Here is a 144179-nt window from a genome sequence, read left to right on the forward strand (position 1 = left end):
GCCACCATGCTTCTGCTTTGCCATCATGGATTCTTATCCCTCTGACACCGTAAGCACCCCAAACCTCTATCTTCTATAAGTTGTCTTGATCATGGTGTCTTATTGCAGAAATAGAAAAGTAACTAATACAGGATCCTTGGAGAAGTGGCTGAATTTGAAGGTGAGGCCAAGAGTACACCTGGGGATGAGCCCAAACCATCGTCACATGCCAGAGACTAGGAAGAGCTCAAAAATAATAATAGAACGTGACAGTGGATGTCTATTGTCACTTGGACAGGATCTATAGTCATATAGCCAGTAAACCTCTGGGCAAGTCTGTGAATGTGTCTAGATTATGTCGAGCTAGACAGACATACCCAGGAATGAAGGAAAAAAAAGAGAAAGTGAACTGAGCACCAAGGCACAGCAAGAGGGGATACATCTGGCACCTGTATTTGCACTGGTAGGCCAGCATCCCTGTATGTGCCTAGTCTGGGTGAGCTAGCTCTTCCTCTCTGGAGAGTGTGGAATCTGCACACAGGAGACCAGGGGGAAAATGAATGATTTCTAATGCTCACCTGGAACAAAGCTGGGGTTAGTTTAGGGGAAAATCAAGGCCTTGTTTTATCCAGAGCTGCAGTGGGATGAGAAGCCAGCACTACTACAAAGCTAAATCCAGGAAACTTGTGGCATAGGGAACAGACTGAAAGAGAGATTTGGTCTCCTCCAAGGTGGTGAACAGCTTCCAAATACAGCCACAGGCCCTTTGGCCTGACTACATTTTCCATCCTGAATTCCTGAGAGCATGCTTTGAGCAAACCTTCGTTCCTGTCCTTGTTTAATGTAAGCTGGTCTGAGCGGATCTCTCTTCATTGCAGAATTCCTGAGGTTATCCGTCTCTCTACACAGTAAAATACTCAAGAATCACAGTGGCTCTTTCACGGAATCCAAGACCTTAAAGTTGGGAAAGATACTCAGTGAACAGCCCTTGAGGAGGGACGGCCCTCAAGGAGGGTCTTCAGAGCCCTGATAGGGGTCCTCACACACCTGGGGTCCATAAAGACTAACTGGTTCTTCTTTTAAGTGACATTTATTTTTTTTGAGTGTGAGTGCATGAATATATGTGTATGCTTGTGAATTTGGTGGATGTGTGTTGTGTATGTACGTGTGTGTGCAGGTGCATGCACTTGTGAGCCTGTGTGCAGAGGTCAAAGGACAACATCAGGTAACTTTCTCTGTCAGCCGTTGTCTTATTCCTTTAAGACAGGGTCTCTAACTGAGCCTGGAGCGATGTTGGTGGCCAGAAAGCTCTAGCAATCCTCCGTCTCTGCAGACCCTATAGCGCTGGGGTTACAGGCGTACATGGCCACACCTGCTCTTTATGTGGGTGCTGGGTCCAAACTCAGCGTCTCATGCTTAGTTAGCAAGTCCTTTTACCTACTAACCACTTCTCCAGCTCCTCGTTATTTTTGTAATAAAATTAAGCACACTGCACCCAAATCCAGAGTAATGAAGGGGTCTAGTTAAGAGGTAAGATGCACAAATAGACTTTAATGTGTCATGAATTTAAGATTTCTTATTGGGACTAACTTGTAAGTTGATGTGGGAGTGTCATATATCAATCTGTTGATTTCATTGGTTAAGTTATAATAAACCAACTGCTTGGCCTCAGCTTAGAACATAGATGGGAGGAGTAAACAGAATAGGATGCTGGGCGGAAGAGGAAGTGAGGTCAGACTCTGCTCGGCTCCCGGACAGACCAGACAGCTCTGCTGGAGCAGAGACACCAAGATGGACGGAGGCTAGACTCTTCCCGGTAAGCGCACCTTGGGGTGCTTACAACATCATTAGAATGGGCTAGTCCAGGTGCGAGAATTAGCCTGTAAGGGTTAGAGTCCATGGGCCAAGCAGTTCTTAAATGAATACAGTTTGCGTGTTGTTATTTCGGGTATAAGCTAGCCAAGCGGCCGGGGTGTTGGGGACGCAGCCCCGCCGCTCTTATTTCAACAGTAAGTTCAAAGGTGAACCTACTAGTATTATTTTACTACTTGAATGTAGTACTAAGGTACCCTCCAGTAAGCATAGCTACACTCATAGATTAGGGTGGCTCTCAGACCTCAGCAGAGAAGTCTGATTGATTGGCCAGTGGATTCAGACTAACATAGAAAGTGAGATCAGGTCAAAGTGCAGAGGACAATTGTCTACAGAGTGCTCCGGCACAAGAGGGACATCCATATCATGATCTCTGTGCCCACAAAGCTCAGGGGTCATTGCAGGCTAGGAATGGGAAGATCGTAAGAGCAAGGGATCAGGGAGGATTAAAGTAAGTTGTGCTTCTCAGGCATGGTAGAACCACGGCACGCACTACCTCACGACAGCTGTGCACCAAGTCATCCCCATCAATATACCAGACTTTAAGCAGGGAGGCATTCACGAGCCTTCATCCCAGCCTAGGGAGCTGTGGACAGGCAATGGCTTCTGTAGGAGGGAGAGTCAGTTTCCTTTAAGAGTGTATCTCCTGTTAGGTCAACCAGGCTCCGGGGGAAGACCCCATACCATGAGTGTGTAGGTAGCATGAACTGGATTCCGTGAACCATAAAAACAAACAAACAAACAAAATGAACACGTGAGTTTGGGAGGGGTAGAAGGTTAGAGCTGGCTCTAAGAGGAGTTAGTAGAAGAGTGAAGGATGAATATGGTCAAACTATATAGTATGAACATACACAATTCTCAAAGAACTAATAAAAACATCCCAAGCTTCGGTGCAGTATTAAAAAGAATATCCGCAGTGACGTGAAAATGAGCTTCATAGATGCCTGCCCGTGCTCCCCCTGCATGGTCCACCTCCCAGGGCTTCGTTACTTCTGTGCACTTTAACCAAAGAAATGCACGGGAACAACTGGCAAGCAGAAGAGGGGAGAATCCAGATGTTGTCAACGAAACCATATCTTCAAGAGGCGCTGTTATTTTAAATGAAGTATCAGATACTTAATCTTAGTTTTAGTTTCGAAAATCTGCATAGTGATAGGTATTGTCTACTTATATTGTGGTTCTTCGGGCTTCTGAATGCAAAGAGCTTCCAAAAATCTGTGCATAACTAATCTAGTCCAGCTACTCCCAGGGCTTGGGAAAGAGCCCTTTGAAGTACAGAGAAAGGTCATGAATGTCGGCTACATCTCATTTGCATTTTTAGTGATTCATCCCACACATTGACCTGAGCCCAGTTCCTTGTCAGCATTCTTCAACTGCTTCTACTTGCACCCTCCACAAACAGGCAAAATGATGTCTTTGTTAATACGCTCACCTATTTGGATGTAGCTTATTCGCCTCCCTTTTCTTAGAGGGGGTTGCTCAGCTCCTTCAAGTCTTGCCTGTCCCTGGTTCCTAAATCTTCCACAGCACACTTGTCCATATGAAACCAGTTTTCATATGCAGTTTTTCACTATTTAGGTGCTTTCTTCATATCCTTTTTTAAGGTTAAAGGCTGTCTTAGTCAGGGTTTCTATAGCAGTGAAGAGACATCATGACCAGAGCAATTCTGTTTTAAAATCATTTATTTATCTTATTTTTATTTTATTTTTTATTTTTATTTTTCTTAGTTTTTCGAGACAGGGTTTCTCTGTAGCTTTGGAGCCTGTCCTGGAACTAGCTCCTGTAGACCAGGCTGGCCTCGAACTCACAGAGATCCGCCTGCCTCTGCCTCCCGAGTGCTGGGATTAAAGGCATGCGCCACCACCGCCTGGCTCTTATTTTTATTTTATACGTACTGGTGCTTCGCCTGCATGCACATCTTCCAGACTTTCATGTGGTGCCCACAGAGGCCAAAAGAGCACCGGTATCTCCTTATCACCTAGAACTGGAGTTACAGACCATTGTGAGCCGCCATGTGTGTGTCCTTCCAAATGGAAGATCGTTGTAGGGAGTTGGCTTCTAATGTATCTTAGGGAACAGAGCAGAGATAGGCTGTGGGAACCAAGGTTTCTGGCTAGTGACTAAATTCTCTCGCCCAAAGTCTCATGGAGAGGAAAAAGCCATCCAGTAAAAGAACAAGGCAGGCCTCTAAAATGTCCACAGCACTTGTGGGACAAACAGAACAGTTATGAAGCAAGTGCCGGTACATCTTCTATATATCAAAACTACATAGTCAAATAAAAAGTTATCTTCCTGACCACCCACGGACATATGTGCCCATGAGATTGAGATGCAATCATGAGATTACATGTGCACATCACATGAGATTATACACTACAGTGCAGGTATTTGGAAGACACCAAATTTGTAATCAAGGCAATAATAAACCATTTTAGCTATGAGAGGGAAGTACCAAGATCTCAAAGATTTGCATAACAATTGTCAGAAATATATATGGAGAATTTCTTATAATATATACATTACAGGATCATGGGTTGAATTTATACAATTAGTAATGGAACATTTTAAAAAGGCAGTCTAGTCCTTGGGCTGTAGAATTAAATATAGAAACATAGTTAAGTGTCTTAGGGATGTAGAAATCGCCCATGGTTTCTTCCTACTCACATGGGGGTAAAGTTGGGGGTCTTGAAGGCTGGAACACAGTGAGAATCTGGGAAGAATTAGATAGCAAGGCGAATTTTTTTTTTAATTTGGTATAAACCTAAGGAAGTGAGACCAGTGGCTTGATTTATACCTAATAAGAAAAATTGAGAAGGCAGCTGAAGCCTTGGGAAGGGTGTTTATTATACTTAGTTTATTATATTTATATTTAACGGAAGATTTAGTTTATAGTGCCATGCTCCAAAATACTTAAAAATGTACTAGCGGGTATGGTGGCACACATCTGTAATCCCAGTACTTGGGAGTACATTTTCCGGACTTCCAGGTCAGGCTGGAGTTACCGAGGGGATGTGAGGCCTGGTCTGAGCTACACAGGAAAACCTTGTCTCGAAAACAAACCAGTACACTGTAGCAGCAACAGCACTCAGCTCGTAAACTTAGTGCCGTAAATGTTTGAATCACTAAACTTTGAGCAGATATGAACTCAGGGTCCATAACCTCCGGCATCAGTTTTGACGTCCAGCAGGTTCCTTCAGACAGGCACCAGGAATGAGGTGCCCTATGGATATAAGAGTGACTTAATAAGATACGTTATCAAAGGAAGGGGCAGGCAGAAATGCCATGTCTGGGGCAGACCCTGTCTGCTGAGAGCAAGCCCCACGCAGTGGCAGACATTGGCAAATGCTGCAGCCCATGTTCTCCACTGATGCGTGGGCCTGCCCAATTGCATTGTACACATGACATGTAGGAAACTGTCAAAGAACTAACAATTAAAAAATGTGTATTTGGACATTTTTGGCTGTATTTACAATCTTTAAAGACTTTATAAAAGTAATAATAGCTTAACATTTTAAGAGAATTCAATTATCTAGTCATGGAATTGATTCTGAGGGATTTTAATGTTACAGTCCTTAAACTACTTGAATGACTGACTAAATCTATTAACAGCAGGTAATGCTTAAGGAAGGGTCGGGTCTAACTCAGTTAAAAAAAAAATAGGTCTACATATTAGGAGTGACATAGAAGAGAGTATGGACGTGTAAAACACGGGTGTGAGCTTAGAGGACCCCCGGGACAAATCATACTTCAACAAAGTCAGATGGAACAGTAATGGGTGACAAAAGCCAGGGACGATGCTGCTGATCCAGGGAGGCCAATAGAGAGGATTCTAAACGGAACCAATGTTGCGCTCTGAGGCCTCTTTCTACCCGAGGACCCGGGCTTTCCAGTCAGTTACTCTCTGTAATCTTTGCTTTTGCTTTTCAAAACTTTCCCAGAACTTCTTGGTAAACTTCATACAACGCAGTGTCAAATGAGTCTTCAAGAGTAACTAGAGCTCCGGCCCGGGTGCTGCCCCAGCTCTTAGAGACATTTGAGGCTGCTCCAAAGGTGTGCATTGGCTCCCCAGCCCGCTCCGTGTTTGAGTGAACTTGGCAAGGGCGATCTACTGCAGAGATAGGAGCAGCCTGACATTTTCCTCCGAGGAGACCAAACTCAGCTTGACCTTTCCGAAGACGGAGGCTGCCTGAGGGTGGAGAACCTCCCGGGACTTCACAGACATCGGACTGAAGTGATTGCTGCTGTGGATGGTCATACATGCCTGGTGCTACATTATTAATCTCCCCATCTCCACTCTCATTTCCCGGCATCATGTCCTTTGGAGGCTTCAGGAGGTGTCAAAAAGGGTTAGTGCAATTCAGACTAGGTTCAAAAAGAATTTAAAGTCGAGATTAAATTGCTTAAAAGCATGATTCTGTATGCAACAGTGGGGGACCAGGCTGAGAATGGAAGACCTGATTAATTTTATGCGTGCCCCGACTGTGGGGCTCGGAGCCTCGGGTCCTTGCTTGGTGGACAGACATGTCTAATTTCCATATTCACCGTAGAAAGTCAATTAGAGAATACACTTCCCAGGGCCTTATACTGTGACGGGGCCCACAATAGAGTCCTTGGTCCTCTACCCCCCCCCCCCGCCTTTTTCCCTCCCTCGATTGCTTTCCTGCCTCCACCATTTGCTCTTTCTAATATTGACATGAATTATGCATGGGAGCTCAGATGATGTCTCGTTTGGACAAACACGTAGCTGGCCTATCTGATTTGCACATGTCAGAGTAACAATAACTAATATTTATAGCATGTTGTCTGATCTAACATGGACTTTCGAACATATTATCTATGTTTAGTATAGAAACCCAACATGAAAATTTCAGCATCACCTCATATCAAGCCCCCTCTTGAGAACTGTGCTGTGTGAATTAAAACCAGTCCCCATCTTTATGGATGGCACCAGGGAAGTGGAATAAGAATGACCCCCCCCCCCCATAGGCTCATAGAATTGAATGTGTAGCCACCGGAGAGTGGCACTGTTGAAAGGATTATAAAGATTAGGAGGTGTGGCCGTGCTGTAGAAATTGTGCCGCTGGACGTGGGCTTTGAGGTTTCAAAAGCCCACACCAGCCAGTCTCTCTCTGTGCCCCAGGATCAGGATGTCGCTCTCAGCTACTGCTCCAGCATGTGCCTGTGTGCCACCACGCTCCTCTCCATGATGATGATAAACTAAATCTGTGAAACCGTAAACGAGACTCCAGTTAAATGCTTTCGAGTCAGACTTAAAGTTCAGTTCATCAGCACTGAGCTTTCCCAACAAGTCTTCTTGGCCCAGGACAGAATGCCCTGACTCCCAGCAGACCCAGTGTGGCGAGATTTGTCTCTGTGCCCTTTAGTTCACTCCTGCATGAACCTCCCCATTCTGTAGCTAAAGTAGTTATTCTTGTCCTATCTGGAGAAGAAACAAGAGGTAGACACATTTTGTTCTGGACTCGGTAGCCTAAGTGTTAGTTCTTGCAAGGCAATTATCTCTGCGTCTTGGCCTTCTGTCTGGGGGAATTCAGAGTATAATTATGGGACTGTTCTTCATGCTTACTTTCTACTTATTTTTAGTAATATTATTATTAATACCTTGAGAATTGTATACATTGTATTTTGGTAATATTCATCCACTCTTCTGGCTCCTCCAGGTTCATCACCTGCCCACCCAAACTCACACTCTTTTTCTTTCTCACCCTGCATTTGCTCTCTCCCTCCCTCTCTTTTGAACATGTAGAGTCCCATTAGTGTTGGCATGAGCCCTAGCCCCCAGTGTGGTTGAGAAACCAGGACTCACACCAGTAGAGAAAACTGGCTTTCCATATCGAATACCAGTATCTCCTCAGTTCCTAGTGGACTTCCTGGCCAACTCCCCTCGCCAATGCTGGGATTTCTGTCTGCCTTGAGCTCACGCTGGCCTCGTGTGTGCTGTCGTAATCATTGAGTTCCTGTGTGCACTTTCCCTGTTGGGTCAGGAAAGCGTTGTTCCATTGAAATCATCCACCACCTCAGGCTCTTGCAATTTTTCCACCCCTCTTCTGGGAAGGTCCCTGAGCCTCATGGAGAGGGACATGATGCAGACATCCCATTTAGGGTTGAGCCCTGTGAAATTTCCTATTCTCTTCATACTGACCAGTTGTGGGTCTCTGTGTTAATCACCTACTGTAAGGAGAAGCTTCTCTGATGAGGGTTGAAAGATAAATGCTCTGATCTTGAGTTCGGGTTTAGACTCGACATGTTTCCAGTTCTGCTTCCTAATTCTTTTTTTTTTTTTTTAAGATTTATTTCTTATGTACACAGTATTCTGCACACCAGAAGACGACATCACATCTCATTATAGAGGGTTGTGAGCCCCCATGTGGTTGCTGGGAATTTGAACTCAGAACCTCTGGAAGAGCAGCCAGTGCTCTTAACTTCTGAACCATCTCTCCAGCCCCTGCTTCCTAATTCTTCACCTCTTGTTCTGCAGCCTGAATTCCTCGGCTTACCCCCCTTTACACCATTTCCTATTCTGCAGGGTTTTGATTTTTTTTCTAATAGAGTAGATTAGTGTTTGCTTGAATCTTCCTTTATTTCTCTGAGGACATAAACTTCATTTATCTAAAGCGCTGCTCTGTTTATTATCTCAGCTGCCCTGGGTGAGTTTTTCTGTTAAGTTTGATATCTCTCCTGGTGACAATCCCTTTCAAATTTCTGAAACTCTTCGATTGTAGAACAAATTTTGCCCCTGGGTTCCTTGCCGGATTGTTCTCTAGCAGGGAGAATGGGTAGAAAAATATGAGTTACACGTGTTTAGTGGAAAAAGGAGGGTGGCCCTGAGCTAGGGTGACCTGTCCTGGAAGCCTTTCCCAGACACCAAGTGAGATGCTTGTCTTTCAGACCCCATCACTCCACACATGATCATGCTTCTGCCAAGTTCATGCCCAGAAGTGTGATGTCCCAGAGTAGGCCTGCTGACTGTTTCAGCTGCCGATCCCTAGCACACCTCCCTGGGCCTCCTCCCAGTCCACCCTCCAAGCCACAAGTTCTCCACACCTTGCTTGGGATTTTTTCATCATCTTAGTATTTCTGAAGAACAGAGCAGTTTGATTTTAATGGACTCCAAGACACCATCCACTTTTCCCTAATGGTGGTGACTTTTGCCTACTATCTAAAAAGTCTTCTGTGTGTTCAAATGTCCTGAGAAAATTTTCACAGTTTATCTTATATTTTTAAAGATTTATTTTTATTTTTATTTATGTGGCTTTGTGCATCTATACATGTGTGTGCATTCCCATGGAGGTCAGAGGTGTTGTCCATTTATGTGTCTGTGTTTGTGTGCATCTATACATGTGTGCCTTTCCACAGAGGTCAGAGGCGTTGTCCTTTTTAAATTGTTGCTGCCTTTTAAGTTAGGACTATCCTAGTCAGCAACTGAAACTCCACTACTATCCATGGCAGTTTGATTCCAAGAGCCACAGCTTGAGAAAATTCTGTTCCCTCGGGCACTAACTCTTTCAAAGCTACAAAGGGAGCTTATCTACTTCTCTGTCTCTCTGTGGCTCTGAAGAACTCAAGATTCAAAGGTTGAGGTAGAATCCTGTTCCCCAGAGAGGCTGAATAGGAAGCAGCTCTCCTAGCTCACCTCCCCGTGTCTCCCAAGAAGTCCTGGTGCTTCTCCTTGCCCCTCAAAAACTCTCATCCCTACAACTTCCTGTCAGTTAGTTGCTGAGTCAGCCTCCTGACTGCAGGTAAATTTTATTTAATCAAGCACATCTTTGTATTATTAAACAGATGTTTCAGAGCATAAACAAAAGTAGCACACCTTAAAATAATATTCTACCTCACAGGGACGGGCATCGGAACCCTTGGAGCTGCAGTTACATGCGCTTGTGAGTGACTGGATGTGGATGCTGGGAACTGGACTCAGGTTGTCTACAAGAGCAAATATAGGATGCCAACCACTGAACGGTCTCTCCAGCCCCCTAATATTTTCATTGCTTTACTTATGACTATAATCTACTTTAGGGCAACTGAGGTATTCACACAGTCATGCATACATGCATAGACACTCATGCACACATGCTACCAAGAACCAATTACTTACTGTGGAGTCATTTGTTAAAGAAAAAATTGCCACTTTTCTTCTCCTCATTGAATTATCTTATCTTATTTTATTTTATTTTTAGTTTTTCGAGACAGGGTTTCTCTGTGGCTTTGGAGCCTGTCTTGGAACTAGCTCTGTAGACCAGGCTGGTCTCGAACTCACAGAGATCCGCCTGCCTCTGCCTCCCGAGTGCTGGGATTAAAGGCGTGCGCCATCTCATTGAATTATCTCCACATCTTTCACATACCTCTGTTGCCTGATTCCAGATGCTTTTTTTTTTTTTTTTTTTTTTGCCACTGATCTCGTGGCTGCTCAGACACCAGCAACACAGTCTTGCTTGCTACAGTGTTGAGAAGCATCCTAGACTCAGGTGGAGCACATGATCTTTTGCAGAATTGTGTTGGTCATCTGGATTGCACACATTGCTTTATCACTTTGGAGTCAGCTTGCCAATATCTAGGAGGAAACCTCTGGGGCTTTTCCGGGAAGTGTTGCGCTAGGGATCAGAAAGAGCGTGGTACTCTTTCAGTGCTACAGTTTCATCCCCCTCCCCACGGTACAGGCTGTTGTCATTTTTTTTTATGTTAACACTTAAGCTTAAGCTCGGCAGAGCTATAATTTTCATGATGAACTGAAAGCTTTCTTTCGGGGAAAACTTGTTAAATAGTTTTGTTTTTTAATATTTGGCTTTTCTGCTCTTTGGTGGGGGCCTGCCACCCAGCTTCTATCTAAATCATGACACACACGGAGTTCTATTCTTTTTTTATAAATGTCTGGCCTTGTTTCTAGCTACCTTTTCTTAACTTAAATTATCCCATCTATCTTTTGCCTCTGGGCTTTCACCCTTCTTCTGTATATCTTCCTTTCACTCTTGTTCTGATGTTATTTGTTATTTATGAGGCTGGGCAGTCGGGCCCCTTCTTTTCTTGCTCCCGCTCTCCTTGTTCTCTCTTGCTCCCTCTTCCCTGCATTCTCCTATTTATTCTCTCTGCCCGCCAGTCCCACCTGTCCTTTCTTCTGCTTCACTGTTGGTCATTCAGCGCTTTATTAACTCATCAGGTGTTTTAGGCAAGGTATCACAGCTCCACAGAGTCAAACAAATGCAGCATAAAAAGAATACAACACATCTTTGCATCACTTAAACAAATGTTCCACAGCATAAACTAATGTAACACACCTTAAACTAATATTCTACAACAAAAGAGATAATATATTTGCGTACTTCCTCTTTCTGATGCCTTTTATTCCTTTTCACTGGCCTGGAATTAATTCTTAAAAATCTGAATGCTCTTTCTTAACACTTCTTAATAAAACATCTCAGCACTTGTTCATCTGTAGTGAACAGTGTCTGGATTTTGTTATCTTCTTTTAAAGAGCTTTGTGCTCTATTTTGACAAGCAGTGAAGTTCCTTGCAAACTAATTAGATGGAAGCATCTTCAACAGAAAAGTTTGTTTTGCTTTGTTTTTAAGCATCTGTAGTCTAGAGTAGCCACTATGCTGGGGGTCATTTTAGTCTCCCATGGACAGGACCACTCTGTGGTGACTCTGGTGACTCTAGTCTCCTCCTTGCTGGGAATCCTCTGGGATTCCCATGTTCAGTCATCTCTCCCCATCTTTGCCTGCTCAGAGGGCCCATCCCCTTTAGCCTGTACAAGCCCAGTGTTTTCCAGCGTGCATCTTCCTGTATCTCCTGGCTTAGTCCATGGATGCTCACTTTCCATGTATACTACATATTCTGGGAGACTCGAAAGGACCTGTCCCCTGCATGGAGTCCTGTCAGCCTTTTCAATTTGTAGCACCTACCTCTGAAGGCTTATCCTCCTGCCAGTGAGGTGGCCATCCTCTCCCCACTCCCCACTCAGGAAATGCCTCCAAACAGACAGTCAGAGTGGCAGCAGGCCTCCCCCACTTAACCGTTCTCATCTGCTGCTGGCTGTGGCTAATGGCCTGTCCTATTGTGTCCAGTTTTCCAGTTATTTTTGGCCCCTACCCCTGGTTCCATTTGAATGGAAACTAATCATGAAACGGTTAGTTACTAAGGGTCCCCAGGGAGGAGCTGCGCTTACTTTCTTTAGAGTTAGGTCTGCGTGCAACTCGAGGCAGATGGGGTCCCGGGTGGCTGAGTGCATTGTTAAGAGGGGATGTATGTGTAGCTCAAGCCAAACATAGTCTCTGACTGCTATATTTTCCTGGGGCGTGCCTACCTCACCTCTAGATTTATAATTGTTTAGTACATGTGTGTAAAATAAAATTTCACTGTGGCACACCCTCTGTTTTCACCAAGCTCTGTCCAGATCAGTTCACACTGCAGTTGAAATTTGGATGACCTGCATCTCGTCACCTGATGACCATTTACCAATTCATAGTCTCTGTCCCACGCTGTTCATCCCTTAAGCTTCTGCTTTTGGTCTTTTTCTTCATTTTTTTTTATTATTTACGTATCTAATTTTATCCATAGTCATTTCTTTGAGGGGGGGTCATCTTTTATAATACTGCCTGCTTTTGTTGCTCTTTCTCAAGTTTAAGTCCCACCATGTTTGGGTGTGGCTGAAAATACTTATTCGTTGCCTTCTCTCTGTGTGTGTCCCTAGACTCCAATTCCATCTCCCCTGAGCTGGTCACGGGGAGAAGATGAGTCAGCCCACTTCCCATCTCCTTGCCACACTCTTCTTCCTGAGACAGTCTTGCTCTGCGACTCTTTTGGGAGCCCCTTTGAGTTCAGGCCTCTGACTGGACCTAAGCAACAGTCTTTTCTTCTGTCCTTCCTCTCTCATCTCTACCAAAGCTTAAGCGTTATGTTCTTGTTGCCAGCTGAAATACCACCAGAGACAGCTAGACAGACTTCACAGGGTGGTGACAGGGGGTGGGTTCCTATAAACCTCTGGGTGTGTAGCTGGTTGAAGAGGAAGAGCCAGGGTACAAGAGGACCAAGAAAGCAGAACCTGGTTAGTGAGGACCTGGGTTTCTATGAGGACTGTTATTTCTTGGAGCTTCTTCTTCTTCTTCTTCTTCTTCTTCTTCTTCTTCTTCTTCTTCTTCTTCTTCTTCTTCTTCTTCTTAAGATTTATTTATTTATTAAGCATACGATGCTGGCAAGGAAGGCACCAGGTCTCATTACAGATGGTTGTGAGCCACCATGTGGTTGCTGGGAATTGAACTCGGGACCTCCGGAAGAACAGCTACTGCTCTTCCCCTCTGAGCCATCTCTCCAGCCTCCTCTCGGAGCTTCTTTATTCCCGCTTCATCTTGCTTCATATACACCCCCTCCATCTTAGTGATGAATTCAACAACCAACCAAGCCCCGGTGAGCTCCTGGGATGAATACAGGGATTCTAACAGTGTGGCTGAATACTCAAAAACGGTTGTCCTCCAAATGGCTTAATATTTTTATGATTCTAAACCCTTGCCTCACTTGTTGGACATGAGGCTGCTTACATCAGTCAACACTCTTTGGCTGTACCATTTCTCCAGGCAGGGGGTTTCTCTGTGCAGTGCAGCCGGCAGAGCTTCCACAGCTGAAGTTCAGTCTCCCAATCATTTGCATGCATAATGGCTTGGAGGGGGTGGGGAAGCCGAAGGCTTTGCCTTGGTAGCAGTAGCCATAATGGTCAGACACGTAGTAACAACGGATGGATGACTAATGCCTTCTAGTGTGGGATTTTGGCATATTTGCCATCGTTGGGAATTTTGATGACAAAACAGAAGTTTATCCACAAAGGAAATAATTGCAACAATGCTTTGTCAGAATGATTGGTCTTACTCAGATGCAGGAGTGCTATTTAGTCAAAGCCCTTTTTATCAATCCACCCTGAGCCAGCTAAACCCTAGGCCCACATAATTGGTGGTCTTCTGTAGAACTAAAGTCAATTCTCTTAAATACAGCAAGTTGTAGCTGGTATATTTTCCCCCTTACCCCCACCTTGTACCAGAGGCAAGGCTGACTCAGGGCACTGCTGGAGGACTTGAGAAAGCGTTTATCATCATCTGGAATAGTCTTATTCTCACCATCTCTGCATACTTATGACCTTTGATTTTCACTGTGATATGCAAAATACGACTAGCTCCATATAACAGGCATCTACGAAGCTTGACTATCCTCATGAGCTGCTCAGATTTGAACCTTCAAGGAGACAGAACCGCTGATTATATTCACATCAGACCATGACCTTGACCATAAAGATCTGGATGTTGGGGGTGGGGTGGGGCAGGAGCTGAGGACAGTACGGGGAAGAAAGAAGTCTCCTTGTTGGGTGCAGAAGGCATTAATGTTAAAACTGCATGAAGACCCTTGTCGTTCAATGAGAGCCTTGTTGTTCCTTATTATCAGAAATGGTTGCTCTGTTTTTCCCCCGAGCCAGATTCCAGCATTGCTGTCCGAACACTATTCAAAATATCTGAACCCTTTCAGATGCCAGTCCCTGTGGGTGTAAGACAGGAAATGCAAAGCGGTTTTGGCCCAGGCACAAAAATGTGGAGCAGAAGAGAGAGTCTTCTGTGGGGTGACCTTTATTAGTTTTGTGTCATTTTGGTCTAGGTGTTGACCAAGAGTGACTGGTTCCCGTGGAAGTTTTGGTAGGCCTCTTGTGCTAACTTCAGCAAAAACATGACTTAATCGGAAATAGTGGCTGGTCACAGCAAACTCATCAGAACCCACCCAGATCGCTAACACCAGCTTCTGCCGTTCCACCATGACATCATTCTTGTCATGGTGTAGGTGCTTTTTCCATGTGGTGCTGAAGGGGGAATGCCCCCCCCCCCCCCCCCCCCCCCCCCCCCCCCCCCCCCCCCCCCCCCCCCCCCCCCCGCCTGCTCAACTTTGGCCACGCTGAGTCAGGTCAGAAAGAACAACTAGTCACTATGTGTGGAACATAGGATTTGCCTCCCTTTGCGCTATTAATACAATTCCGGTAGGTTGCAAGCTTCCTGCGCCCCCTGATCGATCGCCATTCACACGGCCATCAGTTAGTGGTCATGCTAAGGGTTGTGTTAGCCAGCTTTCTATCAGTGTGACCTGAACTAAACAACTTACAGGAAAAAAAAAAGGTTTATTATCCTGATTGCTTGACCGCAGATCTTTTATGCATGGGACAAGGTGCAACATCAAGGGGAACACGTGACAGAGGAAACTCTTCTTCCCATAAAGATCAAGAATCAAAGGGAAAGAGGAGGGGCTATAGTCCATTATCCTTTTTCATGGGCATGTCTCTCATGATATGACTTCCCCACAAAGCCCCGTCTCCACCAGGTTCTGACTTCTTCCAGTAGGACCATGGCTAGTGGCCAACGCTTTAATGTGGTGACTTGGTGGTAGGGGGCAGGGAGGACACATTCAAATCATAACAATTGTTAAAACATAGACGACAGCAAGCCATATTCTACCCCACTATAGTATTTACTCTTCTCATCACTGTGGCAGGAAAGGGAAGAAAGATTTGTTTGGGCTCCTAATTTGGGGGTTCATCAGCCCACCCTGGTAGGGAAGGCATGGTTGGCAGCATGAGCTCAGCTTGTGGCATGATTTCTTGGAAAATCATGAATCAAAAGGAAGGGAGCAGAAACAAGGTTCAGCTATCACCTAAACTCTTGCCCCTTAGCCTGCATCCACCAGCTATGCCTGATATCCAAGATCAACCCCACTACTAAGAACCAAGAGTCCATGTGCACGGGCCTGCTGACGATGTTCAGAGTCAACTTTCACTCACCTGTGCTTCCTCTACTCTGGAACAAATAGAAATTTTTTTGTGGCTTTGTAGCATGTTTTCCCATAGTCTCCCAAAGTAGAGACATGGCAAAATGCATCTAAAATCTAGAATGTACGTTTGCTCATCACAGGACAGGTGACTCATTTATCTTGGGCTCCCTATCAATGTCCTGAGCATCTAGATACCTTGCAAAGTTTTACAGAATTATGTGAAAAAAAAAAATGTTCTCTGGCTATTGAAAGCATGAAGGCAATGCAGACGCAGCACTTGGGGTAGAAAAGGGAGATGGTTAAACCCAGGATAAGGATTAATTGCCACAAAAGGATACTGGTCTGGAGTCACTGTGCCAAGAGACCACAGTGTGCTCAGCCAGGCCAAAGCTCTTATATGGGGCCATGAGTACAAGACTTTCCAAGCAAATCTGGAGCTGTGAACATGGACCAAACATCTGTAGGCGTAGGGAATGTGTTTGTGGTTTGAATGCTCTGAGGTTCTGGGAATTTTATTGGATTTCTTTGAAGTTCTCATAACATTACATTAAATTTCTCATTATCACAAAAATAAAACCATACCAAGCCATCTTTGAACGCTGAGTGATAACTCTATGAAAAGCAAGTCTGATACCCACGGTTGTGCTCTGACCTCCTCACTTGTGTCCACAATTACATATATGAATGTACACAGACACACACACATGCGCACACACACATATACATGCTCACAAATGTAAATGCAAATATACATAAAGTTCACCATATCCAAGAAGCTAGTGTCCATTGTCATGAGTTATATAGCTTCACACATGAAAACTCCTGCTACCGTGAGAGTGAGAGGTAGACCAGTTGTTAAGAGTGTTTGTGTAGCATGTCATGCCCAGCACTACACAAAAGAACAGCAGCACTACAGCCTATAATCCTGCAAATCAGAAATCAGAAGCAGGAGGTTCAGAAGTTCAAGGTTATCCTTGGGTACTTTGTGAGTTTGAAGCTAACCTGAGTTATATGAAACTCCACCTCAAAAGGACGGGGCAGGGGTGGGGTGGAAGGAGTTTCCAACAACGTTCCTTAGCTAAAGGTATCTGCTGCCAAACTGGATGATCCAAGAGTGAGTCCCCAGGACCCTGTGGGGGAAGGAGAGAACCAGCTCCTGAAAGTTGTCCTCTGACCTTCACAGGTATCATACCACCTTCCCTGCTTCCCCCCCCCCAAAATAAATGTGAAGAAAATTCTACCAACAATACTCATAGACCCCTTCATTCTGCTACAAGTTGCCATAGAGGTTTGCCTGGACGGACTCCTGCTTGGTCCATTCCCTGCACACTGCTCAAGCAGGCTCAGGCCCTTCATTCGTTGAGCCTCCATATTCTAATGCTGGTGGGAGGTGGTCTGGAGCCCTTAAGATGTAAGGCCTGGGGGTGGGCTTCAAGGTAATTGGAGCGTGCCATTGGAAGGGGTGCTTCCTTGGCTTGAACAGGTGACCCCTCTCTCCTGCACACACGTTCTCACCATGGCCAGCTGCCAGGTGGTGACAGCTAACCTCAGCCTGGCCTGCGATGTTTGGACTTTCAGACTCCAGAACTGTAAGCTCAGAAATCTTCTTTTCTTGACAAAGTTAGTCTGCTTCGGGTATTTTATTATAATAAAGAGAACCAGACTGTTATAGTCCCTGTTGCCTTTTCTTCCTCCTGTTTAATTATCTCTCCCCACCCCCACTCGTTCTGTGTCTTCTTCATAGGATTCTGTCTCCCAGATGATCCATGGATGCCCCAACCTAGAGCACAGCCTAGTTCCTGGTGGACTCAGCCCAGAAAAGGGCGCAGTTGAGGCCACCTCCGACTACATAACAAACCACCCCAAACAGAGGTGTAAACAATGAGTCTGTAACTCCCCCGCACTGGACAGCTCTGCTGGAAGATTTTCTTGTTGGACTCAGTCCAGCGGTGTCCTTAGCTGAGGCTTCGCTGGAGCGGTGGCACCCGTGAGGCCTCTTTTTCTGTGTTGCTCCCTCTAAAAGGCCAGTGGAACTTCTCACATGGTAGCTGCCCAAGGAAGGAGTGCTCAGGACCTGGGCTCGGAGGTCTCGGGGTGTTGTTTCTACTGCATCCTGTTCTCACGGTAGCAGACTTTTTTCTGTAATGATCAGACAATATTTTAGCATTGAGAGCTATATAGTCTCTGTCCTGATACTCATCAGAACCAAAGAGAAGTAAAAACACTCACAGGTACACAGATGAGAGTAATTGAGTTCATGATCCTAGATACTCCAATAAGTCGGCTTGAAACAGGCAGTGGGCTGGGTTAGTGCGCTGGTCCTCCCTTGGGTCAAAGTTACCCAGAGGGCAGCCCATAGTTGAGGGGAGAAATGGTGCAAGCATGTCCTAAGGAAAGGACCTGATTGTGACCGTATGCAGAACAAGGCATGGGGCCTTTGGACCAGCAAAAGGCAGAGGATGAGCCAAAATCCACCACAGCGCTGGGGTTTTGTGGCCTTGTAGATGCACTGTGTTGCTGGAGATGGGGCTGGAGAGGAGGGAGAGCTGACTTTCGTGCATCTTTGGTATTGTAGCTCCACCAATAAGGCTGAAGGAGAGACGCCAAGCCCAAAAGAAGCCTTGCCTGCCTCTGAGGCAACTGCGTCCCCAGCTGCAGATCCCTCCAGCAACCCTGAGAACACGTGCATTGCATGCTGTGGAGGGAGGGTGGGCCCTGCACTGAGGGAGGGTGGGCCCTGCACTGAGGGAGGGTGGGCCCTGCACTGAGGGGCCATGCAGACGTGGTTTATGGGAGCCTCTGTGCAGTTTCTCTCCTACGTGTGGACATGCTTGTTGCTAAGCCACCAGGTGCAGGAAGGCAGGGGATTCACTGATTTGCCTGCCTCCTGTGGCTCTCCTGGGAACTATTAGCACACATTTATGAATGAGTAGATTCCTCCCCCCACACACAGATCTTCATTATCATTGAAGAGTTTTAAAATGCAGATAAACAAAAACTACTACATGATTCTGCTGCCACCCTCTTAGGGATCCACCGAAGAAATGTCTCCACACGAGGACTCGGATATCCATATTTACCCCTGCTTTATTCATTAAAATGAAAACACACGCAGTAACTGGTGACTAGACCAAGTTGCGCTTGTCCATCCGATACTGTCACCAGTGACACTCACTGAAAAAGAAGACGTGACTGACCCAGCATGGAAGAATTTGAGGACATTATATACAAAGATAGGAACTATGAGAGAGGACACACTGTGTGCTTCTGCTCGCGGGAGTTCCAGAAGACACAAGCTATACTGGTAGGAAGCAAGAGTTGGGGGATGCTATAAAAGGAACCAGGTATCTTTAGGGATGACAGAGGCATCTGTCTGCTGTTGTGATTGCAGCTGCCGATATCCGTTGAGCCACATAACTTAAAGTGAACACAGTTGGTCACACCTCAGGTCCACCTCAGTAACGGAACTGGAACATGTGGATGCGATTAGGTAGAGTCTTCAAGCTTGGGACAGTGGAGAAGGTAAATCTGTATGTAAGTATCTCTTGCGTGAGTAGGGGATCTCTATAGACCTCCTCCAAGGGCTTATGTTTCCCTGACGATGGGTTAGTGACTGGTGCTCTCAGGCTCCATCCTGCTGCAAGAAGGGAGAGAGAGAGAGAGCTGTAGGATTGCACACGCTCATCAAGTGGCTGTGTCTTAAGGCAGCTGTCATTCCTGTCTTGTTGCAGGGGATCCTCTGCTCCTTCAAATAGAGATGACAGGAAGGACCTCCGCAGCTGCCCCTGTGACACGTTATCTCCAGCTACTGGGGATACCCGTCCCTTCCTTCATCACCAGGCAACTGTCCGAGGATGAGAAACACCAGCTAGGTAGTAAGGAGTGGCTCAAGTAATCCCGTGTGCATATCCACAGCCGGCAACTCCCGCGAATACAACATGAAAAATGGCTATCCCCCTCGGCGTGCCCAGGGCAGAGAAACAGAACAAGAGCTAAATCTACTGAAAGCAGGGGTTGAGCCATTTAGAATGATTTCGAAGTCTTTTGTCATTTTGGACTGAATGGCACCGTAACAGCCAACAGGAGAGAGAATTCCCGAGTCAGTATCCTGGGAGAGAGGCTTGGCAGAGTCTGAAATGGACAGGCACGTTTCAGTCTCAGTTCAGAACCCTGTTTGAAGTAATGAAGTCTCTCCAAGACACCGCATAGACTATCGAATGGTTTTATAAGTCTTTGTCACTCTTATTTAAAACGGTGCTAATCCTGCTTTTTGGAGTCCTTAGCTTACACATTCTTGGGAGGTTTTCAAACAGTTTGCAAAAGGTAATTACCCGTTTGGTTTATGCGCTAATCCTCAGTAGAAGGTCAGCCCCCAGAGGACAGAGCCAAACCAGGCGCTGGCATCATTGAGCCTGCGTCTGAGGTTGACACAAAAATACAGACTGGATTGATAAAGGTTTGCCTAGAAGTCAGACCCTTCAGATGCTGGGAAAACTTGAGCGACAGTCAAGCCTGGACCCTGGGAGTTCCTATCTATAAACGGGGCTCTATCTTACCTGGGCGATAAAGTGGAAATCATAAAGTGTTGATTAAATTATTAGCATTAGATTTCAGCGGCAGCCGTGGCCTCTTGTGGATCTGTGGGTGATTATGGATGCACTTGATGTAAGCAATGCTGCCATTGCCCCCCATCTAGGATTCTACTGTTGCATTAGCAAATTCATGGAAGTATCCTCTTACGTATTGCCTCTCCTTCCTCATCTTAATCACTCACCATCAACCGAGACTCAAAAAGATTACTTGAAAACTTTCAGAAAGAAATGATGCATATTAATTGGACGTCGATCCGATGAAATCTCGAGACACCCTATCCCATCCATCCTAGGATCTGAGTCATCTCCATCTAGTGGATCTTGTCAGCCATTTGGTAGCTGTCTGGGCGATACCCTTACTGTTGTGACATCTCAGAGCTTATCCTTTTTTTTCAACCTTCGTTTTACTTAACACAAGCCCTCAGAGTACAAGAGTAGCAAGTGCCGGCAAATCAGAGAAGCTGAAGAAGCCCTAAAGTATGTCCTGTAAGGGATGGTGTTAGCCACAGGTATGCACAGTACACACAAAGTTCCGTGCTCTCACGGTGTGGTTTTTCCACCGTGGTCCTCCACCTCTCGGAGGGAGGCATCCAGGGAAAACGAGATGAGGCTTCCTGGTGGGGAGATTTCTGCATCTCGTCTGGAAACCATGTCCATCTGTTTTCAGAACCTGGTTTAGATGTTGAAAATTAAAGTGCGAAGCAAGCTCCAGCCAAGCTTTCTTATGTCACCAAAGACCCTTGCATAGAAAGAGCTACTTCTCTGGTGCTTGTAGGCTGCCTCCAGGTCTCCTGGCTCTGGATTCTCACTGACATTCCCTAAGAGGCCTGGTCCTCTCATGAGATCCTGGGTACGGACACCAGTAGGTCGATCTGCTGGTAGATCCTGCACTCAAACACTAAGAGACCACATTGGCTGGTGAATTCTTTGGTTTGGACATTAAGAGATCATATCTACCCTTGGATCCCAGGTACAGACACTCAGGGTGGACATCGGCCTGTGGGGTCCTGGATACCGATGTTAAAAGACCAGATCTGCCTGTGGGATCCTGGGCACTGACATTAAAAGACCAGGCCTGCTTGTGGGGTCCTGGGCACCTCTTCATGATCACCATTCACAGAACCCTTTTGTGAGCCTTCTACAATAAGGACTTTGTGTGCCTCTCTATTTTTTTAGACTAAAGTGAACTTTTTCTTGCCACCTTTGGCTTCAGTTCATTATTTGAAATGGCAAAAGTTATTCAAAATTCCAGCGTGGAAACTGGCTTAACCAGTGGAAAGGGGTTTTGAGGTCCCATCACTGAGAAGGAAATTTAACACTGATGAGGCTGGAGGACTGGCTTAGCCAGTTGCTAGGGCAGGTCTGTGGCAGGGCTCTTACCCCAGCTCTTGCTGCCTCTCCCAAGTCCTGAATACGGTGAGACACGATTGCATATCCCATATCCTTTTCTAGTATCCAATGGATAAAACCAAAACTGCAGTCAGACCAAATGATCTCGCTTGTACAATACCAGCATAGTCTTGAACTGATGCACTCTTAGATGACATGCATTTACTCTTCAGGAATTCCTAGTGTGGCTCCGCACAGTGATTGAAAAGAGCACTGGGGTTATAGCTCAGTTTTCAAGGGGCAAAAGAGAATAAGACACATAAAGGAATCTACGGGAGAGCAGGGAAAGATCAGGGTGCAGGAGGCTTGCAGGAACAGAAAGGGAAGGACAATCCAGCCTGAGGGGGAGGAGAGAGAGAGCCTCTTGAGTAAGCAGCACCAAGGAAGCTTGGTGAGTATGGCAGGTTAAAAGATGCGTGGCTGCTTTGATATTTCTCCTTTCATAAAGAGCTTCCCGACCTTCCACTAGACCACCAGTGTTGAAATAGGAGCGGCGGCGGGGCTGCGTCCCCAACACCCCGGCCGCTTGGCTAGCTCATGCCCGAAATAACAACACACAAACTGTATTCATTTAAAGAACTGCTTGGCCCATGAACTCTAGCACTTACAGGCTAATTCTCGCACCTGGACTAGCCCATTTCTAATGATGTGTGTAAGCACCCCAAGGTGCGCTTACCGGGAAGATTCTAGCCTAAGTCCATCGTGGGTTGCAGCTGCCTGGGGAGAGCTGAGCATGGCGTCTCTGCTCCAGCAGAGCTGTCGGTTCTCTCTGGGAGCAGAGCAGAGTCTGACCTCACTTCCTCTTCCGCCCAGAATTCTATTCTGTTTACTCCTCCCATCTATGTTCCAAGCCATGAGGCCAAGCAGCTGGTTTATTATAACTTAACCAATGAAATCAACAGATTGATATATGACACTCCCACATCACACCAGGCCTGTGGTTCTTAGCCAACAGAACACAGTGGAATTGATTGGTGCTGCTTTCCAGGTTAAGACAATCATGGCAGCTTGCTTTTCTTGTCCCTGGAGGGCCCGCAATGTTCCTTCTGGGAGCTTAAAGCCACCACGATTGAGGTGCTACAATAGGGCACCTCAGTGGAGTCCAGCTCCGTGTCACTGGCCAGGTGAGTGGAGCCGTCCACATCAATTCCTCTGCCGTCCAAGCAATGCGAGAGACCTTCACCAGCACTTCACGGAACAGAACCAACTGGTTGAGCCCAACTCAGACTCCTGACCCACAGGATCATGAAGAGTAAAGAATATGGTGGCTCTAAATCACCGTGTCTGGGGCCATTGTTGAAGCAGTGATAGATGGCTGTGGAGCAGGGTTCTGACTCGCAGAGATGAGGAAAGAATGCCAGGCCAAAGTGCGGTAATGATACAGGTCGACCTAGGAAACTGTGGAGAAGCAGAGAGTAGATTCGGTGATTGAACGGCATGGCGGGGCGGTCACATGTAGTTGTATATTCTATGGCTATGATGTCGCATTTGAGGTCCTATAGTTTAATGAATATTTGTAAACCCATCCCAGAGAAGACTAAAGTGATGCACTTGCTTTCATAGGTCTGGCATACGAGCATACCTTAAACTGGGTACCTTCTGAGCAACAGAAGTTGACAGCCCGCAGTTCTCAACGCTGGCACACCCCAGGGCAAGGGAGCAGGAGGATAGATGTTTATTGATAACTCAATTTCTAGTTTCTCAAGCTGTCCCTTGGTGGTCTGGATCTTACTGGAGGCTCTTTTTTAAGGACATAGCCACAGCATCTCCTAGAGACCCACCTCTATCACCCTGGGGACTAGGATTTCAATGTATGGCTTTTAGGAGTACACACACATGCAGACCTAGGTCCTACATACACATCACAGCTGAAGCCTCATGGTGCACATGGGTTCCTGGCAAAAGAATTATCAATATCATTACTTTTTATTAAATATTTTTAAAGATCTGTTTTATGTGTGTGTATTTTTATGTACATGTATGCACATGCATTACATGTATGTCTGGTGCCCAGACAGTCAAAAGAGGGCGTTGGATATCCTAGAACTGAAGTCACAGGTGGTTATGAGCTGCTGTGTGGGTGCTAGAACTGAACTAGGGTTCCCTGCAAAAGAACAAATACCCTTAAACTCAGAGTAACCTCTTTAGTCCTTTAAATATTTTAGGGTAAACCTCATACATTGTATCATTTTGCCCACAAATCTCACAGGCTGCTGTGGTAAGAGCTAAGGGCTTTGAAAAGTTCCCTCAATACCATTTTCAACAACTTAGAAAGCTGGCAATCCTGGACCGGGGCTTATTCTACCATTGCATCTGTCTTGCCATCTTTTGTGATGCGGTATTGGGTCACAGCTGCGTTAGATTGCATCTCTGTCACATGTGTTGTGTCCCACAGAGCTTCCTCGTGGAGTGCTGGGCTGATGGCGCCCCACAGGGTAAGGCCACTTCCCCTGCTCCTCTGTCCCCACATCATCTGAGAACCAGAAGTTGCAGCAGAGGTCACCGCAGCGTAGCTCTGAAGGACATCTTGCTGGGAAGCATCTGGAAAGCCCGACAGACAGTGGCACTGGGGGTGGATTGGCCTCATTCCAGAATGACGGCTCCCGAGAGTCTGGCCTGGGCTGGAAGGGGAAGGCGACAAGGCACTGAACACAGGACACAGAGGCCAGGGAGCCTCTAGGTGATAACAATGGTACCAACATTTTTGAGTGTTCACAGCATACCAGGCTCTCCACATTGACTTATCTCCATAGGGCAGATGCTGGGTCCTCCCCTTTACAGACACACATCAAAGAAAGGCAGGTGAGTCATCTAAACGCTTGTGCGGAATGCAGAAGCACACTGGAATCTAAGCCCTAGCCTTCACCACTGTGCTCAACCTCCAGATTGTCCTCCCTGAGGCCACGGGAAGGCCAAGAGGACAGGTGAGCTTCAGAAGTGGAATTTCTCACTGTGCATACTCTCAGCATTCCCGAGAGCCTTAAGCAACATTCAGATTGCTAGGCCTCACTCAGCCTCGGCTAGATAGGGCGACCGGCAGTATGCTCTAGCAAGTCCCTAACTCCTTTATGCCTGTGCCACGCCTGCCAGCATTTACATAACTTCCGGGTTCACCTGTCTCTTCTTCTTTTTTTTTTTTTTTCCTGCTGGCTAAACTTTGATTTTTTCCTGCCTGCTGGAGAAACCCCACTGCCTTACTGGAGGCTCCCGAGTTCTCCAGGGACTAAGCACCTCTCCTTGATTTAAAACTGAGCATCTCGGTGAAGAAGCCGCAGTCTGAGGAGCTCAGGCCAATCTTACTGGGGACGGCACATAAAGGCAAGTTCCCGTTCATCTGCTAAAACAGTTTGTCCTTGCTCCATGAATCTGCTGCTAGAGGTAGAACCCAGGACCCTTGCAAGATGGTCGGGACTGCACCACCTCCAGCTGGTCTTCACTTTTGTTGAGCACACTGGCTGTTTTGTGGCCTCTTTTGATGGCCAAGCCTGCTGCTGAGACCATGAGTGTCCTCTGCCTCCTTTTCCAATAGCTCAAATGTCCCAGGATGAGAGCATGCGCAAGGGACACGCGACCTTTTGCTAACAGCTTTGCAAAAACATTAGTCTCCCGAAGGCTTCTACACTGGAGCGGCTTTAGTTGAGAGGTTTTCCTGGTCTGGAGCTCAGAACCCAGAGTTTTTCCAAAATAACATAAAACGAGGCTTTGCAGGAGCCAACTTTAACTGCAGCTCAGGAATTAAGGACATTCCAAAGACTACTTTATACGGCAAGGCTTGAGCCTGGAGCCAAGGGTCTGGGATGCTAAGGGGGGGGGGGGGTTGCTGCTTGAGTGGAACAGCCCCGGCGGCGGGGCTGGGGAGCCAGCATTCCTTGTTGGTCTGTGCGTGGCATCTGGCTTGCCCTCACCCCTTTGGTCACGCGGCTCCCTGCTCCCAGCGTTTTGCGGCAGACCTGCAGGACAGTGTGCCTCGGTGGCATTGAACTGCAGGTTGGCTGGCAGCCTGCTGGCTTGTTGCCCACCCGGTGGGTCCCGCCCCCGGCAAGGACACCCGGAGCTCTCGAGCCTTAGCGCCTGCTTCGCTGAGCCAGGGTCTCCCGCTCCAGTCTTCCACCAGCCACTCTGCCGCGTCCTGGCGCCATGGCCATCTCATCTGTGCGGCCTTCGGTCCTGGTCCTGGCCGGGCTAGGGCTGCTCCTTCTGCTGTGCCTGCGTCCAGGTGAGTGGCAGATGTTTGGCGGAGAGTGCTGCGGGGGCAGGGGAAGGAGATTGGAAGTGGGAAAGGAGATGGGGTGCTGCTTGCCTGCGTTTGAGCCCTCTCTTAGCCTGGACTGGAACGAGAAGACAGAGGAAACGGGTCTAGGATTGTGCACTGGGCATGAGACCCAAGAGGTGCCCTTGGGCAGGCAGTGAGGGTATCAAATTCGAAGGGAGCAATTGTAGACTAAGGGGCAACCCTGGGTAAATGGAATCGGGATCCAAAGGACCTACAAGAAATGCTAACTCGGGGATGGTGGAGGCTTGAAGTGGTTGGCGTAGGCAGGCAGAACAAGCTGCTCTCTCTCCCCAGTTCCCTTCCAGGCAGCAGAGCTGATGGTATTCCACGCTACAAAGCAGCTGGGGCCTGATGCTTTAGCCAGGGCAGGCGCCAGCCTTTAAAGTTGAGTAATGCTTAACCTCTCCCACTACATTTAGCTGAATTAGCTGAACCGTCTAAAACCTCCCAGTTCTGTTTCCATTAAAAGCGCATTCGCAGCACACCCAAAAGGAATCGCTTTGATGGATGTTCAGGCTTCTCTACCCAGAACTCCAGACTCCACTTTCTGAACCTGGAAAGGTATCTTTTTGTGTGACCCATCGGAGGTCACAAGTGAGCTTCTTCCTCCCGTCGCCCCGTGCATAGGAGCGCCTTTGGGGCTTACTACTCTAGCAGCGTGACCCTAGATTTACTGCCAGGAGAACAGGAGCTGGAAGACTCTAAATCATTTGCCCAGCGCCTTAGATTGGTGTTTGTCCCAGTACGAAGGAACATCGTTGGGCATTGCCAAATGTAAAAGAAGACACTCTTGATTTCTCTGTCGCTTTATATTTGCTTTCTCAGGCATGGTAAACCACACTCCAGGGCAAGGGGAGGTAGGGCACTGCGGGAGGGACCACGAAAATAAAGGGAAGCTTGTTCTAGGTAAAGGATTACTGTTGCAAACGTCCGCACTACGCTCATGTGAGCTAGCCTTGTGCACACGGGCCTTTCGTTTTCAGCACTCATTTTAGACAGAGTTAATACCAAGACGTGAGTGATGGAATCCGTTACAGCATCAGAATCATTGAGCTGAAATGTGAACATTTTACAACGAAAGATGAAAATACATTGAATCTCAAAGATCACACACACACACACACACACACACCCTTTATTTTATATGTATGGGTGTTTTGCCTGCACTGCATGTATGTCTGTGCACCTCACGCTTGCAGTGCCAGCAGAGGCCAGAAGGAGGTGCTGTAACCCATGGAACTGGAGTGCCAGAAGGCTGTAAGCTGCCGTGAAAATGTGCAAATCAAACTGGGGTCCTGTGGAAGAGCAGTCAGTGCTCTTAACAGAGGAGCCGTCTCTCCAGCCTCCAAACAGGACTCTTTCCGGTATCCGAGCACTTTTCATGAAGAGAACGATCACCGCCCCCTCTTGGTCTTCTTGTTAAGACGTTCACCTTTAGAGTGGGACATCGCGAGGCTCTGAGTGCGCCCAATTCCTTGTCCGTTCTAATTCCGCGGAGCCAGATTTGATACAGGTGTCGCTGCTTTTCATCAGAGCCTGGAAACGACAGCTGGGGATGTTGTAGTAAAGGATCCGCAGCTCCCCTTTTGTTCCTTACTCCTTCCCTCAAGCTGAGTCCGTGTGCTGTCCAATTATATGTACTAATATATAGCTGAGGGTACAGGGCTTGGAAGAACCACAGCATTCATAATTCACGGCATGGGACCTCTCCAAGCCTTTTAGTTAGCACAGCTGAGATCCGCCGTGGTGGAGCTTTCGTTCCTGAAGCAGGGATGACTCACGCTCGCGAGAAATTGCAGGCTTGCTGTGCCGTATCAGCCCAAAGCTCGTGTCTCTTCCAGCATTCGGCCACATTTCATTCATTAATTGTGAAGCCCTTCTACAGAAGGCAAACAGATGGAGGGTGGGGCTTAATTCTCTGTGTGCTGCCCTGTGACTTGTTAGAGACTGATGAATGTTGAGCTATTCATGAATGCCAATAGCAGAGCCAAGAACGCACCTATCCGCCTTGGCAAATAACGACATAGATTTCTTCATTGACTTTTCAGGTTGGGAGGGGAGTGCAGCATTGAGCATCGGTCCCGCCGTTTCTGTTCGCATCATCGTCTCTCCAGCAGCCCAGCCAGTTCTCAGCTGTGCTGTGTTACATTCAGAGTCCTCAAGTGATTCTTAATGAGGAATCTCTGGGGTCCAGGTGCTCCATCTTCACACGGTGGCCCAGGCATTGGAAGTACTGCTGCCTGCTATCCTAGTTGCTTTTCTATTGATGTGATAAACGAGCAAGACAGTTTAGAAAACAAAGCATCCAGAGCTTACAGAGGCAGAGGGTTAGAGCCTGTGGTGGTACATTGAAAACATGGCTGAGAATGAACTTCTCAAGCCACAGGCAGGAAGTCGAGGGTTTCCTCTCTCTGGGCTCCCAGGGACCTTCTCCAATGGCAGAGAAGTGGCCTGGTCAGAACAGTGACAAAGCAGCTATGGGACAGTTATTTCTTGATAGACGCTGCCCATGAAGACGGCACTGAACACTGCTGTTTAGAAACAGCTACATGAACACAGGCAACCTGCACGCAGACCACAGACGCCGCTCTGCTCTGATGTCTGCTGTACCAACTCCTTAGCTCCCTGCCCGGTATATACCAACTCCCTTGAGCAAGATACAAGGACAAATAATGCCATCCTAACATCTGTCCCTCATCCCTTAGTGTGGCCCCTACAGATTCTTCCCAAGGTGTTTCTCTGCTATCAGTCTCTAAAATTAGGATGGCTGTATATTATCCTCCAGGCTGGGGCACTTCTGAGAAGGAAGAGCTGTTGTAAACAGAGACTGTCCTAGCAGAGCCCAGGAAGTGCTGTCAGTACAGCCGTAAGATCCTAAGGGAGGCACTTGAGTAAGTTCTAGCATTTTCCCTACTCCATCCCAGGTTCTCTAGATCAGTGATTCTCAACCCGTGGGTCATGACCCCATTGGGGGGTCTCATACCAGATATCCTGCATATCAGATATTTGCTTTACTATTCATAAAAGAAGCAAGATTACAGTTGCAAAGTAGCAACAAAATAAGTTTATGGTTGGAGTCACCACAACGTAAGGAACTGTGTTAAAGGGTTGCAGCATTTGGAAGGTTGAGAACCGCTACTCTGGTACTGCTATCCTGGCAGTCAGCTGGCAACACTCATATCCATGCTATAGTAGGCTAGGAGGGGAGGCTCTGTGTGGATTGTGCATAGTGTGAGTGACGCAGACCCGGAAAGGTGGTGAGTATTAGGTGCACTAACACACACAACCTATCGGCCATACAGACACACACAAACACACACACAAAACTACACCCACAACCACACATACACACCCACAACCACGTGGACACAGGCACACACACACAAAACCACAACACAACCACACAATCACACACACATACACAATCATATACACACCCTGGTAGAACTCCAAGATGCTGACTCTTGGCTTTGAATACTGACTTTTTTTTATCTCCTCGATAACACAGTAAATCATTTATGCAAGAGTTCTTACTAAAAAGGTTTTTTTTTCCAGCCTTAGTAATGTGTTATTGACAAACACAGAACAGATTTCTAGTTGTTTTGCCACACTGAGAATTGATCCTAGGCCTCATCGTGCTGAATGAGTGTTCGCTGAGCTGCACTCAGAACCCCAAGATGGCATTCTTCGTTTTCTTTTCCTTTCTTAGTATTAACATTATATAGAGTAATGGGTTTCATTCTGTCCATTTCTTCCATACTTTGGTCCTCTTCCCCTGCTTTTCCGCTACCTCTCCCCTATCTTCCGATAAAGCCTGAATGGAGGAAAAGCAGAGAAAGTTGCAAAGCCGCGCAGCTATTTCTAAGACCCAAGCATGGCATGTTTCTCAGCTTGCCATATAAGCCTCATCTCTGCCCGAGTTTGTCTCATGGGGCTTCCCAACTGTATGCGTCTGCATCGTGGAATGTAGAGCCCAACCCGAGTCCCGTGGGAAACCATTTTAAGATCCTTAACAAACCGCACCTGCAAAGACGGTCTTAATTAGGGTTTCTAGCTGTGAAGAGACAGCGTGAGCAGAGCCACTCTTAGAAAGGAAAATATTTAACTGGGGTTGGCTTACAGTTCAGAGGTTTAGTCCATGATCATCATGGTGGGAAACATGGCAGCAGGCGGGCAGACGTGGTGCTGGAGAAGGAGCTGAGATTTTTTTACATCCAGAAGGGCAGACAGCAGTAAGAGTGGGACACACTGGGCCTGGCTGGAGCATCTGAGACCTCAAAGCCCACCCTCAGCGACACACTAAGCTACAAGTCACAACATTTTACAGCAGTTACTCAACCATCTATCTTTTCATGAGGAGACTCAGCAGAGCCAAAGACTTTGTTGGGTGTTTAAACCAAGACGCAAGACATATTGGAATTATTGCCTTGTGAATAAAGTGACTGTTTTTTTTTTTTTTTTTTTTTTTTTTTTTTTTTNGCTATAGATTTTCACTGTAGCTGACTTCCCTTCTGTTACAAATTTGGGAATTAATTCCCACAGTTCAGACCTGTTAGATCATTTACTGGTTACTATCTCTCCTGTGCTTTGGGCGTTTACTGATTACATTCCCCTAGTGACTGTGAAAACAGTTTCCCCTGCCAGGCAATTGTTCCTCTCTCCTATGCAAATGCAGGGATCTGCCTTCCTGCAGTTATCTTTATTGACAGGCATTTGGTCAGCATTTAGGGTCCAGGCAGAAGCATTCCATTTCAGATATTCCCAGATATCCGACTGGATGTCTATGGCAAGCGAGGATCCGAGGGTAAAAATTAACTCAACTACGTTACCCCTACAACCTCTGCTTTATTTATTTTTCATGTGAGGGGGAAGTGAAGGGGTGTGGAGAAAAAGGATAGAGGGGTGATCTCCACGAGGCTTTTGGTTTTTACAGACATAGTTGGGAAATTCCATAGGTGAAGACAATGATAACATGCATATCAAAATCACAAAAAGGGCAGGTAGGACCTGACAAAGCGGCACTTCCGGAACAGGAACAGGTGACACCAGCCAGGAAAGAGCCAGCGTCCATAGGGAAATCCCTAACATTCCACACCATTACATAAGGTGACTAAACGTCCCCGAATCCTGGATTCACCCATTCTCCTCATCCAGTCTCTTTAGTCACAACCACCCTTGGGGACACCCAGATTTGTTTGTTAGCAAAGGTGGGGCATGCTATCTTCCTACTCAGTGCCTGTCTTCTTTAGACATTTCTATGTAGTCTCTTAGCAGGTAATTTTGTGGGATTGACTGTTGTAAATTTGACTGTCAGAACAAAGAGTGGATCTTGTCACTCTAAGACCTCATGGTGGGAGGGAATGAAGCAAGGTCATTCCGTTGGCCTGTGCAGGAGAAGTCACAATGCTGAGGTGTTTTGGGAACGAATCCCATTTTGAAGGGAGCATCATGGCTTCACAAGGTTTCCACAGATACAACAGCGGCTTTCCCAAAAGACAAGTGTTCCCACAGCCCTGCAAAATGGGGTACCTCTTGTCTGTTTGTGGGTATGCCATTTATGAATCTGCCAGCTGTATGTGCACTGCATAGGGCTCCAGGAAGTTCCTTTCACTTATCGCGGCATCTTCCTTTTGGATGCTGAGAGGAAGCCTTAGAGAGGCTGGACCTTTAAGGCTCCCAATAACACTTCCTCCAAAAAGGCCACACCTACTCGAACACAGTCACACCTCCTAATATAGGCCTATGGGGGCTATTTTTCTTCAAACCACCACAAAGACCTTGCATTCAAATAGGTTTACCTCCAAAATTCTCAAGTGGTTATTCCCAGGGTATTATGAATTCAAGGGCACCGTAGGACCGATTGTAGCATGAAGATAATGTTTGCTGGGAGATGCATGTGATAAGCAGCTCCCCTTGCAGTAAGGCATCAGGACTAAGATTACAAAGTTGTCTTCCAAAGTAGCAGCTCATGCAGTAATGCGCTTGTCATCTGTTGGTCACTGTCATCAATATGACACCATGCATTGCTTTTCTCGTGTGGCAAGTATCCAAAAACCGATTAGATACTTTTATACAGATCTACTAAACCAGCGCGGGGGGCCCACGGTTGTTATATCCAACTCTGAGTTTTGCGCTCAACAAAGCTCAAAGCCCAGGAATGATGGGCTCTGAAACTGTTTTCTGGTTTGTTTTACGTAGGTGGCGTACGTGGAAACAAACTCAAGCAGATGCTGCAGAAGCGGGAAGGTAAGTCAGCCTTACGTGGGTAAGGGGTGTGTTCACTGCAAGGACTGGACTAGCAGTGGACAATAGCCTGGGGCTGGAGGGCTCCTGCTTGGAAGATCAGAAAGTGTTTGCTCTTTTAAAGGCTTGCAGATCTGGAAGACTTATCCTGTGCGTATGATAAATATTACTGTGCTTGATAAATATTACTGCCAATAGATGTTTGGCAACTGTGTTTCTGAGAGCTGCCAGTGGGGACTCAGAAAGAGTGGGACAGTGTTAATCAAATGTTGATCCTTTTAGACTAGTGAAACACATCTGAGCTGCGGACACTAGCCCTACCTGGTGGAGTACTTACAGAATGCATGGCTGGTACTCTGCCTATTCAGGCAGCGATTAGGAAAAGGCATTCCCAACGAGGAATCTTTTCTATTACTAACTTCTGCTGAAAGAAAAAAAAATTGTTCCCAACTTATGTAGACAGTAACAAAGAGACATAGAAGTAGAACATTCCGGAAGTCACACAATGTGGGCTTTCAATCCACGGTTACCAGTTATCAAACAGATCCATGGTGCTGTCTAGTGAACATCGTCTCCCCCATCTTCAGCTCCTTCTCTAAAACTGGGTGTCACAGAGATCTGGAAATATGAGCCAGGTTTCCCGTGTGATCCTTAATCACTTCTGCTTCTCCCTCGTAGCTTCCAGTGGAGCCCGAGGAGGGGGTGGAGTGGGGATGTTGGCTAACAAGCAGGCACAGGGGAGTAAGTTCTACAACGAGCCGCCTCACAACAGGGTGGCTGCCGCTCAGAGCAACCCAGTGCACATTTTATGAACTAGAAAAGAGTTTAAAGCTGCGCAGCAGGAAGAAATGATAAACATTTAAGGGGGAGGGAAATGCCAATTAATCCCGTTTGATCCTTGCATTTGTATAGCATAAATATGTACAATACTTTGTGTCAATTCAAAACACAGGGATTGTTACACGGCATCAGAAGTCTAATAATAGCCTGGGGCTGGAGAAACGCTCAGTAGTTAAGAACACTGATTGCCGGTTTAGAGGGTCAGGGTTTAATTTCCACCACCCACGTGATGGTTCATGGCTGTCTCTGACTCTAGTCCAGGGGGTGTGAGACACCCTCTTATGGCCTTTGCTGGCATTGCATGCACGTGGGGCACAGGCACACATGCAGACAAAACACCCATACACATACACTTCTTAAAAAAAAATCTTTAAAAACACAGCAGGAAAAAATTTAATAGTAAAGTGAATATTGTTCTCAAAAAGAAACAAATCATCCTCTGTGTTCGATGAACTGATCTTTTCAGAACCTACTCCAGCCAAGACTAATGTGGCTGTGGCTGAGCACACGGCGAAGGAATTCCTGGGTGGCCTGAAGCGTGCCAAGCGACAGCTGTGGGACCGCACCCGGCCGGAGGTGCAGCAGTGGTACCAGCAGTTCCTGTACATGGGCTTTGATGAGGCGGTAGGTAGACTTTCCTGCTGGGGGACCTTGGACACCACAGGGCAGGCTGTTGGGGACAGAAGCCTGACCTGGGAAAGAGGGCCTAGGATGTTAAACTGTGAGTCTTATTTCCCTCTGTTGACTGTTGAGCTATCAAAACACCCGAGGCGGGGAACTTTCAAGAGTTCATTTTCAGCTTTTGGCTCTGAAGGACTAAGAATAGAAAGTCACCATAGAGACTTTAGTGAGAATATCATGGCAAATAGTGTCACGATAGCAGGAGTATGTGTTAAGATAAAGCAAGAAGGAAGTATACATTTTCTTTCCTCATTTGTCTGCATCTGTCTGTCCGTCTATCTATCTGTCTGTCTATCTATCTATCATCTCTCTATCTATCTATCCATCCATCTATCATCTATCTATCTATCTATCTATCTATCTATCTATCTATCTATCTATCTATCTACCGAGACAGAGTCTCATATAGCCTACTCTGGCTTCAAACTCACTATGTAGTCAAGGCTGACCTTGAACTCCCAAGTACTGATGTTATAGGTGAGGACCAAGATACCCACTGACTTGATTTTACAATTGCCAGTTTTTAGGAGGACTCACCTACTCTGAGAGGCCACAAGGTTAGTCCTTTCAAAAGGTAAAGACTTCACGACCTAATTTCTTTGCATCAGGGCCTCATCTCTTAAAGATCCCAGCTTTCCCACACTGCCACACTGGGGACCAAGCATAGGAATGCACAAAACATAGGCAAACCACAGTGCTTTTTATCCCGACTGTCTGAGCTTACTCTGTGCTGCATGCTAGCCAATCATGGGGGAGGAGGAATCCAGGGACTCTGTGGGCCAAAGAACTGCATCCCAGATTCCTGCTGAATCTCATTTTCCTGGAAATGCCCCCCAGCCCTCCTGTCCAGTTTCACCTGGGCATCACCAAAACAGCTCACTTAAACATGGTCATGTTTGTGCAGAAATGGCTGACACAAGATGGGTCTATGGACTCAGGAAGGTCATGAAAAGAGACTTAAAATGACCTTTAAAGAGAGGTGGTTCTTGCAGATGTTCATGGGAAATTTCATCAACACATTTGTGAGTAAAGGCCAAGGGAGTTTGCAGCTCTGGTGGGTGGGGCAGTACCAGTGGGCAACGTTGGTAAGTGAACTGTTGAAAGTCACATATTGTCATCTGGGCTACAGGCACAGATAAGAGGCAGCAGGACAGATATTCTAGATTCTACTCACTAGAGACTGTCCACAGAGTGGTTGAGGAGTCCAGGGTGGACCGCTTAGCCTGCCTCCCAGGGAACATTAGCAGTTGGGTAGCTAAACATGTTTTTTTCTAAATAGACATGTGGCTCACAGAGGGTCTTCCACATCCCGTGCTGGGTAGAAATGCTTCCTTTCCAAGCAGTACAGAGCGAAACATGAGCTGCCTCATCCCTTCCCTTCCATTCCCAGCTTCTGCACCCAGCTGTCAGTCCCTAAACCTACTTTTGCTACTCAAAAACAAGTCTTCTTTTGCTGTGCAAGTAGCTAACTACTTAAGCCAAACTCGGTGTCAGGTGTGACGCAAAGTACTTAAACAAATATCTTTGTTTAGCAATTTCCCCAACTCAAGGGACATTGCTATGTGTCAGATGCTCCTTTTTAAGGTCCGTGTTCTGCCTGGTGGAGTTACTGGGAAACAGGTAAACTCACAGTGAAAGGTTCTTAAGATAGTCAAGTCGCACATCCCCCAAAGTCTTGAGCGGGGAGTACCTACTCTCTAGATTCACCAGCAGCATCTTTGTTTGGAATATTTAAATGCATATATATTTTTTATTTGGTAGATGAAAATATCATACTGTTAAGTGGTTTTATCTCTTTGATTACCACCATTAAAACATTTTTAATATGGGTAAATGACCAAAACATAAAGTTTGACAACAAAACCAATAAAAAATGAGGGTTGAGGAAGGCTATAGTAATTAAATTTGCAGAAAAAGACCACAAGAAACTATGCTCAGATGCCACAAGCGGTGGTCTTTGGCATTGGAAGGCACCATCCTGCTTTATCTTTGCCCTGGCTCATATTCAAACTTGAATGGTCAAATCTGAACCCGTCTTATTTTTTATACTCATAAAAATCCTTAAAGCAGATGTAAAATACATATTTGAAGCCAGAATCTCAAACCTTATTAAATGAAAAAACTCAGGCAGTAAGATTATTTTATTCTGACCCAAATAAAAAAATCTAGGCTAAATATACAGAGAGGCAAAAATGCCTGCCTCGTCCTCCCTGAGGTGGAGGTTTTGTGGTGTCTCTGAAGATGAGGGTCTTGGGCATCAAACAGATGAGGAATCAGAATCAGTGGCCCAGGGTGAGGGGTACACAGGAGGGGTCTACCAGTTATCCAAAGTGGGTGGCCATTTGGTCCCAGAGTCCCTGTACATGGCCCCAGCCTAGTGTTCCCAGCCTCACAGGGGTCTTAGGAGAGATGACCCTCAGCCTAGGGTAAGCTGGAGTCACTACAAACTGAAATATCTCCAGCACATCTACTTTACCACCCTCCTAGATCAGACACATCGTCAGGGGCCACCTGGGAGCCCCGATTCACGGCAGCATCCCCCAGAGGCTCATCCCACACAACAGTGGCCTGGGAAAGGATCCAAACCCAGAATCCACAGTGGTTCCCACCGAATGCACACGGCCCTCCTTCACATTATCCTAACACAAAGACGAAAACCAGTGCAAGCCAGAGTTGCTCCTTAGTTAGGATTCTCTGGCCATTCCAGGAAAATGAAAACAGATTCCTGAGACCCAGCCACGAGAAAATTCAGTCCTGGAGGCTGAGAAGGCACCAGCCAATCTGCATTTTTTTTCCCCCAGCCTCAGAGGTGTTCTGGTGCAGGGTCTCCCAGTCACGGCCTGCGGCCCAGGCTGCTCAGGCTGCTCAGGCTGCTCAGGCTGCTCAGGCTGCTCCCATTCCTAATCTGCCTTGGTTACATCCCCAGGGCCTCATCCTCACACGAAATCAACATGTGTAACTTGTCATCACCATTCATCTTGCACTTTTCACCAACCCTTCAGAAACATTGTTCTCCCCTGTGAAAAGGCGGTTCACAGCAACGAGCAGCCGCTGGAGGAGGCCTTATTAATTGCTGGTCCCTTCCCTTTGCCTTTCCGTTTTTATCAACAGGCTCTGCCACCTTTCATAACTCTCTCCAATAGAATGCAGGTTTCTTGTGAGCCGGGACTCTTTAATCTTGCCTTGGGCCTTCTCCAGGGCCTGCAACGAGGCCTGACACCCACAGTCCACTTCACAACCTTACACAGTGCACACTCGTGCTGGCGCACACATAAACCGAGAACACAGGTGTGCACACCACCTGGGGCGTCCCAGATGCCCTCCCCCAGAGCTGGAAGATGCCAACAGTTGATTGAATTCCTATGATGGCAAGCCTAGGAACAGGCCAGGAGGATAGGAAGGCACCTACCATGGTAATGTGGATGGTGCCTCAGGGCTAGCCAAGCGGTTACTGCGTATGACAGACACACATTTTATGTACCTTATATAGAGAGAAATGTTCCGAGGTTGGGTGTGATAAGACTGGCGTGGAGGAGATTATCAAAAGTGTGGGCGTAGATTCCTTTGTGTGGGGTGCTCATGCTGGTTTCGGTAGTGGAATTTCATTTGTATTTTAATAAATAAAGCTTGCCTGAAGATCAGAGAGTAAAACAGCCCCACTGGTCGGCCTTATAGACCAGGCAGTGGTAACACACGCCTTTAATCTCAGTAGCCACACTAGTTGCCAGAGAAACCGAGTAGTGCAGGCCTTTAATCCAAGTGGTGCACGCCTTTAATCTCAGAACTAGAGAGGAATATAAAACAGGAGGAAACAGCTCTCAGTCTCAGACTTATTTCGAGATTCCTGGTGGCAGGGTTGCCATTTCAGACTGAGATCAAGGCAAGAGCCAGTGGCTGGCTGTTTTGCTTTTTGAATTCTCTGGTTGAACCCCAATTTCTCTCTCTGAGTTTTTATTAATCATGCACCTGCCATCCTAAGGCTGGATTAACCCATGAACAAAATGTTATACATGCAGCTGTTGTCGATCACTGAAGAAAAGCCACTTAGAGAAGAGCCGTGTTTTTCATGTGCTTTTAGGGGAGTGTGTGTCTTTAAATCCCTTCTTCATCACTCTCTTTTCTTCCAGAAATTTGAAGATGATGTCAACTATTGGATGAACAGAAATCGAAATGGCCATGACTACTATGGTGATTACTATCAGCGTCACTATGATGAAGATGCAGCCATCGGTCCCCGCAGCCCAGAAAGCTTCAGACACGGGGCCAGCGTCAACTATGACGACTATTAGCGTCCCTTGCTGAGGTGCCGCAGAGCCTGCGCCTTGCTTCAGGAGGCCTTCTCCACCCACACTGTGCGAACACCAAGGGCTAAAGGAAGGAGGAATAGACATGCCTTTTGCATTTCGTGCATGCTCGTAACAATGTGTATCATTTAAAAATAGAAATAAAAGCATCCTTTTTTTCAAAAAGATAAGCATCAGAATTCGCTTGGGAGAAAAGTGAGCCCTGACAATTCAAATCGCCTCTGTGTTTGAAGTTGGCATGCCAACTGAGGGCCTCTCTATTTCACTCCAGGAATCCTGTCAGTATTCAGGCAGAGCAGGAGTGAAAGCCAGGGGGTCTCTGTTTGTTAAAATGCAGTCTGAGCTAAATGCGAAATATTGATTCAACAGGAAAATCTAGTTGGCTATGACTTTTAGTTTTTGATACAGTTTGGAGAACCCTGTCACTGGACGGGCAGTGGGGGTTTTCTGTGTTCCGGGCTGCAGGCCAGAGCAGAGCTTTTTTTTTTTTTTTTTTTTTTTTTTTAAACAAACCGTGCAGGGAAGTGAACCGACCTGAAGTTTTGCAGATCTCAGAATCATGCTCACCTACTTTTTTTAAAAATGTGCCTCAATCAACAAGGAAAGATTTCCCCACCGAATGTAAACAGCCCGAGTGAAGAAAGAAGTGGCGTTGGGATGAGGAGAGAAGAAGGTGGAAAGAGAGGGATGGAGGTGGAGGCTGGTGATGGGAGCCAAGTAGTCCAGCCTGGGCCACACCCAAAGGCCAATAGGAGATGGGCCGGCAAGGACAGCATGGGAAGAGGCTTGTCAGTCATATTTTGGTTTATCACACTCTCTGACGTCCTAATGAAAATGGGTGACTCTTTTCCTAAAAATGATATGCCATTTTCACATGTCATCTGTGGAAGACTCTGACTCTCAAGATCTAGGTAGTAAGTTAGCTCTACTTAGCAGAGTCTCGCCTTCAGGATGAAATGTTTCTGAGCTGTTTTCTGAGCCACGGAGGCTCTTCTTGGGAAACATGACTTCTATCAAAAGTGTGATAAATATGCACGACATAACATTTCTCACCATTGAGTGGGGTGGCTCATGTCAGTAATCCCAGCATTTGCAAAGTAACAAAGTAACAGAGTAACAAAGATGAGGCTTGAGTTCAAACAGTGTGAGAAGCTGTCTTAAACACACACACACAAATAACGCTTAGCAGTTTCTAGGTGTCCATTTCCGTGGGATGAAGCACATCTTCATTGTTTCATAATCACCACCACCATCACCTCCAGAACATGTTCATCACTGCAAAGTCTGCCCCCGTTAGACAGCAACTCCCCATGCCGCTTCCCCAGATCCCGACAAACCCCATCCTTTCTCATTAAGAAACTATGATGGTTTTCTTCATGACCTTTTCAAATGCAATCCCTTATGCTCACCCTCTCACCAACCTCAATTCCTTCACCCCCCAAATTGCCTTTCTCTGTTTTTGTGTCTCATATATTACATTGCTAAACTGAGTTCCTGTAAGAAAGACAGACATATGTCCCATTCCCTTCCATCTCCCTTACCCTCTAGTCTGCTATCTCCGCATAAACAGCCCCCTTCTACTTTCATGTCATATTGAATCTAGATTCCACTATGAGAGAAAACATACAGTATCTTCTTTGTGCTGCCTTAGTTCATTTGTCATGATTATCATCAGTTCTTTTCCTTTCCCTGCAAAAGACATAATTTTGTTCATTTATATACATGCCCGCATGTGTGTATAGTATGTGTGTGCACATACACACATGAGGATGTGGAGGTTAGTGATCAATGTTGGGTGTCTTACTTGGCTCATTTCCACCTTGTTTTTATTGTTGCTGTCTGTTTTTCCCATAAAGACATAAAGTGTCTTAGGTACTTTTCTATTGCTGTGATAATATACCACAATCAAGGCAACTTATAGAAGAGCTTATTTGGAGCTTACAGTTTTGGAGGGTTAGAGGCCATGACCATCAAGGTGGGGAGCATGTCAATAGGCAGGCAAGCATGACGCTGAAGCAGTAGCTGAGAGCTTACGTCTTGAGAAAGCACAAGGCAGAGAGAGCTCACTGGGAAAGATAGAAGCTTTTGAAATATCAAAACCCACCCCCAGTGAGACACCTTCTCTAACAAGGCCACATCTCCTAAACCTTCCCAAATAGTTCCACCAACTTTGGGCTAAGTATTCAAGCAAATATATATGAGCCTGGGGGAGGCTGTTCTTATTAAACCTACCGTGCAGGATCTCTCACTGAACCGGAAGCTCACCCATTAGTTAGACTGAGCATTGAGCTCCAGAGATCTGCCTGTCCTTGCCTTCACTTCTCCCCCTCCCCACCCCGTCCCTTCAGCACAAGAGTTACAGACTTGCACTGCCAAACCAGGCTTTTACACGGGTGTTAGGGATCAGGAAGTCAGGCCCTTACATTTGTGAAACGGGCACTTTATTTACTAAGCCATCTACCCACACTCCTGTTATAGCATATGCAATTCTGCCTAAGTACCAAACAAGAATCAGAAGAGTCTTCCCTTGGACCAAGAGGAAAACCCAAATTTGGATTCTCCACTGCTCTCTCCATGTCTTCTCTCTCACTCTAGTTTGTGGTCTATGGCCTGCCGGTTGTCTGTCTCATATCTTTCTCCATTGTCTCTCCCTAACAAACGGCTCTCCTCTATATTTATTGAACACCATAGAAAATATAGTATAGGAAAGGGATGTGGCATTCTTTTCTACAGAAATCTTTAACAGAATTTTACAAGGGAGAAAGCTACTTGACGGACTCAGAGCACCACTCAAAACCACACACAGATGTTATCAGCTTACATCCACATGTTGCTTCCAACACGCATGGTGGATGTTTGCTTTTGTTTAAGGAGTCAGTCAACATGCTGTCTGTTTTCAGCAAATGGTTACCACAGCACACACATTCATTGTTTTAAAAGCTATGTGTTTAGCTTAGGTTGTAAAAGCTACACACAGGAAACCCAGGCATGCAAGACTGGTTACACTGTTTTCTTAAAGGCAAGTTAAACTCAAAGCGGGCTGATTACAACATCGGGAAACAGACTGAGGGAAGTTTTAAATGATCTCCAGGCAGTCGGCAAGGTCTGCCAAAGTTCAGTTTCTGAAAGCAAAAGGTATTTTCAGAAAAAAGACGCCATTGCATATTTATATAGCATTTTTTAATCAATTCTTCTGTTGATGGGCATTCCAGCGGGCTGTACACTGGGTCCTTGTGTGTAGTGCCACAGTTAACATGGATGCGCAAGTGTCCCTGGGATAGGTTGATGTAAATCTAGGCGTGGTACATCTGGGTCTTGTGAAAGTTCTTGTTTGTTTGTTTGTTTTGCTTTCATTTTGTTTTGGTTTTGAGGACTCTCCACTGGCTGCGCTTGTTTATATATCCAGATGACACTTGTCTAGAAGAATTCAGTGTAAAGGACCCCTCATCGCACACCCTCACCGGCATTTGTGGGTGTGCACAGCTCTACTTTCCGTGTGTGTGAATTTGATTGCTCTAGCTACCTCACCTACTAGTCTTACAGTGTTCTGGTTTAAATATAAACTGTTTCCCACAGGCACGCCTGGCCAATACTTGGTGCCTAGGTTGTGGTGGTATTTGGGAGGTTGTGGTAATTTTAGGAGGTGGGCTCCACCTGGAGAAATGGGTCCCTAGTGGGACGTGTCTTTGAAGGTTTTATCTGGTTCCCAGTCCCTTCTTTGTTCTTTTACATACCAACCCCAGTTCCCCCTCCTTCTCCTTCTCCCACCCCCGCCTCTCCCCTTTCAGTCTCCTATCCACTTCTCAGAGGAGATGAGACCTTCCTTGGGGAGTCAACAATGTCTGGGATGCCAACTTGAGGCAGGACCAAGCCCCCTACACCTGTATCAAGGCTGAGCAAGTTATCCCAACATAGGGAATTGGCTCCAAAAAGCCAGTTCATGTACCTGGGATGGGTCCTAGCATGACCGTCAGTCCCCCCAACATATTAAGCCACATAACTGCCACTCACACTCAGAGGGTCTAGTTTAGTCCCATGCAGTTTCTCCAGCTGTCAATCCACAGTCTATGAACTCCCAGCTAGCTCAAGTCAGCTTTTTCTGTGAGTTTTTTCCACCTGACTCCTTTTAACGCATATAATCCTTCCTCCCTCTCTTCACCTGAACTCCAGGAACTCAGCCCAGAGCTTGACTATGGGTCACTGCATCTGGTCAGTTCCTGGATGTAGGTTCTATGATGGCAACTAAGGTATTCACTAATCTGATTAAAGGGGAAGACCCTTTCAGGCACCTTCTCCACTATTGCTAGGAGTCTTAGCTGGGGTCATCCTGTGGATTCCTGAGAATTTCTCTAACACCAGGTTTCTCCCTAACCCCATCATGGCTCCCTCTATCAAGATATCTCTCTCATTGCTCTTCCCTCCGCCCCTCCCCGAACTCCATCTTCCTGATCCCTTATGTTCCTATCCCCCATCCCCTCCCTTCTACCCCCTGCCAGTTTACCTAGGAGATCTTAACTATATTACTTTCTGGGACCCTCTGTGTGTTCCCTTAGGGTTCCTTTTTATTACCTAGCTTCTTTGGGATTGTGGATTGTGGCTTGGTTATCCTTTGCTTTACATCTAATATCCTCTTATGAGTGAACTCATTATCATGTTTGTCATTTTGGGTCTGGGTTATCTCACCCAGGAGTTTTTTTTTCCTAGTTCCATCCATTTGCCTGCAATTTTCAAGATGTAATTTTTTTTTTAACCACTGAGTAATACACCATTGTGTAAACATACCACATTTTCTTTATCTATCCTTCAGATGATGGGATTCTAGGTTGTTTCCAGGTTCTGGCTATGACAAATAATGCTGCCATGCAGTTTTCTCTATTTTACATCATCAGGTTTTTTTTTTCCTTTTTTCTTCACTCATGCTGGGCCGACTCAAATACAAGTGCAATGTTAAAGAGGAGGGAGGCTGGACCACTGCACCAAAGGACACCTTTCTCTTTGCTCCTGATCTCAAAGCCGCTGCTATGTTTCTTTACTAATTGTATTTTCTGGTTTGGGCAGATGTCCATATTAGTCAGAATTCTCTAGAGAGCAGAACCAATAGAACGAAGTCATCCATACGAAATATGAATCTGTTTAGGTTTGCTGACACATTCCCGGGATGTTGTGAGGATGACTAGCCGTAAGCTGAAGAAACAGGTAGGCGAGGACACAACTGAGTCCAAGAAGCCTGACATGTTACAACCAAGGAGGCTGGTGAGATGAACCCCAGTCCTATACAGAGGGTCTGCAGGCTGCTGGGGAGACACTGATACAAGCACCTGAGTCCAAATGGACAGGAACCCTGGGTTCTGCTGTCCATGCTCAGAAAGCCTGTGGGTAGGAAAGAGTTATTTTCTCATTTCTTCTCCCTGTCCCCCTGCCTGGACTCTCCCCTCTCAAACGGTGCTGCTGTGTGCGTTCAAGGCCCGTCCTGCCCACTTACATTACTGATCCCCGTGCCAGTCTTTAGAGACGCTGTAGGAAGGACAGCCTGCCAGTTCTGTCATTGTCCCCCAGGCCAGCAATGTTACATCATTGTGTGCTTGTTCCAGCCAAGAAAATTTATTCTCAAAATATACTAAAAGGCTTGAGTTTTTAAAGTGAAATAATATAACCTTTTCTTTAAAATTGGTTAATAAGGAGGGCTGGAGAGATGGCTCAGAGGTTAAGAGCATTGCCTGCTCTTCCAAAGGTCCTGAGTTCAATTCCCAGCAACCACATGGTGGCTCACAACCATCTGTAATGAGGTCTGGTGCCCTCTTCTGGCCTTCAGGCATGTACACAGATAGAATATTGTATACATAATAAATAAATGAATAAATAAATATTTAAAAAATTGGTTAATAAGGAGAATTTCATTAATAAGAATTCTAATACTAATCAAGTAAATGATCAGTTTAATTTCTGGGATAAATCTAACTTGGCTATGATAGAGTTTTTGCCCATTGGTGGAACTGTTTTGTGATATCTGTTTGGAATCTCTGCATCCTGTCTCACTCTTGGTTCTGCTGAATTCAGTTCCAATGTCAAGATTGCAGTGGACTCAAATGAATCAGGGTGGTTTCCCTGAGACTCTCCGTGTCTAAATAATATGAAAGAAGCTTCTCGCTAAAGAATATGGAGAGCATCACACAAAGCCACAACTGAACACAAAGCAGAAATCGCTGGACTGACTGGAAAGCCAGGCCCCAGTGGATGTATCTGCATCATAGTTCCTGACCTATGTCTCAGGGAACATCATAGAAGAACAACAGGAAGACTCTAAGAGCCAGAATACCAGGAAGACTGCGGTGAAACAGTCTCTCCTAGAAAGCTGCATAAACAAGACCGGAACCATGGCAGTCTCAATAGACATGCTAACACAGAAGGAGGGAATCTCACAGGATCCCACCCCTAGACAAAAAACTGCAAGCAACTATTTATTGACTGCCAGAAGATGGAAAATTAGTTTCTCCCAGGGATGATCCCCTTACTGGTTATCCAATGAAGAGTGGTCAGCCATGAAACTATGTACACACTATTCATAGACATGGTCTCAATCATTGTGTATGTATATATATAAAATATATATATGCATATATATGTCCATATGTAAATACATGTTACAGACATAGTTAAGAAAATGAAGCTATCAACTTGAGAGTCAGGGGAATGAGAGAGGTTTGAAGGAGCAGCTGAAAAAGGTCAGAAAGAAGAAAGAGAGAGAAAAGTGGTGTGATTTTATTTCAATTAAAAACATTTTAAGAAGAGATGAATGTGACAAGCTGCAATGATACTCATGTATAAAAATACCACGATGAAGCCCGTTATTTTGTAAGCTAATTAAAAGCAGACTTTTGACAATAAAAAAATAACAGAACAGCCTGTTTCCCTAGTGTTCGGTAGCACTCAGAATAAAGTTGTTTATGTGCAGTGATTTCTTCATGGGAAAGTTCTGGTAATTGTTTTTGACTACTGATTTGACTCTAACTCTACAGCCAAGAGGACTGTTCTAATTGTGTGTTTCTTTTTTAGTCTGTTTGCCTAACTCCTGTCTTTCCAGGAAGCCGTCTATGATCTCAGCATTCTGAAGTGTGTCACAACTTCTCAATAGCCACTTGATCGGTTTTTCTCTGAATCTGTAGTTATGTTCTGGTCCACTGTATTTCATCCATGCCTTTACAGATAAATCACACCCTTTGAGATAGGAAGCTTTACTATGCTGCCCTCTTCTTGTGTGGGTCTTCCTTTCTCTCTCTCTCTCTCTCTCTCTCTCTCTCTCTCTCTCTCTCTCTCTCTTTCATCAGTGTGAACCTCCAGCTTAATTAGATGTCTACTCCATTCTGAGCTTTGTTGTGTAAAGGCAAATGCTCAATGTTCCAGGCATTGTTTTCCAACAGTTTGAATGAAAAAAACAAATCAGATGATGGAATCTTCTAGTTTCAATTACGATTTGTTTGGACCTCAGCTAAGAGTATTGTTAAGTCTCTAAGGGAATAAATTTTTCTGATTATCATCGTGTCTTTGTGTTCAGGCCTCATTGCCTTCCGGTAAGCAGTGTAGTAGGGCAGATCCTTTGATGTGCACTGCAGTCAACTGTGGTGTGTGTGTGTGTGTGTGTGTGTGTGTGTGTGTGGTGGGGGAACTGCCAGCAACTCCACCTGTGCTTGGAAGGAAAGTTCTGTCCCACATGTTAGACAGAGAGGCAGTCATAGTTCAAATTCCATGAATTGACAGTTAAATTTATTTTCTTACTGGGGTTTTTGGTTTCTGCCTTTTGTTTGTTTGTTTGGTTTGGTTTTTGTTTGTTTGAGTTTTTTTTTTTTTTTTGTCAGTCTTACCTAGCAATGACTAAGAATTATGTTAAAGTCTACTGTTACTGTGGCTTGAGTAACATGTCCCTCTAACTTGTTGGCTTGACTTTGTATATATTAGGTGGTATAACATACATTCAGGTACTACATACATGTTTAAATGCAAACATTTCCCAGTCATTGGAATGATCTTTTCCTTAGTGTGAGTAATGTTTCTGTCCAAACTCTCCTTGTGTGAATATTTTTATCCTTTAGTAAAATATTTGTCACTATTTTACTAGCCTGTCAGGTCTATTAGCTGATTTCTACTCTTTCTGTGTGCTCTAATGCCTGTTGGAATAGGTCCGTGGCTAGATTTCCGAGCTACTCTTTTATTTCCTTAAAAGCATACTGTCATTCTCTATTTTTGTCGTTCCTTATTTCTTCATTTTTGTGGCTCTTTCTGAGTTCATGTCACATCAATTTGATTTTACATATTTTTTTAACAGTATTGAGATGACATTTTTATTTTTTTTTGTTATTTTATAAACATGGGTGTTTTTGCTTTGGTGTGCTGGTACAAGCATTTAATCCCAGCACTCCAGAGGCAGGGGCAGAGATGGGATCTCTGTGAGTTCCAGGTCACTATATAGTGAATTCCAGAGGGCTTTGGATCTCCTGGGAAATGGAGTTTCAGATGGCTGTGAGCCTCTGTGTGGGAGCTTTGCATTGAACCCAGGTCCTCCACAAGAGTAGCTATCTTTAACTGCTGAGCCCTCTGTCCAGCCCACATTGTATACAGCTAATAGCCCCAATCCATTTATTTTCTTTGAAGCCGGAGTTAATTTCCCCAGACGGAACCTGCATTTCCTCTCGCTAGTGGCTCAGGTGCCATAGGGTCCACCATACTGCAGCCACTTCAGAGTCTGTCCTTGTGAATGGGAAGACAAGTCAGGCACCTTGTGCTTGCTTCGTCTCCACCGACCTGTTCTGCAAGTCTGAAAAGAAGCCTCCACACTGCCCTCTTCAGTGGGACGCACTGCTTTCACTACTGCGTCAAGACACAGCCTCTCAGCTTGCTTTTCTGATTTGCTTCACAAGAATCTGGCTCTGTGCCCCAAGCCCTCTGCAGCCTTCAAAGAAGGCGTGGCTCTGTAGGATTTGTTAAGAGTCCTGAAGGCAATGGTTGGTTGATTTTGGTGCTGCAGATTCCTTACTTTTCTTCATCATCAGAGGGATGCGCCAACAAGATGTTACAGCATCTAAAACTTGTTGCTTGTTGGGGGGAAATGTCCTGTGTAGCCAGGCTCACCTGAAACTGAGGACTTTGGTCCCTTAAGTGTTAGTGTAGCTTGTTGCGTATATTTACCCGTTAAAAGGACTACTAAGCTTGAGCCGGGAATTTGTAGAAATATGTATGTTTGATCCCCATCCCCATTAATGAAAGACCTTGTAGTTTAGTGTATCCTCGCAAGCTCCTGTGCTGCACACTGTTGGGCAACAGCATTTGGAGGAGACAGGTGAGTCACTCCTGTTCTTATGAGTCTGTTGGCTGTGTCCCCTTCTTTGTTCTTATACTCTCCCGCTCCTCCGTCTTCTGCCACAGGATGCTGAAGCAAGAAGGCCCTTGGTAGAAGCCAGCTCTTTGTGTTTGGGCCTCCCAATTTCTCAGAACTGTAACAAATACACCCATCCTTTCTAACTTAACCATCTCTGCCTTAAGACAAGGGACATCTGCTCTAATTCCTGTAATACATCTAGAGTCAGTCCTCCTAGTCATTCTCAGGATAAAGATGCTGCATGCTCTTGCTTGTCTCTTCAGCGCCCTCATTTCCCCATTCCTTAACTTGTATTACAGCCATCTCAGCTGTTCAGTCTCTCGACGTGCCAAGCTACTGTTAGCTTCTGGAAGGTTCCTGTGTGCCTTGCCAGCTTCCAAACTTGTTTAGCACTCGCTGTTGTCAGCTTGTCTCCCCTATTTATCTAGGCCGGGTTTCTCTCCTCCCTCGAGAAAACCATGTGCCACCGATGTCACCAGTGTCTCTCACTTTGCTACACGGAGACCTTCCTGATAGGGTTCATCACGCGCATCTGCTCACTGCTGAACCCTCGGAGTCCAGTTCTCTTTAATATGGGCAGAATGGCTTGTGACTACATATAGGGAGGAAGAATTGTTAGTCTCGCTGTTACACATGAAAATCTCAGCCAGAGATATCTCACAGCAGAAAGCTCCTAGGCTATCAAATGAGTTAGAAACAAAACAGCCTCTTTCCCATACAATCTCATTTCCCCCCCTTCCATCAGGCCACGTGGTCCATGTCACCCCATCTATTCCTCTCATTGTTGAGCCGTAAGCCTCCTTCTAAAGTGTATTAATTACCTTTCTGTTTGGGAGTCCTCGGCTCTCAGCTTCCAGCTCCCGTCTCCATCCTCCCTGTGGTCATGCTTTTCTCACCACGATGGTGCTGGACTTACATCTCTCTGGAATCCTCAGCCCAGGGAAGCCCTCTTTTTTTCTCGCCAATGGCATGGGAAGAGAGCAGTGTAGTGCTGCCCTCTTCTGAAGCTTCTCGAAGCTACTGCAAAGGAGCAGATGTGTCAGCTCCGAAGAACATGTGGAAGCTCCCCTGCTACAAAGGACATGCCCATCGAGTGTGACTCAGAGCCAGGCTGCTGCTGTTTCTGATTTGAGATGGCCTGTCCTACCATTGTGATTTTCGGCCCCTTTCTTCTTGCTGAGAAGCAAATTTTATAAAGTAGGAAACAGGCTATTCCAAATACCTTTGCGGAAGTGGCCCTGCTGGCTACTCAAGAGGCCCAGGCAGGAGAGTGACATGAGCCCATGGGTTTGAACCCAGTCTGAACAACGCATTAATACTCATATGAATAATGACAAGATTGCAAGTGAAGAATGCCAAAATGCATAGAGGAATACTACCGAACGTAGCTGGACCACACTGTCAACAGATGAGTTTTATTTAGCTCAGGCCATCTGACTGAGACACTGGAAAAGCAATTTGATGAACTGTCAAGTCATGAACTTCTTTCTGGTGGGCACGGTTCTGCTCCGGGAAGTCATGAAGAGACACCGTCACTCTCATTTCTCTCCACTGCCATCTTGTGACACGGCAAAGCTGGGTGTCAGTCACCTCTCATCATTTTCAGTCTGAGTCTTTGTGCTGGGTAGTTTTATGTCAACTAGACACAAGCTAAAGACATCTGAGAGGAGGAAATGTCAATTAAGAAAATGCCTCCACAAGACCTGGCTGCACCGAAGCACACAGGGCATTTTCTTAATTAGTGATTGATAGGGGAGGGCCTAGCACATTGTGGGTGGTGTCATCCCTGGGCTGGGTTCTATAAGAAAACAGGCTGAGCAAGCCAGAGGGAGCAAGCACATACGCAGCACCCCTCCATAGCCTCTGCATCAGCTCCTGCCCTCACTGCTTTTGATGATTACTGTGAATATGTTTTATTACCAATGGTTAATAAAGACGCTGCTTCAGCCTATATCAGGGCAGAATATAGCCAGGTTTGAACAGATATATAAAGAGAGTAGGCGGAGTCAAAGGGACACCATGTAGCTAGCTTTTGGTTCTGGGAAGAGAGAAAAGATGCATCTTTTATGGTGTCTCTCTCTGTTCAAAATGCAAGGTCAGCTGGTTGCCTCTTGGCTTCTCTGATTTTTTAAATTATTTATTTATTTATTTATTATGTATACAATATTCTGTCTGTGTGTATGCCTGCAGGCCAGAAGAGGGCATCAGACCCATTACAGATGGTTGTGAGCCACCATGTGGTTGCTGGGAATTGAACTCAGGACCTTTGGAAGAGCAGGCAGCGCTCTTAACCTCTGAGCCATCTCTCCAGCCCCCTCCCAGTTGCTTTTAGAAAGTAGTCAGATCTGGCCATGGAGCACTCAGTACATCTGCTCCCCTGCTACGTAGTTTGGGATCTTCTTGTGTCTTGGACAGAGCGACCTCTGGCTGAAGCCAGTGTTATAAGGTCCTGGCTGTGCTCTGAATACTGGTTTCAGCAGCTTCCTCTGACAGGGCTCTGGGGTTGGGGTAGAAGTCCCAACTCCCCCAGGCATCGACGGTGACATTCAACTGGGAGGGGTGGCTGCCTCTGCACTGCTCCCCTCGCTTCCGTGGGTTATCTCTTGTGGCAACAGTCAAAAGCACCCCATGCAGCCACCTTTAGACACCACTCTAGTGGGAAGAGAGGAGTACCCCAATGGAAGTCTAGGGCCCCCAAATGATCTCTCTGATAGCATAGTAGTCATTACCAGCCAGCAGAGACAAGTTCAATCTCACGTCTAACCCCTGCTTCAACATGGTCGAGAGTTGGAGGTGTTGGAAACTGCACCCCAGTATTTTTGCCACTCCTTCCTTGGTGCCAATGCGGTACGGGAGGGTGACAAGCATCTTAAACATTATTTGCTTCTAGCAGAGCCATGACAGTAAAAACTGTGTTCTCCCAGGCACAGTGACTACAGAGAGCAATTTTTTTTGTCGTCCCCCCCCCCCACTCTAAACTGTCTTGTTACAGTCCTGGCTTTCTCCAGTTCCAAGTCTTGAATTCCTGAGACAAAAAGGAAAACCCAAGGAACTACCACAAACACTAGCTTGTTAGGGTGGCTATAGATGTTGTAGGAGGCTAAAATAATGACAATTTTCTTGCAACGCTAGAGAAAGGAAACCCAAGATAGGTATAGGCAGGTGCCAGGCACGGTAATGACTCTGCGTCAACATTTAAGAGGCTAAGGGAAAAGGGTCCTGAGAGGGAGTGAGACGCCATCTTTAAAATCAAAACAAAATTGCCAGCAGGAATTTTCTTGACACGTACCCCTGCCCTGCCCTTGCTTGGGCTTACACGTGGCTGTCTTGCTGTGTTTTCACGGGGCCTTTGTGTGTGCAAAAGTACGGTGCTTAACTTTCCCTTTGAAAGAACACCAGTCAGACTGGACTAGGCCCACCCTGAAGACCTCGTTACAACTTAACCAGCTTTACAGAACGTATTTCTGTATTCTGGGTTCCTGGAGTAGAAGGGAAAGCTTAGATCACATTAGTTTGGGACAATGCAGTACAAACCCTACCACCAGTATGTCCTTCACCAAGTCCTGAGGGCCCTGGGCAGCCTACCGTTTCTATTTACGTTCAGTTTGATGCCTGTTACACAGTCAATGTCCACAATGTTTTACTGTACTTAGCTGGAAGTGTATGATGGTATATCTACCTTGATCTCTTGGAAATGTTTCTTCCTTGCATTTTGAACATTTCAAATGGTGTAGAGTCAGGTATTTGGAGTTTTAAACTGGGTTTTTATATCACATTAGCTTAACTTCAAATATATGCTCAGAAATCAAAAAACGCAGAACCCAGCAAGTACCCAAACAGACTTTTAAAATCGCTGGTTTGTATGAGTCCTTTGATACTACGCCAAAACACCTGAAGCAGGTATAAATTTTCTTTATTGGTGTTCTATGCTATGTTAAAATGCTATAGACTTGGGTGTATTTTAAAGAAAAGAGGTTTTATTTGGACCCATCCCAGCAGTCATGTGTGGCTACAGTGTCCCAGTGCAATGGTCCATGACTTCAAACGGAGACAGGGAATATACGCTTCTACTGCTGTCTCCTTAAAACTGGAACTCATGCACGGGGCTGTGTTCTGATGACTGACCTCACCCTGATGAACCCCGGATGATGACACTTTGGAGCACCATTAGGCTTACTTAGTACCTCAAGAAAGGGAGCTGAATTTTATCACATGAACCAGCGAGCTACATTCCAGCCCCACCCAGTTCACAGCTCATGTTTCCTGATAAAAATCTGTATTTTCCTTCTTGCAACCAAGCTGTTGGTGAAAATGCAAACAGGACACAATCAAGAAAACGTGTGGGCTAACCTTGGTGATGAGAACAGCAAAGCTGTGTTGCCTCCGGATACTGTGGTATCAAATTCTCAGAAGAGCGGAATTCTCCAACACCCAACAAAGCTACCAACTAACCACCAAGAAAAGGTAGGTCAACTAAACATGGAAAAGTTAACTCACAAGTATTGTTTTAGAATAATCACTGAAGAACCTCCAAATCCCCCACAATCTTACTAGACAAAGTTAACAGCAATTACAGGAGTAATGCTCCATTCAGCCCAGCTTCTGCGAAGGTCACATGACTGAGGACCACTATCCAGGACCAGGATCATAATTAAAGACAACGCCATGTGTAGATCCAGAGGGGTTGAACATCTGGACCACAGTAGACACCTCCAATTCATTTCTCAATTTCATTTTCCTCTCTGCCTAAGATACTATCATGCTTACTTCAAAGCTCGTGTTTCCTCGTGGCCCCCTCTCTTAGAGGAAATTATACACATGTGTTTCTCTTCTACTACTTGGAAAACATTCTATGGATACAAGAATGAGTCTTAAGAAGGATTTCAGATATTAGTGAGGAATAAGCTAAGAGAATTCTGGGTCCTTGGGCTACTGGATATTCCCAGATTATACTGGCTACACAAAACTCTGAGCTGTTTCTGTCTACATTCTTCTCTGGCCCAAATGCACCATTACTAATTTTCCAAGCAAGCTTCCATTTGTTCACTCTATCACTTAGTTCAGTCCAAAAGAATAGGAACTAAAAATAAGAGGCTGGGGTGTAGTTAGTGACTGAGTAATTGTGCATCTGTGTGTGTGCGCGTGCACATGTACGCACACATGCATGCATGCACGCACGCATGTAGGTTATTCTTGATTCTTCTTTCTTACACCATGTTCAATCTTAGTTCAGAATCTTAGGGTAAATTTAGCATGACAGAGTCACATGGATTCTAATAAAAAAAATATCCTATTTTTTTTTTTTTTTTAAAGCCCAACATGGTTTTGAAGGACAGACAAAGCTGAGATGCTTACCTTTACCTCTTGGGTATCTGTTTGGGTTTCTGCTGCCACCATGCAGGGCCAAACCAGTTTGGAGATAGGCTGCCTTTGTGCATTGTGCTGTTCTTCCATTCAAAGGGCAAAATTAAATCCTAGCTAGCATGACCCCTGAGAGAGTTCTGAATGGAAATGATACTTCCTAAGGCTTTCATTTCACTTAGCAAAGCTTGCTTGACTCCTACACCAGAAAAATAAAAGGTTTTGTTTCATCTGCTTTGTGCGGCCACAGGATGCAAAACCTATCCTAACCCAGGCTGAGTTCTGAGTTCGTCACATCATAGTTAACAGAGCCTGAGTGCCGCTAAGCTCCATATTCCTGGGGCTGAAAGAACACTCAGACTTCAGGAAGTTCAGGTTTGGGATTCAGGATGCTCAAGCCATACTCTATGAAAAATTCCCCAGTTACACAAAATCTGAAACACTTCAACTCAAGCATTTCAGGAAGACACACAGTGTATCATATGTCATAGCACAGACTCGGCCCAAGTAGCACACAGATGATTCTAAACACCACATGAAGTTAAGAATGGTGGAAACCAGACATTTGCAGAATTTCCTCAAACTAACATCTCTAGAGTTATTCTTGGCAACCCAACATCTGACGCAAAGCAGAAAGCCAAGCTTTGTAGCTCAAAGTCCATGACCAGCGAGTTTCAATATTTTATTAAAATAGCATATTTAACCAAGGTTAACCAAGAATACGTTAACATTGTTTCCCCACCCCACCCCAATATGCAGCACAACACAGTAGTGATTTCAAATATCCTTGATCAAGAACCAACGGAGATGTTTCAAAGTCAAGTTTGCAACTAAAAACCAAATGTTCAGATAATTCTCAATTAACAAAGAAACAATGCTTTCCAATGGAGTTTTCACGTGTCCCCAGATAAACGCTGGTGCACCGCCCACCTGACAATACCACTAGGATTTTTATTCTTTATGCATAGTGTAACGTCTCATTTATAAGTACCCACTTTTATAAATAAAATCGGCATTTCCCCCATTTAATGTTTCTTCTCAGCTTCACAAAGAAACCAGTAAATAAAACTGTCAACGACAGTTACAGCATACACTCTAACAGCAAGATAAAAAAAAACAAACCTGAAAATAGCAGAGATGCATCTAGGCTGTTGTACATAAAAAGACAGATTTAAAAAGTGCAAGGCAAAGTCTGCAGGTTTCAAGGGAGCTTTTAGGCACATCCATGTCTTTAAAGCGAGCTTCAGAATGAAATTCCAGTTTGTTCTTCATGACACCTGTTTAAGTCTTTAAAAAAAAATCCCACAAAAGTCCATTTCATTGAGTGTAAGACGGAGTCTCAGGTCCTACGGCTAACTCAGCTGTGGCGCGTCCGGCCCTTCTTCACTCTGGCGGGCTTAGGTTTGGGGATGTACTGGTTATTGGCCTGGTACTCCAGCTCCTTCCGGAAGTAGTGAATGGCTTTGTTCAACCCTTCCTCCAATGGAACCTGTTGGAGAGAGTGAGAAAAGGGAACACGGTCCCATCAGCAGAAAGGCTTCCTTGAAGCAAACAGCAGAGTGCCCTGGAGATGAGAGTGTGCAGCCAGCTGCCCACTGCACGAGGACACTCAAGGACTCACACCGGCCAGGAGTACATCAAGGCCACTTTGGAGAGGCTTGACGGTCTTTAGAGCTACTTTCGGGGCGCACTCTGCAACTTAGCAGGTGACACTATCAGTCACCTCAAGTTCCCAAAGCCCCCGAGTCCCCTCTTGCCGGCATGCCTACTCAGTCCGCTGCAGAGACCGGTTCTGAAATGTATGTGGGCCCACTCTTTCGAGGGAATCCTCCAAGGCCTGAGGGGAGATGCCCTGGGGAGGCTTCTCCACCTGCCTCACTGGGCCTCCCCCATCACACACTCGCACGGACAGCATAGGCAGGGAAGGGTCCACGAAAGGTGACATTTGAGGAAATCTTAACCTGAGCTGGAAACGGGAAACAGTCAACTGGCTGCTGAGTCAGACAGGCTAAAGAGAGAGCTGAGGAGGGAGGCATTGCTGAGAGCTCCAGTAAATTTGCTTGATTATGGTGCTACTTTTATAGGTGTCAAAACTACAACACATTGTATTATATGTTTTAAATATGGAAATTTAGCTATTTATGCATTACACAAGACCCTACAAAACAGAGGAAACATAACTAGACAAACTAATTAAACTAAAAACCTCTCAGTAAAATAAAAAGGCATGCAGAGATAACCTGCAGAATGGAAGAAAATATTTGTCAACTATGTATCTGATAAGGAGTTGACAGTAAAAGCATATAAGGACCACAATTAAAAAAATAGATTTAAATAGGCTTTTTTTTTTTTTTGGCCAAAAGAAGACACAGAAATGGCTGTTATGTTTATGAAAATGCTCAGGATCATCAAATATCAGAGGAACACACATTAAAAACACCTCTTCCCCAAGTTCAGATTCTTGTCCTCAAAAGTTGTCCCATTCACATGCACACACAATAATCACGGTATCATTGGATGAGACTTTTCCTATCAATTAAGACTCATATTACATAGAAGCCAATGGCAAATGTCTCATATTCTGTATCTCTATGTAAGATACAACTTCTAAACAAATATCCTGGCTCTTCATACACCTCCAAAACCAAGAGTGTATATTTAGTAAATAAACATTGAATATTTTCCTAACACATTGTGTTTAAAACACATGCTTTGGTGACAAAAGCACAAATGACAAACTTTCAAAAAGTTTGAGAACCTGAGGAGCGACAGAGATGGCTCAGCTCTTGACACCACTTTGTTGCTCTTGCAGAAGACCTGAGTTCAGCTCCCAAAACCTACGGAGTAGCTCTCAACCACATGTAACTCCAGTTGCAAAGGTTCTGATGCCCTCTGTGGGCACTACATGAACACAGCACACATGTATACAAGCAGGCAAAACACAAACATAAAATACATGAATAAAAACACAAACCATGGAGAATCCCTACCTCTGCTTCTGAAATTCGCTCTGTTTGGATGGGATGAGTGGATTTTACGTCTGACCATATTCATTTCTGTTTCACATACTAATTTTCTGTACAGCCGAAGAGTTGGACTTAAGTTCTAACTTCCCTTCAGTTAGAGTCTCCCTCCTCAGTTTACTGTGCCATGCCTTTGTAACAGGTAAGCTGAGCTCTGGGCAGCACGCTGCTCCTGGGTGGTCCTCAAATGCTCTTGTACTGAGGTGCCCCCACCCCATGTTTATTTTCCGACTGATATGGTTTTGCTTCGGCAACAGTGATTGGGATGGCTGTCATGATATAAGGGAAAGTCACTCTCTGGAGGAGCAGAGCAAAGAGCAAACAGCTAGACACTGTTGGACAGAGGCATCTTGTTCCTGCAGCCTGGCTGGCCAGGAGAATTTTCTATAAGGAGGTGAGAATTTTCTATAAAGGTCAGACACTTGAGAGGCTACACACAGCCCTGGGACACTGGTGTTCACAGAAAGGGGAAGAGCTCTCCACCAAGAGACGAAGGGGCAGGGACTGAGGGTTCAGAGTGCAAATGCAGTCTAGCAGTGGGGGAGAGGGAGCAGGGCAGATTTAGTGTCTAGTCCAGTCGTTCTCAACCTTCTGAATGGTGCAACCCTTAAATTAGTTCATTGCTACTTCATACTGTAATTTGCTACCGTTGTGCACTGTAATGTAATGTAATGTAATCTGACATGCAACCCCAGGGGGTTGGGCCCCACAGGTCTGGTCTAGCGGGTCAGCCTGTAGAGAGCCTGACCGTGTAGGAGCGCCAGGAAGCACGGAAGTCCACCTTCGTCCTTGTCTTTCAGTCTTCACGCTCTCCAGCTGGGGTTTCATCAACACAGAGACTGACATGACCAGATGAAACCTCACTCAGTTCAGCCCTGGACACCAGGACCCTGCATCGAAGCTGCTGCCATTTTCTGATGCTCTGAATCTGAAATGTCCCCAGCTCATGGCACTAGGTCAAGGCAGTGGAGTCCTTAGAAGGTGTGACCCTACAGGATGTAAGTGCTATGGCGGGCCTTTGACGGCGATACCTATCTCTGGTTCTATTTGGTTCTGTCCCTGCATTACATGAGGCCATGGACTATAGCTCTGGCTGCCACACCTTCCCCCACCCACTGGGAACCAAAACCAACCTTTGCTCCCCTTTAAGTTGCTTTTGTAAGCATTTTGTTACAGCAGTGAGAACAACTAGTGCACCCCCTTAATCCTGCCTTTAGAGACTGCTGTATGTCGGAGTTAACAGCAACTGTCAACCTGACCGACTAGAAACCTCTGGAAAACAGTCTCAATGCAGCAACTGTCGTTATCAGGTTGACCTATGGACATGTTTGTGAGATACTGCCTTGGTTGTCTTTACTGATATGGGACAGTCCAGCCCACTGAGGATGGGGCTGTTTCCTAGGCAGGTTATTATGGGATGTATAGGAAAGCTAGCTAAGCATGAACCAGGGAGCGGCACTCCTGGCACTCCTCCATGGTACCTGATTCCGGGTTCCTGCCTCCAGGTTCCTGTCCTGACTTCCCTCAGTGAGAGACTATGACCTGGAAGTGTACCACATAACCTCATTTCCTCAAGCTTATGGCCAGTGCTTCATCACAGAAACAGAATGAAAAGGGACATGTTTATATACTCTTCTGAAATCAACTCATGGGAGGCTTACGCCATTTCAGCAACAGAGGATGAGGCACCATTAAATAGAGAAAATCTCGTAGCTTCCTGGACACTCAAGCCCACCCTACTTTGCTAGAAACCTGCCTGCAAGGCCACGGCTTGGGAGGAGAAGGGCATGGGATGTCGGTGTCTCTCTCCTGAGGCAGTGACCTCCTCATACTCACCACAGGCTCCCACCCCAGCATCAGCTTTGCTTTCTTGATGTCTGGTTTTCTTTTTTGTGGGTCATCCTGGGCTTCCGAGAGAAACTGAATTTCACTTCCACTACCTGAGTTTTTTAAAAAGAAAAAGAAAAGGACATGTGAATCCTTTATCACTAGGGGGCACTGTTTTTCCATCTACGCCAGAAGAAAATCATACCTATAGTAGAAGAAGAGCAAGGACCCAACACAAGCCGCTCTGACAAAGCCATAGGACAGTCCTCATGAATGTAGGTGTGCGCCTGCATGGCCATTACCAGACAGTCACGTGCAGAATGGTTCTGGTCCCACAAGATCCTCTCACAAGAATAAAAGGGCTTGTGTCAAGAACAAAGCTCCACGTCAGGTAACAAATGTAGATGTGTCTATGGGGCACAATTCCTTAAACACAACATATAAATGTGGAAGGGACCACCCTGAAGGTGGATGCTCCCAATGGGCCACACCTGGTATCCAGAATCTAGGAATCCCTTCCCCTGGAAATCAGATAGTCTATAATCCCCTTAACCTATAGCATGCAGAACATAACTTAGAGCCCATGATGACCTGACCATCAATGCTCTAGCCAGAACAAACCCAGAGCCAACATGTAATATGTCTGCTCTGCTGCTGGATGAAGCACGCAGATGACAGAAAAGCCTTGTCTACCTCCCTGAGGTGAGGGGCTTGACCCTAGTGACCACAAGAGAAAGCTATGACAGTGATGCAGACCTGGGGAAGTGTGACATGCAGTCCCACAGCAGCAACGTGGGGATCCTGAGTCCTCCTCAGTGGGCAGGTAGGGGTTTCCTAAACTCTGCAGTGCACATGGGTCACTGTGCACACTTTCATCTGGGAGGCCAGGGCTCGCATCTACAGTGCCATTAGAGCAAAGCCTCTGACCCACGGTTTCTGCACACCAAAGGTTTCAAAGGCATGGTGACTGGAGGCAGCCGGTGACCGAAGCAGGCCCTGCCTCACCAGCGGGACTGCACAGCTGGAAAGCGCATCTGCATGGGACTGCTGGGACCATACAGCACTGGGCTTATGTAGCAGAAAGACTGTCTCCACTGTCTGTCACAAAGAACAGGATCCCAGCTGTCCACAGCTGCTCACCACAATCCTGAGCCAGGAATGTCAACACGGAGGAGTCCATTCAGCCAAGGGGGCAGCAGGGTCAAATGAGAGCAGCCTGCAGCACACGCTTATGATGGTCCAGGCCAGACTAACCCATCCTGAACTCAGATTCTGGCCTGGAGACAGACTTCCCAGAGCTCCAGCAGGCCTGAGGATGAGGCCCGGGCTACCTCCTTGGCACTTGTAACCCAGGGGCCGGGCCAGACCCAGGAACCTCCTGCTGCTTCACAGGACACTGTTCCAATGCCACACGAGTAAACCCAGCACGGACAGAACTAACGTCACTCTTTCCTTGCTCCTGGAATTTGGTCTCAGTGGGGGTGGCGCCCGGATATCAGTAACAGTCTCCTGTGCAGGATGTGCTAACCTAACCTCATCACACCTGGAGGACAAATCTCTGTCCCACACTCCACCAGACCTGCAACTAGACCCGGGAGCCAAACTCATCTCACGCCATCCTCTCTCTAATCCCCCGCTCAGAGGAGCTGGACTGTTCCTCATAAACAACGGCTCTGGGCCAGTAAGTCGGCATCTTGTACCGATTCCCTACTTTCTAGGGAAGGTACTACCAATAGACACAGTAAATGCAGATGAGTTCATTCAGAGTGGTTGAGCATACTTACCAACAAGGTTTTTAATTAACTGAGCAAATTCCAGGATTGTGTGTTCTTCTGGGTTCCCCTAAGGAAGAAATAGATTCTCCTATAAGCGTATTGACAAGGGCAGTACTCTCCTGCTTGGGCTACACATATGACTTCAGAGACATGTTCTGTACAAATCATCATCAGCCCCCAGACTAGCCTGCCTCCAAGTAACTTCACCCCAGCTTCTTGTGCCATTGGAGCACTTTCTAGCCAGGTGCAAACCTACACTACCTTAGACCTTTATCTGTTCTGAAGAATAGTCTTCAGGTAGGACAAGGTCATTTAAAGTGGGTCCCATACACTGGGTGAGCTCCCAGGACAAGTAACTTTTCAGTCTACTCCCTGTCCTGTCACTTTGGTACTACTCTGCATGTTTGCTTTCACATTACTGGCTCTGCTAGGACAACAAACCTCCTCGACGAGAACAGTGCCAACACCTTTTACGGTGCAGGATCAGCGGTCGGATAGAGAAAGCTGCAGCAGCAATGGATGCTGTCACAGACCAGCTTACTGGGGTGGGGCAGAGGAGCTGCTAAGCAAACCCTTCTATCACATTTTCTGACAATTGCTGCCTTCACTTTTGCAATGCTGGAGAGGGAGCTCAGGGCCCCGCCCACACCGGGAGCCACTTCACCTCTGCTCCAACCTATTACTCTTACCCCACGAGGACCGCCCAGCAGAGACCACAGAAAAGCCCGGCAGCTGTAAAGTTTAAAAACCTCCAGCTCCCATTTTCCAGGCTATCCTGGACCCAGAGATCAGCGTCAAGAAGGCCCAGGCCTAACTGTAGGTGCAAAGAAAGGCCCCAGGAGGCAGAGCGGAGTGATGGAAGGAACATAGGAGAAAGGGGCTGTGGGAGACACCTGGCAGACACTTTTCTGATTTGACGGAAGACAGCTTTTTAAGTCGATACAGTGCCTAAATGCTCTTGTGCAGAAGTTTCCTAAAAAGAATAAGGCAATAAGATGCACAGAGAACACGCAGGCATAAACAATGAAGCAGGGCTTTTTATCGTAAGCCTTTATCCATTCGGAGCTTTGATTCGCCTTACAAGTGTGATCTTTACACAAAGCCCTTCAGGCACAGGGAATTCACACACTGCTCACACATGCCTTGCAAATGTCATTTTTTCAATCCCTTTCTCTGCTTTTTTTTACTTCCGTACTTAGCAGATGCCCTACACAGTCCTGAGCAAGGAAAGCCTTCACTAAAGACCCTGCAGCTGGTGCAAAGGAGAGGCAGAACGGAACTCACCAAGTTGACAGGGCTGCTGACATTGCTGTTCATGAGTGCTACCAGGCCATTCACCAGATCACTGGAAAAGAGGGAGAGCTGGGTCAGGCAATGCTCGCCATAGAGCAGGAATGCTGAGGGCACGCGCCAAACCTCCCCAGACAAAAATGAAAACCCAAATGGAAAACTGAATGTGGAAACGAAACCCTGTGAATTAAGATGGCGTCTGTAATGCTAGCATGTTCATGGATGAGATGAGTCCTGGAACGCTGGGATTTGCTTTCGGTGGGTGTGGTAGGGTGGTGAACAGGGCGGAAAGAATGGGTTAAATCTACCCTTTCTGTGCATCTCTGAAAACAATCAAGGACCAAAAGTAAGTTAAAGTAGGTATACAACCCCCCACCCAAGATGGCAACTGCAGAGTCTCTGACAAAGCCCCACGTTTAATGTGAACCCACGTTAGTCAACCAAAACAAGAGCTATGACTGCTTCATAAAATAAGCTCCACAGAAATGAATGGACTTCAGTATGCAAACTCCATACTGGCAAATCACAGCGAAAGCCAAACAAACTGAGCACTGAAATCAATGCGCGCTGCTCCCCCTCCCCCAGTCTCCAGCCCACCCTTAGCACATCCTATGAGCTCGCTGTCAGGGGCAGCTGGATGTTTCCGATGGATTGTGATTGGCTGAGCCATGAAGGTGAAGAGAGAAGTAAGCAAACTTCGGCTTACCAAGGTTTGGTTCTTAGTTTCAGAAGCGTTAAAGTGTGGCTCTGTTAAAGAAAAGTTACTTCGTAAAAATGACACCTCACTGGGAATCTTAAGCGCTTGTTCTACGCCCATGTCCAGCAGCTACGGTTCTGAATGAATTCCACGTGGGAACCTCTCCCTCTTCCTCCAGCTTTCCCACAAGGCACAAGCCACTAGGGGCCATGACTGGCTTCCAAAACAAAACCCAAGATTGTTTTTCTTTTTTTTTTAATTGGAATAAAAAATTTTTTTGGTGTGTCATTTAATAAGGTTGTTTCTGCCTTTCTAGTTTCAACAATGAGGATTTTATATAAGTATGCTTAATGTTCTGTTCTCACAGATCAAGTGCAAATGCAAACCACCATTGACCTTGAATGATTTCTTTTCTAGGAGAAACTGGCAAAAAAGTCACTTCATCACCATGGCAGTAGTCGCTACATCTACCACGCATTCTTATGGCATCCATCTGTGTGTCTGTAAGGAGACATTAAAAGCTGCCATTCAGTAGCATCCACAATGGCTCCTAACATTGGAAGTAAGGGCAGGGTCATGTGGAGTTGGAAGACGGCTGGTTCTTAAGCAGTCATCCTCTTTGGGAGAGGAGGGAAGGAGGGAGGGCCGTGCACCTTATACGTAACAGGTAGGCAACTTTTAAAGTCAAAATTGTGTAAGTCATACTCATTCAGCCTGAAGCTCTTTCAAAGTGTCATTTTGACAAAGTGACTTTTAAGGAATATATAACATGCCTTTGTTATGTGAATGAGGACAGAACCCAACCATGAAAGTCTCAGACACGTCATGCCAGATGTCAATGCGGATGACCATGTAGGCCTTGGGTCCCTGCAGCACTGCCGAGGCAACTGTGGCTCTGGGGACAGTTAACCCAGGTCTGTAACTACAGATCCAAACCCTCTTACAAAGTAAGGGACTTTCAGTTTCTTAAAGGGGTAGGGGTATGTTTAAAACAGCAAGCCCCTGGTCAGTTCTCTGTGGAGACATAGTGTACATCAGGAAACTGACCCACAATGTCCCTAAGTCCTGTGATCTCAGATGCCACCACAATGGCAGCATTCCAGAAAGGGAATCTGCTGAAAGGGTCCGCGCCTATGAACAGGGAAACGACTTACATCCTCTTTCCAAGGTGTCAGATAGTCTGGGAGGTGACCCTGTGCAGGTCATAGCAACTAGGTGTGTGAGCTGTGGACGTAACAGGCCTGATGCCATGAGTGTGTTTTGTGCTAGGCTGGGTTAGCACACAGCATAGGCATTACTGAATTCTAAGTATTCTAACTACTTACCCCCTTTCTCCCCACCAAATGGATCTGAAGCTACTCAACTTAATTTCATAGGAACTGCCACCGAAGCAGTGTGACCAGAGAGAAGGCAGGCTTCTAACCAGGACCCTTTTTTATCAGGTCTTATAATGGTGGATTATAAGGAAGTTTGGGACTCCGATTATGTAGTTCGAGGTTGAATCTGTGTACTTGAAGACATTAGACCTCCTTGGAAGTGCATGACTGGGGAGGGGGTGAGAGGGGATGGGATGAAAACGCAGTGCTACTATTATTATGAAAAGGTGGTTCAATACAAGGTGGTCTGACTAGTCCAGTCCAGAGACAGAAATTCACCCCAATACATTTCTCCAAGCACACAGCCTCAGCTCTATACGCTAAAACAGAAACTGTCCCGGGGGAGGGATGGCCACTTGTGCCCTGTGAAACCTTCTCTTGAAACTGTGAAGTTAACCTATCTGGACGACACATGAGCAGCTAGGTCTCCTTTTCAGGCTTTTGGCCCCATTTGACAAGATACGCATGGGTAAGGAGACGCAAACACTGACTGTGACTTATTCACAGCTCCTGGATCACATGTAAGAATGAATGTATATACTTTCAGGAAAAAATCTATACTGGTTGTTTTGACTTTGGGGGAAAAATTAAAGCAGCATTCCTATTTTACTAAGTGACTTCTACTGAGCTCTTCAGCTACTAAGATACAGCTGCTACTCAGACCCACACCCCATAGCTAACATCTTACCCTACAGCACCCTTGGATGGCTCTAAGACACCTGGGACAGCATTTTCTGGGCAAGAGGCATTTGGGGTATTTGCATTTAAAAGCAAAAGTACATGGTGTCAAAATCTAGATGTGGGTTTTACAGTGATCAAGGGTGTTGGAAACAGCCATGGAATTTGTAATTGTTACCCCTAGGCAGACGATACTTTAGCGTTGTAACTGCTTATTATTTCTAACCGCATTGACCAACAAAACCCTAGGTAAGCTTCCAAAGACAAAAACACAAGTCCCCAAGTACATGAGCCCGCCTCAGCTGCAACATGAGGTCGCCGTTAAGAAACTCTGATCACATATTCTTACAGACTCTCTCCATGCTAGAGAACTATGATTTAAAACATTGGTTGGACAATTGAATCAGAGGTTTGATGGGTGATTAATTGGCCTGCAGCATTAATTATCCAAGCTACCCTCAGTGCTAGACAATGTCATCTATGCAACACTAGGTGGCAGTGAAAGATTAGCCAAGGAGTCACAGAAACGGTGGATGAAAACCAACTTTAACAGAGAGAAGCAAGAGGTTCCTAGTCAAATATTGAAATGAACTTACTACATAGTTGAGCAGCAGAAATACTCAGCATGTACAATATACACTGAACTCTTACTACGTTCCTCTACTCAGAACCCAGGCTAAGGACCGGAGCCTTACCTGACATACTGGAACGCCCTTGTCTGAGACCCGGAACCATACACCTAGAAGGAAACCAAGAGTTAGACCTGAGAGAAACACCCTGACACCATTAGTGGGGCTCCTTGGAATTCTGTGGGGTTGACTTCAGAATCAATCCTTGACAAGGCACTGACACAGGCTTATGTCTTGAGGTTCACGAACCCTCTTTGCCTGATACATGTGACTATGATCCTTAGCAAAGAAGCTTCTCGTTGCAGCCACAGAACCCATCACAGAAAACCATGACTGGTCAAAATACAGAAAACTGAAGAGATCCTCAGCCTCAACAGATGCGTTTACAACACAACTCCTGCACCTAGGCTCAGGGAACATATGAAAAAGAGGCTGGGAAGATTTTGAGGGCCAGGGGAACAGGAAACCTGCTATGGTATTGAATGGTGTCTCCTGGAGATGACTAGGATACCCCCACAATACTGCAACGGTATGGCTGAGAAACAAGACTCAAACAATCACACACTTATAAACACATTAATGAGATCTCAATCCTAGGGGAAAAAAAAAACTATAGGCAACTAACAACTACTGAGAGAGGGAAAATCAGTCTTCCCCAGGGATGGACCCCTTAGCTTGTTATCCAATACCAAGTGGTGAAATCATATGCATATAAGCCACACTGAATGGACTCAGGAGGTGTATTTATATATTATGCTTCTGTGTTTCTGTTGCAACAATAATAATCAAAGGAAATGAGGCCATCAATCTGAAAGGGAGGAAAATGGGCAGTGTTGGAGGTAAAGGACACAGGAGGGGCTGAGGGAAGGGGAGGAAATGAGGCAGTTATATTTTAATCAAAACAAATTAAGGAAAACGAAAACATCTTGAATCACATCTCACACTCTGTACTTCAGCACTGATACTTAACATGAGCATATACAGCTATATCAAGTTTTTCCTCAAAAGACAGAATTTAAGAACTGGCTTCTTGAATTAGGGTTTGTAGGATCTATTAAAACTCGGGGGCTGTGATCCTCGAGTCCAGTTGTGTAGCACACACTAATGTGAATAATATTCAGTGGGGGCTATACAACATACATGCACACACACAGATGTGTACAATATTCAGTGGGGGCTCTATACTCCCCATGCACGTATGGACACACACACACATACACTAATGTGAACAATATCCTGTGGGGGGTTTCTACATACACACATACACATTAATGTGAACAATATTCAGTGGAGGAGCTCTACACACACACACACACACACACACACACGAACAACATTCAGTGGGGGCTCTCCACCCTGGATGCATTACAAATGATAGACTTCTGCCTAATAGACCAGTAAACTATGATCATAGCTGTATATCTGGCTCCTCGGGAATTCCAACATATGGCTACGGCCAAACTGAGACCTCCCAGGAGAGTAATAGGATTCAGAGGTACAGGTTTGGAACACCTGTAGTCCCACTGAGCTAAGAACTGAGTTAAGGGTCCTCAATGTTCATAAAAAGTCCAAGATGACAGATCTCAGCAGTTAAAAATCAATTAACAATGGGAACCAGGTGGTCCTAGCTGGTGGGATAAACTATTTCTTGTGTGGCTACCAACCTTTCCTATATGACTGGGTCTGGACAGTTGTATTCCTATTGCCCCAAAAGTAATGCCTGAGCACCAGCCACAGCTGAATTGAGTTTCTGTGGGGGAGACCAAGTTTTATAATCCTCAGGCTCCTGCAGAGACTCTGAGGTGCAGCCCAGGCTCAGAACTACTTAGTAAACATCCGGGTTCCCCAAATCCCAGGTTTACTAAAACATATGTTTCACTAATGATCTGCAAAATCTTGGGAGTCAAGCCTGAAAATTCACCTTTCTGAGACTTCTGATGTGTGGTGCTGATGTTCCTGGGTTCACAATCTGAGAACCTTTGCACTAAAGGACATGAATATTTACAAAAATTCTGTAATGACACAAATGCAGCTACACCACTACTGCGGTGATGTTTGTCTTGATTTTTACATATTGAATAATGGATACAAGAAAATGCTATCCCAAGCATCTTAGGGCCATCCAGGGGCACTGTAGGGTGAGGTGGTAGCTATAAGGACATGGGCTACATAGATCTGGGCAGCCCTCCGTTCTGTCTCAGCTGGAACAACTATGGAGCTTTTTTTTTTTCGGCTTAAGTGAGGGGCCTGGTAGAAATCTCTCAGAAAAAAATGAAAATTGTACTTAAAAAATTCAAAAGTTCTAACAACCACTGTAGATTTTTCTGGAAAGTAAAGAAAAGCATAGTTGATCTGTCTAGACTGTCAAGCTGTTACATGCCACATTCAGAGATCTGGGCTTTCAGCGTCTGCTCAGGAATGGAGGGCAGGTGAGAAAAAGGAGACCAGCACTGTGTATGGAGTGGTCTGCTGACGGGGTCAAATCTCAGCACAGGCGCGCCCAGGACAGGGCCTCAAGAAGCACCAATGTCTTATTGGTTCGGGGTGAGTGTGCCCTTCTGGCTCACTGCCACACCTGCCTGGGGACTGGAGGCTACTCCGTGTCCACAGGCCAAGTAGAGAGGATGCTCAGCCACACTCATGAGTCTGTACAGTCCCACACTCTGGCTTCACTTCACAGGATGAGAGAGAGTCAAGGAGAGTCTGGGGACACAAAGCTGCTTTCAGGGGACTAAGTGCTGTCTGTGACCCAGGAGTCACCGAGATGTTTAGCGAGTAGAGGTGACAAGAAGTGCAAAGGGAGCTGTCACAGCACTGTCCTCTGCCATGGGCACTAGGTACTTTAGCTACGACAGCCTCTGCTGAACAAGCTCCAGAGTCTCCAGAAAGTCTATGGCCAGCGGGCACTTCTCGTAGAGCTGTGTTAACCAAAGCTCCGCTTAGTGAATCCAGCCCTCATAGCTGCCTGGGTTTCTCAACTCTCCAATTTCCCAAGCCGTGCGGCCACCTGGCCTCCCTCAGCAAGAATCCTCTGATGAATCCCCCTCCCGAAATGCTTCCTCCTCTTTCTTTTTTCTCTCCACAGACTCACTCTGCTCCTTGGCTGGGATTCCTGCTTGCTCTCTCTGCTAAGGCTGCGCTTCATCTCCAGCATCTCTCCCCACTCTACTCCGCTGCCCTCTACCAGAACCACCTGTCAAGGGAGGAGACGCTTTCTCCATCCAAGAGAAAAGCACCGGCAGTTCATCAGGTTCTTGATGGGCACAGAATTCTGTGAAACAACACAACAACGGAAAACCACAAAACACTCTAAATGGCTCCTCAGGCCTTCTGCCTAGGTGGCTAGGAAAGAAGGAAGTCTGGCAGGCTCCGGATTAATGGCGTTCGGATGGCGCCAGTGATCTCCCCCTGGATCTCTGGCACAGAGTCATGCCGGGCCTGAAGACAACATGAGACATGACCTCTGCCAACAATGTATGCATTCTTGAGGCTGCCAGAGGACTTACTTTTCTCCTTAACATGGGGCCCTTGAAGCCGCCAAGAAGCCAATAAATTGAAAAGCTGTTTTTTCGAAGGCTGCTAACAGTTTTCTCTGCAAACAGTCAGAGCTTCAGGAGTGTCTCCCTTCCCAATAGAGATCACTTGAACCCCTAATATAACTGTCCCCCAGTTTCCATGCAGATTGGCTCCAGAACACTCCACATATATCAAAATCCAGAACGGTCAAGAAATGGTTTAGTATTTGCATATAAGCTATGCACATTCTCAATACAGGAAAACAACATCTGTCCACGTTGTCACAGACACCATACACCATACTTTCTAACATTTTCTACTGCAGCTGGCTGAATCTGTGGCTGGGAAACCTGTGGAGAGAAGCCAGATGCAGCAAGAGGGGATCTGAAAGGCAGGTTCACCTGGCAGTAACAGCTGCAACTGCTGGCTTCTGTGGCTAACCACTGAGCCACTTCTCACGCGCTGAGAAGTGGTGACTGCTCACCACTTACCTGGTCATTAATTCAATCATCATTTGTCTCACACTGCCTCTGTGCTGGGGCCAGGGACACAGCTGGACATGAAAGGAACAAAGAGCCTGGTTTCCAGAGCTAATGTTGTGCTGGTGGCCTGGAACTGTAGTGTTTCAGTCGGTAGTGAGTGCAATGGAAAGAGAGCCATGGTGACTGAAAGCCAAACGGTGCATTCGTATAGACAGTGCTCCAGCTCGCACAGGCTACAGAGAATGGGGAAGAGTGCCCAAGAAACACTCTCAGAACAAGCAAGACAGGAGCTGAAGGAGTCAGTTTGAGGAGTGGGAAGTGGGGAGGGTAGGAGCCATTGGAAATGTCCGTGGCATAGGCTGTTCCTGAGATGAGGGATCTTTGGGTTTGTTCTCTTCAGAAGGCTGTCTCTAGGCCAGGCCAAGAGAAGGCAGAGAACAAGGATGGAAGTACTGCAAAGACAGGACACTATGATGGCAGTGTGGATCCAGAGCCAGGCTGCCAGGATGAACTGCTGAGAGTCCATAAATGGTATGGAAAGAGAAGCAGGTGTGACTTCAGAACCTTCATCAAGGGGCAGCAAGGTGCCACTGAGGGAGAGGAGCAGAATGGGCTTGACCCATTAGAACGCAGAGCTGAGGTCTAGAATGACATCTTTTCTGTGATGCATTTATCAAAACTCACCAACACGAACCTGCGCCTTGCTAGAACCACATTCGTTCACTCCCTGGCCTTCACTAAGAGGCTAAGAAAACAGTGGGGGCAGTTTAAGCAGGCCAGTGGGCACAGGTGGAGTTCAGGAGTACAGGGCGAACGCAATAGGCACCCAGGCTCACTGGAAGACCATTCCTGGTCTGTGTTCTACCCATTTACTTCTATTCCTTTCATTCAGGTAGCACAGATACACATGAATATGAAGAATCAACTCTGGAAACCCAAGTCCCTGAATCAAGTCACCCTTTCTTCGCTATATGCAGCCTCCAGGCAGACCTACCGTGAGCGGCTCCCCCTGCAGCGCTTGCAGGATGAAGTTGCTGACCACCCGCCCATCATTCATGTGCATTCGTGGCCCGAAGGTGTTGAAGATCCTCGCCACCCGCACTTCCACACCTTCCTGGAACAGAGAGAAAGGACGTGAGGCACGCGCATCCGCAGTGTGCAGTGCTCATACATATCCAGAGACTGCACGGATGGAGCACAAAAGACTAGACCTTTTCTGTTCTGATTCTCTAATGTGCTCATCACAAAGCAACTGGGAGCCGCAGAGCTACATCAAAGCCAAAACTGCCTCAGATTCACTGCGGGAAGGCCAGGAGGATGGGCCCCTGGTGGGGAAGCTACGAGACGGTTGTGTAAGGGTAAACTGTTTATATAAACTGTTCTCCAACAGGTGCCTATTTTCCATGGAGGGGGGTTCATGACCTAAAATTTATTAGGGAATTTCTGTCTATGAAGTCGATGACAGTAAGCAGACATATGTTTGTTATGCACTTCAAGTTACAGCCATGGTGCATGCCAAATGTCTGGTTAAGATGGAAATGGCACTAAATTACACTGTGCAGGCTACTCTGTGGTTTCGGGAATCCGCCATAGATCTTAGCGCCTATCCCCTGGGGATGGCAGGGATGATGAACTAACGAGGGGAGGAAAAGGAAAAGCAGGGATGCTTCTCTCGTCAGAGGATAACTCAAGTGTCCACTTGCATCTAACTGATGAGAAAGAGGGTGATCAGGATATCTATCGCATTATTCTCTGAAGAGACTGGAAAACCTCAGCGATATTACAATACTCAAACAGGCATGCCCAGCAGAGGGGAGCTCAAGTCAGATGCTCTTGCCCTCTTGTCTCCCTTCTCGGGAACGACCATCTGAACGAGCATCTAGAGCATGGCCTTATGAACTGACCTTTTCAAACAGTTACTGCTCAACACACAAACAGGCAGCCCTGCTGATTTTTCTGTCTGAACCTAGGGCCATTAGGCAAGCTAACTGGAATCAGCTAAAGATTCTTAAGAGCTCACACGAACCAATCAAGCAGCTGTAGCCACTGTTGCTACTCCCTCTGCACACAGCAGCCTCATGGCTTTCCAAATGAACACACTCAAGTCCAGAGATCACTGCAAGGTTAGCTACACCGAAGGAGACAAACCCGAAGGTTCTTTCAGTTCAGCCCTGTTCACTTCCCGGACACTGGCATCTTCTGGAATTAGCATGCCCAGCTCTTTCTTTATGGTGTCAGCAAACCTTTGCCTTGACACAAAGTGACAAGTGTACAGTTCTGACACACTCATCCTCTACCCTCGCAGTGGGATACTGGAGGTATAACCAACAGATGTCAGCAGGCTGAAAACCGGGGAAGTGCCCATTAGGGCAGTATGTTATTGTGGGCAGAGCCTGTTTCTGAAGGATCAATGGGCAAGCACATTCCTGTATTCTAGACCACATGCCATCAATCTACACAGCTGAGCCTGTCGCCTACCACACTCGCGAGTCTCCATCATGCTGCGGTGCAGAGACTCAGCACAGCCACGGCCAACATTCACAGAATTAACTACTGACTCATTCTTAGCAACAGCTTCATGCCGCTGTGTACTCTGTCCTTTATAGGGAGCCATGAGTCATGACCCAAGACTCTGGACACTGCGGACAGGAACATCTCAGCAAGTATGCATTAGGTCAGCAGAAAACCATAAAGCCCCAGGCAGAGAGGACAGGCCTGAGCACATGGCCACTGAGCACAAGCATGGGCAGAGCGGGAACACTCCAGGTTCGTCCAGCACTCTCCAGCTCTGTTTAACTAAGACTTATGATCCCAATGTTTGAAGTGGGAACAACAATGTCCATTCTGTTTCAAGGGTTAGAAAAGTGATGCTGTTTTGAAAACTGACCATGTCACAATTCTGAGCACAAGACAGACAGATGTTTTCTGGTATCCAGTATCCCTTGGACAGAAAAATCTGATGATGCTCAAGTCCTGAACAGGGTTTGCACAAAGCCTTCACAATCATACATGTCAGCTCTGGATGACTTCCATACCTAGTTCAATGTGAGTGCCCTGCACAAAGCTGTATGCTCCATCACTCAGGGGAGAGTGGATACAAATTCAGCACCTGCACCGTTTCCCTATGCTTTCCCTTCATGGCTGGCACTGCACCCTAATTATTCATGAAGGAGAGATGCCTGCACTTGTACCCAGCCTGTCTCCTGATTGTGGTAACTATCGACCCAGCTACAAACCCGAGATCTACAATGGTGACCTGCTAGCATGAGGTGTGGTACGACAGTGACACAAATGATGCGAGAGGAACCAACACTGGATTTATATCCCCACTTGGAGATGAAACCCAAGATGGATAACGCTTGGGCGGCCAAGAACCTGTCCTGGATAGGCTAGGGGGTCTAGGATCAAATCAAACATCATTGCTCTGCTAAAAGGACAGAGCAACAAATGACTCCTAATGACATACTGTTTTACCCAGAGGCCAGCACCTTGCTCAACCCTCATCAGTGAAGCTGCTGTTGCAGTAGATGGTGATTAAAACAGAGACTCACAAGTGGACCCTGTGCAGAATGAGAAACCTTGGACACTCAGTCCTAACTGGGATGTCGATGTCATCATCAAGCCCCTCCCCTCAGGGATCAGGGAGCAATATGGAAGAGGAGGTGGGAAGACTAAGAACCAGAGGGGCTGGATGATACTAAGGACTCAGTGTCCTTCAAAACAGGACAGCAGGACTCACATATCCATGTGAACTCACAGACTGGCAGCACACACACAGTCTGCACAGGGTCGAGCCTAGTGGGGTTCTGGGGCTCAGAGGACAAAGGGGACACACATTCCCACCCCAAACCAAGAAGCTACCAACAAATGACGTCTACTTGCAAAGGAAAAACTAGTTTTCTCCAATGGAGTCTCACTAGGGATATTAACCACACTTAAGGTTAGGCCCTATGCCCAGCAGTAGACAGCTAACACAAAATGACCTTGGTGGTATTTTTGTAGACTTTTGTCTCACACTGCTTTGTTTAGGCAGTTTTTGTCTTACTGGTCTTTTGTTTGTGTATTATGGTTTCCGATTTTCTGTCTGTATGTGTTTCTTGTGTTTTTGCCTTGTTATTTTTTTTTTAATTCTGGTTTGTTTGTTTTCTTTGTATTTTCTAAAGAGACAAAGAAGGCTTGGGTGAGAGGGTAGGATCTGGGAAGAGTTGGGGGAGGAGAAACTATAATCAGAACATATTGTTAAAAATTATTTTCAATTAAAAAAAGGGGATTATGTAGAGTGTTTCTCAGGTACCCCACCAGGATGAGAGGACTACATGGTAGAATCCCACAGCACTCTGGGATTAATCACAGGCCTGGGGAAGAGAAACCGGATATGGGACTAGTATGCCACCCCACAAGGGTAAGCTGGCATCAGACAGGGCACTGTTCACTTACAGTGGCTAAATCTTGAGGTATGGAGTCAAACAGCTCTCCCTCAAGACTGCTCTGAAATATAAGCTATGTTCTATCAAGCCATGGATGCTGTAGCACGATCACTCTACAATGATGAAAAATCCTTCATGGGACAGAGGACCACTACATGGGCTGGGGATTGGGTCTACCCAGAAGGCCACCCCCCCACTATACAAAGACCTGTCCTGCAGGAGAAGCATTGAGTACACGGACTCTGCCATGCTTCCTATTCCTTCCCACACCCTGCACGTGGGTAAAGCAATGAAGGCAAGAGGCTGAATCATTTTATTCTCTGCTGCCTCTCACACTTGAACCTAAGGACAAAGTCTTGGCCACTGGGGAACGCGGTTCACTAGGCTGATGACTCTCAGATTCACTCTGGAGAGTGGCAGGTCACAGGGGGTGGGAGATGGCAGATGTGTGTGTAGTTGCCTGACAACCCTCTTCAACTGACTACCTTAGCAGTGGATCCATTATCCAGCCATCCACAGTCAGCAAGGAGGGTGACTATAGTACAGAGAGATATCATGGGGGCAGTATATGCCTAGGAGTTTTACTCCAGTGTATTGCTACACTGCTCTATTTTGTTACTGCAAGTAATCTCTTACTATGCCTAACTCATATTAAATTTTATCATAGTTATATACACCTAGAAAAAGCATAACATGTATATAGATTCCTGCACTTTAGTTTCAGATACCCGCTGGGATCTTGAAGTTTATCTCCTTCAAAAATAATAGGGGACTGTTATTAACTGACGTGGGATTCCCCTCTGTATGCCGTGAATACCATTGGTTAATAAAGAAACTGTCTTGGGCCTGCACAGGGAATAAAGGTAGGTGGGGGAAACTAAACTGAATGCTAGGAGAAAGAAGGAGTGAAGAAGAAGCCATGGAGCCACCGCCAGAGACAGACATGGGGAACCTTGCCGGCAGGCCACAAGCCTCTTGGTAAAATATAAAATAATGGAAATGGGTTAAATTATTATGTAAGAGTTAGCCAATAAGAAGCTAGAGCTAATGGGGCAAGCAGTGATTTAAATAATATAGTTTCTGTGTGATTATTTCGGGGCTGAGCAGCCGGGAACCAACAAGCGGCTTCCCTCCAACAGACTACTACATTAACAAGAGGACCCTCTTATAGTTGCTATGCATCAGGTTATACTGACACCACTGCAAAGTCAGGAGGGAGTGGATACCACACTGCAAATGCCTATGTGGGGTGGCAGGATGTGGCCAGTGGGCACCCTGGGAACAAGGCCAGGGCCAGCAAACACAGCAAGTCCTCTAGGGCGAGTTTTACCCATGGAACACTGGGCTTGTTGGGCTTCTTATTTTCTTTTGATTTAAGTGTAATGTACATAGCAACTAGTCTGTTAAAGCCAAAAAATAAATGAAAGCCATGCCCTCAAGGTTACTGCCCCAGATGACTTCTGACTTCAAGTTCTCCCTCTGCTCTGTTGGTCCGTGGTCCTATGAATGGTGGCCTGTTATGCAGACCCAGCTGAGAGAGTGGGTGGGCCATGACTTCAGAAGCAGACTCACAGAGGGCTAGGAGGGCAAATGTACCCTGAGCCCTGACCACAGCCCCAGGGCGAGCCCCCACATTATAAAATCTCCATCCCACAGGCACACTGAAAACTAGTTCCTCCCTGACAAGTTCAAACTATTCATGAAGGACATTCTGCTCTGTCCTTTGATCTCCATAAAACATGTGTAGTGAAATAGAACTTTACACTGAATATATTAGGTAGTTCACTAACTATGAGAATCATGGAAAACAACCTTTAAGAAAATGCAGTTTTACTTAATAAAAAAGGCTATTCAGACTGCTATGTCTTGTTTACATTTTCATTCTTTACACTGCATTTTTTACACACTATAGAGAGCCCTGAAAAAAGATAATTATTAACAAAAAGGGATACATTCTTGTGTGAAAAAACTAGTCATTAAAATAACCAAACCAACAATATGCTAATATACACCACTCAGATTTTCTAACAGCAGAAACCCTAAGAACTTAATTGCTTTTCTCTAAAACTACCAGAAAAGGCTGCATAGTTAGAACTCAAAACTGATGCCACCACGGAGTGACTATTAAGCTCTAGTTGAGCAGCAACTGGAACCTAGAGAATCACCACGTGGGCTGCTGTTCTGGGCATCACTGCTTACTGACCTAGAGCTGACGCCCCTGGATTCGAATTGTGTCACCTTCTTACTCAGCGGTACTTCCTTATCCACAGCAACCTGTCAAGACAGCAGGACAGAGCATGCTGCACAGACATCCAGTCACAGGCTCAACTTCCACTTAGGAGCCAGGGTTCTAGGAGCAAGTTTGGAGCCCACTCTTTTATCTGAACAGCAGACAACCCACTACGCAAGGATGCTTAGCACAAAGAGGGAAGGTTAAACAGACCTAGACAAAGCCAAAGCAGTTGCTGGCACTCTAGCCCCAGCTCCTGATCCTTCGGGCATGCACTCTAGGCATGCATGGGAACCCCACATGCGATGGCATCTCTAGTTGGTAGCATGCCTGACAGGCAGGACACCATGGTAGCCAGCAGAGCAGTGGGCTCGGTAATCAGGATCTATGGGTTACATTCTCTAAAGTGAGAGGTGAAGACCGTCAAATTCTCAGTCACAGACAGGAACTGCCACCATACTGTCTGGGCCCAGAAGGAGTTCAGTACCTGTTCTGAAGACATCTTACCCAGAGGGCAAACCCACACTGGGTCACAGGTACCCGACTCAAGCTGCTGGTTCCTAACGTGTAAGCTGGAGCGAAAGGATGCTCACTGTGCCTTGGTGCCCTGTGGCTTTCACAGTGGTGGCGGTCTCGTTTATTTCCCCTCCGGCACTATGAGCTTCTGTTTATCTGTGTCTTCTGACATTCCTACAACTCACAGAGCATCCTGCTGTCCAGACCAGTCTCACACGCACGGGGCCTGTTCTCCCAGGATAAGAGGAAAGGCGACATTTCTCTCCCTCCTGAGGATCTACTCAGACCCAGAGGAACAGGTGCTAGGGTGCATCTTTGAGTTGGCTGAAGTCACGGTCTAGACTCATGGCTCTTCCTATGTGAAAGCCCACTATTTACAGCAGGGGAACAGGGCCAGAAAGCTGGATGCTCACCCCATGATTTACATTACATCTATTAGAACTCAGGCCCACCGTTGGCGAGAAAGAAAGCAGGGAGGTCTAAAGCCTGATATCCACACAAGTTATTTTAGCACTAAAAACCGGAGGAAGCTAAGTGCTCCAGGCCCATCATAAAGAGGCAGCTTCAGCTTCATGTTGTACGGTCATCCATGGAGCAGAATGACTCAGTCTCCAGAAAGTAGACAGAAGCCAAGGACTGCCAGCGCCTTGTTTCCACACTCCAGTACCAGGTACTCACATACTGTCCTCCTTGCTGGCCCACTGGCTAGATGTGGTAGACAGCATATCTATACACAGCTGTCCTGAAACTACAGTCCATACCCATGGTTACTTCCCATCAAGCCCTGCTTCAATAAAAAACAAGTTCCTGACGACCAGAGAGTGCTGGCCCAGGCACAGAACAAATTCAGTGAGAAAATTCATGGACCAGCACAGGACCTCACCTGACCATACAGCATGCCCTCTGCTGCTCTGCCCAACACTACATGGCAAAGCCACAAGCCCACATCAGAGGTCAGAGGTAAGAAGGGAGTGCCCAGCCATCTCCAACTCATGTTACAGTACAGTCAGCAAGGGAACCTTGGCCTCTTGGTCTGTGCGTGGGATGAAGCAGCCATGACGGAAGCTCCCAGCATAACAAAGAATAATCAGGCAGGTGGGAGAGGGAGGTGAAACAGAAACTCTGCTGGAGGTCCACAGTAAAGCACCCAGCGATATTAAAGCACCCAGCAATTCCATTCTGCACTTAAGAGATGATGAGAACGATGATTTAAAAATTCTACCAAGGCTAGTGAGGAGGCTCAGAAGGTGAATGCATGCTGTGCAAAGATGAAGGTCAGCGCCCCAGACCCAACATCAAAACCAGATGGGCAAGGCAGCCGCCATAACACACTGAGAGGAAACAGGATCCCTGGAGCAAGCTGGCTAGCAAGGCCAGGTGTTATTCTTGGGTCCCTGCCCTAGCCACGCCCACTCCCATAACCTCTGACCCGCCCATCACCATCTTGGGACCCTCTCTCTCTCTCTCTCTCTCTCTCTCTCTCTCTCTCTCTCTCTCTCTCTCTCTCTCTCTCTCTGCTTTCTTAGCGTGCGCACGCGTTTTCTCTGTCTCTCTCTTCTTTTTTCTCTCCTCTCTCCTTTTATCTCTTTTCTCTGTCTTTCTTTCTCCCTCTTCCTTAATAAATACTTATGGCTATTACCTGTGTTTACGCATCTGTTACCTGCCGCCACCTTGGGCCAAGGAAGTGTGCCCTCCTGTAGCCGCTTTCCCATGGCCGGCTCCGCCAGCCCGCCCGGGGGATCGTTTGTAGCCGCTTTCCCATGGCGGGCTCCGCCAGTCCGCCCGGGGACCGTTTGTAGCCGCTCTCTAATCGTTTTTTAAGAATAACACCAGGTGATCTGCAAGTTCCTGAGACCTCCACAAAAGTGCTCCTTCATGCAGATGTACATGCACCCCCATACATGAACATAAATACACATATAATATTAAATATTAAAAATTAAATAAAAAAGGATTAAAAATAAACCACACCAACTCTGAGGCCTTTGAAAAAGAGGCAGATGTTAGCTGCTGATGGGGCAAAATGACACCAGGGACACATGCTGTTCCCAGCCCTCTCAGAGTACCGGAAACAAGTTCATCTCATTCTGGAAACGAGGAGCTATGTAGAAAGGTTGGCAGTGCTATTCATCTGTAACAGTGGACACCAAGCCTGCCCAACACTGGCTGGTGTCGTCGGCCCTGCGGGTGACCCTGCACAGAGAGTGCCTTACACGTGTCTAGAGCACCAGTGTGAATCTCGACCAATACCTGCTTCATGTAGGCATAGCACATGGTCTCCGCAACACGTTTGCCCTCATCGTAGCAGGCCCGGGGTCCTATGGGATTCACGTGGCCCCAGTAGTCCTCACTCTGAGGGTGGACCTCAGGATCTATGAGAAAGCACAAGACAATGAGACGTCACTTTTCCTCCCCCACGCAGCTCCCAGCTCATTACTAGGAACAATGACTATTTATGATGGGCCTAGGAATCCATTTACAACAGAGAGACATGCTCGAGGGAAGCTGTGCTATGTCCCTGTCCTCAGTTTCAGGCCCTCTGGCATTTCTCTGTTTCAGTAGTCAGGACAGCAGTCCACACATGAAAAAGCAGAGGGTCAGGGTTTCTGATTTTGTTGTCCCTCTATTTCCTAAATTATGTTAATTCCCTAAGTTATGCTTGACATTTGAAAGGTGACACAAACTGTGGAAGACACGGGGCAGGGTCTTCTGAGGTGTGCAGTGAGAATAAAGCAGACACTCACAGGAAAGGTCTAAAACAGCCTTTCTGTGGAGCGTGATGGTTTTCATGTGTTCCTGTCCAACAAATCTGAGGTCCGTGACAAAGACAATCCTGGGGCCCTGTGCAGGGAAGGTACTAGGGCAACGGATCCACAGGCAAACAGAATTCCCAATCCTTGCTTCTCTACTGCATAAATCAATCAATACTTTAAGATGTATCCAAGGAATAAACTATTTAAAATAACCAAATAATAAACCCTTTAACTCCTGTATTTGTAGAATATGAATTAATATCTACTTTAACTAGTGCACCAAGACCTTCCCACATATATATGTGCATCCAACCGTACTATAAAATGCTATAAATCTCTCCCAAGAAATATAGACAAAGCCATAAGCAACTCTGTGTTATAAATCCATAGCTGATTTATTTTGCACATGGCTTGACCCTAGACTTGTCAGGAAAAGGGAGAGGAGAATAATGTACGGGTGGACCCTCGGCACATGGACCTGAGTCAGCTAAGCCTTCAGAAGGCAGCTTTGAGTCTGTAATCTTGTAAGGTGTAGAGCGAGGCTTGAGTCTTGAGGGATACTTCCCCCAGCAAGAGGCAAGTTACACATGAGAGAAGAGGTCTAAGGCAAAGACTCCCTGAACAAGAAAACTAATGACTTACATCCATAAACATATGACCAAGATCGCTCTTTCTCCTGGCTCCAGACAGGCCAGATCCCAGAGGGTGTACCCAGACATTTTTGGCACAGGAGGAAGCCGGGCATAGCCATTCGGTCTTGGCACCACACTGGGCTGGAATGCCCAGGGCATCAAGCTTCTCAAAAAGCTCCTTCACAAAATCACTTCAGAAAACTGTGGGGGTGGGGGTGGGGGCGGGGGCAGTGGGCATAAGGGCCTGGAAGGTGACTCAGTAAAGTAAACAGAAAAAGGCTGGGCGTAGCAGTACCCACCTTGTAATCTCAGCATTGAGGAGGCAGAGCCCGGTAGATTTCTGGGGTCTGCTGGCCAGGCACCCTACCCTACTTGGTGAGCTCCACACTAGGTGAACAACACTCAGGAACCAGACTCCAGAGTATTCTCTGTCCTCACAAACACATGTGCACCTACATGCACCTGGAATACCTACATGTGATCATACTCCTATCATGTGTATGTGAGCATGTATGTACACAAAGGTTTAATAAAAATGATTCTTTGCTATGTGTGGTAGTGAGCGCCTACCATCTTGGCACAAGTGGAAGCCAGCCTAGGCTACATAGCACACTGGAGCCCAGTTGGGCTGTATTCTGTTTCAAAAGACAAAACAGAACGAGGGAAAGTTTTCTGACCCGTGCCCTCCTCATCCCCATTTTGTGAGGCTGCCAGCATAGGCAGACTCTCCACTAACAGCGCCGGTGGAGAAAGTGTCAAACCACAGAACCATATTTCCTAAGACTCCCAAAACACAGCTCTTACCAAATATGCAGTAAATGCTGGTGAGGAAGGCGGGGTGTCCCTTGTGCCTTTCAGACAGAGATGGCAGGGGCTAGGGCACCTACTTTGTCCTTTAATTGTCCAGAACCTCAAAGAAAAGGAGGATGTGCTACCCTTCCACAGCAGCCAGAATTACTCTCTGTGGAATTTCCTTACGGCTATGTGGTTGCTCAACCTGGCAAAGTTACTTCAAAAGTGATCTCTTTCAACTTTACACCTTAACATCCTCATTTCCCTTGTTCAGAAGAATAATATAAAAAGAGAAAAAAATACACCAGGTCAGGGTCAGGGGCCCCATTGTTCCAGGTAAAGGGTCTTCCACACCCTGTAGCCACCTAGTTTTGGGCTATGTAGGAACCAACATGAATTGAAAATCCAGCCCACTTCCTGTTCCTGACCCAAGTTCCCGGGTGTTGAAGCTCCAGAGAGACCACGAAGGTGGTGGCGAGGTAACATGTGACCTGGCGTTTACTGGCACGATCCAAGTTCCCGGAGAGGCTGAGAAGGTAGTGGGCAGGTAAAATGTGGCCTGGCAGTTATTGGCACTAAGTGTTCTTTCTGTAACAGGTGAGACCATGAGCAAGTGTCCACCACCAGCTCTCAGGTTACCCCGCAGGTGGTTGGTGGCTGGCCAGGCAGCACTCACTGCTCTCACTGCAGAATAACGTGAAGAGCGACTTCATGTTGGTGAGCTCTGAGATGTTTTCAGAGCGGAATGGAGAAATTCCACCTCCTCAACGCTGGACAACTCACCTGACCCAGGCCTCACAGAGGAGGCACCAAAGAGAGGCTGGTTGAGCCTTCTAAATGAAATCCTGGACTCTGATTACATCCTACCTAGGATAGGACACGAACAGCCCCATGGGTCAGTGGGCATCTTTCAGGGGCCCCAGCACTTACCTCCATATACCTCAGATGTGGAGGCCAGGAGCAGACGGGCACCCACGCGCTTGGCCAGTCCTGCAGAAAGTGTACACATCATCAGAGAAACTGTCAGCTTACATGGGCACTTAAATTTGTGTGTGTGTGTCTGTGTGTGTTGGGGGGGGGCAATTTAAACAATGTTTCGTCCTGCAGGTGCTAAGTCTCCCCCAGCTTACCTACTCCTAGTCCATCTGCTGTGGAGCCACAAGAAAAACAAAAACAAAAAACAGCAACAAGGAAAATGTAAATGGACCTTAAAAAACAGCATTTAGGTGGAAAGTGGGAGTTCCAAGCAGGGTCAGATCTAGACTGCTGAGCACAGTGTGACTCCAGGAGCTTCACACAGATGTCTATGCTCCAAAAACACTAACTCACACCATTGTTTTTGTTTTTATTAAAAAAGAATTTTAATCATGGAATATATTCTGATCATGGTTTCCCCTTCCAACTCCCCCCAGCTCCTCCCCACCTACCCATGCACCCAACTCTCTCTCTCTCTCTCTCTCTCTCTCTCTCTCTCTCTCTCTCTCTCTCTCTCTCTAAGTAGGCAAGCAAAAAAGCAAACAAAGTGGAATTTTAAAATTCTGAAAGAAAAAGAACAAGAAACACACACACACACACATCCACTCAAAAACAAAACCCATGAAACACAAAATTTTGGAAACCATAATATACAAGCCATACAAATACAAAATTGGAAACCATAACGCACAAGCAACAGACCTGTAAGCCATACAATGCCCCAAACACTGCATTATGAGACACAAAAGTCTACAAGAAGAGCACTGCACTTGGTTTGCCTTGACCATCTCTGCTGGGCTTCGGGCCTACCTGACTGTAGTTAATATACCCAGTGAGGATCCACTGGGGAAAAGCAATTTTTCCTTTGCAAGCAGATGCCAGCTGGAGAAAGCTTCTTTGTTAGGAGTGGAAGTGCATGCGTATCTACTGTGCCCTCTCAGTGCTGGGAACCTGTCTCTCTGTGCAGGTCCTGTATGTGCTGCCACAGTCTCTGAGTTCTCATGTACATCAGTCCTCTAGTGTGTGGAAGACTGTTTCTTCCGAATCATCTTTTGTGGCTACCCTATATTTTACTAAGGCTACCCTATATTTTACTGGCAGGCTACACACAGCAAGACAGGATGCTCCTCATCCTACTCCCCAGACGGCATACCTACTACCTCTTCTGCATACCCAACCTGGCAACTACCTGTATCCTTCTGCTGTCTTCCAGGCTGCACACACAGACATCTTTTAGAATGGAGCCACCACAACCCCAAGTCCTGCCCCAAGCCTACACTCAGCACCCACGGACAAGTACTAGACAATCACCAAGTGTGGGGTCAAGCAAACATGAAGAGTCCTTCAAACTTTTCCAGACATAAGAGTGGGAAAAGCCATCACCTTCTCTTAACCCTGCGGCTTCCTACCCTCAGGCTGAGGGGAAAAGATCAACAGTAAGAATGAATCTTCTATCGGAATACTGTAAAGAAAAAGAAATATGTACTGGCTTTGCTGGTAAAGCAAACTACACAGGGTTCAAGCGCTGACTCCACATGGAAAAGGGACGAAGTGACAGGATTTGGTACAATCTAAGTTTGAGCAATCAGAGGGGTCTTGGAATATATGTTATAGATGGAAGTCTTGCTACTGTGCACATTTGGAATTGCTTAAAATAGCCCCGGAAAGAGAGAGAAGAAAAGACAGCTTACTGACCCAACATGTTTAGCGTTCCGATTGTATTGGTCTTCAGTGTCTTGATGGGGTTGTACATGTAGTTTGGAGGGGAGGCTGGAGATGCCAAATGGTAAATCTGGTCAACTAAAGAGGCAAAAGAGAAGTGCATTATTTACAAGAAAAATGACTTTGTTTCTAAATCAGAAACTCTTGGGTACTATAGTATAAGCAATAGCTCCAGTTTTTCTTGTGCTGAAATTCTCCTTGCTAATATATTGTTGCTGATAGACACCAATTACATCCTTAACAACTTCACACAAAGTGAACACTAATAATAATCACAAAGAAATTTATCTTAGAATAATTCTTTAGTATTTGCATAACTGCAGCATTTATTGAAGACGAAAGCAAATCTACACTAAGGAGATGGATGATTTTTACTTTTACATGAAGAATATAATCTTGGTTGAACCTTAATGCTTTTTCAGAGCTGATGGAGATTCCCACTTCAGAATCATCCACGCTGAGAGCATCACTTCCTGTAAGTGTGCAGTTCAAACAGCAGAGTGTGCTTAGGACTGTTTAGAAAACTTTGGAAACTCTGGCTATTTCCAAGTTAGCAACCCAGGTAGCATTTTTAAAAATCAAACTCCATAACATAAACACAGTTCCTAAGACACAACAGTCTCAAATCTGAGCACGGCATGGCACTGCACCGCAGGAAATGCATTGTACATGCAGTGCAATGTGCATGCTGTGTGTTCAGTTCAAGGCTACAGCGAGGATGCACAATGAAACATGGGCAAGTACTGCTAGAAATGCCTGAATCATTACAAACTTGACGTTTCATTGGTTTGTTTTCCTTTTTTTCCTGACAGAATCCCCATGTAGCGTAGGACATTGGACTTCTGTCCTCCCCGCCTTGCCTCTAATTCCCAAGTGCCTGGATTCCCAGTGTGTCCCTCAGCTACATAACAAGCTTAAGTCAGTCTGGGCTACATAAGACCCTGTCCAAAGAGGGCAGAGCCAGGGGAACCAAGAGGGAAAGTGCCTCTTGTGAGCCCACTGCACCTCTCTGACATCGAACAGAAGCCATGAAGCTCTAACCCCCCTCCTGTCCATCACTTTAGTCCAGCCTTCTGCAAGGCTCACCCTGATGCCATCATGTATGGGAAACTTCCTGCTGCCCTACTCAGAAATAATTCCTCTTGGGCTGGTCACTCATGCTGCTAGCATGAGTTAGCTGATCTATTTGCTGCGAGCATGTGAACTGATCTATCTGCCCAGAAACCAACAAGCTACCTGGGCACTGTTTTCCCACCTCCACTCAGACAGGACCACAGACCACAAATGCAGAGTCTTAAGGCCACTGCAGTGATCAGCACAATCTCTTGCTGACCTGGAAACAGTCAATGGGAAGGAAGCAAATAGCCGTCCACAGTGCCTGAGCCCCGGCCCTTGGGAGCAGCTCCGAGAAGAGAGTAGTGAACATGATATAAACTAGGTCTTTTCCACTCCCTCCCCACTTAGAGCTAGGCTATCTGGTTTGCTTTACAGCCATCTGACAGGTTGGCCCTCTGATTTCCCTGGAAAGATGAGGGGTGTCCTGCACAGTTACATCAGGACCTCTTCTGCAACAGGACTTAGGTGCAGTGGCCCACTTAAGGAGAACCTGGATACTGCATGAAAATCCAGGTTCTACAGAGCCTGTTTCCCTGTGTGCCTGTGTTCTGCCTGTAACACTGCCCGCAATACCCCTGCTCCTGTCCTAAAAAGGACATTGCATGGACTGTTGACTTAATTAATCTGCTGAGGAATTACAAAGAGGAAAGGAAACTTTAGGGGCAAACAAGTTCAAAGGTGAGAAGCCTCGAGCAATATTAATAACTGGCTCTGGAATGTAAATAAAGCTACAAAGTTAACAGCGCTCACCATCCAGAGAAAAAGCCTGAGAACTTGTCAGCCGTGAGTTCAAAGCACAGTGGAATGAGACTAACACTCAGGCTGGAAGTGGGAGTGGCTGATCCACTGCACCTGCTGCTCTATGGCGGCTCTGCCCTGACCCTTTTGCATTTACAAGGCTATGGGATGTGATCTTAGCTAGAAAAAGAAAGTGGGAGAAAAATCCCTTGAGATTTTCAGCCATCAGGCATGCTTCCCAAAAGCAGGAAGGCTGGAAAAAGTGGAGCAGGAGGGCACTGAGGCTTGCCGGGGAGGTGGGGGGGGGGCGGGGGACGACTGGTACGAGAAAGGGGCCTCCCACGTTTGCTGCAGGTGAAGAACTCCCAGAGTCATTTAGGAGTTGCCTTCCTCCAGACAGATCCTTATGCAGCCAACTGCAGAATAACATGCTCTCCTGCTGTCCCGGGTGGCACCAAGATTCCCCTGGGATGGTGCCCGTGCTAAGAACAGCATTGGTACACACCAGCTAAGGACTGCACCATGACACTGGTATCACTAGGAGTCTCTCTGTGAAAATGTGCATAAAGAAAGCTTCTGTAAGATTCTCTTTTCTACAAGTTAAAGACCGCAGAAATGCAGTTAGCCCTGTTTTCGTAGGAACTATATCTACAGATGAGACCAACCATAGATCAAAACTATCCCTAGGACTGCATCTATATTGAACACATGCTGCCTTTCCCTGCCATGATTCTACATATTGCGACTATGGTGCATATGAGACTATGGGTGTGCTTACTTCTGTGTGGGGCCTGAGCATCTACGGATGCTGTAGCCACGGGGATCTGGGACCGTCCTCCACGGACACTGTCTTCTCTAGGCTTTCTACCGCTGTGATAAAACACTATGAGGGGAAGGGTTTATTTCATCTTACACTTCCACATCATAGTTCATCACTGAAGGAAGTCAGGGCACGAATTCAAGACAGTCATCTGGAGAGAGGAACTAATACAGAGGGCATGGCAGAACCGTGCTTAACTGGATTGTTCATCTTCATGGCTTTCTCAGCTTGCTTTATTATAGCACCTAGACCCAGGGGTGGAACTGACCACAGTGAGTTGGGACCTCCAATAGCAATCAAGAGAATACACCCATAGGCTTGCCCAAAGGGCAGTCTAGTGGGGCATTTTCTCAGGTGAGGCTTTTTCTTCTCAAACCACTTTAGCTGTGTCAAGCTGACACAAAGAAGCAGCTATTAGCACAGGCACTCAGGGAGGACTGTTCTGGATGTGCGCCTAGCATGGGGCTAAGTAGCCCCCAGTCTCATCCGTGACTGCAGTATTTACAGGGAGAAGCAGGGTGCCAGGACATGGACAAACTTTCACACTCCTCTCAGCTGGGATAACCGTGTTCTAGCTGGGTGGTGGCGGTGCCTTTAATCTGGGAGGCAGGTGAATCTCTGTGAATCCTGAGTTTGAGGTCAGCCTGGTCTACAGAGTGAGTTCCAGGGTAGCCAGGGCTACACAGAGAAACCTTGTCACAAACAAAAAAACTCTCTAAAACAACAACAACAACAACAACAAAACCCCACAGCATGTTGTAACTGTATCAAAATACCAAAGATAACTAACTAATTTACAAGACAAAAGGGTTCTTTTAGTTGACAATTCTATAGGCTATCACCCGAAATCAGATGGCTTTGTGATCTAAGGATCTTGGGAAGGAGCCACAACATGGCACAAGTGTAGAGTGGAACAAAATATTTTTATGACAAACCCTGAGGCAGAGAAAGAGAATGGGCACAGCCCCACAATTCTCTTTAAGGGTATACCCCTGACAACCTAAGGGTTTCTATATGCCACCCACCCCAAAAACCCACAGTACTTGCCAATAAAGCCAAAGTTTTATAGATGGATCTTTGGTCCATTTTATAATAGCCAATTTCCTCTAAAATACTAAAAGTAACGACACATAAGCACCAAGCATTGCCCTCATCAGAGAGCAGAGATGCTGTCTTAGTTCACTCAGCGCAGTATAAAGAAATGTCATTTTGCTGTTGGCATGTAAACAGAAGAATCCATTTCCACACTGGAGGCTGGAAAGTCAAAGAGAGTGGTGCTTGACGATACGGGGTCTGGGGAGGACACACTTCTTGGTTTATAAACGCTATCTTCTCATTGTGTTCTAAGAGTGGGGGTGCTTTTAACATTCTCATAGGGCACTAATCCCTATATGAGGGAATCATCTCATGAACCGACCATCCTCCAAAGGCCACACTTCCCAGTACTATTACCCTGGGGAATTAGAACCTCAATATTCAACATTTAGACCATAAATGTTGTGCACCACATAGGTTATATCAACGTGCCAATTTCAAGACTTGGGAAGCCACATGCAGTGGACAGGCATTCGCCTGGCAATACCCACCCTTCTTATGGAAACTAGGACTGCACCTTACATATGATAAAAACATCAACAATGAAACGTGAAAACAGTCACCTTCGATGTAGAGGGGCTCCACCACATCATGGTTGATCAGCTCGAAGTTCTCATGGCCGATCCAGTGTTCCACATTTCTCTTCCTGCCTGTGAAGAAGTTGTCCACCACGGTCACCTCATGGCCATCCATCATGAGTTTGTCAGTCAGATGGGAGCCCACGAAGCCCGCGCCTCCAGTGATCTGTGTTGGGACACCCCCAGAACACACAGTGACGACATGGAGACAACGCTTCGGCACACAACTACCCTGTCGTGTTCTTCCTGCACTAGGACTCTAGTTTACTGATGTTCTAACTCCCCTACAATATTAGTACTGGGTAGGCTGAGGCAAAAGAATTAAAGTGTTTTCAAGTACTGAGAAAAATATCTGATTCAAATGCGACACACTCTAGTCCCTGACTCAGGAGGACAGCTCATTTCATTTCATCTCTTCTTTCGGGAGCTCTGGGGCTTGAATCCGGGACCTCACACATTCGAAGCAAATCTTCTGCCCCAGAGCTGTGCACATCTAGACCCATGACCATTTTTTGCTTGCTGTTTTCTTTTCACTTCTGAGACAGGGTCTTGCTACATTGCCTGACCTCACTTTGTAGTCCAGGGAGACCTTGATTTAGAAATTTTCCTGTCTCGGCCTTCTGAGTAGCTAGGACTGCTGGCCAGAGGGGCCATCAGCTCCAGCAAATTTTCAGCTGTTTCACCCAGTGCACTTTCTCAAGAGGTCCATGATTACAAACTTAAAAACTCTCACTGTTTTGACCGACACTACACATATCACTGAGCAAAAGCTTCTGAAGTGAGCTTCTCTGTGGTGCTCTAGCGTTTCTGCAGCAAGAAGACCTGCAGACACCCACGGGGGCAGAAGTGCCAACGATACATGCCCGCTTCTAACATTCCCACACCCTCAGCAGGCAATTCTTGGAGGCATCGTGTGCAGCAAGGACTAACGTGTACTACATTCCTTTTGTTTCCTTCTTCAGGAAATAATTCCTTCCAGCGAAAATGACGAAGGGTTTTTTTATAATATACATATGTACGTTATAATGCTCTAATTGTAAATTTTACCCCGTCAGACAACCGTTTCAAATGAAACACCAGCAGAAGTTCAGCCTTTACAAAGCTTCCCCAAGAGGACCAACGGCGAACCCAAACGTGGGACAGCTCCGAACTTACAGCTCATCTCAACGCCGTGGACTTCTTGCTTTTCTGGGCACTAATGGGTCGCTCAAATAGCCTTGTTCAAGGTGAGCGTTTGACTTATGCTGCCCAGCAAAATCAACGAAAAGAAATATCCAGACAAACCTTCTCTGTGTATAAGGCTTTGACCATTATGCAAAAGGCTTTAGGTTTTAATAATATGTCAGACCTGGGCCCCAAATGATGCTGAAATGTCCTTAACCTATGAGCTGGCAGATGAACCAAAAATTCTAAGTACATTTGTGGCAGGAAGGTATAAAGAAAAAGAAAATCTGCAAGAAAACCTTAGCAAGACCACGTGGTATTTACCAGCGTGCCTATGCTTTGAGTCCACCAAAGTCTCCTTGTTAGAAAGTCACGTCATGAGGCAACTATGATGGGAGATGGAGCCAAAGGCCCTTAGGGATCTGCCCTGCTGGGTGCACTGCGAGAGTGGGGTCCTTATAAAAGCAGAGGCTCAGCCTCTGTCTTCCCTTGCTCTCTACCTCTGCTGCTGTATGACATGGTATCTGGGTCAGATGCAGGACCTGGTCTCTAGAACACAAGCCAGGACATTTCTCATCATCAGAAGCTATCACTCTGTGCATGGAAATTATGTGCAAGGGAAATTACAGCAATACAAACACACAACTGCAGACCATCAGATCTGTGGCCAGTCTGCCACATGGCAACAGACAGACTAGAACAGCCTTTGCTACTGGTACCCAGAACAACAGAAAGACATCCACGATCCCATCAAGGGCAATACAGCCTAAGGTTCAGACAGCAAGATGGTCCAAAGTGAGCTTCAAATTTAAGTCTCTACCAGAACCACAGATGGCTTTCAAGGGAAAAATCTGATAAGTCGATCCTAAAATTTTTAAGGAATTGCAAAGGAGTCCAGAATAGTCAAACCATTTTGGAGAAAGACACACACACACACACACACACACACACACGCCTGTGTACATGCACACTTACATACTCACACACAAGGAGGGGGTATCAAAGTGGTATGACATGCCGCTTAACTTCAAAGCCTATTACGAAACCACAATGACCAACACTGATTCAAAGGTCAGTGGATATGACAGTCCAGATATAACTACTTATGTTCAAATGATTTTCCCAGCAAAGGTACCGGACTGTGAAGGACAACTGAAGCAAAAGAAAGAATGCCCCTCACTTAACATCACATTCAGAAATTAACTCATAATATAATTGTCAGTTCCAAAAGAAACTCAGAACAAATGGCTAACTGTAGTTCCTAGCAATGTACCAAAGTGTTTGCTGGACTCCAGGCTCACTCAGCACCCGGGGCTCTTCTCAGTTCTTCTCGCTCCACCCCCCCACCCTAAACTTCTCCAGCTCATGGGCTTCCCTTCCCCCAGCTTCTCATGCCTATATAACCCTGTCATTTGGCCATGTGCCTTCTTGGTCCTTTAAGCTCCACCCCCGCCCTCTCTCCTCTTTGCTCTTCCCCTCTACCTTTCCTCTCGTGGCCTGCTCCAGTCTACTGGCCTTGTTTAGCCTACTATGCTAGGTTCTCTCCCTGCTCTGGACTCTTCCAGGCCCCTCTGGCTGTGCTCTCCCTCATCTACAACAGAAACCTTCTCTCACTTTTTATAATAATACAGATCTAGATTTAAGTTTCAACCTAGAAAACTCTTAACAGACATGACAAATCTTTGTGTCTTTAGGTTGGACAGTAACTTCTGAACTATACCATTAAAACACAAGCAACAAATTAAAAAATTAAAATAAAGCACTTGAAGTCGAGTTGATAAGGACAGACACAGAGACAGACAGACAGACACACACACACTTTTATGCATGTCTAACAAAACGAGATTACTAGTCTACATTATGACAGTTTAGTAGAAATCTTGCATTACATTTTATTGCTGTGCTGATTTCCACCTGCTGACTAAAGCCCCTACTCCTTATCTGGGGAAGAGAAACACTTGCCAGAAACTGCCTGGAGCACAGGTGCCCTCTCTGCCCTCCTCTGTCCAGCTATCTGAACAGAAGTCCTGTTGTGGTCCGCTGGCTAAGAAAGGCACATTTTTATTGCTACCTGCTACATCTGTGCCTTCACTGCTGCTGGCAAACGTTCTATGTGTGCATTTATTGCTACCTTTAAAACATCAGCCAGCAAAACATCTGTTCCCGCCATTTCTGCTCCTGTAAACAGGCTTCACTGTGAGGACAATTCCTTTTGGTGGGCAGGGGACCCAGAGAATACTCTTGGGTGGCCACACTGTCATCTGACCTATGAAGGCTTTAAGAAATTGTGGAGGGTGTTAGACTTCCTCAAAGCATTAGATGAGTCACAGCCCATGCAAAAAGAGCAGCTCTTCCATCTCTCCAAGTGCATGCTGATTATTTGCTGGTTATAATTTTCACAAAATGGGAAAATATGCAAAAAATCTGTGGTAAAGGACTTATAATAATATACAAAATCTCTATTATGATCCAGCAATAAGAAGGGAAACCTTTTTAAAAAATACCCAAAGATACAAAGACGGCCAATGAGCCCAAGAACAGTCCCAATGAAGCATGGATGAACCTTGGAAACATGCTAACTGAAAGGAGCCATCACAGCCAGGCCAACATGGCACAGTCTATCCGTATGAAGAAGCCAACTGATAGACACAGGCAGACAGGGATGTAAGCAGCTTCCCAGGGTTGCCATATGGATGATGAAGCCAACTGGTGGCCTTAGGAAGACAGAGAGGTGAGCCATTGCCTAGGGTTGCCGCACGGTATCTCTGGGGCATCATGACTATGGTAAGCTGGATCTGGTGAGGGTTGTGCTATTTTGGGATTACAATAGAAACCAACAAATTACACTTTAAACAGTGAATTACATGTTATGTGTATGGTGCCCCAATAAAGGTGTGACTTCAAAAGAAATACAACAATAAAATCTCTGTGTAGTGCCCTACAAAATAAGATACGGTTTTTCTCCTGAAGAGCTTGAGTTAATATTTATCAAGGAGACTCTTAGCCAGGGTGATCACCGCTGTGGTCCAAGCACCAGAGAAGGTTAAAAGCTGCAAGGGTGAAGTTTCAAGAATTTCCATATAGACTGCATACTTCAACTCTGAACTCTTTGGTTAGTTCTAGTAATTCTATTTAAGGAGATCCTTTGGGCTTTATACATATGAACGTGTATCTTCTCTAACTATAGACAGTCTAATTTTGGCATTTTCAGTGTAGATTTCTTTCAGCCCTGAGTACACAAGAAAAAGCCACATGTCTACAGAACATCACCTATAGTCACAGCAACACGGTTCACAATAGCTTCGCCCATGAAGAGAAAGGTAGTGGATAACACTGGAAACATCACTCTAAGTCAAAGAAGCCAGACCCAAGAAGCCACAGTGCATCACATGAAACATCTGAATGGGGCAAAGCCCTGGGGACAGACAGCAGCCGCAGTGGATGCTGGGAGCCAATGGAGAAAGGGAAAGCAGTTGCTAATGGTACGAGGTTCCTTGTCAGTATGTGATGCCACTAAAACAGTGCAAACAAAATACAAAACACTGCACTGGATACACATACACACACACACACACAAATATATACACTCCAAATTTGTACTTTTAAATAAAAAAGTATAAAACTTCATTTGAGGAGGTAGAAGAGCAAATTTCTTAATAACATAAATGGAATCTGGTGTGCAAACTTACCAAAATCCTTTTCCGGTCCTTTTCTGATAAAAACTTTACTGGTGGGTATTTCTGGGTGAAACTATAATACGAAGAGATTAAAAGGGAAAGTCAGTCCAATGTGGTTCCCGGGTCACTCCACAGGCTCTGTACAGACGGCACAGGGGAACACTTCTCAGAACCCTGCGGGCAAAGCCTGGCTTGACAATCCATGCAGGAAACATCGTTACTCCACCGAGGTGTGTGCCAGCCCTGCCTGTTTGGAGACAAACAGCTTTGATCCTTTTTCACTACTGATAAAGGAATGCCTTGTTTAAAAGTATATATACATGTATATCTTTTTGCTAAATCATCTCAGTTGTAAAACATCTCAGTTGAGTATTTTTTCTATCTATTCTCAGAGCATGGCTGCCACTCCTTTCCCCTCCAGAGAGGAACAGAGGGGACAGCGGCTAGTTTCAGTGTGAGATGCTCCTTACCTATCCCTGTTTGCATCCAACTGGAGACGGACTGAAAGTTAAAGGAGCTGCTGGCCGGCAGATGAGAAGCACTAGCTGTACTCGGCCGGGTAAGGTCATGGACTGCACTAGACATGGCAGTACCACACACATCAATCCTCAGCCTGCGGTTGGCAGAGGAAAGAGGATCAGCATTTCCAAGCCAGCCTTTCTCTCTCTGTCTCTCTGTCTCTGTCTCTGTCTCTGTCTCTCTCTCTCTCTCTCTCTCACACACACACACACACACACTGGCAGTACTGTGGGGGTACTGTATCAGATAAAGCACAAGACCATGTGAAGTCACAGGTCCATGCAGAAGACTGATTCTCAAGACAGCAGAGACAGAATAAAACTCTCCTGCTCTAGAAGTTTCTGCAGCTCCTTCCTAGGCAGAGTCCCCGGCAGCGCTTCAATGAATCTGTGCAGCTTTGTAGTTACTGTTGTAACAGGGGATGGGTAGGGCTGCCCGCAATCTCCCCGTCCCGCACAGAGCTGGTACAAAGTGCACGCGTTAATGGTCACTGAACCAAACAGAGTAGCACACTCATTATCTGGGGGCTGTTCCCTGGGAACAGGCAGTCGGGCTGAAACGGAGCAGAAGTCTTGTTTTTACAGTACGGAATTTCCCTAGGAAGAGCTTCCATACTCTCAGAATGGCGGGCTCCCTTTCACGCTGTAAACACAGGCAGACAGAGGGGCAAATGCAGACAACAGTGGCAATCCCGGGCTTGTTCTGAAACTCTCTATCAGACCTCTGTGCAGAAGTGCAAACAGGGAAGGAGTAGCCTCAATCCATGTGCCCTGAGAATTCAGAAATTCAGTTTGGAAAACTTCAACACAACTACATTCTTCTTCCAATGTTTAATGAAAAAAAACTATACTTAATTGGAAAAAAACGAAAATGTTTTTATGAACATGTATTTAGATCATCACAGTTTATAGAAATCACGGTGATTTGAGAAGGATTATGTGTGTGTGCACTGTGTGAGTGCACGTGCGCACACGCATGCACATGTGTGATAGGTGAAAGGCCGGGAGCTGATGCTGTGTGTCTCCAATAGCGTTCCACTTTGTTTACTGAGACAGGCTCTCTCACTGAAGCACAGCTCACTGACTCCACTGAGTATAGCTAGCCAGCATGTTGGACAGTATCCCATTTTTGCCTCTCAAGTGCTGGTGATGCTGGAGAGACCCTGCCTACAGCTGGCAGACAGGGCTCAAAGTACCATGTGGCTATACCCTTCCTTCCCCACTTGCACAACAACAGCACTGGATGACCCAGACACAAAACATTCCTTCTTCCAGTCTGCTTTGTTTTCCTTTCCCAGGCTGATACTCTCTCTCCTGCCTGATTGGTCCTTAATCTATACCTCATTTGCATACACACGGCCAGAGCAACCTTTTCCAGAGTCTGGCTTTTAGCCAGTTACCCTGGGGGTTTTGAAATACAACTGAGAAGACCAGTCCAGGTTTTGAGACCCCCTAAGGCTGACCACTGCAAGATCCACCACTACTACTGCAGACAGGGGAATCGGTCATGTCTTTGAGTAAACCTACTATTCCATCCTCTAAGGTCACTGCCTATGTCATTCTCTCCCTCTGCAGACTAGTTTCTCGCACACTGTTCTCAGCTGGCTGAGGACCTGCAAGGACAGAGCTGTAACACTCTCCAGTAACCTCCTGGTTGGTGTCTCCAGACCCAGACCCACAAACAGGTAAAGCTGTATGGTTGCTAAGGGATCCTGTTACCAACCACAGCTCCTTTTAAATTGGTACTCTCACCTGCAAAATAAAATTCCCCGTGTGCTGATCCCTTACTCTACTCTTTGAAGAAAGGTATGATACAAAATGAATTCAAGAATACATCACAGAGATCATTCACCATGGTCAAGTCAGGCTTCTTCCAGAGACGCAGGGATGGCTCAATACACAAATCAATGTAAATGTAAACTGTAATATATAATGTCAACTGACCAAAAGAACTCAAGAACATCAATCACATGGTCATAAATGAAAAAAAAAAGGAGCCTTTAGACAATATCCAACATCCCTTCATGTTAAAAAGTCCTCAAGAAACACAGACTAAAAGGAACATGTCTCAACATAATAAACACTGAACATGATAAACATACAAACATACAGCTGGCTTAGTAAACAGAGAAACTCAAAACATTCCACTCAATCAAAACAGAGGTGACCACTTTCTCCACACTTACTCAAAATAGTATTAGAAGTCTTAACCAGAGCAATAAGACAAGCAAAACAGAAAAGATAGAAACAAATAGGAAAGAAAGATATCAAAGTATCTTTATTGGTAGATGATATGACTGTAGAAGATGAAACCCTAAACCCTCCACCAGAAAACACTTAGAACTGATACACACTTTCAAGCAACCAGGATACAAAATCAACAATCAAAAACTCAGTTATCATTCCTGTATATCATTGACAAATACACTGAGAAAACTGGGGAAACAGCTGCATTCACCACAACTTTAAAAAAAAAAAAACAGCCAAAAAAACCTTTGAATAAACCTAACCATGGATGCAAGAAAACCACGATGGAAAAACTTTAAAACTCTGAAGAAATGGAGAAAGCCAGTAGAAGATGGAAAGCCTCCTATGCATACGGATTGGCGGAATTAATACTGTGAACATAGCTATTCTACCAAAAGCAATCTACATATTCCATACAATATCAAAAGTTTAATGATGTTCTTCACAGAATTGGGGGGAGGGGACTTAAAATTCATATGGAAGCAAAGACCCAGATAGCCAAAGAAATCCTAAATAAGAAGAGTACTCCTGGGGTAATATCATCAATAATTTACACTAAGTTACACTACAAAGTCACATAGTAAAAACAGACACAGAGATCAGTGAAATAGAATGGAGGACCCTGACACAAGGCCACAAAAGTACGACCACCCGATTTTTAACAAAGATGCCTAAAGATGCTCACTAGAGAAAAGAGCATCCTCTACAAATAGACCTAGGGAAGCTGGCTATCTGCATGCTGAAGGATGAAACGGGATCCTTAACTCACCCTATTCAAAAATCAACCCAAGGCCATTAAAGTGGATACCTGGAGGAGAGCCGTGCTAAGAGCCACACAGACTGTGGAAACCCAGGCCAAGAGGCGTCAAAGAAGGACAATATTAGCAAATGCAATAAAAACTGCCTTTTGTGATACTGTGGCAAAGAACGGGAAAGCTTTGTTTGTGTCCGAAGAACTTACCCACGGTAAATTTAAAAGTGATGGATTTATTTCTTTGGCAAAGGAGATTTCAAGAGAGCCCAAAATAGATCCTGAGGTATGGTTATTAGCAATCACTCTTATGTGGGTCTACAAGAAAAAGAGCTATTGGGGCAGAAAAGAATACAAACTGCATAGTTTGCAGAGAAAAGGAATACCGACAAGCTTAAAATAGTACAGAGGTTGGTAGAATGGAGGCTGCGATTGTTAAAGAGATGAACACGTTGAGGGAGAGGCCTCCTCTGCACTGGAACAATGGGAAGGGTGAGATCCCACCCAGGTAAGCGTCAAACTTCTAAAAAACAAAACAAAAACAACAAACAAACAAACCCCCAAAACAAAAAACAAGCAGGTATAAGAGCATAAGGTGTTTTCTGCTCCTAAAGACACCTGCAATCAAAAGCTGCTAACGTGGCTGCAGGCGGCTGAACTGACAGTGTTGTCTGTATGGTGCAAGAGTGAAGGGTAGCAGCAGCATCTGCTGCAGTTTCAGAGAACATCCACGGCCAGGCAACATGTGTCAGGGGAGTCCCAGTGTTATAGCCCTGGGAAGTCACTGTGTGAAGCTATAAAAGCACAGTCTGGGTTGTGTTGGAGACCATGAGACATTAGAAATGCCAGAGCCATGAGGTATCTGCCAAGATACCCGTCCAAGGGAGGTGTCAAAGTTGGAGGGACGGCACCATCTAAGCCCTTTGGGACTATAGGCTATAGTTTGCCCTGCTGGGCTTCAGTTTTGCTTACTCCACCATTTCCTCACAATGTCCTCATTCCTCCATTTTAAAATGGTAACGTATCTTCTGTGCCATTTTATGTCAGGAGTATATAATTCGATTTTACAGGCGGTAGCAATTAAGATACTAAATGGAATCTCAGAGGAGACTTTGGCCCTTTACATGATGTTGTGACTATAAAAGACTGCAGGGACCTTTGAAGTTAGGACAAAATGCATTTTGCTTTACAGAGGCCAGAGAGTACAATGCAATAGTTTGAATGTAAAATGAACCACATGTTCCAGGCATTTGAATTCTGGTTTCCCAGTTGTTGGTGCTGGTTATGGAGGCTTAGGAGGTGTGGCCTTGCTGGAGGAGGTGTATCACTAGAGAAACATTCTGAGAGTTAAGAGACTCACTGTTTCTAGTTCTCTCTCTCTCTCTCTCTGCTCCTGCTTGAGGTTTAAGATGGAAAGCACGGCTTCTGTTCTGCACTATGCCTACCACTTGTAGCCATCATGAACTCATCCCTCTGGAACCATAAGCCCAATACACCCTTCCTTTTCTAAGTTGTCATGGTAATGGTGTTTCATCATGGCACTGCTGACTAATACAGGTGCCCTGCATGGAGGAACAATGATACTCCTAGCAATCATGGATAACTTAATTAAAATCTTGTTGCCTATGTGTTACAGATGAGGAAGGTCCCACAGCACCCCAAATAATACAAGCTGTCACCACTGCACCATAACCAGGTGCCAAGACTGCCACTGAAGATAGAAGACACTTGGGTTGCTGAACACTGAGAAACCAGTCTAGAACTGGCCTGATAACTTTGTTCTTGCTGGCTAGCCTTGATAGAGCCAAAAGGCACTGTGCCAGCACTGCGGAGGAAAGTTTCCACTGGTAGAGCCAGAATGCTACAGTACCAACCAGCTGTCAGATGTACCCACTAGTGCCATAGTGGTAGAAAGGTTACAGGAAAGCTAACTGCTTTTGGATTAGATTGAGGCGCACTCCACAGGAAGGAGTTCAAGCCTGATGCTGTACACCTGGTCAAAAGGCTATTGCTGGGGAGGTCCCAGGTCTCAGGGAGGAACATACAACTGTTGACTTACTATGCAGACACAATGTCAAACTACCTCATGGATGTATGCGTGGGTGATACATACATACATACATATACACACACACACATATATATACATACACACAAGCATATATATATATACACACATACATATATCTCCTCATGGATACACACACATACACACACACACACACACACGCTCTCTCTTATATTAGTGCTTTCTTGACCTCAGACAGAGTCACCTTTGTTAACAGTTGGCAATAGTTAATGAGCAGACTCATAATTTGACAGAGTGCTGAGAACAGGTGACTGTTTTGTGCTTAGTGTTAAGTGTCAACCCATGTGTCAACTCATGTCACACCCCAAGGCTCTTTGGAACTGCAGAAGTGGTAGAACGAATCAAAGAGCCAAAGGATGGGAAGAGATGCCGTGAAATACTGTCTGGGGACGTGGCATGGCCCCTGCACGCAGGAACTCACGGCAGCTGTGGTTACCTGCACAAGACTGAACAACATTCCAGCCGGCATCAGAAACTGGACTTAGTGCATCACCAAAAAAATGACAACAAAAAAATGAGAGAAGGTGGGGTGGGGACAAGAAGGTATGTGTGTTGGGGTTGGGGGTTGGATCATGGGAAAAAGCAGTCTTAAAAAAAACAAAAACAAAAAATTAGTCAGGAGGATCAACTGTCTCATCAGCATTACAGGAAACACACATCTATGGGGCTTCCGTGTGGGCTTGGGGTTCCTAACTCCAGCTTCATTCTCACAGGGTAAGCACTTTATCCACCGAAGTAGCTCCCCGGCTCTGATTTTTAAAACTTAAGATCTCTTGTCAAGATTTTATCAAAATCACAGTAAAAATTAACTTCAAACCACAAACAAACAAAATCTCCCTTTTTGTTTTCTTAAAGGAATTCTATTGTTTTCAAAGGAAACCGTCCTTAACAACAAAGGGTTTTTAAATATTTTAAACACTACATCCAGGACCTGGTGTGGAAGTGCACGATTTGTAAATTCCAGAATCTGGAGGACTAGGCAGGAGGACTGTGAGTTAGGCTCGAGACCAGTGAGGATACACTGAGCTCCAGGAGACTGCACAACACAGAGAGACTGCCTCTCAACCATCACTGCTACATTCCCACTTTAAACAGCTGCGTAGGGAAGGGAAAGGTCTCTCTTGAGAATGTCTTAATTTTTTATATTCTCTAAGTTCACACATAACTTTCTTATACAATGAACTCAACTGAGATGAACATTTTAAACAGATAGTTCCTGTCACTCACCTAAGATATTTTCTTAAAGTCAAAACAAAAAAGGGTGCATACCTTTTTTCCAAATCTCTGATTTTCTCTCTTAATGGTTCAACAATCTGGAACAAGAAGAGAAATCAGTTTTAAAGCAGAAATCAGTTTTAAAGCAAGCAGGCCTTCTATTACTTTTGCCTTAGCTTAACACTGGAGGGAACAGATTTTAATAGGGCAAATGGTCTACAGACAACAAGCAGAAAGTCCCCATACGGAACAGAATGATGCTTCAGTTGCAGAGGCACCGAACAGCATTAAAGCGCATGAATCTTCCCCCACCCATCCCCCCAAGGAAGGTGGGTTGACAGATATATGAATGGGCCAGAAGCAGAGCGGAAGAGAGACTAACCTCTTCGATCTTGCTTTCAAGCTTTAATTCACTGGTTTCCTGAAGAGACCTGTTGAGCAGAAAGCTGCAAAACTGAGATCAGTTGGAAGACTTTGTGCCTTCAAGATTTGTGAACCAATTACCCCAAAGCAAACCCTACTTACAGACCCTCTGCCCATCTTGCTCAAGTACTGACGACACTTCCAGCTCTCCCCAGCAGGGGGCACAGAAGAGGACAACGAGAGAGTGTGAGTGAGGCAATCTCCTCAGGTCTAAGAACACTTGGGATTTTTCCCCCCAACAGATTGGTTCAATTAAACTAAATAATCTTACTTCCATGTTACACCCAACAAGAAATTTTAAGATGCAGGGTGTAGCATGTCTATAGGAGTCTGTGTTTGTCTACTGGGCTTTACTCAGGGATTTAACACAAAAATGTAGTTATTCCAAGGAAAAACAGAGTACCTTTAAAAGAGACCTGACCACCCCACCCATCCACACACAGCCGCCTTTGTTAGGAGACACACTGGCAGTGGGAATCAGATCAACACAGCCCCAGCAGCCTTGCAAGCAAAACCAATTCCACAAGAAGAGGCTGCTGGGGGTGGGGAAGCCAGCTTGTTTCTTGTGTGCAGCTTGAAGATCCCAGTGCCAACATCCCCATCAGGAACAGCAGTGGTACTCTTCCGTCTCCTGATAGCAGGAGATAGCAAAGTGGAGCAAAAGTCTCCGTAAGCAGACAAGTGCACTATTGTAGCAAACCTGCTTGTAAAATGAAAGCTTTTTACTCTTCAGCTGGTTTTTAGGTGTTGTTTTTTTTTAACCTGCTACACAAGGATTCTTAATCTTACTAGAACCCCTACTGCCTATTAAAAAACAAACTTTAGAAGGCCAGATTGATAATAAATGGCTATAATCCTACAGTCGGGAGCCTGAGGTGGGGGAATCATGGACTTGAGGCAATCTGAGCCACACTGTAAATTCAAAGTACATTGTATGACATTGTAATACTCTGTCCCAAAACAAACAAAGCAAAATAGGAACAACAACAGAACATGTGCACTCAAGCTAGAGGGTCCCACAAGCCTTAGCCCCAGACAGGAAGGAGGTCTAGACAGCCACATCTAGTACAGACAAACATCCCAAACTGAAAATCCAAGCATCTAAAATCCCAAATACTCTGAAATCTGAAACATGGTGACGCCAACAAGAAAATTCCACAGCTGACCTCAGGTGACAAGTCAGGGTCAAAACACAGGCTGACCAAGAGTATCTGTAAAGTCACTTTCAGGTATGTATGTGTAAGAAACACAGGTGAACTCCGTGTTTAAACATGGGTCCTACCCCATGTTTTATTACACATGCATAAATATTCTAAAACATGAAAAAAATAAAAACCTGTATAATCTCAATGTCTCTGGTCTCAAGCAGTTTAGAGGTAGGGAAGGCTCAAGCTGTAGCTGGCTCCCCAAGGCAAAAGATTAACCATGAAAGAGCTGTGCAAAAGGCCCCACGTCCCACGCAAGACACCCAGAATGCACTGTGCATGTGAGTAATATAGGCTAGTGTCAACTGTGCACATCTACGGGGAAAGACAGACGGAGGCAGGCAACACAGTGGCCATCATTTCCAGCTGAACTTCGCTGGGACAAACTCTAAGATCCCTTGCCTCCCTTGAGAAGACCCACTGAAGAAATGAAGCACCTGGATGTGCAATAACATTACAGCTTCATCAAAAATATTCAATTAACTAATGATCAAACTGAGTTACAACCAACTCTATAAAACCCAACCACCATGCCCAAACAATTAAAAATAATTACCTCATGTTAACAAAGTTGCCCCAAACAGCTGCAAGAAAAAGAAGGAAAAAAAAATCAGTATTTAAATCTATAATATTCAGGGATTCTAACTGATCAAATTTTAATTTTTATATGCTTTTTAAAATTTTATATGCTTTTTTTACTGGAACAAAAGAATTCACAAAGACAATAAAACATATACTGTTTTTAGGAAAATCAAGACTATAAGACGGGGAAAATAAGATTCCTATGTACATCTGCAGTTCTGGCATTTTGTCCTCAACATTCTGGTTTAAGAAAGATTCATTCCTTAAAAAAACAAAAGGCAGAAGTCAAAGAATTGCACAGCTTAAAGAAGCCGGGTTCATCCCCAGATCTCTTCTGAGAGAAGCTCTCTGGGCCTGAGTGGTGGCCCTCCGTGGGGAGTCCATTCCTTCAGCACTTCCCTGCCTCCTTCTACAGCAGGCACTTGTCAGCCTCCTCCCTCTCTGGGCATAGGCACCTGACCAGCAGCAGCCTACCTACCAGGTGTCAGATTACAGTTACCGCTAGGACCTGCAGAGAATCGGTCCTGACCCAATAGTGGCATCACAGATATCTAAACACATCAAAATGTTGAGAATTTCTAATTCAGAATCTGGTATCTGAAATGTGCCCAAATCTGAAACTGAGCCTTGGTCTGATACTATGTCAATCAGGAAATTCCATGCCATGAAATTCAGTTTCATGCTCAAAATTATTTGGAATATTATATAAAATTATCTTTAGGCTGCAAGTATAAGAAACAAATGAACTTTGTGTTGAGTCTTCTCAAGACAGCTCAAGGACGTGCAAATACTCTTTTAAAAAACCTGTGGAGGGCCTGAAGAGATGGCTCATTGGTTAAGAGGACTGGTTGCTCTTCCAGAGGACCCAGGTTCAACTCCCAGAACCTACATGGCAGCTCACAAATGTCTGTAACTGCAGTTCCAGGGGATCTGACACCCACACACAACACACAAAATAAAATTAAATAATTTTTAAAAAATAAAATGATAAAAACCTCTAGAATCTGAAACATGTCTGGACCCAGTTATTCTGGACAAAGGATATGAGCCTACTATGCAAAATCCCTTTAAATTGCCGAGCAGTGGACTATTTCATAGACCCCTTTGCTGTGAGTGTTCCGTCCTGACATTCTGCCCACGGTCCTCTCTGCCTCTTTCCTATCAGCCATGGGGAATCCACACACAACATGTGCAAATGTCCTTGCTGACAGGGTTGGGACATTGAGGTTAGTATCTAAAGGGCTCAGGCATCTTCTTGTTGCCATTAGATACTGACTAGGATCAGTATCCAGAGCATCCCTCACAAGAAATCTTATTAAGAAAGGGAATATAGCTGATGCACAAAAGACTGTTCTCTCCGAGGGGACAGGAAAAGTATTAGGAATGGGGTGGAGGGGGTGGGAGGGGACCTGAACTAGCTCACTAGTGGGAAGCAAGAAACGGGAGAAATTAATATAGAGACAAATTAGAGTATTCCTAAAATTTCTGTTATTGCCCGTTTTTTCACTCAGTCTCATTATGCAGACCTGACTGGCCTTACTAAGTAGACCAGGCTGGTCCCAGACTCACAGATCCGCACACCTCTGCCTCCCAAGTACTGGGATTAAAGGTGTGCACCACCACACTCTGCTTTGCTTGGTTTGTTTTTTTAAATGGGGTCTTATTCTGCAGCCCAGGCCAACAAGAACCTGCAGCAATCCTCGCTCAAACTCGAGTGCTGAGATTACTGGTGTAAGCCACCAGTACCCAGATTGTGTTCACTTAAAAACTTTCTCCTGAGAAGAATGGCACTGTGCTCATTTCCAAAATTCCCCTAAGCTAACCCCCCAACCCTGGTGCCATGTGGCCAATGTTCCAGAGTGATATTAACTTCAAGGAAGTCCTTGGTGGACAAGAAGCCTACTCCCCTCTGAAGGCCACTCTGCAGTTCAGGAAAACGAGCAGTATTGTCACCACTCGTTGGTCTGGCCCAGAACACTTCAATTTAGAAAATATTCAAAATAAAAAGTACAAACAGAAGGTGCCCTGAGCATATTTCAAGTATGACCAGCAAAGAAAGTTCCAGAACAATATTGCTGTACTGATTCTGCTACTGGACAGGCAAGTGCTTGTCTCTAGCTCTTCTGAGTGAGTTTAGTGAACTGAAATGCTTCACCTGACCTACGTACAGCTCTATCAGCCAAGTGCCCCTGGCAAAGCCCCAATGGTGTCACCATGTTTCCACACAAAGGGACTGTCTTAGTCACTGTTCTGTAAGTGCGACACAGCACTGAGACCACAGCCGTCTTAGTCACCGTCCCATGGCTGGGAATACACACCATGGCCAAGACAACTCCGATAAGAGAAAGCATTTAACTGGGGGCTTAGTTTCAGTGGTTTAGTCCATTATCATAATGGCGGGGAGCATGGCCACGGGAGTATGGCGCTGGAGCCATAGATGAGTTACATCCTGATCCACAAGCAAGACAGTCTGACGTGGGCTTCTGACACCTCGAAGCCCACTCTCAGTGACAAATCTCCTCCAATAAAGACCACACCTCCCAGTCCTTCCCAAACAGCCCCACCAACTGGGGACTAAGTATTCAAATAAATGAGCCTATGGGGGCCATTCTCATTCAAACCACCACAAGGACTCCAAGATGGCATTTGAAATACTTGTCCAAAGGGTGGGTGGCTCTGTGTCCCTCTCTGAGCCTTTGACCACAAGGAGATCAGAAGTGATTTCTGAAGCTGGGCACAGCCAGCCTGGTGGCTCTGAGTCGCCGTGGAAGATCCTGACTAACTGGCCCCTCAGATGCTCTTTTGGGGTCCTCTTGTTCCACTGCAGAGCCCTCTCCTGCACAGGGAGGACAGTCCCTGTCCTAACTACCTACACATACACAATGTAGATTATAATAGCAAAGAATGAACTCGGTGTGATGACTGCTTTTAAATGTCAATTTCCCACAAGTGTGAATCATCTGAGCAGAGTGTCCCTTGAAGAACTGTCTTGATTGCCCCTGGCTGATGTAGGAAGGCCCATCTCAAATGCAGGCAACACCTTCAGGTAGCAGCCTAGATAAATAAGCCATGGAAAAAAGAAAATCACCTGCCTTTTGATCAGTTGGCCCTGTCTCTTGCTACCAAATTAATTTACTTTGTGGCTGCTGCTGATTCTTTCTCAGATGTTTTAACCAACATCTCCTGCCTTTGAATGTGGGCTGAGGACCAGCAGCTCTCCAGGAATCCTCCAGGTCTTTGGCACAGACAGGGACTGCTGAGGCACCAGTCTTTCAAACTAAGCAAATACCAGACTCTTGGCTTTCTCTGGTATAATGCAACTGTTGTACTATTTCCAGAGTATCGATTAAGCTCTGGTCTCTCTTCAGATTGCAGAAATCTTTTGCCTTTTACTAACAAATGTGTACATGCACACATGTGTCAGTGCATTCTATGGTGTGTGTGTGTTCTATGGGCTGCTCCTCTAGAGAACTCTAACTAGCAGGGATGGCAAAAAGAACTTTAAAACAGCTGATCTTGGAGCCCTGAGGCAGGCTTTGAGCTAGGGTTCTACTACTAGTCCTGGGTGCTGTAAGAACCTGTTGGCAGGAACAGAACTCTCATGCTGAACTCCTATGTAAAGGCTATCCGTCTTAATGAGGACAGCAGGATGTACATGGATCTGAGTTCTGTGGAACCATCAGATGACTGGGATATGCTCTGCAGAGAAAGCTTTCCTTCACATATAAAGACGGCAAATACAGAAAAGCTGATGGAAAGCCACCAGCACATTAAATGTGTCTCAATGTTGTTTAGAGACGCAGGGTGCAAACAAATCTATTTGGATGACTCAGACACCTTTGGGGAGGGCAACTTGGTTAGCCAGAAGGGGAAGAGACGCTCCAAGTGTCCTGGGTTATTTGAATATTGACACTGTGAACTAAAACTAAATCCCAGAACGTCACATAAGGTTCCCAGAAGGCCAGAATCTTTCTAACCAGCTGCAAATTGCCCTAAGAGCCTGGCGCTCCCCAGGAGCAGGCCGACAGAAGAGCTTGCTGGGAATGGGCATTCACAGCAGATGTGGCTAGTTCCCAGAGGTGGAATTCACTGTCTGCAAATTCTCTGCCAGAGTCACTACTGCCATCTGCAGCAAGACACGCGTGGATCCTGTGTCACACTCAAAGTCCTCAGGAACTCCTCCTAACACAAACATATCCCAATCTTTACAAGTCAGAGTTTGCAGAACAACATCAAACCTGGTGAAGACAGTAGGAAGAAACGGAAAGAAAACACCTAACAACTTTTCACCTCCAAAGAGCAAAACTTCTCTGACGAGCCAGGCATGGTGAGTCATGCATATAATCACAGCACTTAGGAGGCTGAGACAGGAGGACTGTGAGTTGGTGGCCAGCCAGGCTGTAGAGCAAGTTTCTGGGCTATAGGGAGAGACTCATTCTAAAGCAAACAATGGATAGCTGACTTCGCAACTATCAAAGAAACAAGCATGAAGTGATAAGGAGTGTTACTCTCTCCAGGGCTCCTAGGCTACCAACAGAGACCTGGGTGCTTCAGGAAATGCAACCACACCATTTCTCTGGCGTTTGCTTGTTAAACAGATGTAGGATGACCCTAAGGACAATGTGGCAGTATTTTTTCTCAAAGAATTGAAATATACCTTCCCTGATGCTACTAAAGGAGTATTAACTCTTTAGATTTTCTTATGAAAATGGAGTTGTTAAAAAGAGAGCAAGAAAGGCAGAAAACTCTCCCCAGTACCCCAGCATCAGACCAGGCAAAGTTGTTAAAGCACCACTCTCCCCACTGTTCTGGAACCCACAAAGCTCAGGTACCATCGGGCCTCATCATTCGAGGGTGCAAACGACAGAGACAGCAGCGGAAGGCAGTATTGGGGACCCTGCGCAGAGCAAGCCACGCCAGTCTGTCTGTCGGGTTGCTGCCTTAAATTTTTGAATGGTTAAGTCTGTTTTTTCATTTAGAGTTTGTGGGGCCAAAGAGGGCCAGCATGTGGGGAAGGGGTCTAAAACAAACGCCCAGGGGCACAATTCGCACCTGTCCCTCTGTCCACAAATATGACACTCAGTGGGCTGTACCCTACCTGAGGAAGCACTCAGGGCTCATTTTCCACAGGGGGAGCCATCACTGTGGGCAGACCCTGTGTGACACAGTGGTTCCTGGCGGTCAGGCTAACAATGTGCCAAGGCAATCATTAAGTCATGGGGCGGGGTATGGCAGGCGGAGTCAGGGATGTGCAGCGAAGGAATGAGACCAAGAGAAAGGCATGGAGAGAGGAGGGGAGGGATGTGAGCAGTGGAGAGGGGCTGCAGGTGGGGACTCTGAGTAGAGGGGGCTGCAAGTGTAGGGCAGAGCAAAGAAGGCAGGAATGGGGGGGGGGGTGCATATAGAGACCAAAGATCAGGGACCAGAGAGATGGCTCAGGAGGTAAAACTGCTTGCCATGAAAGCTCCCGGAATCCACTTTAAAAAGCAAGATGGGGTGGCATAGAGCTATAATCCCAGCACTTGTACAGAAAACTTAACCAGAAAGCTCAAGGGCCAGCTAGCCTGAAGTATACCGCACAGCAACAGAAACTACTAGAGAGGCCATTGAAACAAGGTAGAATGAGGACAGACTCCTGAAAGTTACCCTCTGACCACCACACTCAGGCCAGATCGTGTATACAACCACCAAAATAAACAAATTAGAGGAAGGAGTAGGAGGTGAATATGATCAAATATATTGCATACATGTATGAAATTCTCAAAGAATTAGTAAAAAGAATTGAAAGCAAGGCCTTGAGCTTATTATTATACCCAGCAGCATCATTTTGAACAGTATGAAGGTGGAAGCAACCCGAGTACCTATGATCAGATGAACAACAGACAGAATGATAAACACAGTGGAATATCACTTAGACTTAAGGAAATTCTAATACAGGCTACACAATGTGGATGAGCCTAAGTAAAAACACTAAGCACTCACACATAGACACACACATGCACACATACATTTATGCACACATATGCATTCACATGTACACATGTACACGCTCACACACAGGCACATACACATGTGCACACACAATGTATGAATATATGAAGAAGTTTTCACTGTGGTCATATTCATATGATAGAAAGCACAATAATCAGGAGCTGGAGGGAAGGCTGGGGGAGCTATATAATTGGTCCACAGCATCAGATGGGGAAGATTAAAATATCCTGGGGACAGGTTATAAAATATACGAATATACTTGGCATTTCTGAACCATATACTTAGAAATGTTTAAAACACTGGCTGGGAGAGAAACGTGATACAGTACACATTAGCATACTCAGATACACACACACACAAAGAGAGAGAGAGAGAGAGAGAGAGAGAGAGAGAGAGAGAGAGAGAGAGAGAGAGAGAGAGAGAGAGAGAGAGAGAGAGAGAGAGAGAGAGAGAGAGAGGGAACGCTAAAGTGGTAAATTTTATATTATGTGTATTTCATCATAACGTTTAAACAAAGAATAAACCTAAAAGCTAGCAAATGTCATAGGAATTTTTTTGGTCCTTGTATGACACAGCACAGACTCACTGCAAGATTAAACCAGGGCAAAATATGTAACTGTCGTACACCTCAGTTTCCCCATCTATAAAACGGACCACAGCTCAACACCCCCCCACCCCCTCACTGTAGGACAGCCAGGTGACCCAGGAGGCCTCCACTCCTGCTCCAGTACCCACTGCTGCAGCTGTACTAGTGAGTGGGGATGGGGTAGAGACGACAGGCAAGTGGGGGCCTGAAGAGGACACTGAATGCCTCACTGTGTGTGGTGATGGTGGTGGGGTCTCCTGCACCACACTCAGAACCTGGGGACTCCACCTGTAAGTAATTAAGGTGAACTGGAATAAAGGGAGGAGGGAATCAGAAATAAACTACACAATCGCAAAGGAACTAAGAGGAAAACAGCAAAGACCCCACCTTGGCAGTCTCCTTCAGAGGACCCCGCAGAGTTCACGGCCATCCCAGAAGGCCTGCCTACCACTAGCTCCCATGAGCAGCCCAGGTACTGAATTCTTTCTCTTGATTAGAGCTGAGCCGCCCCCACACCTCCGATCTGCTGCTGCTGCTGCTGACATAAACCAGCTGCCTGCTCACTTCTTTAAAGAAAAACACAAATGAAACCCAGGCACCTAGAGTATTTACATCAACGAGAAGTGGCTGTTCTGTTTGCATTTCTGGAAATGCTATAAAATGCTCACAGATACTCAGAATAGCACTGCGAGGTCTCAGCACCCTGACAACATTCAGACTCCCTCTGAAAAGCAGGCTGTCTGAAGAAGGCCAAATGTTTTCTCTTGTTGTTCTACTTTACTTATTTATTTTGGTTACAGAAACTCAAAATAGCTAAACCAGGAAGGAAGAAAAAAAAAAAAAAGATCCAAGCAAAAAAAAAAAGCGGTCAAAAGATCTGAAAGTCACTTTGAAGAGAGGTTCCATTGCCCTTCTAGCCTGCAAGGAAACTCCTGCCCCAGCAGTTTGTTTCCATGTGCTCTACACACACTGGCCTTTCTGCACAGTAAGTTTTAAGTATTTATATCCCTAGAAAGCAGAGAGCATAGACGCTTCATTTTCTAAGGGAAAGAGCAAGGCTTGTCCCAAGTTACAGGTTCCTGAAGAGGGACAGATGAAACCTCTCTATCCGAAAAGACACAGCCCTGAGTGACTGCTCCTTGCCTTGATGCTTGTCTGTTCTCTGCAGTGTTCTTAAAACTGTCGCATTTGCAGAATGGAAAGACATTTTTAAAAAGCAAAGGTGGCGTGGATGTGGGCCCAGGGCACACAGAGAACCGTGACTCGTCTCAGCAACTAGACACTTACCACAAGAGCCAAGAGACTTGACAATAAACATTCCTGGACTTGTGTGAGTCACCTCAGGCAGCTGTGACCAAGTTCCAGACTCCAAGACTTACAAACAACCTAACTGTGCTCCATTCAATTTGGAGGCTAACTGTGAGGACAAACAGGCTTTTGTCTTGTGAGAACTCACAGGTTTGTGGATGACACATTCTTAACAAGCGGTAGACTTACAGACCAGCCCTCTGGGGCATTAATATTCACGAGACTACACCATGACCCAATCAGGGCTCCATTTTCTCAACATTTGAATTCCAGGCCATGGTCAGTCCACAGTGCTGGCATGGAGAGCATACGCCAGGGTTAAGACCTGCCAACATGTCTCCCACGAAAAGGCTGCACCCACAAGAGGCACAGAGGTAGGCATTTGGGGCAGAGAGGCCAACATGAGGTTCTGCCTAAGCCCACTGGTCTCCATTCATATTCTGCCTTTTCTGACTTCAGAACTCTGTCTCCCTGTTCCTTGTTTCCTGCCACTCTGGCTCATGCTCCCCTCCACCTCCAACACCCAACAATACCCAAACGACGTCTGCAGTAGGAATTCCTACCCAGTAGCCTTCAAGTTACCGCCCACTTGGGCGTGGCCTCTTACACTATATATGCCCACATAAAGCACTTATCTGTCCTCTTTCCAGGCTGCTGGATTCAGTTGCTGTTCCCCAATCAAGCAGAGGACTGTGATCTGTGAGTCTACACTAAATAAATAACCCTTTATTATACTCAACTCTGAGCTAGCGTGGCTTCTTTTTTTAGCGTCTTTCTTCAGTTGTCTATCAGCTGAACGCTGCCCTGTTCCCTCAGATTCGCACGGCCTGTTTCTCGAGGTCCTTGCCACTCTTATCTTGAACAAGTCGTAAGGAATGGCACGAGAAACAGGAAACTGCTGACAGCAGAGATCCTAAGCCCTGCTTCTGATACAGAACGTGTGGACTTTTCCCACACCGGGAACCCACTCACCAAATCTCTAAACGCCAGTCTGGGTTCCCAACAAATACACCCCCTCTGCCACCAAGACCTCCTAGGCAAAGGGCTTTATACCGTGGAGCTGTTTCCACCTGAGAGACCAACTGCACAGCTGGAATTCCTGTGGTCCCGCCCCCCTCTCCCCCCCCCCCCACTCAGTGCTGAACTAGATAAAGCACTTGAGGACAATGCTCAGAATTCCTAGTTGGTCTGTTTAGAGAGGATGTAACCGGAAACAGTCGAATGAAGCACCAGCATATGCCAAGGTCAGAATTAGGATAGCAGCCATGCCCTTCCAATAGCTTCACCAACCCAATCTCATTGTACTAAGGTCTGTGGCCAGAACCCCAAGGTCCAGGGAGTGGGGCTGACACTTTCAGTTTGATGGCAATCTCCTTGTGACAGCCTGGGGCCCAGGCTAACCCAGCTCCCCAGCATAAACTTGAGTATTTTAAGGGGCAGAAGACATTCCCATCACTCAGAAAATTACAAGGGTTTAGGACAACTGTATCAAGAACCCAGAGCAAAAACTAATTTAACCTTGTCTTCTATTGAACCAGGCTTGAGACACTGTCATTTCCAACGTACTCCCAATAAATGAGAGGAAAGTATATGAAAAACTCAACACAAAAAAAGACATACCAGTAGTTTCAAACATTGGAGGGATGCTCAGCCACTCAAAAAGAGAAGTAGGGAAGTACAGATTAAACTGTAGGGATAGTGTTAGGTCGTGATTGATCACAGATCTACTGCTGCAAAGAGACACCATGGCCAAGGCAACTCATAAAAGGAATAAAGTAACTGGAAGCTTAACAGTTTGAAAGGGTGACTCCATGATTATCACAGTGGGGAGCAGGGCGGCAGACAGGCAGACAGGGCACTGAAGCAGTAGCTGCTAAGAGCTTACACCTGATCCCTAAGTGGGAGGCACAGGGAGCAATCTTGGGCTTTTGAAACCTCAAAGTCTACCCCCAGCAAAACACCTCCTCCTCCAACACAGCTACAACTTCTAATCCTTCCCCAAGCAGTTCCACCATCTTAGAGACCAAGCATTCAAACATATGAGCCTATAGAGGCCATTCTCAATCAAACACCATAGGTGACTAGCCCACCATTGGTACAGCATTCCTGCAGGCCAACAAGAGACCAACAGAAGAAAGTCTGAGCCCTATCTCTGGCTCTTGGAAAAAGACACTGCCTTCCAAACTGCCCCAAAATTATATATTACAAAGACACTGTTGCTTGCCCGACAATCACCTGGCCAGACGGCCACCGGTTCGTTCATGAAAGCTGACAAAGATAACGAACCCTTGAATGAGATATATGCATAACATACATCCCAGAGCACTCCCCTCCACATAGGAGCTCACTCAGACTCACTGCTGAGCCCTCTACACCACAAGCTTGGCAGAGTTCTACCTCAAGTGTAGTTTTCCCCCCTCTCTGATTTTTGAATACTGGCCAGAACCCTAAGCTTGCAGTGGGGACAATCTGGACACTCACACTGCCGCTGAAGACCCCGCCCCTGCCCCCTCACTCTCTCAAGCCGCTTCACTGTCGTCTACACTCTAACTCATAAACTGTGACTCTCTTTCTTTCCACAGCCCTCTGCTGCACGAGTCCTCTCCTCTAGCCCTTCTTCCCAGCAGCCGTGGGGATTTACAGCTGGCCTGCCCTGTTGTTTTCCCCTCTCTGATAACATGGTCCTCGGGTTTCTGGTGTGGGAGGTCCTTTCTGTACTTGTTGCTTTTATTGGTTAATGAATAAAGAGAATGCCTTGGCCTGTTGACAGGGCAGAAGTTAGGTAGGCAGAGAGATGGAACTGAATGCTGGGAGAAAGAAAGGCAGAGAAACGTCATGGAGCCACTGCTGGAGATAGGCAATACACAAATGAATGGAGATGGGTTAAATTATTATGTAAGAGTTAGTCAATAAGAGGCTAGAGCTAATTGGACAAGCAGTGATTTAATTAATACAGTTTCTGTATGATTATTTCAGGTCTAAGTGCCTGGGAACCAACAAATGACCTCCTCCAAGAAGTTTCTTCTTCTTCTTTTTTTCTTGTTTTATTTATCAAGATAGGGTTTCTCTGTAGCTTTGGAGCATGTCCTGGACCTAGCTCTTGTAGACCAGGCTGGCCTCGAACTCAGAGATCCACTAGCCTCTGCCCCACGAGTGCTGAGATTAAAGGTGTGTGCCACTACCGCCTGGCCTAGTCCTCAAGTTTCTTTGCGTGTCTGTTTTTAAGCACTTCTGTCGATGAAACTAAGAGCCCACAAAAGGGGACCCCAACTTCCCTTTTCTCACATGTGTACAAAATAAACATTTGCAAATACATTCTTTAGGGGGGACACTTGTCATGAGGCTGGTGGAAACCTGTACAGAAGTCTATCCTCTGCAGGGGTGTCTGGAAAGCATGGCCCCTCCCCATAGGATACTGCTCAGAGGATCACTACATCGCAAGAAAAAAGGGTGGCCTCCACAAACCCTCACACATCTCAACAAGATGGCATCCATACAGACACACAAGTGTCTGTATTTGCAAAATCTAACAGAGAATGGAAAAGCAAGCTAGTGACGGGAACTTCACGGTGAGGCAGCAGAAAGAGAGTTCTGGTAGTCCTTTTCTGTCCCATGTGCATGGCTGACACACAGTCAACACTCATCACAAACCAAAAATGCCAGCTCATGCTGACCAAGCAGCACAGTGCCTTATCTACCGTGAGCAAGAGCAGCTTCCCCTCAGGATCCAGAGTGTGGGTGCCACAGGGCTCTGTTTTGCTTTGCCGCTGCCCAACAACACTTGAGAATTGTAGTGCATATTACTAGCCTGGAAAAGGACCCAAATTCAAAAATCTGAAGTCTGGTTGCTAGCGAATTTGAACAGTTTTACCAACACTATAAAACTGAGAATTTATCACTAAAACATCATTAGTGTTTTACCTGTAGACAGAACAAATGAGTTAAACTGATGGTGTTGGCCACAGACTTTCACTGTGGGCAAAAGGAAATGTAAGTGTGAACCAGGGGAGGGAGGGAGAGAGAGGGAGGAAGAGAGGTGGGAGGGAGGGAGAGAGAGGGAGGGAGAGAGGTGGAAGGGAGGAAGCCAGCCACACTGAAATTTATATTGGCAGTATCACCAAAAACTCACAGAAGAAAATGGCTGCATTTCCCAGCTGTGCAGACTGCGGACAACGATGGCCATCAGGGAAGCACAGGGCTGCGGCTCCACTGTGAGGAGCAGGGATCCTTGGAGAGATGGGTCATCCCAGATTCAGAACACAGGAAGAACAAGATGAGCCCAGAGCATGGAGAAGCCACAAGCATTCAAAGACAATGCATGAGTACACAGTGCTCTTAGAAAGAGACCATAATAAAGATGACTGAACGAAAGCTCACAAATGTATCTTGCTCTGACTGATAGAACTTGCATAAACTTCCCACAGATGTAATTAAGCATCTCAAGACAAACGATCATTTCAGATTATCCAGGTGTGTCCTAAAACCAGCGATAAATGTCCTCCTAGAAAACACCATGAAGATTCGACAGCTGGAAGATGAGGAAGCCATGTGACCACAGAGGCAGAGACTGGTGGAGTGATGCAGTCACAAGCCAGGACACCTGGAGCTCTGAGAGCTGGAGGAGGAAGCTCAGGCTTGACAACTCTGATGTCAGAATACATTTGTCTTATTTGTCTTATTCTAAAGCCCACGCATTTGGGCAACAGCAGTACCCACCAGAAACTAATACAGAGAATGAGAAAAAAAGGGAAGGATGGAGAGTTCTTTTCAGTTAACAGTAAGAGCAGATGGACTAACTGGATAACAGAGTTCTTTTCCGATAACAGGAAGAGCAGATGGATTAACTAAATTAGAAAAATCACTACCTATAACCCCCCCCCCCAGAGAAATACTGCACCAGGCAGGAGAAGCAGATACATGCAGCCTCAAGAATCACTCTATATTATGCTTGGGACATGCACTTGTAAGAGAAGCAATGTGACAGCTAGCCCTTCCAGTCCATCAGGTTTGGCATCACTAACAGAAGAACCAACTCAACATTACTTGTCTCCTGATGTGATATCAGTTAGTAAGCCATTAATTATGAAAATCGGTTTTGATGCTAGACAACCACAATGCCACTGGATTATATCCCAAGTCAGTAATAGAACGTACGCCCAAATTTAATAACAATGAAGCAATCAGATAAACCCAAAATGGGAATGTTGTGAAGGTAGCTTTACATTTCAAAAAATATCATGAAAAATATGTATGTATATGTACATGCATGTGTGTGAATAAGGCTATTCAATCAAGAAATTTATGAGATATGGCACCCAAATGAAATACACTATGTACATCTTTGCTGGATTCCATATTTAAAAAAATAAAAGCAGACTGAGGAAATGGCTCAGTGGGCAAAGTGCTTGCCACACAAGAATGAAGGCCTGGGTTTGAACCCCCCAGCACCAATGAAAAAATCTTACACAGCAGTGCAGGTCTGCATAATCCCAACACTAGGGAGAGAGAGACAGGAGGATCCGTGGGCTTGCTGCCCAGCCAGTCTACCCCTATCGGTGAGCTTCAGGTTCAGCGAGAGACGAGTCTCAAAATCAAGATGGAGAGAAACTGAATAGCTCCATCACCTTACAAGGGCTAATTGCCAAGCCAGAGGAAGAGAAACCCACAGCAACAACTTAGCTTGCTTTCACAACAGAACACTAGCCCAAAGGTGAGGATCGGCATGCCTGTTACGTCCACAGCAGGCTGTGAACACAACCATTATTCAAGGTCACCAAGCAGAGAGAAGGTGACACCAAAGAAGGGACAGTAGACTGGACACAGTGGCAACTAGGTGCACAGGGCAGAGCCTGACATTTTCCAGAAACAGTAGGACTGGCTTCACGCTTCTCAAACACTACAAGTTGGGAAGGAATGGAAAATGCTTCCAAAATCCTGAAAAGATGCTTTTCTGGGATTCTACCTTCATTCAATCCCTAAACATGAATGGAGAAAAGGCACTGTGGATAAAGTGTCAAAGTGCCTGAAGGTAGGCAGAGCCACATAGATTTTGAAGCTGGCAGCCCATCCCCAGCCACATCTCTGGAAGGTGCCAACACAAGAATATCATAATACTTACAAGCAGCCTGGGCAAAGACAACTGGGAAAAAAGAAAAGAAAAAACACGTTGGATCAGTCGCAATACAGAGAGAGAAAACACATTTAAAAGGGGCAGGGGAGATAACCAAGAACAAAAACACAGGGCATGGCTCCCATCCAGCAGCATTTAGTCGGGCATGTAAACACCAAATGATCTCAAATACACCGTGTGGACATGGGGATGGGGTCAGCCAGAGCATGGCGAAGGGGAAAAGAAAGCACACACCTGATCAATTTCCAAAGAAGTCAGAGTTACAGTCCATCTGAAAAGTCAAGAACTGTTAGATTCAGAAGGAGAACGAAGCCAAAATGATCATAATCATGAGCCTGGTGGTAAGTGCTGGGGACTGGTGGCAGAGGAAACTGTTGAATAACACACCGTGCAGAGATTATTTGACCACAGACCTTGCAAAGACTCATCAAGTCTTCTTCCATTTATCCAGGTTGAAAACCAAAAGCACCACTGGTAAGCATTTCAAACCTCTGCCAACTACATGGAAGGTTGTAGTCAAATTCAACTCATTCCCTTGGGCTCTTTCAATGTACAGTCTTAAGTACCACAGGGGCTGAGGCAAAGGCAAGGGAAACTTCGTGCAGATAAAAACATCTATTTGCATGAAAAAGAAGTGTGACATTGGAGTCTGTCTAGGTAACACACACCCAAAGCCCTGACACAGAAGGTACAGGAGAGGGAGGACAGCAGGTCAGCCACAACAGGCACAAAGGCCGGGGGAGAAAGACTATTTCTCGAAAGCAGACTGAAGGCGAAGGTGCCATAATTGGTAGTATTTGTGTATTGCTACACATAGGTGGTTGCGATGTTCTATTGTAACGGGGCAGGATTATTAATGAGGAGTGAGATTAGGATCACAGGCTCACCAGAACTAGATGATAAATCTTCACTGCTGAAGACAACACACTTTGGCGGCAGGACATAGGGAAATAAAGCTGAAACCAATATGAAAATGTGCTCCCTGCTGACTAGCTTTCATTGTGACAAAAGGCCACTGGGGGTGAAAGCTCACAGATGGCATCCTCGCAGTAACCCTCATGCTAAAATACCAACCTTCCAGCGAAGATGTGCCCTGTGTGGCAATGATGTCACAAAAGTTAGAGAGCAACCAACTGCTTTGGATTGATCTGAAGTCAGACCCACAGGCAATTCAGACCAAGAGCTATAAAGCTGGTTAAAAGCCCATGGCTCAGAAGGTTGCATGCCCCAGGGCCCAACCAAATACTGTTGTTCTGTTCTGCTAAAGAAGAGACCTGGTCAAAGCACTGACATCAGTGTCTATCCTAAACAAGGCATCATAGAACTCTTCCACCAACACTCAGGGAACATCTTAGAAAATAGGAGGAAAGAGCAAACCGAAGGCCTACAAGATGGGAAGGAGTGTTGTGAAATGCTATCTTTCGCGACACAACCACTGTACCCATGAACTCATTGCTACCATGGTTACCTACACAAGATCAAGTCAACAAGGATGGGTCAACATTCTAGCAGGCAGCACTGACTGGACTTAGTGCATTGCTAACAACAAAAAAGTAGGCATAACAGGGTTGGGGTATCTAGGAGAGAGGGGGGTGTATATGATCAGGATATATTGTTTATATGTGTGAAACTGCCAAAGAACAAATAAAAGGTATTCAGGTTAAATAGAACTCACAGGTGCTGCCATGGAATACATTTCCAGCATCCTCCGATAGGACTAATCAATCAGAAGCCCTGTGACATTCCTGGCAAAGCAACTCTGATTTACCAGTACCACTCATTATTAATACGGTCTCCAACCTAGCCTTTAAATCCTCATGGGTAAACTCGGCACCCATTCTCTGAGTAGGTCCAAGACCTCGCTGGCCACCAGCTTTAGCCTGTCTGAGTAGCTTCCTCATTGTGCTGCCATTCCACACTCCCAGAACACCGCTCTTCCCCGTGTATTACCAGACTACTGTTTGCTCTTCCGCGCCACAGGACCTCTGCAAGCGCTGCTTCTTCTGGAAAGCACCCCGTCCTGTTAGCTCCTAGGTATCCTTCATTCTCAGCTCACATCCTGGCTTCTCAGGGAAACCAACGTCCTTGACTGCTCTCTCTTGGGCGTCCCTGCCATAAACACCGAGCATTCTCCTGTCACATCAGTTTGCAAACTTAACCTTATTTGCAGGAGTACTGGATCCATGCCCTTCTCTCTCCTGGCAAATGGTTTTCCAGGCAGGATCTCCCTCGGAAGGACTTCTGCATTGCTGAGAATCTAAGGCCTCAGGGTCAAACCAAACCAACCAACCAAACCAAACAAACAAAAAAAGATTCTCTAAAACCACATCAAAAGCATCTTAGAAGATATTAGAAATGGAAAAGTTCCAGGCGCATCCCAGACCCATCAAATATAAAACACATTATTTTAAAACCCCGCTGGGTGACTCTGATGCACTCAACTGTGAGAATCCTGTGCTTGAACTACTGCATCCAGGTTCTGTACCCACAAAGAAAAGCCCGATGCTGGGGCACACCATGCTGTGCCTGGCTGCCACCTTCAACAACTGCCAAAGTTCAAGACTGAGTGAGATGGGCCGGAGGAATGAACGGCTGGTAAAAGCTCTTGCTATGTCTCTAAAAATTCTCTACTTACTAATTCTAAACACCGATGCCTACCTTAGAAGCCCTCTGTAAGAAAATCAACACCGAAACTGCTGTCCAAGGACTGAGATCTAGTTCCAGATCAAGGCCTTTTAGGGACTAGAATGAAGCTTGACTCAGACGAATAAAGGTGCACATCTCTCATGCTCTTAATTTTCTCACCCATAAAATGGTAATAATAATGGTATTACCCACATCTTGAGGTACGTGAAATAACCAAGCGCTGCAGCTGATGAGTCATACCTACACACAGTTAAGCACTCGGCTAACCCAGGCATTGCTATTATCACAGTAATAATTACTCAGCTGTAAGGGGTATTTCTCTTGAATATGAGTTCTTTTCGACACAGATCCTCACACTTGAGGCTAGTTCTTCCTTCCCTGCAGAAACCAACCCAGACCTAAAACTTCTCCTAGCAACCAGAAGCCTTTCCAGAGCGTCCTGGCTCCTCCTCCTGGCTCAGCTGAGCAGTAGCAGGCAGGCAGCATCCTACTAGACCCTTCAAGCCATCAGCTAAACTCACTTTCCCAAGTGTCTACTCACCTGGGAATAGAGTCTCGAAACTCAGTCACTTAGCAGGACTTTTTTTTTTCGAGTATGTCTGCCAGGGTGGCCAAGATTTAGAAGGCACTCACTCTGAGAGCTATTTTTAGCCCAATTTTGGTACTCGGTAAAGTATTAATAGCAGCTATTCTATCCCCACCGCACAGTTCAACAACAACAAAATAAAATAAAATAGGACTTTGCCTCCTCTGAGAAGCGGAGGGTCCCTCACCTGCCTGCGCAGTGGCTTTACCCCATCTCCAGATAGCCAGACTGTGAGGACTCAAATGACACATGCCCCGCCCGGTCCTCTATGGTGTGCCTCCTTCCCGGGCTTGGCCCTAGTCCCGCCACGCCGCCGGAGGAGTACCTGGCACGGAATGGGGGGCGGAGGAGCTGAACACCGGAGCATGGCAACACAGGACATCCACGGGGGATGGCAACACTCGGCTCCCCCCAGAGTTAAATGCTGAGTAATTTTCCTGCGGAGCAAACAGAGTAGGGATCCTGCCAATGGCTACAGTATTTTTATCCTTCTTAACCAGCACCGTCCCCAAGGGTGTCCCCGAGCGGCAATCTCCAGGATCGCTAGCCGGGACCGAGCGGGTTCCCCAGACGCCATGGACACGGTGGCCAGTACGAGCTGCCGGGGAGGAACGAGGTCGGTCGAGCCCGCCGTATCGTGTCTACGGTTCAGGGAACATGACCACCGCGTCCGGGGCAAAGGCCCCTCCACCGGCCACCAGGTCGGACGCCGGGCCTCCGCGGAGGCGGGCTGCAAGCAAAGCAGCAGCGGCTCCACCGCACAAGTTCAGCCTCGTGGAAGCGGGGTACCCGACTCCCGGCCCTGCACAACCCGCCACTCGGCCGCAGAGCCCGCTCCCCGCCGCCGCGCGGGAATGAATGGGCTCCCGCCCACCGCGCGTGCACTCACAGGCGGCGTAGGCGAGCAGCGCGATGGCCAGCAGCAGCTTCATCCTCCTGCGGTTGACTGAAGAGACCAGGCGCAGCAGCCCCTTGCTCACCATGCCCGGGAACCGCACGGGTCCAGGGCCTGCCGCGCCGGCCAGCCGCTGCACAATGCGCGGCGGCCCGAGCCCCGCCCCCGCGCGCCCGCCCCGCCCCCGCGCGCTCCGCTTCCTGCCCGCTGAGCTACTGCGCTCGCGCGGCTCCGTCCCGGCCTCCGGCCCCGCCCACAACCACGCCCCCGCCCGCCTCCTCCACCTCTCCCGCAGGCGCAGTGCGGTGCCTGAACCTTCTGAGACAGCGTCAATCAAGACGGGAAGGGCGGGCGCAGCGGGTCGTGCCGAGCGCGCGTGCGCAGGCTGGTGTGTTTGCCAGCACTCGTCCTCCGGCTAGAGTTAAACCGTTGACACACACTGGTTGCGGAGGTGCGACCGCCGCCCTCAGGACATTTGCGTATCCTGTGCCGCCAGCAAGGCTGTCCAAGCTGAAGAGCTGGCTTGTTGTACGTAGTTGGTGGGTTTGTAAATGAGTAGTCGCGTTTCTGTGAATGCGGTGCCCAGGAAGTTACCCGGCCTTTCCAGCTGTTGTTTTTGCTTAAGTTGCAACAGGGCAGGAAAGTGATAAATCCCTAACACTACCAGTGAATCGGCAATACTTTATTTAGCATCGACCGCAGTTCCTTTCTTTTAAAGATAAAACGCATATTATCATAAAGGTGTTGCTAATCCTAGTCATTGGGGCCAAACCACGGTCAAAGGTGACGTGGAGGCAGAAGACGGACCATGGGTTTGGAGGGAGTGGATAGCGGTGGCTATGATCAAAGTATACTGTATGCTGTATGCATGTAAGAATATGCCATAAGAAAGATGTAAGAAAGGTCATTGCAATTATTATGTGCCAATAAAATTTCCAGGATAAAGGAAGAAAGTGGTAAACAAAATTGAGTCTTGCCAGAGAAAAAACAATCTTTGTTGTATGGCTAGTGATGCTGTGTAGACTGTCTGTGAAATACCTGAATTCGTGTCTTTGCATTGTTTTTGTGAGGTGGGGTCTCGTTGTAATCCAGAATTCAGAATCCTCCTGCCTCAGACTTCCAAGCGCTGGGATTATAGGTGTGCACCTCAGCCTTCTAGCCTGAATCAGTTACTTAGACAGATATTTATTGAATGCCTATCGCAAATAAATAAGTCATAGGGTCTTCAAGTATCAAACTCGCCCCTGGATTCAAAGAGAAGTTTGGCTGTATGGGAGGTGCTGATCTTCAGACTTCTCCAAGTCTCAGGCTGGAGGGAGCAGTAGCTCTGACCTCTTACAACTATCTCTGCTAAACTCAGTCATTGCACACCCTCTTTGGCTGTATTAAAATCCCCCAAGACAAAGCTGGACGTCCTGAAGCACCCTTTAATCCCAGTACTCAGGAAGCAGAGGCAAGTGGATCTCCTTGAGTTCAAGGCCAGCCTGGTCTACAAAGTGAGCTCCAGGACTGCCAGGGCTATTACACAGAGAAGCCCAGTCTTAAAAAAAAAAAAAAAATCCCCAAGACAAAGAAATGGTCCAAGAGGCAAGAAATCAAATAATAGTATATTAGTCAACTCAAATCTCATCCCTAATGGTCCCTCCCTGTAACTCATTCACAATCTTTACAAGACCAGTGCCCCTAAGGACAGTCATCTGTTGTTATCCTTATCTGCTTCTTGCAAGCCTAATAACTTGCCAAGTTTTTAATCCAAGGTAACCAAGGATTTTGCCCCTCATCAAAATGTGAGCCTACTCCTGGGTTCCCAGGGAGACCAAGCTCATTTGAGCAAACCATTTCTCCAGCCCCAAATCCATAGCTTTTTTTTTCCCCCTCAGAAAGCAGTGGGGGTCAGAGATCCACCCACTCTATTAGGTTCCTGAGGTTATAGATTAGAGGTGAGCAGAGAAAGGAGAAAAGAGTTAGTTGATATATGCACTAGGCAGATTTCAAGTTTATTCAGTTGTAAGTGGGGTTTATTTGATTGATATATGTCCCTTTGAATAGACCAGAAACTTTTATACCGACCTCATTAAGCCTATTTCTTCCCATTGAGTGTTTCTCTTACTGCCAGGCCCTATTGCCAACTTGTAGCAGCTTGGGCAAAGTGTGTGGAAATACTGTTAACATCACCATCTCTAAAGGTGATACTGTCATCCTTATCGCCAATCCGAAGGTGTTGGTGTCCCAAGACCTTGGTGGCACTCAGTGTGTGCCAGGTAGGAAGGGCTGAGGAAAGGAAGATGCAAGGGCATCCTGGAGCTTTTCTGCAAGGCCTTGACCCTGGCAGCTCCTTCTACACTCCCTACCTTTTCTCACCATCCACATCCCACTTCCCCAACAGGTCCAGGTCTCCTGTCCAGGCCCCACCTTGACCTTGCTGTCAACCCCTTCATTCTTCTGATGTATGTGTCCACAATATTTTTAAGCAATTATTAGTTATAAAACAGTGTTCTTGACACTTAGGCTAATTTAAAAAATGAATTCTAATGTGACTCCTTTCCTAAGGGGAGAATAACCTGAAGGGCTTTAAAAATATTTTTTTTATTAAACTTCAACCGTGTCCTAAGAACACTAAGACTTTACCTGTTACCACATTCATTTTGTAATAACACTGTAGAATTGAGTACAGTTTTGCTATCTTTAAAAAAAAACACACACTTTTTTTCTGAAATTATTTTTAAGTTAGTAAAATTGCATATATTGTATACAAGATGGTGTTATAGTATGTGTATTACTTGCACATATATATCACATATGATATATATATATATGAACAGCTAAGGTAAGTTAGCATCTGCTACCTTAGGCAAAAGCCTAAAGAGTCTTCCAGTCCTAGAAAGCAACTGCAAACAAAAGCTGCTACTAATGTCGTTTGAAGGGGGCCAGAGTCCATTCCAAGCTGACAGCCAGACTTGGCAGTATTATCCACAAATTTGGCTGGTCAGCCATGTGGTGCTGGTTTCAGAGGCATGAATGATGCAAGAGTAAAGAGGTTGTGAGTTCGTTGTCCACAGTTTGAGAGACACTTGGGATCAAGCGATGTGTGTCAGGGTAGTCGTTGCATGAAAGGTCTGAGAGCTCACGACGTTAAGGTGTGGAAATGAATCCTAGGTTGCAGTGGAGACCCCAAGATGCTGGAGATGGCAGCGCTGGGGGCTATTTGCCAAGGAGAGCTGCATACAGGAAGTGAAACTAGGCCAAGAGAGAGAGAGAAATATGTAGCAGGCATATTACTGCAGGGGTGAAGCCAATAAGCCTCTTTCCATCTAACATTGAGTTACAGGATTTGAACCTTACTCTGCTGAGTTTCCATCTTACTTTGGTGTGTGATTTCTTCATTATACTTCCATTCCTTCCTTTTGGAATGGTAATGTTCATTCTATGCTTTTATATGTTGGAAGTATGTCATTTAATTTTTGATTTTGTGGGGGGCTTACAATTAATATATTATTACCTTGAGACTCAGAAGAGACTTTGTATTTTTAAATAGTGTTGTGACTGTGAAAGACTATGGGGATTTTTGAAATTGTACTAAGAGCATTGTGAATTGTGATATGGCCAATGAGACGATGGACACCAGGGAGTGTTCTGTGGGATAATGCTCTTGTACGCTGTAAAGATTTGTCACTCTTATTGGTTTACTTAAACACTGATTGACCAGTAACCAAGTAGGAAATATAGGTGGAGGGACCGGATTAGGAGAATTCTGGGAAGAAGAAAGACAGAGATGCAGTTGCAAACCAGATGCAGAGGAAGCAAGGAGAGAATGCCTTACTGAGAAAAGGTACCAAGCCACACAGCTAAATATAGATAAGAATTATAGGTTAATTTAAGCTGTAAGAGCTATTTAGTAATAAACCTGAGCAATGGGTCAAACAGTTTATAATTAATATAAATCTCTGTGTGTTTATTTGATACTGAATGGCTGTGGGACCAGGTAGGACAGAAAATTCCATCTATATAGTGGAATGTGGTGGTTTGAATGAGAAATGCCCCCATATTCTTAGGCATTTAAACCACTTGGTCCCCAGCTGGTGGCATGGCACTGTTTTGGAGGTTTAGGAGGCATGGTCTTGCTGGAAGAAATACATCACTGAGAACAGACGTTGAGATTAAAACCCTCACCTACTTGTAGCTTTCTCTCTTTGCTCCATGCTTGTGGTAGAGGATGTGAGCTCTCAGCTTCTTGCTCTGGCTGCCATCCCTGTCTACTTCCATGCCTACCCACTGTGATGAACCCTTATCCTCCTGGAACCATAAATAAAAATAAACTTAGGTAAGTTGCTTTGTCATGGTGTTTTATTGCAACAACAACAGAGAACTAATGAATACAGAGGGGATGGCAAAAAGACGGTGCTGAGGAGGGAAAGGCTTATAGGTGGTACACTTGGGAATCTTCCTTACAGAGTGAAGGAAAGTTGGGATAAAGTTGGATAGGAGATAACTAAATCAAACATTAATATTGGAAAAGAAAGATTCCAAAGGCCCACGGGTCAGTACAAACCAGGCACCCATCATGTCTTAGCAAGGCTAGATTCAGCAATCTAGGCTTCCGTTTCGCTTCTGAATCCTGCTCTGGACTCTGATTGGACTGGGCACGTGCATTCTGGACCTTTCTGCTTTCTCTGAGGTTCTGCCAAGGAGATGCTTGGGTTGAGGGTCAGTGGGTAGGAGAGAGGTGCTTCTGTCTCCGGCTTTTTCAGTTGCTACTAAGCTTAGGTGATTGCTTCCATATACTCCAGCAGCACTTGGAGTGGAGGGATTCCAGCCAGCAGCAATGACCAGGAGAGCTGCGTCCATACTCAAAACATGTTGTCCTGGAGAGTTAGAACTGACTGCCCACAGGCCTTCATGTCTTCTCATCTCAGGATCACTCCTTCATGTTTGCTCCTTCACAGAACCCCACCTTCCTTTTCTTCATCCGGCCAACACCTTTAGATCTAAACCACGTGTGTTGCTTTTCCTGGTCACACAGGAGAAAACATCTGTTCACCCTAGATAGGGTGCCAATAACATATCAAACAAGGATTCCACATCAGTCTACAACAGACCAAAACAAGTGTTCCCACACAGGTCTAGCTTAGGGAACCAATGAGTTGGCTGGAGTTATTTAAGGGAAATTAAGTGAGGGGTTTCTTATTAAGAACATGAGTAACTTACCAGGGGTTGGAAGGAGGCTCTGGCAGCTTCAAAGCCCACCCCCAGTGACACACCTCCTCCAACAAGGACACACCTCCTAATCCTTCCCAAACAGTTCTACCAAATGGGGCCAAGTATTCAATCATATGAACCTATGTGGGCCATATTCATTCAAACCACCACATAACCCATACCCTTTTCCCTATAATAACATCTTGCATTCTAATGAGATTTTATTAGTTCATATCAAGGATTCAGGCCATCACCATACTTTACAAGGTAGTGTTTATCAGATTTCTCCACTGAAAAGACACTCTGCCCATGGGATTGCCCTTTTTGGAAGAAGCCACTTGCACAGCCTGTGTGAGAGGAAACATTATCCCGCTGAGGCCAGGGAATCTACAAAAATTATTTGGAAATCACAGAAATTATCTCTTTTCTCCTGCTGTAGACTTTATTCTACCATTTATTTATGTTAGTATCAGCTCATATGTTTATTTTTATACCCTGACTTAAAGCATATGGCTTTGTTTATTGTATTGCTCAGATTGTGCTAGATTATGTTACAGGAACACCTTCAGTTGGCTCCTGTTCTCTTTTAAATAACTTCCTATCCTTATGTATTCCCCCCTCAGAAGCCTTCCTTTAATTCTCTGCCCTGGTCATAGCCATGTTTGAAGAGTGAGGAAATAATATGAGAACTGGCACAGTAGAAGCTCAGCTGACTGAAAGATGAAAGGCAGGTCAGGTTAATCAGTAACTCCTCCGAGAATGCCTCTTTCCTTTTGCTGAGAAATGCTCCTAGAAACCATGATCTACAGCAACGTGTGCTGGTAGTACTGGAGAAAGGATCACCTCTAGATCCTTCCTAGCTAGCTGTGCAAAGGCATGTGCGTGTGTGTGTGTGCCCATATATCTGTTCTATCCTGCACTGATCTATACGCCACTAAATGTTTCTGCGGATAACCTATGGGTCATATGAATGGGATTTTCTCCTGATGGTCTCCAGTGCTAATCTCTTGCCACAGGGATCTTTCTGCCTCACTCTTGCTTGTCTGTAGTTTCTCATTAAAAAAGTAAAAAGAACCTACTTCTGCCACCTGTCTCCATGTGTCAAATTTTTCAGTCCCGATTCCCATGTATAGCCATGTCACTTGAGATGCTTTGCTGGCTCACTATGGTTCCATCACTCCCCCTGTTCCCTGTTCACTGTAGACCTCCCCTCCCCCGCTCTGGCTTCATCATTCCTCTTCCCTTTCTCCCATCAATCCCCCTCTCTCTTTCTCTCTCACCCCCATAGACCCCTCACACCAATGCTAGAATTCTTGTTAACCCCTTGTTTGCTGCAATCCCAATGGCAATTCCGTTTACTATACGTACTATAAAACCATCTTTCATTTTTTCTTTTTTTATTGATTTTTATTGAGCTCTACATTTTTCTCTGCCCCCTCCCTGCCTCCTCCCTTCCCCATTCAACCTTCCCCCAAGGTTCCCATGCTCCCAGCTTACAAAGGAGATCTTGACTTTTTCTGCTTCCCAAGTAGATTAGATCCATGTAAGTCTCTCTTAGTGTCCTCATTGTTGTCTGAGTTCTCTGGGATTGTGGTTTGTAGGCTAGTTTTCTTTGATTTACATTTAAAAACCACCTATGAGTGAGTACATGTGATAATTGTCTTTCTGTGTCTGGATTACCTCACTCAAAATAATGTTTTTTTAGCTCCATCCATTTTCCTGCAAAATTCAAAGTGTCGTTATTTTTTTCTGCTGTGTAGTACTCCATTGTGTAAATGTACCACATTTTCCTTATCCATTCTTTGGTCGAGAGGCATTTAGGTTGTTTCCAGGTTCTGTCTATGACAAATAATGCTGCTATGAACACAGCAGAGCACATGTCTTTGTGGCACGATTGAGCATCCTTTGAGTATATACCCAAAAGTGGTATTACTAGGTCTTGAGGAAGGTTGTTTCCTAATTTTTTAAAGGGGTTGTATCAGCTTATATTCCCACCAGCAATGCAGAAGTGTTCCCTTTTCCCCACAACCTCTCTAGCATAAGGTGTCATCAGTGTTTTTGATCTTGTCCATTCTTAATTACAGGTGTAAGATGGAATCTCAGAGTTGTTTTGATTTGCATTTCTCTGCTGACTAAGGATGTTGAACATTTCCTTAAGTGTCTTTCAGCCATGAAGCCATCTTTCTATGTAAATCTTATTGCCTCCCTTGCTTCTCATCCTTCAAATAACACCATCAGGATAGGAGTCTGGTGCTTCTTCTAAGACAGTGGAATAAGACTGTCAGTCACTTGCTTGCTCCCCCAGACAGGAAGACTGTCTGGCAGAGTTGCTGCCAGATATCGGAGGCAGGCAGCTGCGACACTGTAGTGGGGACAGCAGGAATGAACAAAGTGTGCTGTGCAGGAATAATTTTAGAACCATAGATGCTTTGCCTGACCATAGTTATCAGAAGGAAGAGAGATTGCCCAAATAGGACTCTTGTGTCATAGTCTGGGGATGGCTTCTTCTGGGGCATAGATCAATGAAACCAAAGGTTCTTTTCTTCTCGGATGTTTGAATATTAATGAGGTTTAGCGGTGGCAGAGAGATTCACAGGATAACAACCCTGATAGAAGATAAAAACATGAGGAATTTGGGCGTCATGGGAAGGGTTGCCATTGTCCATATGGTCTGAGTGTACTGTGATTTTGGGATGCCTGTGCCTGCATGCTTGAGGAGTGTGGTGGTTTGAAAGAAAATGGCTCCCCAAAGGGAATGGGACTATGAGGAGGAGTGGCCTTGCTGAAGTAGATGTGGCCTTGCTAAAGGAAATGTGTCACTGTGGGTGTGGGGGTGGGTGTTGAGGTCTCTATTGCTCAAGCTTCACTCAGTGTAACCATCAGTCTACTTCCTATTGCCTGCGTATCAACATGCAGCAGCTCCCTCTCCAGCACCATGACTGCCTACACATGCCAAGCCCCCTGCCATGATGATAATGGACTAAACTTCTGAAACTGTAAGCTACTGCCCCAATTGAATATTTTCCTTTATAAGAGTTACTGTGGTTTTGGTGTCTCATCACAGCAATAGAAGCCCTAACTAAGACAAGGAGGGAGGGGCATGGACAGGAGACTGTGACTCTCTCTGGGTTTTCATGTCTCCATCTATAAATCTTCTCCAGTTCAGGTATTTCCTGGTGAGTTTTAAGAACTAAAAACTATCATTGTCAAAAGGATAAAATTTGAGCCAAAGTTCTACATCCCATCATATAGGCGACCTCTTTCTTGTCTGGTCTACAGCCAGTCAAAAGTAACTATAGGAATAGTATAGAGCCCAGAGGTCCCTGAAACTGATCCATGGCTTTTCTCTGATCAACAGTTATGGGAAATGGGAGGTGATCATTGATTTTGGACTGTATCAGCCAGTATTGCATTGTACCTATCAGACAGTATAGCTAAAGGGAAATATATATCACATGCAAAGGGTCGTCAGAAGCACAGGTCCTGCTAGGCCTTGGGGTATTAGTAAAGAATCAGAAAAGGGCCCCTTTCCTTAAGACACTTTACCTGTCATGAAGTTGTCATAATAAATATATGCTCTATTGTCTGTGATGCTGTGTGGACATACAAGTGTAATCATAAGTGTGTCCAGGAAAGGAAATGAGTTGAGTGACGCCATGTAAAGGAAAAAGAGAAGAGGGAAAAAAACTGCCTTCCCTGGGCTCTGGGAACCATGGAGCTGGGTAGCTGAGAGTATGCTCTAATAGGGTTTCCTGGAGCACAGCCAGGCAATGATTACTAAGGCAGCTCTAAGGAAGCAAGCTGCTGTATCATGAAAAGCATCCATAACAGTCTGTGTCCTCGTGTCCTCCAGCTCCCCTCCACTGCAAGATTCTGGTGATGGATGTGAATCACAGTTCCACAATACTGTGGATGTTTTTAATGCCACTCAACTGTCAACTTAGAAAGATAGAAATAATAGCTTCCATGTTACCTATATTTTAAAATAATAGTAACTAAAAGGCCCCCTCCCTCACCGTAAAGTGATAGGGACCTGGGCTCTGTAGGAGCGAAACTCAGTAACAACAATGTTAATCTCCTTTGGCCAGTTTCTTAACTGTTGCATTGCATCTTTATGCATCTATTTCAAACATAAAGCAACGTTAAAATCTCTGTTAAGATCCTTTCTACGGTGTCTGTTGAAATCCAGGAGGAAACTCCTCTCGGTGACTCTTCATGGCGGTCATTGGTTGTGTTGTGCTGTGGAGAGGGCAGAATCATAGTGAAGCCGGCGTGTTCTGTGCAGCACCGACCCCAGCTCAGGCGGAGTGTGACTTAGAACTCCATCTCATTCAGCATAATTCCCTCTGTGGAGTTTTACAGAATGAAAATTTATAGCGTTCTGATTGAGCTGATTAATCACAGGTGCTCTCACAAGAAGTCCAGCATCAGATGCTTCCTTTGTCCCCAAATGTCCTTTGGATAAGTACCTATTGCCGAGACTGAAGCCCCCGAGTGCACTGGCGGTGCCAGGATTTTTCTCTTCACCAAATAGATACTTGTGCCATCTTCGGATGTGGAGAGATGCTTAAATTCATGCTGGCCTAAGAAAAAATATGCCCTGTGCTTCTTTCGATGTTTAGACTAGAGTTTCATCTAGCAAACGTCAGTGTATTACCCAGAGCATGGCAAGCCACCTGGAGGCAGAATAAGCAGTCAATGGCACAATACTTAACATTTAACATTGCATGACTCAGATGCCAGCGCCGAGCCCAGACCCATGGAGCGCTGGCCATATGACAGCCTCCTGGAACCTTTGTCTGTAAAATTGACCAAATAGCACATATCTTCCCGGATTACTGCAAAATCGGGGGGAAAATAAATAAGACTGTGCAGGCCCTGTCACCCAATGGACACTAAATAAATACTAGTTACTTACTGCTCCTGTCGTTGGTGTTCATGTTATTAGTCCATGCAGAATAGTGGACGGCAGTAAGTGTATACAGGTAAACAGTTTGTTTTCACATCATTGGGGGATATTAGGAAATTGAGAGTAAGACAACGCTAACAATTAGCATGGTCGGTTGACTTCAATGATATCTTTCTCACGTGGTCTTGTTAATATCGAACTTTGTTAATATTCTATCCCCCCTTATCTATTTTCAGAAACAAAAATATCACACAAAAGGCAATATTAGGGCAAGCTGACAACTGTTCTTCTTTTTTATAATTTGTTCATTCATTTGTGTACGTGTGTGTGCGTGCGTGCATGCGTGTGGTGCACTCGGAGACCAGAGGTGTCTGGTCCTTTGGAACTGGAGCTACAGACTGTTGTGAGCTTCCCAGTGTGGGTGTCAGGAACCGGGCTGTGGCCCTCTGCAACAGCAGTATGTGCTCTTAACCGCTGAGCCTTCTCTCCAGCCCCACAACGGTTTTATTTACTTATTATTTATTAGCAAAGGAAGACATGCCTGTTTTAAAATTGTGTCACGTTACCTGCCGAGGACTGTCACAAACCGCGGATGCTGATAAAAAGAATACAGGTTATGATTTAGTGATGAGGTGCCAGAAGTCACTCACAGTGCCAGAGGTGTCCCCCAACTCCTCAGCTTTTTGTTAGATTTTCCTCAGCCATGGTAATGGAGCCCTCAGGTGTGCTGTTCTCGAAGATCTGACACACACATTGCCCCCGGCTTGCCCTCGGTTTGGGGGTATGTAGACAATTATTTCCAGTTTCCAGAATAAGCACTTGCTGTCCCCGACTATAGTTTTTCTTCAAGCTTCCTGACTTGCCCTCAAAGCTTCGTACTGTTCATTCTAATTTGCTTTCTATTGCTGTGATATGATAAGGGTTTTATTTATTTCATCTGCAGCTCTCAGTCTACCATGAAGGGAAGTCAGGGCAGGAACCTGGAAGCAGGAACTGAAGCCTAGACCACGGAGGAATGCTATACTGCCTGGTCACCCACAACTGCTCAGCTTGTTTTTTTTTTTTCAAACAGTCAAGGACTACCTGCCCAGAGGTGGCATTGCCTACAAATCATTGGGCTTTCCTATATCAGTGATCAACCAAGAAAATGCCCAACAGATTTATCCACACGCCAGTCTAAGGGAGGCCTTATCTCAATTGAGGGTTCCTCTTCAAAGATGAACCTAGCTTGCATCAAGTTGACAAACAAAACAAAAACCAACCAGCACACTGATTTCCTGACATTTCCTGTATTTCACCTCCCCGGGAGAGAATGGAGCACAAACGCTTCTAAATCACGTTGGCTTATCCACACTAATGTATTTACACACTTTTCTCCCATTTCCTTTATCTCAGTCATTTTATTCCAGCAAACCTTCAGAGGGCAGAGGGGAAATTCCATTTACCCCAGTCATATTCTACCCTGACCCCACTGCACATCAGCTCAGTGGCTTACCAATGGCGAAGCTTTTTTTTTTTTTTTTTTTTTTGCAGGCTTTTTGTTTTGTTTTGTTTTGCTTTAGCTCGGGGGTACAGTGTTTATGAATGAAAAGAACTGCACCAAGTCCATTATGTCCATTATTAAACACTGAATTGCTCTGGGAATTGCCTTTTACATAGGCTTGATAGTTTCTTAATGAATCCATCCTAAAATTACAGGGTAGAACAACACTTGCATTCAAAACCCAGCCTGTTGTGAAGCGGCTCAATAACCGCTAATGTTTCATTCATGGTTTGCAAAGCTGCTTATGCACGGACTCATGCTGCCACATTTAAAAGAAGAAACAATGTCTCTACTTCCAGGGAAGTCACAGTGGAAACGTTCCCCCCCCCAACTGAAGTTCTAGTGTTTGCTGTACACCTGAAACCTCAAGGCAAGGGAAACGGAGGCTCATACCTTTCAAACCCTTTAATAATGCTGCCAAGGAGCTTTAGTTTGGAAACGGCTAAGCTGAAATTTGATACGCAAAGTAGCATATTCCAAGACAAGAATCTGATAGGCTTTGGGGCGTGGCGGCTCCTGAGCAGCGGGTGATCCCGGTGAAGTCATGTGCTCGTGGATTTATGTCAGCATTTTGGATACCCGTCAGCATAAAAGTATATTTTAGTGATAAAGTGCGTGTTGTTATCAGATAAGCATTTGCAACCGAGTCTTTGGCTTTAAAGAAAGCAAAAGAACTCTGCTACTCTCCTTGAGAAGCCTGTTGTGATAAGGAGTGTCTAACCAGAAGCTGCAAGATGGATCAGCAGGTAAAGCCACTTGCCACCAAGTCTGATGACTCGAGTTCAATTCCTGGGACACACTTGGTGGAAAGAGAGAACCAACTCCTTCAAATTGTCTCTGGTCTCTAGAAGCACTTCTGAGGCTTACCCACATACTCACACATGTATGCACACACAAATAAATGGAATTAAAATGCAGCCTAGAACTATAGAAATATGAAATGGACCACAAAACACATAAAAAGAGAAGATCTAATATATAAAGACTTGCAGAAGAAGAGAATAGCAAGAAGTAAAAGTGGTTATGAAGAAGTGATGACTTATTATTTCAAAGTGAAAAGTCATTTTATAAACAAAATAAATAAAAAATGCCAGCTTGGCAATAGTTGCTCATGCCTTTAATCCCAGCATTTGGGAGGCAGAGGCAAACGGATCTCTGTGGGTTTGAGGCCAGCCTGGTTTACAAAGTGAGTTTCAGGACACAGAGAAACCCTGTCTCAAAAAAACCAAAATAAATAAATGAATAAGTCTAGAATGAGCTGTTTTTCTCAGAGAAATCACAGAACATCAAATTCCAAGAGAAAATTCCAGAAGCTTCAAATAGGGTGAAAAGATAAAAATTAGGCTCCAAGTAAATATATTCATTACAAAGGTAGACACTAACGGAACACCTAAGAGAAAAATAACCTAAATTCATTCATTGTGGGCAAGTTTTACTTCTTTCCTTCCCCGCTTTACCTTCTGTATCCCCCTTCTTCTTCTTCTTCTTCTTCTTCTTCTTCTTCTTCTTCTTCTTCTTCTTCTTCTTCTTCTTCTTCTTCTTCTTCTTCTTTTTTTAAAAAAAATCACCGTCATATTTTTAGTAGTATTTTCATTTCACCTTGCTTGCCAAGGTTTTGTTCATCTTTATTTTTGTTATTATTTTTAAAAACTCACCCACATTTTAGGACTGGAGAAAGAGCTAACAGTTAAGAGCAGTTGCTGATCTTCCGGGGGACCTTTACGCTGGTCCCAGCATCCAACCTGGGAAGGTCAACAGTTTGTCCTTATGATGATCAACAATGACCACATTCTATGTCCCAGACCAGAAGACAATTTCTTTTCCTGCTCCTGACAGTCATTCACTAGGAAGGCTCATCTAGCATCAAGTCGCTGCAGAGATTCGTAACATGGAATGTGATGCCAATTCAATTAGTGTAGACGACATCTAACTCTGAAAAAAAAAACCTTCAATAATGTCAGTTTAGGGTGCTAACAGAGGCCACTTAAGAAACCGTTTAAAAACAAAACAAACAAACAAAAAAAGGAAGTCCACTTGAGAAAGGCTAACTAATGGCCAGTATAAGGGTCTCACTTTGGAAAGGTTGAATGTCACTGGGCACAGACTTTAAATATCAATTAAGAAAGGGATAACTATTCAGATTTTGAGACCATGACAAGATAAAAAAAAAATAATCTTTCTTTGTCAATCATGAAGTGGAAGTTTGTGGTCAACGTCCATCCCCAGTGACACACCTCTAAAGACAATACCTCTTAGTTCTTTCCACCCACTAGGGACCACGCATCGGATATATTACCCCAGCAGAGCCATTCTCATTCCAACCACCACTTTTCACTCTCTGGGCCCCTTAGACTGTGGCCATATCATCTCACAAAAGTCCTCATAGCCTTTCATAGTCTCCACACTGTTTCCAACCCCAACGTCTCTTCTGAGACACAAGGCCATCCATCAATTGGAAACCCCTGTAAAATAAACTAGCAAATTCCAACATAACTCCAACATAAAATGGCATAGAATACCATTTACAATAGATCGGGGGCAGGGTGAGATGCCCTGGGAGGAGCCATGGGTTCTGAGTAAGACCTGTCCTGGGTTTGAGATCTAACTCCCCAGCTTTTTGTTGATGGTAAGGTGCGAAGTAGTATCTTCTATAACTACTTCTTGCCCAAACTGGGGCATTAATGTCAGGGCCCAGGGAGGCTGAAATGATGGTCAAGGGACAGGAAGGGAGAGAGGAGTGTGTGTGTGTGTGTGTGTGTTGGGGCAGGGGGACACGTCTGTTTCATATGCTGCCCACCTGGGACTAGGGATAGTTCTGTGCATGCCTCCTTTTATGTATGGGCTGTGCTGTGTTCTCTTTGAATTAATGTGTTGGAGCCCTAATCTCCATGGCCTTGGAGGGTGACAGTATTTGGAGATAGGGCTTTTGATTAAACTAAATGTTGACATTAGGGTTGGAATGTAATCCAATCTACGTCCTTGTAAAAAGAGTAAGTCAGAACACACAAGGAGATGCTCACACAGGAAAAAAAAAAAAGGCCAAACAAGGACACAGTGAGAAGATGGCCATCTGTAAGTCAAACAGAGGCCACAGGAATGACCATATTTGCCTGCACCATCACCCTGAACCTCCCTCTCTGTAGCTGTGAGGCAGGAGATGTCTGTTACTTTGCCCCCCCCCCCCACAGTCTTCAGAACTTTCTTATGACAGCCCCAGAAGACTACTGATAAATGCCCTTTGAGTTAGCCCTTAGCACAGTCATTCATGGCAAGTACCGCGCTCTCAGATGGACAAATAGAGTCATTTGCATGTAGAGTGACCAGCTTCAGATTACCCAGCTGACCACCTTAGGCCCTGTGGCTGCAAATCCTCAGCCTTTGCACATGCTCTGCAGCGGGTGCTTGGTCTTTTTCTATGTGCCTGCCCCAGGTGGGTTGTAAACCAGCGCTCATTACCATGGCATGCCCCACGACCTCTCACCCCTGCTTCCACTTTTCTTTTCTTTGAATGCCTGATCAGATAAGGACAACGTGCGTGTGTTGGGGTGGTAATATACTAAAACACCCCCACAAATCAAAATTCCACTCTTCAGATCACTAGGGGTTCTTGATTTTCATTTTCGGTGTTGGTGAACCACTTACTAATTTTATTTTATTTATTTATTTATTTATTTATTTATTTATTTATTTATTTATTTTGAGATAGAGTATGACTATGTAGCTCAGGCTGGTCCCAAGCTTGCAATCCTCCGGCATCAGTCTTTTGAGTGCTGGTATTTTTAGGTATGCAGCATCACACCAGGCTAGACTCACAGATTTCATTCTGGAAACTTCAGGGTTTCTGGGCAAATGGGAAATGGGCTGAGGGAGGCTAACTAGAACAGCCTTTGTTAGAATGTATTTTCAGTATTCAAATGGCTCTATGTCTCGACTCAAAGATGGCTAATGTAGAAAATTGTGAGGTGATAGATGGCCCGGGCAGGCACATGGAGGGCCGTCAGAAGTGGCAGCTCGACAGAGTGAGTAGCAGGGGGCTGTCTGTCAGCTCTACCATTAGCCATCCCTCACAGTGGCCTTGTTTCATGCAGGGGCCAGCAACCCCAGAGTTCCCGGTCACTTCCAAGACATCCTTGTACTCACAGTTTCATAAAGCAATTAATGTTTACGATGACCTTGAGCCATCAAGAGGAGCAAATTATACTCTGTTTACTCTGATCTAAGGCAGGCGCTTACATAATACGCTCAATTAACATTAAAAATCACCAACACTTTACCGAACTCTATGTGCCAGGGTTTGTGCCCCATGCTTTACAGGGATTATCTCATCGCAGAAATATTCCCGTATAAAATGGCTTTAACTAAAAATATTTTGGTGCTTAAGCTTCAGTTGGCTGAAAAGTGTACATACATGGAAAACATTCACTAAGAAGGCTTTGATTAAACGATGGCTTCCATGTTCTCCTTTTCATAAGCACAGAGAGTTTGGTTAGTATGTTCAGTATGTAGTTTTGTACTCTGATGGATCCTTCAGTGGTACTATTAGTCCCTTGGCCATGGAAAAAGCATGACGAGACTCCAGTTGAAGAGCATCAGTTCCTCCAGGGGGCCAGCATCAAACCTTGTGCACACTATTTTTCTGTACACGGAATGTTGATAATGAAGTTTAACCTAGAAGCTAGACACAGTAACAGGTTAATAACCATATTTATATCTTACGGTAAACGCCACACAGACTGCTTCTCCCTTAAAATATTACATGCGCTATTTGTTCTTCCTGTGGTGATGGGAGAGGGCAATCTCACTCCACAATGGGTTAAAAGTGGGTAGATTAGATCAGACAAACTCTGGGCTAGCAGTAGGCTTCTACGGAAGGGTTATCTGAACATAGAACTGCTAACTATGACAGTAGACCTGAGACAGAGACAGCAATGGAGCAAGCCATGCGTGGACAACATATACAGACTGGATACAAGACAACGGGATGATTTCCATCTTGGGTGAGGCCAAGAAAGACAGCACAACGCTCTTTTCTGTTCTTCAGCTCGTCATATTTCAGATCTCACACAGCCTTCCAGGGCCACCCATACTGCTCGGGCTACTGTCCACCTTCACCTTGGCCCCACTTCTGCCCTTCTCTAGGCTTCTGCACTCCCTGCTTCCTGTCCATTGTGTAGCTACCAACTAGCGCAGCTACTCATTTCTCATGCTGAGAGCCCTTCCTTCTCTGGAACACAGGCAGGCGTTCTGTCTCCTCTGTCGACTTCTCTGATGCTGGTATGTCGGTCCTCTACCGGTCTTCCGAGAGCGTCACTTTCCTCTTGCAGGCAATAAGGATTATACTGCTCATGTATACCTGTACACAGCATCATGTTGCCTGATCTGCGCATTTATCTAAATAACACACAAAGAGATCACTGCACAAACGTTACTTATATGTAGCGCATTTTGTATAAGAACCAATGTACTAAGATGTGGTGTTCATATAACTTTTCTTTTTAAGTTTTTGGCAAAAATTACCAATTTTGATCGTGTGTATAGTGAACATACATATTATGGCACATGTGTGAAGGTCAAGACAACTTTGTGGAGTTGGCTCTCTCCTTCCACCTTTGTATGAGTTTTAGGGTTTGAACTGCATTCCATAGGTTTATGCAGCAAGTGCCTTTACTCTGTGAGCCGTGTTGCCTGCCCTCACATAGCCTAGAAATATCTATATTTTTAGTAATAAACGCAGAACAATCTGCCCAGCCTGTGCCTTGAGCAGGACCCATCTGTTGTTTCTACACTGGCATCATGAACCTCTGAGCCAGCCTTCTCCAAAGACCTCAACATTCAGATTTCTTTCTCTACGTTGAGACGGAGCCACTGAAATCCTAGATATTTTGTGCTGCAGAGTGAACGTTTATGTCCTTCTGAAATCGTGCATTGAGACCGGGGCTGCAGAGTGATGTGACTGCGAGGGGTGGCCCTGGGAGGATTGTCAAGTCACAAGTACAGAGCCATTGTGGAGATCCCATAAGTGTGATTCTATCATGAGAGAAAAGACCCAGAGAGCGCTGTTATCCCCTTGCCGTGGGGACGTTGCAAGAAGATTGCGGTGAGTCTGGAAGTGGCCATCTGTGGACCTCAGCAGACACCTAAGCTGGCATCCTGACTTTGGACTTCCTGAATTTCCAGGGTTTCTGAGCTGCACGATCTATATTACTGTGTAACAGCAACAGACACTCTCTGCTGGGTTCCTGAAGTGGAAATGCACACGTACCATGCGTCATCTGTGAGCAGTCTGCAATGACATGCGGATGTCAGCTTCGTGAGAACAAAGCCCACTCTGGATAGCTAGCAAAGACCAGTGCCCACATGGTCCTGTAGAGGTGTGATGTCCTTTGTCCCCACTTTCTTCTTTCTGGATCTACTTATTCTAGTAACCCTCTTCTCACATTGGAAGGCTCCAGTTTTCTGTAACTCTTTCTGTAACTACATTTCTGCTATTAGTACCTTACATCAACTATTTTCTTTAAATCAAAAGCACATCCATGTTTTTATCTTCGATGTTCTAATCAAGCCACATATTCTGAACTCAAAAAGAAAAATAAAGCCAGGTGGTGGTGGCTCACGCCCTTAATCCCCAGCACTTGGAAGACAGAGGCTGGTGGGTCTCTGCGAGTTCAAGGCCAGCCTGGTCTACGGATCTAGTTCCTGACAGGCTCCAAAGGCTAAACAGAGAAACCCTGTCTCGAAATACCATCCCCCAAAAAAGAAAAAGAAAAATGAGACAGTAGCACGAGACAAATGCCTTCTTATTACAAAGAGCCCTGCCCCCTCCCCCCATCCGATGCACAAGCAACAGCTAAAAGAACGGTCACATTATATGTTCTCCAGAATTACTTTCATGAGTCTGAAGTGTTAAAAGGAATGCCTTTGGCTTTCCCAAACATATTCTGTATTTTACAAGCCCTAGTTACTGGTACTTGTAAAATAGGGCAGAACTAGCCTGTTCCAAGAAGTGGGTGGGGTCAGGCACAAGCCTCTTTGCTTTTCTGTTTTCAAATCCCCAACCTTCATTTCACTTTCATGTTCTTGGCCTTTCGGCAAGCTTTGGCACTGTTTACAATGATTTGCAATCATTAATTTATGAGAGCTGCTCTCGCTTGAAAGCAGTCCCTTCCTCTCCTTTCCCTCCCCGCCCCTACTCCCTCTTTTCCTTTCCTGATCTTTTTGTTTTCTTTTTGAGACAGGATCTCAATAGGTAGCTCAGGCTGGCCCCAAGCTCTCTCCACTCTGCTGCTTAAGCTTCCTAAGCTCCAGGGATAGAGGCATGCCGTGCCTTTTCATTCAAAGTAATGCTTTTCTGTAGTAGCAATGGCGTCTCTCTTGTCTCTAGGTTAGGGAACCTGCAGGTCACTTTCACTCGTACTCCCTTGTTCTTTCTTCTTTATCTGGACCCCCTCTCTCTCCTCCAGGTCCTGCGATGTCCTGTGAAGTCTCCCACCCTCTCTCATGCGTCCACTGCACTCTCAGCAGAGTTCTGGCATGCCTGTCCCCGGTTTGTCAGTCTCCAATTCCATCTGCTCTGTCCTCTGCCTTCCTCAAAGGCCTGCCATGTCTTCCTAAAGGAACCTGGAATGCCTTGTGTTTGCATTTGCTCTTGATGCTTTGTAAGTCATGGTTGTTTACAAGGTTTTGCTGTTTTGCTAGATCTGGGAAGTCATCAAGTATTGTTGTTGAGAGAACTAGCCCCCGACTCTGGTCACAAAGGTTTGGAAGCCAACTGCCGTGTCTGAGATGGTTCAAGGGTCCCCCAAAGTTTCTCATGAGGGAATTTTGCTCCCTAATTATGAGAGGTAGTGGGACCTACGAAAGTGCTGGGATAGTTCCTGTGAGACCTCTGCTAGTTCTCACACGAACAGGTTGCTGTTACTTGAGGCTCCCTCATGCCCTTGATGTCTTCTACATGCAATTATTTTTCCTTTCCAACTCTTTCACTCTCTCTCTCTCTCTCTCTCTCTCTCTCTCTCTCTCTCTTTCTCTTTCACACACAAACACACAAAGACACACACATTCACACACACACATTCTCTCTCTCACACACACACAAACACATACAGAGACACACAAGACTTTCTCACACACATATACACACACACAGATACACACACATTCTCTCTTTCACACACACACACACTTACACACACACACACACACAAACACTCACACCTTCACACAACTGATTCTGTGAGGCTAATGTCCAGTCATCTCTAAGATCTCTATGACTCACTCTCTCTCCACCGTGCTGAGGTTACAGACATTTCACAAGCCTGCCTAGTCTTTAGGTGGGCTCTGGGATTTGAACTCAGGTCCTCATGCTTGCACACAAAGCACTTTACCCGCTGAACCACCTCCTCTGCCCATTTAATTTGTTGACCTGAGACAAAAGCCTGGCAACCAAACCAAAGTCTTGGAGACTGTTTCCTTCCACCAGCAGGGCAGCTGCTGATGGACCGGCTCAAACAAGTTCAAGACAGGATCAAGATATGTTTATCCAACAGTTGTGGGCCAGTCAACCTTCTTATCTTTCTTCAAACTGAGCAACCCTGAATTAGGGGAAGAAAGCTCTTCAGGGACTTAAAAAGTTCCAGTCATCTAGAAGAGACTGCGCTTTTTAGCTTTCTTAGTTGTCATCATCATCCCCCGCTCTGTTCTGCAGAGGGTCTTTTTCTCTGTGCATCTGCTGTGTACTTGTGTTTCCTTAACCCCAGCAAAGGCCTTTCTTGAACTGCTAGTTCTGTCTGCTCTTGCATGAGGTGTTGGAGACTTTTGCACTGTCACCTGCTGTGCTCGACCTTTTCCCTGCCATTTATTTGATTCTTTAACTGGCAGAGAAAAGGAAGCCAAGAAGACTCTTAAACAGTAACATTGGGATGTGGCTTACTGACCTGCTCACCATGGATTGCTCAACCTGCTTTCTTATAGCACCAAGCACCACTAGCTCAGGAGCTGCCCCATCCACCATGATCACTAATGAAGAAAATACCTTACAGGCTTGTGTACAGCCGGATCTTATGGGAACATTTTCTTAATTGTGGTTTCCTCCTCAGAGATGACTCTAGCTTGTGTCAAGTTAACATAAAACTAGCCAGCACACACATTTTGACCAATAACATTTCTGAAGAATAAACTGATAATGAAAATCTGACTTCTTAACTTCCAATCTTAAGTACTAAATTTATCATTTCTAATTCATCATCCTTGGCTCTTAGCCTGGAACTCTTTCAGGAAGGGACTTATAATTTTTAGTAGCTTAATGTTATATTGAGCCATATACAATTAACGTTTTTGAGTCTTAAAAGTGGTTTAATATGTGTAATGTATGGCTCTTGCTAATACCAAAGTACAGGAGACTTGGTCTACATTGATTGAATAGTTATTGTACACACAAGGCTCCATGTAGGATTAGCGTTGATGTTGGGATATTATAAAGACATCATCAACTATAAGGAATCCATGGTAATGAGAGCAAATGACTAGCTTCCTGGGTCTCTTGTTGGGAGTTGAACTGTTTCCATCCTCACAGCTCCACAGCACCAAGGCCAGTGTCAGTCTGTTTTTTTTTGTTTTGTTTTGTTTTGTTTTTGTTTCCCCAAGTGTAGGTGATGACAATACAGTAGTCCCACACCAGCTCAGAATGGAGCATAATAAATAGTTCTTTATTTAGGGGTAGACTCACAGATCAATAGTCCTCTGCATGACCGGGGAACAGGGACTGAATCCAGTAACCACCAGAGAGAACACACACTTCTACATCTATTTTTATGGTACCCAAGACCATGCCCAAAGTGGTCCAACATCTCAAAGGCTATTGGTTGAAGGAGTTTTTCCAACACCACCCCCTTTTGTCTAAACAAGGGAGTTTCAAACCCAATACAAAACTACATACATAAGAACGGATATCAAGTATAAAAATTAGAATTACAACCAGCATAAACAATATTCAGCAAGAAACATATATTAAATGTTTTAACAATGATCCCATCCTAAGGAGTCTAAGTCTTGTATTAGAAATGGCTTGGCTAAGTCATGAGAGGAAAGTAACTATGACTATCTAGTCTTTAACCTCTTTGAAGACCTGAGAAGGGAAATAATATTGCTTGAGTAAACATGAAGAACAATCAAGCAACTTCCAAAATGTGCAATAAATGTCAGAGACTACTGGATACCTGAGCAATTATCCAAAGTCTCATCTGCAACATTGGAACAAGCAACTTTGGCTAAGGCCTAGAGTAACTGAAAGACCATTTTCAGAGGCAGGAAAAATTTTGAAACTGTCTTACCCTGTCTTCGCAAGGTTTGACAGTCTTTTTTCTTGTATTCTGCTTGTCCAGTCTGGACACCATGCATTTTGTTAGTGGTTGAGGCATGGGCAGTTCTTTGCCCAAAGGCCAGTTTTGCCAAGAAGAAAAAAAGCTCCAAGTAGAGTATCTTTGGTGCCCAACATTCTCTCAGGAATAGATTGATGCTGCCACACATCAGAGCACCTCACACCAACAGAACCCTAAAGTTATTTAATTGCCACATTATACAGTTTGTTGAAGTGGTTAAAGGTTACCTCTCTATGTGGAATATAATCTCTATGTATCTAAAAGTACCTGATTAGTCTAACTATAAGTATGACAAACCTGGATGACTATTGACCTATAATTTTTAATACCTATATATCTTAAAGATTAAGGCTTCATATTAGAAAATCTTTAAACAACTGTGCAGCAAATGAGGATAATGACTTCAAAATGTAAACAATGTATAAGTATCTTGATCAGAGGTTGAAATGTGTAGTACAATATAGTAAAGATATCCTAAAATTGTATCAAAATACAAAATGCCTTAAGCAGAGGTAGAAACATGCATGCATACAATATGACAAAATAATTTTGCATAGGTGTACAAATATTGTACACAGAAATAGTAGCTTATTCAATATAACAAATATAATTTGAATTTGTATAAGTATACAAGAATCTATACAAATGTAAATTGTCTATAAATAATAGCTCACAAGTACTCACTCTATTGTTCATTATTATTATTAGTGTGAGTAAGCTCACACTAATCTACCTATTATCTCATTCAATTTTTTAAGAACCAATGATTGATACCAAATACATAACTCAAAAATTCATGAATATTAAAAAGATAAAAAGATCTGCAAATAAAAAAACTAAAATCACATAAATCAGGAAACCAACCAGCCATATATGTAACCCAAGTAACAAGCCTGTCAAAAACCTATACACATAGGTGTGCCATATTTAAATTCCTGAGAAGAGAAGATTTTGAAGGCAACCAGAGGAATAATAGACACATTAACATAGAAAATGAAAATAAGAATTATAGTCATTTTCTTATCAGAACTTATGGGAGCTTTAAGATTTCTTTCTCTCTGTCTGTCTCTGTCTCTGTCTCTCTCTCTCTCTGTCTCTCTCTCTCTCTGTCTCTCTCTCTCTCTCATGCAAGCCTCACCAGAATCTGTTTGAGTTTCAGTAAGACTTAACTCCTTTAGACTTGTTCTAAAGGTGTGTGTAGGTGTGTGTGTGTGTGTGTGTGTGTGTGTGTGTGTGTTTGAAGCCTGCTACAGCTAAATGAAATATTTCCTTTAGGCTATCCACAAAACTTAATTTTCCTTTTCAAAACTTGCTCATGGAGTTTGACATTTGTATATACATTTGTATATAAATGAAGAATGCAGACTGAACGGTGGAGACTTTCCAGGCAGAGAATGTTTAATCAGAAGAACTTATCAAAGGAAGCAGAAGCCACTTAACAATTTGTGTTATAAATGAGCAGACAGAGGGATATGAAAAACCCTACATTGTGTAGAGGTTCAGATCCTCATTCGCTAAGACTGTTTGTCTCCAAGAGCAAGAGCAAGATCACAGACAAGGAGGACCTGCCCTTAAGCAAGGAGAGGCGAATGAGTCTCCATAGACCTTGGGTCATCTTGGACCTTGGTTACACCACTTGCTTCTGATGGCTTTAAAACACACAGCAAAATCGTCAAAACCCCTAGGAACATTCACAAAGCACTTTGGGTTCCTTGAAAAAGGGGCTTTCGCAGCAGAGGCTGTGCCGTTATTTACACTGGACTTGGCACAGACGTAAAATAGATGGGAACAGGTTGAGCAGAGCTTTGAGATGACTTCATCTTCCCCATTGACAGCTATCAGTAGCCCACAGAGGACCATATGGAGAGATTGTCACATGGCTTGTATTATATTTCTAGCTTGGTATATTTGTCACAATTTCTCTATTTTAAGCTGAAACAGAAAAGGCAGACATATGATTATTTTTTTAAAGTATAAAATGAGCCCCAGATATAAAAGCCTAGCAAATTGTTATCTATTAAAAATAATTCACCTTTTTTTTTTGTTTTTTTGAAACAGGGTTTCTCTGTGTAGCCCTGCCTGTTCTGGAACTTTCTCTGTCGACCAGGCTGGCCTCGAACTCACAGGGATCCACCTGCCTCTACCTCCCAAGTGCAGGGATTAAAGGTGTTGTGACCATTGCTCAGGCAACTCACCCATTTTTAAAAGGCCTCGTCTGTGTATCATATTGATGCAGACGTCAATGTCATACAAAACTTAGAGCATACAGGTAGGCATAAGCTCGGAATGGCACTCATCGTGGAAATCTTTAATGTCTTACCTTCTTTATTAGTTGTTGAGTATGATTAAACATTCAATAGTTATTAGAGTGAAACTTAGATTCAATACAACAAAGGGGAGAAAAGTATCCAATAATCAGAGACAGAATAAATGAAGAAAAACCTTACATGGAGGACTTTGAAGACAGGTGATACAGCTACATGAATCACAGCATCTACATGGGTGGAGTTTGTTCATCTGTTTATCCACCTATTTCTCTCATCTGCCTATTCATTTACCTAACATCTATTCTCAATTAGGCATGCCCAGCCTCTGGCCCATGCGCATACAATGATAGCAGCACAAATAAATGTGGCTCAACACAGATTCGTAAATGTCATTAACACCGTGTGAGATTTTTGTGCTCTCTTCACACTCAATTGTGTAATACTAGAGCATGAATCATGCAGATGGTAAAAGGCTGGAAATTCCATTGTGTGTGTGCGAATGTGTGTGTTCTCTTTGTGTGTGTATGATGTGTGCATATGCACATGTGTGTATGTGTGTGTTCTCTCTATGTATGTACGAGTCTCTTTATGTGTGTACGTGTCTGTGTATATATGGTGAAATACCTTAAGTTACTCTACTGACCCCAGGTTTAGTTTGAATCTCTGATGCTTCTAAAATGCTAGTCTGTGTAAAGTTCTCGAAACGGAGAGGAGGGGATGCGCATCCCCACCCCCTGCCCTGAGCCTCCAGAGAGACTCAGCACTAGTTAGCAGGAATTCGTCAGGACTGTTAAGCCACTGCCTTCTGTTCTGAGCAGAGTGACTGCCAGGCAGGTGTGAGTGACCTCCTTCAATTGCTGAGGGGGAGCCACCAGCTGTCATCTTCTTGCTATTATTTGCTACCTATTGATTTTTTTTTTCCCTGAAAGAACTCAACTACGGCTCCATGTAACACTCACTCCCAGCCTGCACCTGACTCCCGCTGAGGGCTCTTTCTTTCTTCTTCTCACTGTAAGCTTAGAGTGAGTTAGAAGCTGAGTCTAGTGGGGAAATGAACGGAAATTAAAACCTGTGCAACTCATGCGGCTTTCCCCAGACGAGAGCAGCAGCTAAGGATTCTCCTCTCTCTCTCTCTCTCTCTCTCTCTCTCTCTCTCTCTCTCTCTCTCTCTCTTCTTTGGCTTTCGAGACAGGGTTTCTCTGTGTAGTCTTGGCCATCCTGGAACTCGCTCTGTAGACCAGGCTGGCCTCAAACTCAGAGATCCACCTGCCCCTGCCTCCCAAGTGCTGCGATTAAAAGTGTGCTCCACCACCAGCTGGCTAATCTTACCGTCTCTTTAAGGCATGATTCAAGGCAATTATCCTGGGGGTGTAGATTGATACTAAACTCCTTTTGATACTAAACTCTTTTGAAATCTCGAAGCCCACACCTAGTGACTCACCTTCTCCAACAAAGCCACACTGTTGAAATAAGAGCAG

General features: G+C 45.5%; 2 protein-coding genes across 3 annotated transcripts; one reads left to right on the forward strand and one right to left on the reverse strand.

The window, feature by feature from the left end:
* The first annotated feature begins 24543 nt into the window (after nucleotides 1-24543).
* On the forward strand, nucleotides 24544-38149 carry Ecrg4 (ECRG4 augurin precursor). Its single transcript, XM_050160549.1, has 5 exons — nucleotides 24544-24562; nucleotides 25742-25854; nucleotides 32110-32157; nucleotides 33461-33618; nucleotides 37803-38149. Exons 2-5 carry the CDS (start codon nucleotides 25776-25778, stop codon nucleotides 37962-37964), a joined length of 447 nt encoding a protein of 148 aa, XP_050016506.1. The 5' UTR covers nucleotides 24544-24562; nucleotides 25742-25775; the 3' UTR covers nucleotides 37965-38149.
* Nucleotides 38150-53367: 15218 nt separating this feature from the next.
* Nucleotides 53368-118566, reverse strand: Uxs1 (UDP-glucuronate decarboxylase 1). 2 transcript variants are annotated; one of them, XM_050160525.1, is made up of 15 exons: nucleotides 118405-118566; nucleotides 100243-100270; nucleotides 98441-98489; nucleotides 98113-98156; nucleotides 91251-91311; nucleotides 86383-86563; nucleotides 82024-82128; nucleotides 80284-80343; nucleotides 77427-77548; nucleotides 68998-69117; nucleotides 64072-64115; nucleotides 60620-60680; nucleotides 59345-59402; nucleotides 57570-57673; nucleotides 53368-54199 (listed from the first exon to the last, which is right to left on the reverse strand). In XM_050160525.1, the coding sequence occupies exons 1-15, from the start codon at nucleotides 118496-118498 to the stop codon at nucleotides 54068-54070; spliced, it is 1263 nt and encodes a 420-aa protein (XP_050016482.1). In that variant the 5' UTR covers nucleotides 118499-118566; the 3' UTR covers nucleotides 53368-54067. The 2 variants fall into 2 exon arrangements, with proteins under 2 accessions (XP_050016482.1, XP_050016481.1); XM_050160524.1 differs by having other exon boundaries at nucleotides 98441-98504.
* Nucleotides 118567-144179: the final 25613 nt, after the last annotated feature.

The sequence above is a fragment of the Alexandromys fortis genome, unplaced genomic scaffold (assembly GCF_014885135.2).
Source record: "Alexandromys fortis isolate MF-2015 unplaced genomic scaffold, M_Fortis_MF-2015_v1.1 scaffold_116, whole genome shotgun sequence".
NCBI classification, from domain to species: Eukaryota; Metazoa; Chordata; class Mammalia; order Rodentia; family Cricetidae; genus Alexandromys; species Alexandromys fortis.

Coding starts and splice junctions, on each gene's coding strand:
- Ecrg4 (XM_050160549.1), top strand. CDS start 25,776: ATGGCCATCTCATCTGTGCGGCCTTCGGTCCTGGTCCTGGCCGGGCTA. Junction 32,158..33,460: donor GATGCTGCAGAAGCGGGAAG/GTAAGTCAGCCT, acceptor TGATCTTTTCAG/AACCTACTCCAGCCAAGACT. Junction 33,619..37,802: donor ACATGGGCTTTGATGAGGCG/GTAGGTAGACTT, acceptor CTTTTCTTCCAG/AAATTTGAAGATGATGTCAA.
- Uxs1 (XM_050160524.1), bottom strand. CDS start 118,498: ATGGTGAGCAAGGGGCTGCTGCGCCTGGTCTCTTCAGTCAACCGCAGG. Junction 98,505..100,242: donor GGCAACTTTGTTAACATGAG/GTAATTATTTTT, acceptor TCAGTTTTGCAG/CTTTCTGCTCAACAGGTCTC. Junction 64,116..68,997: donor TGCAGGGGGAGCCGCTCACG/GTAGGTCTGCCT, acceptor GTTTCCTTCTAG/GTGTATGGTTCCGGGTCTCA.